The sequence below is a fragment of the Chionomys nivalis genome, chromosome 8, assembly GCF_950005125.1.
Source record: "Chionomys nivalis chromosome 8, mChiNiv1.1, whole genome shotgun sequence".
Classification (NCBI taxonomy): domain Eukaryota; kingdom Metazoa; phylum Chordata; class Mammalia; order Rodentia; family Cricetidae; genus Chionomys; species Chionomys nivalis.
The window spans coordinates 23,290,549-23,434,727 of record NC_080093.1 but is presented as its reverse complement, the minus strand read 5'-3'; the positions used below and the strand labels follow the sequence as shown (position 1 = coordinate 23,434,727).

The 144,179-nt window shown below is 41.1% G+C and overlaps 1 protein-coding gene and 2 pseudogenes across 1 annotated transcript; 1 reads left to right on the top strand and 2 right to left on the bottom strand.

Annotated features, from left to right (window-relative positions):
- Window positions 1-51,865: 51,865 nt before the first annotated feature.
- On the top strand, window positions 51,866-115,137 carry Hectd2 (HECT domain E3 ubiquitin protein ligase 2). Its single transcript, XM_057777981.1, has 21 exons — window positions 51,866-52,122; window positions 66,992-67,121; window positions 80,668-80,806; window positions 81,759-81,861; window positions 82,190-82,279; window positions 84,435-84,499; window positions 89,620-89,665; window positions 91,405-91,514; window positions 92,969-93,117; window positions 93,754-93,877; window positions 96,161-96,257; window positions 99,114-99,221; window positions 100,037-100,169; window positions 101,637-101,725; window positions 104,496-104,654; window positions 106,435-106,509; window positions 107,177-107,264; window positions 107,349-107,455; window positions 109,113-109,228; window positions 109,688-109,831; window positions 112,808-115,137. The coding sequence occupies exons 1-21, from the start codon at window positions 51,991-51,993 to the stop codon at window positions 112,926-112,928; spliced, it is 2,325 nt and encodes a 774-aa protein (XP_057633964.1). The 5' UTR covers window positions 51,866-51,990; the 3' UTR covers window positions 112,929-115,137.
- Window positions 104,728-106,376, bottom strand: LOC130879439 (U1 small nuclear ribonucleoprotein C-like; annotated as a pseudogene).
- A 24,912-nt stretch (window positions 115,138-140,049) lies between the features above and the next one.
- On the bottom strand, window positions 140,050-141,545 carry LOC130879274 (ubiquitin-60S ribosomal protein L40-like; annotated as a pseudogene).
- Window positions 141,546-144,179: the final 2,634 nt, after the last annotated feature.

Here is a 144,179-nt window from a genome sequence, read left to right as displayed (position 1 = left end):
AGCCGCAAGTCTGCGGTAACTGCTTACAGACCTCTCTGGCTAAGGCTGAGTAGCTTTTGTCTTTGGGGATCATATTTACAGGTTTAGAAGGCACTTTGGTTTGATGCTGTGGAAACCATGTAAACCTGGTTACTTTTGAAAATCAAGGTTTTCCCGATGAAGCACAGGCATTCTCCCTGAGCGTCACTAAGCACATGAGCTCTCTAAACCAGGTTTCTGAAAGTCTGGAGCCTGTGTTCACACACGATAGCTCTGAAACAAAAGTCACAACCTAAATTTAATATGGACTCCATGATATCCACGTCCCCTTTTCTCTCATGATTTAGGTGAGAAGACTCCTAGAAGCTGGGGAGAATTTTGGTCTTTAAGGATTTTGAGAAGAAGCAGAGAAAATTCTTTTCAACTGTTCAAAACTGTGTTAACAATTCGGAATTGTACTGAGTTGCACACTGGTGACAGCTATGGTTTTCTGGATGTATGTTGTGCTTCCATTAAGAAAAAGAAAAAGAAAGAAAACAAGAAGCATAGCCTTGTGAAATAAGTTAGTAGCGTGGACAGTGTTTAAGGTGGCGCTTTGCAGATAAAGTCCTCCTCTGCTTCCCCACCACCCCCTCTGTTTCTCTTCATAGGCAGACATCACACATCTGTGCAGATGTGGCTATTGCGGGAAGGGACCAGCTGTTTTCCAGTGAGGAACTGAAGCGGCGCTTCCCCTGGTCTCCCAATCAATCCGCGTTCATGACATCTTTCATGAGCTCAGGGAGACCTGGCAAGAGTGAGTTTGAGAAACACAGGCAAAGAAGATATGAACACCTGGAATTTTGAAGAAGGTAGCTTTTCTATCAAAAAGGTCTCCCAGGAGAGAGACTTAGCCTGGAGTCTTGCTTGGGATGTGAGTGGATGATGGGAACACAAAGTCTAAAGAATCTGTATGGACAGAGTTGCAGATTTTAGGGGAAAAAAAGGAACAGAATACCTTTGTAAATTTAAATAAATATACAGATGAATAATAAATTTTTAGTGTAAGCATGCCTCATTAATATATGGGGCAAACAAAGAAACATATTTGTTCCTCCAGCTGAGATTTAAATAGGTATCCTGTATGTACCTGAGAGTGATGGCCAATTAAGAGCCCTGGCTACTCTTCCGGAGGACACAAGTCCATTCCCAGAACACACACGGCTGTTACAACATCTGTACTCCAGTTCCAGGAGATCCAGCACCCTCTTCTTATCTCCACCATCACCAGGCAGGCACACAGTATACACAAAATACCTATACACATAAAATAAAAATAAATACTTTTAAAAGGACAAGATCAGCAGGAATGGAGAAATAAGAACTTCCCCAAATGTGTTTCTCTGTGTAACAACTCTGGTTGTCCTGAAACTCGATTTGTAGACCAGGCTGGCCTTAGACTCACAGAGATCTGCCTGCCTCTGCATCCCGAGTGCTGGGATTCAGTTGTGTGCCACTTCTGCCCCTCGCTAAAATGTGCCCTTCTTAAACCATCACCACTACCTGGATTCTCTACTATCAGAAAGAGAAGACTAAGTTTAAAGCTGCCTGCCTGAATGTGACAGATACTCTCCAAAACACACAGACGGCATCAGTAATGGAGAAACTTTGTGTGTCAATATATTTAAGAAAATTTCTGCTAAATCATTATCCAAACAGTAAAAGGCTTCCATAGTTAAAGATGACAAGGAATAAAGGTGTCATAGGAGTTAGCTGAGGAAAGGCACTGCAGGGAAAGAAATGGCAATAACAAACCCAAAGGAAGAGAGAGGTGTGACTGCAGATACTGCAACATATTTCTAAGAGCCTGGTTCTCGATAAAAATCAAAGGCATGCAAAAGAGACAAGGAAGTTTGGCCTTTGGGGAACAGGGACAGGAGAGGGTGTTCAATATGGACTCTCGGTTAGCAGGCTGATGTTGGAACTCACAGGCAAAGCATTTAGAGCAGCAATTACGTAAAGAACTAAAAGGAAGGGTGAGAAAGACATCTTGCTAAATAGAAAATATCAGGGGAAAGAATTATTACAAATAAATATAGAAATTACAGAGTTTAAAGGCATAAAATGAAATGAAAAGGCCAGGAGAGGGGATTAAAGACAGATTTGAGCTTGCCGAGGATAAATTGGTCAAGTTTAAATTAATGCAATGGTGATGATCCAATCTGAGGAATAACAGTGGAAAAAGATAGCCTCAGAGACTGGTGGAAAGCCATCGGCCTAGTGACAGATGTCTCAGAAGGATAGGTACAAAGAATATTTTTAAATGACCCACATTCCTAAATTTAATAAAATTATTCATATAAAGAATCAGAACAAGCTACAAGTAGGATAAATTTAAAGTGGTCCCTACTTAGTATATCATAACCAAGCTGTTCAAAGAAACAGGGAACAATGTAAACAAGATGGAGAGATGGGGAGAAGGGGAGAGGGGAAGGAAGGGGAGAAGGAGAGAGGGAAAGGAAGGGAAGTGAAGAAAGGGGAGAAAATTGGAGGAGAGTGTAGAGGAAAAAGGCAGGGAGAGGAGTTCCTAGTCCACGTATGATGACTGGAAAAATAATCAGACTTTGGCTATAACTTCTGGAGCCCTAAATTAGCCACCTTTGGCAGTTCCACTGCATTAATTTATGGGCACCCTGTGGGACATGCTGCTGTTTATTCAGCCACCCTTGCGAGATGACAGGAAGGAGTCATGGGAACCTGAAAAGGCTGGAAGCCCCCCCCTCCCCCCCCCCCCCCGTTACCAGAAGTCAACAAGCACTAGAAGACGGATGTAACCTTCGACTTGGGAAGCACATAAACTGGGAGATAAGGAACAGCCTGCACCAGGAGGAATTTACCATCGGAGCAGCCATGGATGAGACCGTTTGAGGTCTCCAGATGGTCTGGAGACTAGGCAGCGGTCAACTCTCATCTGTGGCGAATACTGAGAAAACACAGAAAAGGCCACCAGCATAACATACAGCTCCTCTTCAGGTTTTGTCCTAAAAATACACATTCCACCCAGCAACTACGTTTCAATTAAGACCTGCTCTTTTTACAGGGAAATTTCTTATGCAGTTACTTTCCTTAAGCAGGAATTCTAGGTTCTCATATGCCTCATTTCAAATAATATAGCCAAGTGTTCTTCACAATGTCATCCTCATATTAACTTCCTTTTTTGTTTTTTGTTTTTTCAAGACGGGGTTTCTCTACAGCTTTGGTGCCTGTCCTGGAACTAGTTCCTGTAGACCAGGCTGGCCTTGAACTCACAGAGATTCACTTGCCTCTGCCCCCCCCCCCCTGCCCCAGTGCTGGGATTAAAGGCGTGTGCCACCACCGCCCAACTAACTTGCCTTATCTATTGCCACATAAAACTTTGAACATCTCATCACCAATAATCTCTTAGTCGCTGAGAAATATCACTATTTATTTTCCCCTTCTTTTAAATGGCTTTGGCAACCTTAGAGACAAACATACACCCCATGAATAGCAAATGCAGAGGATTTCTTTTTTTTTTTTTTCTTTTTTGGTTTTTCGAGACAGGGTTTCTCTGTGGGTTTGGAGCCTGTCCTGGAACTAGCTCTTGTAGACCAGGCTGGTCTCGAACTCACAGAGATCGCCTGCCTCTGCCTCCCAAGTGCTGGGATTAAAGGCGTGCGCCACCACCGCCCGGCTCAAGGATTTCTTAGAGTAGAATATGCTGTGCCCCGACCTTTCTTCCTACCCTTTCTTAAGCAAAGGGTGTGGGTCTGTGCATGTCTGCATGTGGGTCCCGTGGTCACAACAGTAACAGCAAAGGGAAGGGAAAGATGCTGGCACTCTGATGACGAGGTTTTGAAGACCTGCTCCATATAAGGCATCCTCCCCACTGCTTGGTCTTAGAAGGCTGGACTGCTTTGGTCACTGTTAACTGGTTCAGCAAGTCAGCATTTCTGAACATTCAGTAGCAGTGGAGGAGGTTTACGATGGAAACCATTGTCGGGAAGGAGACACACGCTGTACGGTCCACTCCACTGTGCCTTGTACAATCACTAAAGATGTGGAAATTACACAGATCAGTGAGGATGAATGGTGAACCAAGTAAGACTCCTGGGAAGATAATAGTTCTTCTTTGTTTCTCTGGAGGAATAAAAGTAATATGAAATAAGACAAATGTAAATATTAAAAACTCATGGACTTTTAGAACCCTTGAAAGCAAACTGGGACCATATCTCTGAGGTGTAGCACTAATTCTAACTGTTCTTAGCAATGAAAACCCAGAGACAGATATTAGAAGGTAAAAGCTGAAGGATCAGAGAAACAGAGCAGCCAACCACTAGAGGTTCTTACCTCTACCAATGTTCAAGCCAAAAGGGCGAGATCCTGTCTCTGTGAAACCTCAGACTGCATACTCAGACTGAATCCTCAGAGCATTTCTGAGCTCCTGTCTCTCCCACCTTATATTCCTCTCTCTGCCCAGCCATATCACTCCTGTCTCCACCTCCTTAGTGCTGGGATTAAAGGCGTGGGATCTCAAGATCACCATTGTGTGAGCTCTGTTTCTTTTTTAGACAGATTCAATCTCGTCTAGCCCAGGGTGGCCTTGAACTCACAAAGATCCATCTGCCTCTGTCTCCTGAGTGCTAAGATTAAAGGTGTGTGCCACCACTGCCTGGCCTCTATTGCTAACCAGTGGCTCAGTTCTGCACTCTGATCTTCAGGCAAGCTTTTTTTGTTAGATTACAAACAAAATATCACTATACTAAGGGGATGGAAAACCTGAGAATTTTAAAAAGCTGTCCAGTCCATGACAACGTGGCTAAGAAAAAATCCATCTGCCGCCCCAACAAGTGCTGATAGATCCTGAAGGTAGCCAAGGATATGGGAGAAAAAAAAGTAAATGTATATAATTAAAAATAAATCAAAGTCTACACCACATGAGAAAATAGGGCTCAATTCTTCACTACCTTCAAGGGTGCAAAAAAGACCAAAATGAGATGTTTATATTAAAATTAGTTTAAGATTTGTGAAATTCCCAGGGCAAAGTCAATATAGTTCTTGAGGAATATTTCTCTAATCCAGATGGCATAGGATTCATGATCTCCGCCACCACACTCCCCAGTCTCAACCACTAATTTTATTGTGTTGGTTTGTTTTCCTGTTGTGATAAAACATGCAGACAAAAACGACTTAAGGGGACGAAAAGATTTATTTGACTCAGAATTTCATCTGTCATTGCAAAGAAATCTATGTGGCAGAAGCTTGAAGCCCCTGGTCACATCCTGCGTTCACAGTTGCGTATATGCCCGTGTCCAGCTTCCTTTCTCTACTCTTATATATTCCAGGATATCCTGCCAGACAGTGGTGCCACCTCCAGTGGGCATGTCCCACCCATCAATACAGTCCTCTGTAGACATGCCCACAAGCCAACCTCCTCTAAACAGTTCTTCAGTGAGCCTCCCTCCTAAGTGACTCCAGTCAGTGTCAAGCTGAAAATGAAAACAACTGCATTTCTAAAAGCATTCCACATCGCCTGAGGAAGCACCGACCTTGAAGGAGATGACAGGCGTAAGATGCAAGAGAAACAGTATTTCCATGATGTGGAGAAAATATAACAATCTATGCAACCAAAATAGAAGTATGCTTAACATAATTAAAGACTGTAGCCGCGTGTAAGAAAATAGGCGGAAAACAAATAGGGCTTTTGGAGTAAAATTCTGCTTAAATTCCATGAATTAGTGAACTGGAGGATAGATTGAGACAAAGAGATGGGTGAAATAGAGGTAGGGCTGCCAGAACCGCAGAGGTAAGCACTGCCTCTGGGTCTAAATGAGAGGGAAATGACATGAAGCAAGTAGAAATGGGGGGAAATTACTTATAGTTTTGACCAAGACGCAGTTTGCTGGTCAGGAACACTTTGTTTGCTTTTTATTTTTCCTCTTCTCACATTTCAGCTATTTCTGGTTCTACATTAAAATTGCACTCTTTATTCGTTTCCTTCTGACGTTGAAAACTTACACAAAACCAAAATTAGTTACTAAAGTAAGATTTGGAACATTTGTGACATCCTTTTCTCCATCATAGACAATTCTTTTTCATTTATTTAATTTATGTATTTTACATTCTATCCGCAGTTTTCCCTCCCTTCTTCTCCTCCCATTACCACCCCCCATCTTCTCTCTGTGTCCCCCATCCACTCCTTCTCTGTTTCTGTTCAGAAAAGGACAGGTATCCCATGGGTATCAACAAAGCATGGCACATCAAGCTGGAGTAAGACTAAGTACCTCACCTCCCCACCCCCGTATTAAGGCTGGGCAAGGCAATCCAGCATGAGCAATAGACTCCCAAAAGCCAGCCAAAGAATTAGGACAGCCCCTGCTCTCATGGTTAGGAGACCCACAAGAGGACCAAGCTACACAGCTGTCACATATAAGCAGAGGGCCTGGGTCAGTCCCATGCCTGCTCCCTAGCTGTCTGGTCAGTCTCTGTGAGCCCCTATGAGCCCAGGTTAGCTGATTCTGTGGGTTTTCTTGTGATGTCCTTGGCCCCTCTGGCTCGTACAATGCTTCCCCCTTCTCTTCAGTTGGATTCCCCAGGCTGGGCCTAATGTTTGGCCGTGTGTCTCTGTACACAGGTAATTCTGTATCTTTGTTTATTCCCTGGCACTCAGCTTACTGCCATCTTGGGTCTCTCTGCCCTTCCTCAGATCTGAGTCCTCTACCATCTCTCTTCTATATAGCCCATTGAGAATGTTACAATTTCCCTAACTTGGTTTGCAAAGGGAATGTTTTTTAGTTTTTTGGTTTCGTTTTGGTTTTCACTTTTCTGCAAGGTCAAGATGACTTCCACAGAGCTCTTTCAGAAACAAGACATCTCACCTGCTACAAATTCTGTCGCTACTCCCAAGGATGAAACCTGAAATTTCTGCTACAATGATTTTCCCCCTTAACGATCAAGTTCTTTGTGTAATAGGGATCACCAGCTTTTCGTCATCTTGACTCTCAATGTCCTGGGGCTGGGTACTGTGTTTGGATTAGTCCCCCCACCATCAAGCACTAAACTTAGACCCCAGTTCAATGGTGGTAGGGAGTGGAATCTAAAGATAGGTGGTTAGACCCTGGATGTGAATGAAATAATCGTCATTGAATAACAGTGAATGAATGAAATTGTCACTACGGTAGATTCATCATCCTTAAAGAGGATTCTCTATGAAAAGAGGAGTTTGACGGCTCTTTGTCCTCCCCTTTTCCTACTATCTCTCCACCTTTCTCTCCCTCCCCTTCCTACCGAGAAAGACCTTCCCAACTGGAAAACCCTTGATACTGGCCGAGACTCTAGTTCTGTGAGAAATGAATGTATGTACCTTTTAAATCATCCAGTCTTGAGTAATCTCTGACCGCAGCTCAGAATGAGCTGGAACGCTGAGCCAGCCTTGGCATGGCACATGGGGAATGGGTTAAGGGTGCTTATGCACACGGCAGTGGAAAACTTCAAAAGAAAAAACCTGCAAGTTTAGAGGATGCGCCATGTTTTAGAACATATGAAAATGGGCAAATCACTGCAGCTGCGACAAAGTGACCCCATCACAACATACAATGATATTTATACTCCTATATTGTAGATGAGGAAACTGATGCCTCAGACATTCAATTACGTCTCTGAGTTCCCTTCACCAGGCAGTAGTTAAGCTGCTCTTCAACCCACCTTTCTGACTCAAACAACCATTTTCTTCCGGTTCCAGCACAAAAGCTATAGAGTTTCCTTTTCAGTTTGGTGTGTTTCATTTTAGCTTAAGTGGGAAAAAAAATTAAAGGTTGTTGTAACTGCAAATACTTGGTATTTGTCCCTGTGTGTTCCTACGTGATTGGAACTCAATTCCTCCTTACAATAGATGTTCTCAGAGGGCCGACAGGGAACGAATGTATGTATTTCTTTGAGTGCAGCTTTATTGTCTTTGTTATAGATCAGCATGTGAAATACCCAGTGACCTGACTTCTGCAATTACAGCAATGAGCTTGGCCTCCTCCATGGTAAATGAGGCCGGCTTCTCATAGCCCAGATTACTTCCTGGGTATGGTTTTCAGCTACGTTGGCAGCCAACAGCACCCGCCTTATTAGGACTGAACAACACAGGTGAGCAGAAGTGGTATGAAGCCATTCGTGGGGGACATTCTTTAAATGTATTCATTCAACACACACTCCAGTATCTGTCTGTTAGATGGTCACCTTGTGCTAGGCTTTGGGGATAGAGACACAGTCCTGACCCTCGTGTGGCAGGGAAGTCAATGTAAAGCAAATACTCTGAATTACACAAGGGGCCTCTGGCTTACTTTGCTGCAGCACAACACAGCTTTCTTCTTTCCAGTAAATGCAGTGTCAGCTCTGTGCCAAACACACCGGAGGCTAGCACAGATGCAGACCAGGACTTTGTGCAGGAAAGTGTCCCTCGTAGAATCTCCTGTATAAATCTTACAGTGAAGCCCTGTACAAAACCCCAGAGGAAGATCACACCTCAGCAAAATTCTCCAAAGTCTTTTATGAAATGTCTGATCTCCAAGTTAGATTTTTTTTCCATGTCCCCATGCCCTGTCCTGACCTTGCTGACTTGTGTCTCCTTCCTATTCCCGCCCCCACACATCCAGGCCTTTCCTTTTTCTGCCTCTGCCCTCACACCCCTCACCGTGACAAGTGCAGCTTTACTCTGAGTCTCTCTCTAACTTCAGCAACCCGAGCCCACCAGGGATACTTGGGGGTGGGAGGAGCAAAAGCTGATTTGCTACAATTAAATAGGTCATTGTATATCATTGTGGTTGTTGGCTGAGGGAAAGATACGGGTATTGGGAAGCTGAGCAAGGGTCAGGCCCCTTTGCTACAGCTGGATACGCATCCTGACTCACAGCCCGGGCCTCATTCGGAGAAGTCCTGACCTCTGCCTGAATAACACTCGGGAGGAGAGTCTTCCTGAATGACTGCATTCACGCGGGATGAGGCACCGTCTCTCTCTGCTGGGAAGTGGAATAAAATAACTGACTCATATTTCACACTTCCGCTGTTGCCAGGCCTGGATAAAAATGTCGGTTACTCAGATGTGGGCTACAGCTGACTCTGCTTTGTGGAGCCGAGAGATCCGGCATGCAAGTGGAAATCCAGATACCCAGGAACCCTTGGACCCAGACTGTGTCCTACATACCGTGGCAAGTCCTAGCCAGGCGCCAGTCCTCCACGTGGTGGTCTATGCTCACCCTTAGCCAGGCCCTGAGGAGGTCCTGTTGATTCTGAAGATTCTCCCACCAGACCTCGACCTCTTTTGATGTCTCCTGGATCAATACAAATGCTAGATATCACAGGTCAGAGGTGGCGGAAGGTACCCTGGGCAGAATCAGAGTGTGAGAAATTACCCCAGAGACTAAGATCAAGGATGAAGCTGGGAGTCAACCTGATCCCCAGGACTGAAAGCAAGAGTGGTCCCCAGAGCTGGCTCATTAGAACAAGCTGGTGCCTGTGGACCGCAGTGTGAGTGTGTGCTGGGGGTGGGGGTGACAGGGACTGTGTGACTTCCATTGCTCATTGTGGTTAATGAAGGCGATCAGTAACATCCCACTTTCTTCTTCTGATGTTATTCCATACACATGTCTTCGTGTCATTTGATAACTTTACCAGATCCTTCCCCCAAAAAGTCCTGTAATTTATATATGTGCAGCTCTGTCATTATAGGCATTGTCACTGTGTTCTGGGATCTCACAAAATACATAACCTCTCAATAAGCCCACGGTGCCATTAGGTGACAGATTGCCTTCGGTCTCACCATTATCACCAGCAGGGAGTCCACACAGTTCTCCTCTATCAGTGGTTGGGTTCACAAGTGGTCCTATTTTTTGTTGTTGTTGTTGTTGTTGTTGTTTTTTAAAATACTTTGTCATGAAAAAGATCCAGATCACTTTTGAGCCTTCCTCTCAATGCTCACAATACTAAGAACTGAACGGTTAAACTCTGTATTGGGTAGATATTGTATCACTTGACATTTATCAGGCACATAGGTTAAGAAACCATAGCTGGTCGTAATCATGTACACCTGCACTTGTGGAGCTGAAGGAAGATGCTTGCTGTGAGCTTGGGGGAAGCCTGAACCAAAACAGGAAGACCCTGTCTCAAAATAAACAAAAACAAATCATGAGGGGGGAGAATCTTCACAATATCTATGTGTCATAAAAACCTTTATTGTTTTATGGAGATGGGGCTAAATGCCAAAGGGCTTAAGTACTTGGTCAGAGTCATTCAAGAAATATTTGACAGTGCCAAGGCTCAAACCCAAGTCGGTTAGGACCCATGTCTATAACCACTGTAATGTCTAATCTTTATGGTTAAATTCGTTGAGAGGCATCTGGAAGATCGGCGAAACATGCTTCTGGGTCTGTGAGTGAGGTTTAAGACACAGCTAGCTTATGAGATCTTGGATCTAATGATTGATCCATTGTTGGGTCCATTGATCCATTGGTGGATTCAAATTTGAACAGACTATTGGGAGGTGAGGATGCTATGAAAAAATAGTGTTGGAAGAGATGAGTCACTAGAGGTGTGCATTGCAGGCATGTCTCAGTCCTGGCCCTTCCTGGATGCCATGGAGTGATCAGCTCTGCTCTGCCATGTCCTCTGCCGTGATGTTTCTGCTTCACCGTTGCCAAGAAACAATACAGCCATTTGACCATGGACTGAACCTTCTAAAACGCATTAGCTAGAATAAACCTCTATTGCCTGGGGTGATTAGTTGTGTTAACTTGACTCAAACTGGAATTACCTGGGAAGGGAATCTCAATGAGGAATTATCTTTGGTAGGGACTGAGTCGATTACCTTACTTGAGGTAAGAGGAGGTGCCACTATGGGTGACACCATTCCCTGAGCAGGGAATCCTGGATTATGTAAGAGCGGAGAAAGTGAACTGAACACTAGCTTGCAGCATTAATTTATTGTTCTCTGCTCTTTTTTAAGATTTATTTATTTATTATGTATACAGTGTTCTTCCTGTACGCCAGAAGGTATCAGATCTCATTATAGATGGTTGTGAGACACCATATGGTTGCTGGGAATTGAACTCAGGACCTCTGAAAGAACAGGCAGTGTTCCTAACCTCAGAGTCATCTCTTCAGCTCCTGCTTTCTGCTCTTGACCATGGTTATCATGGGACCAGCTGCTTCAAGTTCCTGCTGCCTTGACCTCCCATAAATAAAGTACTATTACCTGGAATTGTGGGCCCAATAAACCTCCCTTTAGGTGCTTTCATCAGAGTATCCTGTCAGCAACAGGAAAAGAAGCTGCAATTCTGCCTTTTCAGTTGTTCTCACACGGGTGTGTCATGTGATGAAAAGTCTAAGCCAGCCATTTTGCTCTTTCCTGAGAATGTGCACCAGGTAGTGACCTATGGGAGTTCTCTTTCGTCCCTTGGTTTTTGGTGCCCTGACACTGCTCTGTGGCTGTCCCTCTTCAGTGAACTCTAAGCAAAGCACCTTTCCTATCATTGAGAGTCTGCAACACAATAATTTTATCGTGACCCCTCTGCTCCTTGCCCTTCTGTCCCTGACCAAGCCATCCTAGAGTCCCAGACCAAGTTACAGATTCTTGTTTTAAATGTATCCTCTCCAGAAGATGGAAACCTAGCTGTCACTTAGATGGTCCTTCAGAAAAATGAGTTCTGAGGCCAGAGAGGTGGCCCAGGCTTTAAAGACTCAGGCTCACAACCAGAGAAAATCAGTTCTGGTGCTGGGGGTTTGGTTCAGTAGAGAAATACTTGCCATGCAAACACAAGCTAGGCACAGCAGTGTGCCCCTGTAGTCTCAGTATTGGGGAGACAAAGGCAGGGGAATCCCTGGAGCTCGGTGGCCAGCCAGTCCTTCTGTGTCTGTAAGTTCTGTACTGAGTGCAAGAGTCTATCTCAAAAGATGTTATGGAGAGAAAATGAGGAAGACTTTGTCCTCTAGTCTCCACAAACACATCTACAAATGTACCCCCATCCACCATCCCACAATAAAGGTAAAGAAAATCAATCCTTAGGAGAGAGAGAGAGAGAGAGATAAAACCAAAGATCAGTTCTGTCGAAACCTGATTAAACTTGAAGCACAAGAAGTTAGGTCAAAGTGCAAGCCAGAGAGATCAAAGAGCAAGTCAGAGACAGAAACCACTTCACTGCACTGGCCTCAATAAAACACATTTTAACTGTCTAGAGAAATGGCTCAGTGATTAAGAGCACTTGCTGATCTTCCAGAGGACCGGGGTTTGGTTCCCAACACCCACAGGGTGGCTCACAACCATCTGTTCCAAGGGAATTGACACCTTCTGATGCACACACAAACACGCAGGCAAAACTGCCATATATAGATAAAATCACATTTATTTTAAGTAAACTGAACTGTAGTAAGATGTTGAGTGAAGCTCTTCCTGTTGTTGCAGAACTGGCTAGTGACCAAGGTGATGAGTAGCCTGTGTCGTAGAGGGAGCCTACTCAAAAGCAACTGGAGCCAGGCACCTCCTTGGGGAAATAAGAACAGCTGGTTCATTCAGTTACTCAGCGTGGCATATAATTTTCTCCTAACTCAGAGGATTATGCCTGCCACAATGGGAACAGTTCTGAGCCTGGGGATGTCAGACTCTTAGTTAGAATGGCACAGCTCCCCTTCTGTCCCTGTGAGAGGAACATCCCCAGGAGAGGTAAGCAAGGGAGGCAGGCACAACAAAGACAAGAAGAGGTCACCTTGTATTTTGTCTGCTCAGACCCAGGCTCATTTAGTGGAGCTGTCCTGCCCACTGTCAGAGGAGAAAGCTGGATACAGACTGCAACCTGGGAGAGTCTGTCCAGGCACTCTCGGATGTGACAAACGTATGTGGCCTTCCTGAAGAGAAATTGGTCCTCAGAGTGTATCTGGCACAAGATACTTTGCTAGGGACCCTACCTAGAAGGTTTGGCCATCAGGAGAGAGACCTTACAAGCGGGAAGCTGTAAGTGGGAGCCTCAGTGAGTTAGAAAAGGTTAATTCCTGTATGCTTGTTGTTGTTGCTGCTGCTGCTGCTGCTGCTGTCTTTACCAAACTGAAAAGCTTTGACCTGGGAAGGCCATCCCGTGGGGCTCTGGAGAAGTCACACTCATTGCTATGGACACGGCACATCTGAATTCCATGAGTGCCATCAGGACTCCAAGAACTTATCCTATCCATTTGCCAAAGCTTCTGTAACAGAATACCAAAGACTGACTATCTTCGAGAAGCAGAAATTAATTTGCTGACAGCTCTTGAGGCTGCAATTTCTAAATTAAGGGCTAGTTTTCTCTGAAGCCTGCCTTCTTGGCTTTCCAGGTCCCTCTCTGTATGGGCACACCCCTATCTTCATTTGCTCAGATTTCTCTTGTTATAAAGATACCAAGTAGATTGGGTTAAGACCCACTCTCTCTCTCTTTCTCTCTCTCTCTCTCAGATAGATAGATAGATAGATAGATAGATAGATAGATAGATAGATAGATAGATAGATAGATAGATAGATAGATGATGGATAGATGATAGATAGATAGATAGATAGATAGATAGATAGATAGATGATAGATAGATAGATAGAGTGTGTGTACACGTGTGATCACAGTGCCTGTGAGCCCAGAAGGAATCTCCTCCAGCCAGAGTTGTAGGCAGTTATGAGCCACTGACATGGCAGCTGGGCCCTCAGCTAGAGCAGTGTATACTCTGGACTGCTGAGTCCCTAAAAGGTCAGTCTACTGGCTCACTTTTTAACCTATGTAACCAGATAAAAGCTACTTAGACTATCCCTAACATAGCAGTTTGTTTCCCCAAAACTAAGAGGCAAATGAGCCAGAAGTCATAAATAGCCAGAAACCATTGTTGTCCCTTAGGAGACATTTGGCTGCGTTTAGAGTCACTTCTTTATTGTTCCAGCTGGACGCGAGGCATTCCTGACATCAAATTTGTAGAGATCAGGCAAGGTCTAAACACTGTACACCACACAGGACCACTCCTTGCAGCTGCTTTTGGACAAAATATCGAAAGTCCTGAGATTGACTGGAGTAGGGTTGAATGTTGGCAGTGTCCTTCACATGCGCTATCCCACTGCTGCAAGAGCTGTTAGCTCTACGTCTTGTTCCTGAGGAAGCTGAGACCTACAGGAGCCCAGTGGCTTCCTCCAAGCCACATAGGAGAGAGGGCAGACTTGAACACAGGTCAATCCAAAGCCCTTCTAGGCTCTTCCAGCAGAAAGCAGGAGCAGAGGGAGTTGAAAGAGAGCAAGGTCTAACAGAAGGAAGAGGGATTGGGGGTACCCTCCCGGCCAGGAGTGTCCCAAATGCCATCCTGGCCACATCATTTGCAATCTGCCAAGAGGAGAAATGGAGAGCTTGAGCAAGCTCTGCTCTCTTGGCAAAGACAGCTTGGCAAGGCCCCGTTCTGCATCGAGATGATGGGGCTGTGAATCTCTGTGCTCCCAGGAAGCCACGGTGCCTACACTGCTGAGTCCTCTCCCATATGCCTGAGGCCCAGCTGTGTTCCCAGTGAATCACGGCTGACTGCTCAGAGGAGCCATGCCAAGCTCCTCTCCATTCTGCCTTCAGCAAGGCAGGCCTGACATCCTTCATGCCCTGGGACTCACTACCAATAAGATCCCCTTGAGAAGTCGTTGATAAGGGTAATTTATATTCCTAATAAGATCTACCTTGCCATGCCCTCCCCTTTTTACAACCATTTCGTATGTTCTTGCCGTCTATCCTTTCAATCAAATTTTGAACATTTTCCAAATGATCCTATCATTCTGAAGTAGATTCTCCATCTTAATTATGTTTTTTAAAGTACCATTCCTACTGGAAACTGACTTCATCACTCGTCTTAATATGATCTTGGGGTTGAAACCCAGGGCCTCACGTATGTAGATCCCACACACACACTGAATTACACCCCCAGCTCTGGGCTAACTTCTTGACTTAAAGGGATGGGAACATGTAAATTCATTCCAAAGTAGCACTCAAACAAAGAAGCTGTGAATGCCACATGTTTCAGAGGATTTATATCAAAAACGTTCAGAATCGTGTGCACTTTGAAAGTTCTTATTTGGCAGGAAGGGAATTTTCTCCACCCTGGGGCCACAAGAATAAGCATACCTTTCATTAGCTGAGCGTGTGTAGGTGCCTACCTGCTGGCATTTCAAAGCGCACATATTCTTTGGCCAAATATGGCTTTGACATAGAGCCAGGCTCTCGGGATTCTGGGTGCCTCACCTTCAACTTGACTAATGCCTTCTCATCACCTTCTTCCCATGGGTTAGTGAGAGGTGGTTCTTCACTAGGGAGCATGGCTCAAAATCTCACAGCCTCACTCAGTCCTGCGGCCGGCTGGTATCATATTAGCTGCACGTAAAAATAGACAGATTCCAGTCTAAAAATGGCAATTATCAAGTAGCAACAACAACAAATGTGTGGGGACTTAAGACTCAATAGACAAAAACAAAATAAAACATAAAAACCACCGTAAGTAAAGCTACAAAAAAAGAACAGCCCCTCAAGTGCCACCGAGGGACGCATCCTTTCTGGGGTTGCTTCTGACGTCTGAGCACTTGGCTCAGTTTCATTCTCTGACTTAAGTGACCAGTTATTGCCAGTTTGACTAGATATTTTCATCTGGTTATTTTGTTTCTTTCCTGAATCCTTTTGTCCTTTTGATTATTGCATACTGAAATTATTCACCTAAGGTTTTCAATCTCTCCTGGGGCATTGACCATAATAAAAACTTGATCTTATGTTGTGACACAAAACAACGCTAATTTAAAGCATTCTGAGGAAATCCAAAGTGAATGCAAATAGCAGTCTGTGGAATTGTTGTGCTTTGGATTTGTAATATTGGTGGTGCTCAGATGTCGTGGTACACACCTTTAATCCCAGCAATCGGGTAGCAGAGGCAGGTGGGTCTCTGTGAGTTTGAGGCCAGCCTGATCTACAGAATGAATTCCAGGACAGTCAGGACTGTCCCACAAAGAAATTCTGTCTTGAAGAAAAAAATCTTTGTTGGACTGAACCCCCAGTTTCACCCCTTACTCTTTATTCTAAGTGCCAGCTATAAATCCTGGTTATGGGTTTTCTTGTACATCATCAAATAGACAAGGTCTTTAGAAAGTCTTATAGAACTGTGATACCCAGGAGGCTAAGACCATGGTGCTGTGTGGCTATGGTTCTTGAACACATAGACAGGAGACTCTACTGGAGACAGCAGGTTAAGAAAGTGGAGCACCCCACCACATACACACCCCGACCACCCGGAGTCAGCCCTAGAGAAAGAGAAGAAGCCAAGAAGACAGACGCTGTAAAATCGTGGACAGAAACAAAGGAAGCAGCATAAGGGATTCCCCAAGCAGAGTGAGGCTCTGTGGGGCCTCCTTTCCTGTTCTGTGGACTTTCTTAGCATACTTCAGACTGGTCCCCAGAGGACTATCACCAACCTTGCCAGTCACCCATAGTAATGAATTCCATACGCTGTCATCCTGTAAAAATCAAATCAAAGTTTCCCAAGTCATGTACCTCTCCTTACCCATGTAATACAGCAGCGAATGCCAGACATCGAATCAGCTTTTCTATGAATATCATTATTGTCTACAATATATACAATTATATTCATATGAGCAACTTTTGAAAAAAGGTAAAGTTTTGTCATCTCGAAAATATTTCTATTGATCCAATAATCCATTAGTACTCATTTTTTTTCTCTACTTTCCTATAAATATCTCATGGCTTTTATGCTTGATTTCTAGTCAGGGCACAAATGATAAAGGCCATTTTTTTATTTTATTGAGCTATACATTTTTCTCTGCTCCCCTCCCTTTCTCTACCCTCTCCCATGGTCCCCATGCCCAATTTACTCAGGAGATCTTGTCTTTTTCTACTTCCCATGTAGATTAGATCCTCATATGTCTCTCTTAGGGTCCTCATTGTTGTCTAGGTTCTCTGGGATTATGATTTGTTGGCTGGTTTTCTTTACTTTCTGTTTAAAAGCCACTTATTAGTGAATACATTTACTTCCCAAAGTACTTGTTTCTAATGGCTGGTTACCACCGTAGAAGGAGCGCTCTCTAAAAACACCTTTGCTCTCTCATTGTGCCTGTAAAATCCCTCATGGCTGGCTCAGCATCATTTAGTTTCTTCCTCCATCCAATCCTCCCTTCTTTCCATTCCTCCCACAGATTTTCCCCAAGTAGTTCCTTAAAAATTTCTCGCTTGCCTACTTTCATCTCAGAGTCTGCCTCCTGGGAACCCCATCTGCAATAACCAGGCTGGCAAGGTCCCATTTTCCAGATCAACTAACCCTAATCTACACCTTTAAATAAGTGAGAGGTCTTTGGGGTCCCGGACTGCTGTATGTGGATGTGGATACCCTACTACTCTGCACACATTTTCTCAGTGACAGGGCACATATAAATCGGCTTAAGGGGGCCCCTTCCCTGAGAGAGTTCACAGATGCTCTAGTAAGTTATTGGCGGCGAGATTCTGAGCTAAAAGAGCCTAGAATACTGAGTAAAATAAGGGCTAAAATAGCAAATCTAGAGCATTTCTAGCCTGGAGCCTGGATTGAATCCAGCGTTTTGTCTTAGTCCTACAGTGAGATCAGAACTCCTTCACCGACCCCAAGTCCACTCTACTTTCTGGTTGTAGCCTGTCGGATTCCAACATCTTGAGTCTGACAGCTTTAGCCTTCCTCAAGTTGAATTTGTCCCCTTAGAGATGTTGGCCAGCCTAGAACTAGAGCAAGCCCAAAAGACTCTTGTGAAGTTATCACCACCGAGATAAGTTATCTTAGAAAAGAAGGGGATCAGTAAGACTTGGTGTAGACAGGAATGCCACTATAAAAAGTCATCGTCACCTTCAAGAGGTGCCAAATGAACAAGTCCAGAGTTGCTTTTGGAGCATGCTTTGAATAAAGTCTTAGGATTCTTCTAGTTAGACCATGAGGAAGAATGTGAGCGTAATACAATATGAACGTTACATGGGAAATGAAAGTCCCTGTTCTATCCACAGGGGAGCTGGGAGAGGAGGCCTCTTACAGGTATGATTATAAAATCTTGATTCTTGCTGGCTCTGAATCACAGCTCTAAACATAGATCTGCATGTGAGCACATGCCCACAATTGTAGCAACTTTCCTGTCGGCTCAAAGAATTTGATTTCAACTTTGCATTTCTAAGAAATTGCTGTTCTTTCCTATTCCTGCACGCCTAAGTCACCCCGCCCCGCCCCCTCTGCTCCCTAAAAGATAACAGAGCCAGATTTACAGAACTAAAGCACAGGGTATTTTCAGAACAAGCTGCCACTGGAAACTAGCCCTGTGGATGGAAAGCAAACAACCAGATCCCATTTCAGAACAAAAGCAGTCTGCAGTTCCTGCACCTTGATATGTGGATGTTGAAACTTAACAAGAGGTTTTTTGTTGAAGCTTTCTATATAAATAATAAATCTATTGAGGTCGTTGATAGAGAAACACAGAAAGAGACAGGCAAGCAGGCATGCAGAGAAAGGGGAGAGATTTGGTTTCTGTGCTTAGATATTTTTATTCAATTATTTAAGTTTAGTTTTTACCTGTGTTTAAAAGAGAGTGAATGTTATGTATTTTCACTTGTTCAGTATTATTCTATAGGCTACCCCAAAAAATAGCCCATCACCCAGCCATGTGTCTACATGATAGAAATTAAGCAATCGAATTACTTGATACTTGTTATACAGCAATGTATGAAGTATGCTATGACTTGATCGTTGTTGTCCAAGATCCACAGGTTAAGTCTTAATTCTAAATGCAACTAGGTTGGGATTGGAACGTTTGGGGTGGTGTTTAGATGCTTAGACACCACCGTGTTGACTTGTACAATGCGTGTCTGTCCTTCTCCTGCACTTCTGCCTTCTACCACATGGTAATGCAACAAGAAATACTTTGATCATGGACTTTCCAGCCGCTAAAACCATGAGAAGTAAGTTACATCATTAGAAAATGCCCTGTCTCTAATAACAGCCTTACAACAAAAGAAAAGCAGGCTAAAACATGGTAGTATTGTCTCAGGAAAATTGGGCTGGTCAGGGGAAGCAGTCAAAATATTGGGTTAAAACATGTCTTCAGATAGAAACTTTTAAGAACGAGAACACTAAAGATAGCCTACTGGTCTGTGAGATTGGTAACCTCACGGCTAAGCCTTAGTCACAAACACTAGACCAAGTATTGCCTCTGTTATAGATGGGACACTAAGACCCCACTGCTCTAGGCAAACCCAGGCCCCACTCAAGGCCATCCTAGTGATTAATGGGAAGGCTGGGCTCACAGTTATGTGGGTGAATAACAGATAGAAAGTAGAGCTTAGGTCCAGAACTCTCCGTTAAAACGTGCTTGTCGCCAAGTCCTCTCCTTTTGTCCTTCCCCCAAATGCCAAAGACCCACAAGTCCAAACGCAGTTTACAGAGTTAATACAAGTACAATTGGATTGCCTGATTCTTCAACATTTAATGCCATTTAGAAGTTTTCAATGATGACTTCTGATATTTTTCCAATGCTTTATGTACTAAATGATGAGATTTACCTGTCCCTTTCCTCCTTCCTTGCTTCCTATACTGGCATTGACATGGTTTCCAAGAGCTGACTCCATGTATGTAAAGGCTTCACAGAAAACGCCTCTCTCAGCCTGGTACTTTGGTTGTCACGCGTAGCGCAGTTTGTTCTTTTGGTGCCTTCTAAAAAGAGCTGAGGAGACGCTGTGTTTTCCAGCGTCTGGGCTGCGACTGATTGCCAGGCTACCAGAGACCACGAGAAAGCACTCTCCCCTTTTGATTTTGCTTCTGGGAGGGAAGAGAGATGGGGTGCAGTTGATACATTGAGGTCACTCTCACGCTTGGTGGGGTGATGATGCCTGCTTGCATGCTGCTTGGCTATTTCTTTGCTTTTATTTTAAGGAGGAAGAGTTATTTCTGAAATCCAAGAATTAACCTGCTTCAGTCTTTCAAAGGTATTTTGCTTTTTTAGGTAATAATATCTTCTATGCATAATTGCAAGAACCTTCTTTGTCACGTAATCAACAACAACAACCAAAAAAAAATCCCCAAAGCATCTGACTTTGGTTATGTCGATGTGTTTTGTTTTTCAGCTATGTATACAAGTGTGCACAGGCCAAAAGGGAAAACTGGCTCTTTGGAGCTTCTTTAAATTCTTTGAAAATTCCATACTTGACTAAAATGTGGTATCTTGGTCATAACCGCTCTCACCCGCCCCCAACTCCCCTGCTTCTCCTCCCCCCCTCTCTCTGCCACTGAGTCTAATCAGTGTTTCTCATATGCACTGGGGCATGAGCAACCTACCAGCAGCCACACCCCTAAGGAAACATACTCCTGCAACATCCATCAACCCGCACTAACTCCTCAGCAAGAGGTAGGGCCTCAGTAGCCCTACCCCTTCATGCTAGAATTCTTTACTGTCTCCTGCAGGTAGCGCTGCTGTGCTGATCTCAAGAGTTCAAAAGCAGTGACTTGAGTTGAGGACAGCATTTCATGTGTCTCCTCCCCAGCTTCCGGTTCTACCATCCTTTCTACCCTCTCTTCTGAGATTGTCCACGGAGTCTGGGAAAGGAGGTCGGCATAGATGTCCCGTGTTCACCTGGGCGCACACGAGCGGATCGGCTCTTTAGAATACAAAGAATGCAGACAACTAGAGGGTTGTTCTCCAGGGGGCCTTGCAGTTCTCAAGAATGACTAGACAGTGCTAGTAAGAGACGAAGGGCCTAAAACCCTGTTCCTCTCAGGCGTTCTAGCCACCCGAGTCAGGGAGGGACTGCCTGGCTTTCCTGTCCACTAAGAGCACCTTTCAAAGCTTTACCCACTAGGCACACAGCAAGAGGTATGCACTTAATCCAGGCTGAGCTATCTTTCTGGAAGTTACCAAGTAACACCTCACTTCCTCACAAGAGGTGGAGTGAGGGGCACACACCTCTGAGACCCCCACTTGTCCCACGCTACTATCTTGTGCCTTAGGCCTTGGTCACAGGAGATCTTTGGCTTATTTCTTTCCTCTCATCCTATCTGTTGGTGGATGGACCCGAGCTCACTTGTACTGTTTTTGCAGCTGTGTATGCATGTGTTAGTTTTTATCACAGTTACCCGGCAGAAACAGTGTAGTGGGGGACGGGTTTGTTGACCCTCATGGTTCTGGACATTTCAGTTCCTCATAGTGCAGAAGTCATGGCAGCTTAATAAACCCGCTTTCTCTAACTTGGAGTTTGCCTGTTCTGTCTCAAGGACTCAGGTGGGTAATAGAAAAACCAGCAGACCATGCTCCACAGATTCTAGACAAGGCTCTGCTGCACAGCTGTGAGCAAGCAAATTCCTCACAAGCCTCAACGCCTGAGCTCTTACAATGACAGCACTAGGAATTTTCTTCTCGGAGTCCTTCAAATTGCAAATCGTCACTGAACGTCATCTGGTGCTTAAAAGCTCATGAGTATCTCTTCATTGAGGAAATTGCATTTGATCAAAATAAAGCACATTCGCGTTTTGCCTGGGAGTGCATTTTCTCTTGAACGCTAGGCTGACTAGGCAGTGCATTGTTTCTTCCTTTTCTAGAGCGTTTTGATTGAGGTGTGTTGACTCATTGTGGTATAAACATGGAACTGCCTTAATACACAAATAACTGCTGTCTGCTGAGTCGAATAGTCTTCACAGTGTCTCTCTGAGATCTCGCGTCTCTCCATCCCTACTAGGTAGTGGAGAAAAAACAATCTCTCTCCCCCGCTCCTCCCAGTCCAGGCTGGAGCTTCACTGACGGGGGCTGGTAATAAAAAGCTGGGAGTGTGGGCCCTCAGTGCTCATTACTCTCTCTCTTGCCCTTGGCCTTGTCCTGGTGACTGTCTCTCAGCTGGGAGGTGGATAAAGATCCTCTTACAAGACTGTCCATGGGAAGTGGTGGCCTCTGATTTGCATAAACATGATTCTTTGATGAGTCTCCACTGGTCCATGGTGACGAGGTAGCAGACCACTGTCACCCCGGCTGAGCTAGCTCATTATCTATGGGCTTGTGGGGTGTGAGCAGACACCCGCTGCCAAGGATTTCAACCCTAAGAACCATACCTAGTCACAGATGAGCCTTCGTAAGGGGCAAATGCTTCCACCCGGCCACCCGACGGCACCAGCTCCATGGCATTCCTCTGCTGCACACTCCTCTCTTGCCCACGCGTGGCACACTGTTTGGACAGTTTTCAACCCCGACTCTGCGCAAGCCTGAAGAGACCAAAATGGGAATGTTATTTGAATTCTGGGGATTGAAGGCGGAAGCCTCCAGGAGGAGGTTCTTCTCTCCTCCGTTCGCCCCCTTTGTCCTACGGTAAACCAAAAACCACTGCAGGGTTTCTTTCTGGAGAGCAAGATATGAGTCTCCTTTCGTGTGGAAAAAAAAATCTGGCAAGCTTCCTAAGAAGAGTGGTCTCCCTTTACTGTGAAGGATGCCTTCCATAACCCCCGGTGTACGCCTGAAACCGTGGAGAGAACGGAACTCCTTTATATCATTTTCATAGTTATATATCCATGTGTTAGGTCTTGTTTCCTCACGCTTACCTGACAGAAACAATGTAAGGAGACAGTTGGTTTTGTCTCATGATTTTGGACTTTCCAGTCCCTCGTAGTTGGAAAGTCACGACAGCTTAATTCGTTGCAATGGAAGCGTGGTGTGGAGTCTTCTCACAAATCATGTGACAGGAAGCAGAGAATGCTTGTGCAAACCAGGTGTGAGCCCCGCTGGCGCATCCCTTATAATCTACATCTGTCAGTCGGGGCCTGCCTTCTAAAAGGTTCCTTGACACTTCAAAGAGTGTCACAAGTTGGTCACTATGTACACATAAAACATGAGTCTACGGAGACCAGAGACGCAAACCAGAACATTTCCATCAGCCTTGCCACATGTTCCCCTTCCCCTTTGAACTCATTTCCTACAGAGTCTCATTATTCTCCTGCAGGGGGTCGGGAAGCATCCATGGAGACTTTGGGGAAGAAGCAGGCTGAGGTCATGAAGCAGAAGACCAGAATGGCTCTTCTTGTGGTATCAGATCAGTTCAGCTGTACTCATGGAGAAATTGGGAGGTTCCATGTTTCGTCTGCTGATTCCACGCAGATTTCAAACGTTTATCTGAGGAGAAACACCAATATCATAGACAAATCAACAGTGCTTTCTATAAGGGTTTTCAGAATTTTATCTTTCCTATTCAAATATCATGTGTATTTAGTTCTTTAAGATGGAATAAATACCCTTATTTATGAAAACAAAGAATAACATTAGCTTGTTTTAAGCATATTCACAACTGGAGAAGCCATGGGATCGGTTGGTGTTATGGTCTATGCTGTGTATAGTGACAGGGAACCTTGAGGATGTCACAACTAAGAGCAACCTCATTGCTGGAAATACATGTTGTCTTCACAGACTAGCAAGTAACACAATCGCGTGACAACTACAATCCAATTAACTGAATTATTTTAGACAAATAACAAATTCTTCTCACTGCACCTCAGTTTCCAAATCCATAAAACATGTACTTGCTCATTTCTAAGCTCTGGGAAACCACGGCTGGTTCCAAGCTTTAAAGACATTATTACCTAGCTAGGATGTGCTCTTCATGCGAATCTAGCCTCCAGGGCCACACAGTGTGTAGATGGGTGATCAGGTTCTTGAATTGTGTCAACTGTAACAGCTCAGGCTCATCTCAGGTTCCTCAATGCTTCACGAGTAACTAAGAGCCAAGTCAAACACTAAAATATCCGTCTCTGTTCAAAACATTCTAATTAGTCTTTACCAGCCAAAATGACCATCTCCAAGATTTTAATTATTTTTCCTTGCCAAAAAAATCGTGATATGACTGTATTTTTCTGCTTAAAAATAATATGCATTCACAATTACACTAAGAAACTGATATCAACCAAATGAACATAAAACCAGAAATACGTAAAGAAAGAGCTGAAGGAGAAATTCTTGCCAATTTTCCCTGTGACTCCTAGCCACTGTGATCCCTATGAATCCTCAACTCTGTTACTCAGGTTGCAGATGCGGGCCAGCTCCTCTTTGGGACTTCCTCCATATCCAGCAGTCCAGAAACCTTGAACAAGAAGCTTGGTTAACTAGGGCCCACTCTCTTCATTTCTATTAAAGGCTTGCTTCCCTCAAAAATGAGCTATGATTGGGACATATGAGCCAAATATATTGCTTTTGGTCATGGTTTCTGTATGACAACAATAACTAGGGCAGAATATTAAGTCAAATTTCTGGATTTTTGCAGCTCTGATAGGTGAGGAATCATATCACTGCAGTGCTAATTTGAATTTATCACTGTTAGACTATTTCTACATATGGTTAAAAGTCATTCTCTGCGAAGCGGTCTGTACCCCAGACCATTTTGCAAAAATGTTTTTAAGCAAACTGTAGTTTCTTTGGAATACTGTCTTAAGCCATATGCCCACTTTGCAAAGTTAATTAAGACACAAAGTAATTTTACGTCCATTTATCCAATATAAATTTATCCAATTTGTTACATGCTAAAAGCAAAGGAAGGCTAAAGACACTAGCCATGGCCTCTGTGAGTTTCGGAGCTCCCACTCACCCTAACTCTCAGGACACTTCACACTCTGTATGTGACAGATATATTGGCTAAGTGGGAAAGCCAAGGTCAACCTATAAACTGTAGTTTTGAAACCTATATTAGTTACTTTTGTCATTACTGGACAAAATACTCCACAGATGCAACCTAAGGAAAGGGAGGTTTGTTTGGGCTCACGATCTCCAGAGACACAGGGTGTGCTGGCTGATATCGTGTCGACTTGACTCAAGCTGGTCATCTGAGAGGAGGGAACCTCAACTGAGGAAATGCCCCCCGAAGATCCACCTGTAAGGCACTACCTTAATTACTGATTGATGTGGGAAGGCCCATCCCTTATGGGTGGTGCCATCCTTGGGCTGGTGGCCCTTAGTTCTATAAGAAAGCAGACTGAGGAAGCCATGAGGTGCAAGTCAGTAAGAAGCACGCCCCCATGGCCTCTGCATCTGTCTGAGTTCCTGTCCTGATTTCCTTTAGTAATGGACTACAGTGTGGAAGTATAAGCCAGATAAACCCTTTCCTCCCCGAGTTGCTTTGGTTATTCTTGTGAAATAATCTTTTTGTACATTGTGAATATGTGTCACTCTGATTTGTCTAATAAAAAGCTGATGGGCCAATAGAAAGGTAGGGTTTTCGGGGCAGAGAGGATGCTGGGAAGAAGAAGAGAGTCCCCAGCTGGATGCAGAGGAAGTAAGACATACAGGATGAGAGGTTAAAATCATGTGTAGATGAACAGAAATAGGTTAATTTAAGTTTTAAGAGTTGGTTAGAAACAAGCCTGATGTATCAGCCAAGCTTTCATAATTAATAATAAATCTCTGTGTCATTTCCTGTGAGCTGGAAACCCAAAGAAAAATCTGTCTACAGGTCATGGTGTTTTGTCATAGCAGTAGTAACCCTAACTAAGACAGTCCAGACACAGTCACGGTGGCAAAGGAAGCATGGTGGTAGCAGCAGCTTTAGCACAGCCTGAGGTCTCTCTCTCTCTCCTCAGCCACAAACCAGCAGTTTCCTAGGAATCTCACCAGAGAACCCATCTACAGGGTAGAGACATGTACTGAATCCCCTGTGCAATACTACCGGCCCCTGGATTTTCCTGATCAGGCTATAATTTCATCCAAGGCATCTTCAGAATCATCTCACTTATCAAGAGAGAGAGAAAAGAAAAGGGAGGCAGGGAGATTTCTTAGCAAGCTTTGGAAACGCAGCTCAAGAGCAGTCAAAGTGGTATCTATGGCGAAGGTTAAGACAATTCATTGCTTACCCTCCCTCGAGGAGCCCACAACCACCCGCCACTGGGATATACCTCTTCTCCCTTGGGAAGCACCCCCCACCACTTGGGTGAGTCTTATCTTCTTCTGACTGCCTCTTTCTCTCAACCCTCATGCTTAAGCTTGTATTATAATAGTTTTAATAAAAGTCCCAACTCTGCTTCAGTATACCAGGAAGTCCTGAAATTATCTTCATCATGGAAGCCACAAATCCTAGTCAAGCCTACATTGAGGTCCGTAAAGGCTTAGGGGAACTTCTTTTTTTTTTTTTTTTTTTTTTGTTTTTTTGAGACAGGGTTTCTCTGTGGTTTTGGAGCCTGTCCTGGAACTAGCTCTTGTAGACCAGGCTGGTCTCGAACTCACAGAGATCCGCCTGCCTCTGCCTCCCAAGTGCTGGGATTAAAGGTGTGCGCCACCACCGCCCGGCTTTAGGGGAACTTCTTGGACTAGTGAGGGAAGTGTCATAGAGCTTTCCATCCTGCTGACCTAGCTAAGCACAGGCCCTCAGTGCCACCGTCTAGAGACCAACTGTCCGAACACAATAGCCCGGTGAGGATATTTCTAATCCCTAACTATAAAAAATTGGTTCATTTATTTCCACGTTTTTACATTAAAAAGACACTACAAGCTGGGTGGTGGTGGTGCAGGCCTTTAATCCCAGCACTCTGAGGCAGAGGCAGGCGGATCTCTGGGAGTTCGAGGCCAGCCTGCTCTACAAGAGCTAGTTCTGGGACTGGCTCCAAAGCTACAGAGAAACCCTATCTTGAAAAACCAAACCAAAACAAAACAAAGCAAAACACACTACAAACATATCAATAGTTGTCTTTGTTAATGAGTGTGCTTAAAAACCTTTGAAAAACCAAACCAAAACAAAACACACCACAAACATATCAATAGTTGTCTTTGTTAATGAGTGTGCTTAAAAACCTTTGCAAACACCAAGGAGCTTACCTTGCATGCACCCGGTGGGAAATACACAGAAACCTCTTTATAACCACTGTCTCAGTTCTGAGTGTGGCGTAGTGAAGGATACATGAGAATGTGCCCCTGCCCACACTCCAGCCTCCTCTCAGGTCCCTTGTCTCTTGGCTCCACTGTTCTTCATGCCCTTCTCTTTCATCTCGTGTGCCACAGACTGCCACATGCCCTGTACAATTATCTGCACCTATGCCTCCCGAAAAGGACTTCTCTGTGAGACCACCCTGATTTTCTCAGACTGACACCAACCATGTCTTCTTCTAAAGCAGTGGTTCTCAACCTTCCCAACGCCATGACGCTTTAACACAGTTCCTCAGGCTGTGGTGACCCCCGATCATAAAATTATTTACTGTTACTTCAAAGCTGTAATTTGCCTGCTGTTATGAATTGCAATATAATGTCTGATCTGCGGGATATATATGCGACCCTCAAAGGGGTCAAAATTTCCTGGAGAAGTCAGATGTAAGCCTGTTTAGGGTAGAAACAGAGCTTCAGTGTGATCCCAGAGGGGCACTCAGCAAATTCCATCCTCTTGGAAACAAAAGGAAAAAGAGAGCAACCCAGGAGGCCGCCCTATCTGCCTATCACGTGGTGACTTGAAAGAGAAGTGTCCTGTATAGGCTTCCGTATTTAAACCATTGGTCTCCAGTTGGTGGCGCTGTTCCGGGAAGTGATGCAACCTTGATGAAGGATGTACACGGCTAAAGGTGAGATTTGAGAATTTAAAGTCTCAGCTCCCTTGCAGTCCACTCCTTCTGCTTCTGGAATGTGGATAGTGATGTTAAGACCTCACAGCTTCCAGATCCTGTTGCCAGGCCTGCTTCTTGCTACCACGCCTCCCCCTGCCACCATGGACTCTTAGCCCTCTGGTATCAGAAACCAAAATAAACTATTTTTTCTTTGAGTTGGTTCGGTCCTGTTGTTTTAACAGAAAACTACCTGACCGTGTTCAAGAACTGCCCAAGTTCTTATCTCTCATTGCCTCTAGACCTGCTCATTAGCACCTGACCCTACCTCCTCCCCCACCCCACTCCCACCCCAGAAGCCTCCATAACCATATGCAGGGCCTCTCCCCGCCCCCATCTTCAAGCCTGCAGAAGCTCTAGGTCAGAGTTCTAACAGAGAGCTTGCCGGTCCTATCATCAGTCAGGCTGACCAGAGAACGTTAAATAAAGCTAACACCCAACACGTAGACTCCCGTTTCCCCTCTTAAATTAACAGTTTTCTAGTCACAAGTTCCCAGAGGAGGAAATGGACAAATGATGGGCATTGTAGACCTCAGATCATAAATGCAGTTGAGCAAACACAATCAAATAAATGTGCTGCACTCAAAGACCGAAAAGAAACAGAATGGTTAGCATGCAACTATATTTAGGCTCCATAAATTCTCCTCAGGGTTCATTAAAATTCCCGATTCCGGGACATCTCTTGAGACGTTGATTCGGAAAAGCCTGGAAAACACCCAGCTTATCTGGACACCAGATCTCCAGTGACTCGGGGTGCAGGTACTTTCAGTGGCCTAGGAGGAAGTTGGGAGCTGTAAAAGCTGCTGGAGTCGGTTAAACACTGTCCATGGGGGAGGTGTCTTTGTGTAGGCTGCCTCTGCGATGTGGATTATGTAGCTAGCTGCCTCTGTTCCGGCCGTGGGCTCAGTTGCACCCTTGGGCCATCGTTAGACTTCCCTCCTGGCTGACCTGCAAGGAGGTAACCCAGGACGTGAACATCGTCATAGGTTTCATTATGAGACCCACGCCTCGGCCTTGCTCTCCTCGCCTCGTTTGTGTGGCTTTGGCTACCGCGCGCCTCTCCTGAAAGGCAGAGCTTCTCTCTGGATGCAGACAAAGTCGAGCTGATCAATCTCTGCAACGACACGTCCAGAAGAATGTTCAGAACAGTAACTTCCTGCTCAAACCATCTGCCGGCAGCCCAGCAGCAGCTCTCCTTCCCAGGGCTCCACCCCCGCCCGCCCTTTGTTCTCAGCTCCCCAGGCCACCCACGCTGTCACCTCTTTCCCAGGGTCCTGGGAGCCCCTCCCCTGTATGGAAGGCTTTTTGTTCCTTTCCACCTCTTAGTGTTTTAAATCGCTCTGCTCCTAGATCTCTGATCTCAGCCCTTCTCCTCCTTAGTTTCCGGTCCACGTTGCCAATCACTCCATTCCATCTGCTTTCCTTTCTTTCTTTCCTTGCCTGGAACAGAAGAATTTCCAAGAGTTTCTAGTCCCTGCTGGTGGACAAAGGTCTGGCTTGACAAAAGACCCCTTTCTCTTATCCTTGCTTACTGCATGCCTGATCCCAAAGGGAACTTGGGTGTGTGCCATGCCCCAGGAAAAGGGAAGGGGGAAAACATCATCCTGCCAACAGGACTGACGCCAAATCCTTCTTGGTTCGAGTCACGGCAGAGAATGTCACCCTGTGCCTGTCTTGGCAGCCGGCTGGTTTTCCAGGGCGATAGCCCGGTGAAATGCCCGAAGTTTATTCACAGCATTCAAGGGAAAGAACGGAAAAAAGGCTGAAGTAGATTAGAGCAATCATCCTCCCGGAGCAATCTTGAGCTCTTAACAGCAGTCCTGACTGGCAGGTGCCCTTTGAGCTCTTTACATCATTAGACCAGGGGCAGCCCCACACAGCCCTTTTCCTTAGTAACCCACCACTTAAACTTCACCCTTATTCCCACCGTCTTTATGTCCTGCCACCACCATCTTTGTTCTTGCTCATTCTCTCTCACACCCCAGCTACTGGAAGGATCTGATTTCTGTTCTGGGCTCTCCCTCACCCTCACAAGAGCAATCAATCTCTGGGAAACACTTCCATGATCTCACTTGCCGGCTTAGAATCTCACTACCAAAGTCAGAGATTCCTATACGCCGTGTGTGTGTGTGTGTGTGTGTGTGTGTGCGTGCGTGCGTGTGTGTGTGCGTGCGTGCGTGCGTGTGTGTGTGTGTGTGATTTATGTATGCCACAGTTCTCAGATTTCTGTAGCTTAACAAATTTCGTCTCAGACTCCATCTGTGCTCAGGTCCTTTTTGGTCCAGTCTCCCAAGCCTGTCTGCAGATCTCCATCCTACCACCTCCCGCATTCTCTTTCTCACCTGCCCTGTATGTCAGGCTTCAGGAAGAGTGACAAGAAGGGAAACAAGAAGTCTGAAAATAAGCATTGCTAACACAGTGTTTTCGTAATTTGAGGCCCAAGGTTGGTTGAATCCACAGGGGCAGATGCTCCGTATACAGAAGCTGACTGTGTTTAAGGGAATTTGATGCTGGGACTCTCTCGTCTTGTGTATTCGTTACCTATAACCTGCAAACTGGTCCACTGTATACTAACCTATTCGGTCTCTCTTTCCCATGTATATAATTCGGGTTTTTAATTAAGATGACAACTCTGTGAGCAAAAGTGGGCCTGCCACATCCGCTGAAGTAAGCAATTGTTTACCTTGTTCTCTCCCTCACCTCCTATTTGATCCTTTCTCTTGATTGTATTCACTTTAGAGTTTGTTATACTTTCGTGTGCTGTTTCCCTGTCGTCTTATAAACACATTTTACCCGTCCGGGAAGGCTATCAGTTCTCTGGGCAGAGATGGCAAAGCATTTGCTCTTTGCCATCCCATGTTCGGCCCACTCCGAGAGCACAGGTGCACAGGCAGGGATAGCGATGCTCAGGCTGTGGCAGAGAAAGGTGGGGGGCCTATGATGATGTTTGTCTGGTCAGTCGCTGTGGAAAGCAGGAGAGCTTATGTGTTCTGCTTTCATTTTACAGACTCCATTCCCTCCTGTCCATGTGTGATTTTGACTGTCTCTAGCTCTCCAGTCTGACGAGTTGAGTATCCAAGGCACCTGGATCTTTACTTCCTTGCCCCCACTTCCTCCAGCCCTGCCCATCTTTTCTCCATCCTTGGCCTTGTATCTCCTACTAGATCCCAGGGAAGCAGAGAGACAGAAAGGCCAAAGTCAGACTTTTGATTAAGAAAGAAAGTGATTGGGATGGTTGGGATATAGGAAGGGTGGATACGGGAGCAGCGAAGTATATGTCCTAACTAAGGGAGCCATCTTAGGGTTGGCAAGAGACTTGACTCTAGAGGGGTTCGCAGGTGTCCAGGGAGATGTCCCCAGCTGGTACCTTGGGCAACTGAGGAGAGGGAACCTGAAATGACCCTATCCTATACTGATGAATATCTTACATATCACCTTAGAACCTTCATCTGGCGATGGATCGAGGTAGAGACAGAGACTCAATTTGGAGCAACGGTCTGAGCTCTTAAGGTCCAAATGAGGAGCAGAAGGAGGGAGAACATGAGCAAGGAAATCAGGACCACGAGGGATGCACCCACCCACTGTGGCAGTGGAACTGATTTATTGGGAGCCCACCAAGGCCAGCTCATCTGGGACTGAATAAGCATGGGTTGAAACTGGACTCTCTGAGCATAGCGGACAATGAAGGCTGATGAGAAGCCAAGGACAATGGCACTAGGTTTCGATCCTAATACATGAACTGGCTTTGTGGGAGCTTAGCCTGTTTAGACGCTCACCTTCCTCGACGTAGATAGAAGACCTTCGTCTTCCCGCAGGGCAGAGAATTTGTACTGCTCTTCAGTATCGAGTGGGAGGGGGAATGGTGTGGGGGGTGGAGAAGAGGAGTGGGGATAGGGGGAGGGGAGTGGGGGAGGGGGCAATATTTGGGAGGAGGGGAGGGAAATGGGAAACGGGGAGCAGGTGGAAATATTAATTAAAAAAGAATATAAAAAAAAAAGAAAGAAAGTGAACATATGTTTTTTTAACAACCAGTCCAGACTCTAACTCACTTGCTTACTGTTTCAAAAAGAGAAGCAGGTTGTCTGGTCTGGCCAAGGCTCCGGCTTTGAGTCAGGTGTACTCAGTTATGATGAGAGGGCAAGATCCTGCCTATTGTGCCCTTAGCACCGTGATGAGGATCTCTTCCTCAGAGACATAAAGAAACAGAGCATCGAGGCAGAGTGAGAAGAGGCTTAAGGAGTTCAACTCAAGTTACCTGAGACACTGGCCGACCACTGAGAGGAGCCTAATAACCTGCAGAAGTAGGAAAACTAGACGAGCCACAATGGGCAATGCTGGAAGGGATGCGTCAGGAGGAAAACGATCCCCACTGGCTCTGACAACCATCGCTGTCCCCGGGAAGCTGCCCAACAAGGAAAAGCGGACCTCCTGATGAGGCCCTGGTGAAGGACCCAAATGACCAATGCTAGGGAATTATTAGTGTGTCTCACAGAAAGGACTTTGACAGGCTTGTAAATCAAGAGCGTGTGTGAAGGATTAACCTAATGGCCGGATCTTAACCTCAGACTGTAAAATACACAGAGCTGGAGCTATCACTTCAAGCCTATTTACCTGCTATCAGGCCAATGGCAGTCCGCCCAGAAGGAGGTTATTTGCTGAAAAATGTGTCTTCCATTTCTTTTCCAAACCTAGAAGACAGGAGAGAGAATATGAGGTATGAGGAGTTATGTATGTAAGTGTGTAGTTGCTTACTCCTTTAGGGTGCGTGTTGTTTGTTTTATCCTTGCAAACACACAGTCTCAACCCACACAGGATGACTGGTATGTATTCAGTACTACCTCCAGTGATTGTGTTGTTAGAGGAAGGACTCAGGCAAAGGAAAGAAATGAGTGGCAAGTAGAAACAGCAGTTTCATTGTCAACAGCAATGGGCTTCCCTGTGTTATTTTTGAATCCTAAACTCTGCCCTCTTTTCTGTGGGTTACAACTGTCTGGCTTTAATGCCAATGTAAACGTATTCCTTGGCTTTGGAAAGAAGTAACCCCCCAAAACTCTCAATGTGTTAAATCTATTTTAATTTCTGGGAAGCAAAAGAATGGGATGGAAGGACTAGGAGAGTGGAGGGAGGAGAGAAAAAAAGTGATTCAGTGTGTGTGTGTGTGTGTGTGTGTGTGTGTATGTGTGTGTGTGTGCGCACATTCTTTTCCAAATCTCTTGGATTGTACTGACACCATTGTTATTTCTCGAGAATAGACCTTTCCTAAGTCACCCACTCATATTTTGAAACTTGCCAGGATGTGAAATAATTTGATGAGTTTTCAGGGCTAAAATTATCCTTAAAGGAAAAGTCCTACACACCAAATATTCCTACGTACCCCGGAGAAGACTCTAAAAATGCAGTTGTTTCTTTGTCTGTGCCAGTGATCAAGGCTGGATATTCAACCCTGTCCAATTAGGGAGGAGGAATCTAAGCAGCCCTCAGCACATCCGCACTGCTGCCCTGCCTGAAAGCCACCATGTTGCTTGCTGGGTGTGTCTTCCCCTCGCAATTGCATACTGATACTTGGAGCTTCATTTTGTGCTAAGAACAAAGGAGACCTCCACATCTGCTGCAGAGCTGGCTTGCACTGGATAGATGGAGAATTGATAAAGCATCGTGGTGCACCTAAAGTTGTAGAGCAACAAATAAAATGCTGTTTCCCACTTTAAAAAGCTGGTTTTGGGCTGGTTGTGGGTTCACACATTTAAACCCAGTGAGGCAGAGGCAGGCAGATCTCTGACTTTGAGGCCAACCTGATTTACAGAGCAAGTTCCAGGCCAGTCTGGGCTACACAGTATGATTGCTTCAAAGTAAGTAAACAAATGGCAGGTTGGGAGCCAATGAGATGGCCCAGCAGACAAAGGCATTTGTTATGCAAACCCAGCAACCCAAGATGGATCCCCAGAACCCGTGTAAAGGTGGAAGGAGAGAACAAGTCCTATAAAGTTGTCTTCTTACTTGCTGCTGTGGCAATGTGAATACACAAACAGGAATGATGATGATGATGTAATAATAATAACAGAAAAGGTTTGTGATCTAGGAAATGCACTCATTTCTTTGCGCTTCCTATGACAGGAAACACTCGTCCATATGAAGCATGTGGCTGCAGTATCTCCACCAATTATTCCTTCTCTAACTCACACTGCTGATTCAACTAATGTTCGTGCTTCGTCCTCATCTGGAACATAGCGAAATTACTTTAGAGAGAGGCAATGTCTTAAAGACACTCCGTTGCCAGGGCTACGGAACACATTTACCTCAGACTAAGTAGGAAGGAACGAACCCGGGAGAGATGCGATGACCTTGAAGACCCATTTGATCACAGATGTATACTTAGTCTTCTCACGTCGGGAATATTGGTAATCCCATTCCTCTTCTAGGAAAGATGCATTCCCTCGTCCTCCCCACCTCTCAGGCTCATGTACCGCTCCTCTCGTCTGGACCAGGGCACTGTTTGAGGGGTAGCCGGCAGCATCGCTTGCATCTTCCCACCTAAGCAGAGGGCATGCAGCCCAGGGCTCTGCTTGACACTGAGCAGAGCCTCAGTAAATGGTGGGAGGAGATGTTAAGATGCCCTGGCATCTGGGTTGCCTGAGAAGTCAAGGAAAGTCACACAAAAGACCCCTGAATAAGCTGTGAAGTCTCAGATGCTAGAGCCCTTTCTAGATGTAGGGTTGGGCAAAATGGAATGTGCATAGCGGTTGTTTTGTTGTTCTTCCCTTTTTTTATTTATTTTTTTATTAATTAATTTATTTAATTATTAAAGATTTCTGCCTCTTCCCCGCCACCACCTCCCATTCCCTCCCCCTCCCCCAATCAAGTCTTCCTTCCTCCTCAGCCCAAAGAGCAAGCAGGTTTCTCTGCCCTGTGGGAGGTCCAAGGACCACCCACCTCCATCCAGGTCTATTAAGGTGAGCATCCAAACTACCTGGGCTCCCACAAAGCCATTACGTGCAATAGGATCAAGAACCCATTGCCATTGTTCTTCAGTTCTCAGTAGTCCTCATTGTCCATTATGTTCAGCGAGACCGGTTTTGTCCCATGCTTTTTCAGACCCCGGCCAGCTGGCCTTGGTGAGTTCCCGATAGAACATCCCCATTGCCTCAGTGTGTGGGTGCACCCCTCGCAGTCCTTTGAGTGGCAGTGTGGTGCAGCTATGCTTGTTTCAAATAGTGAGCAGAGTGGGGAGGGGATTAATCTTTTAGGATGACTTTATCTGTCTCAAACTTTTTTTTCATACATTCTATTAATCCCTCCAGAAATTCTGGAGATGAGCTTTAATATCTCTTTTCACATATGAGAAAACTGGAGGTCAGAGAGACCAGGACACTTGCCAGTATCACACAGCAAGTGACTGAAGAAGATGCTGTTTCATCTGCCTGTCCCGGCCTTTCTAACATATAATGTGCACGTAGTCAGTATTTTGTGGGTGTACTGGGGAGTCAGGATGACAGCACTGGGCTTAGGCATACTGTGAAAGTCACACGAAAGACCCCTGACTGTAAGGCGCGCCATGCATGTTGCTGACTGGTATCCCTGACTCAGGCTGCTTTCTCCTTCATCCTAGAACAACACACACATATGTGTGTGCGCACACTTAGAAAACACCCATGTGTTTTTACAAAGTGATTTTCAAATATAACATGTTCGAAGGGCAGAGAGATGTCTCAGTAGACAGCACACTTCCTGTTTTTGAGGAGGACCTGAGTTCAGTTCCCTGTACCCAGGCTGGGTGGCCAACAATTGCCTGTAACTCCAGATCCAAAAGATCTGGCATCCTTTTCTGGTTTCTGTGGACACACACATACACATGCACACATGCAAGCATGCACACACAATGAGCAGCAAAATAAGTCTTTTAAAATAATTTTTTAAAATGTAACATGTTTTTAAAGTCCTCCATCAAAGTACTCCTCTGTCTTTGTACCTACTGCTTTGGTTTCTTTCTCACACTGTGCTATGACAAGAAGATTTTATTAGACCAAGAAATGGACAAGAGTCTTCGTCATCTGAGCTTCTTCAGCGATGACTCGGTGCGAAACATTCCATAAATGCTCAAACGTTACATAGAAAGGGAAACAGGTTTTATACCTAATAACCTCAAGCTGCCACTAGAGGGCAATGTAATCCAAAGTGCTATACAGTACTAATGGGTTCTAGGAGAATCACAAACGCAGCTTTTTTAAAACCTTTATATCCTGTCCTTCGTGTATTTCACTGTACATTTTCATCAGTTCTATATTTAAAAAGACTTTTCAGGGTGTAAAAAGAACATTTCAAACAGAGGCTTGTCGGAGCATCAAAAGGCCTAGGGATTAATTCCCTGCTCCGGAGAGAAGCTACCTGTCAACTGGGAGCTCCTCTGTATTCCTCTCACACAGGAAGCAGCTAACTGATAACGTCCGTCGTATATCTTTAACACTTTCAAAATATTCGGTCCTCCACGTGATTCTTCGCTGTGTTTATGAAAAACTGACACACACGGCCCCAAGCACCTGTGACTCCTGAGAAAGCATTAACGAAGCACGACTTTGAGCATAGAAAGGTTCTATGTATTTCTCTCTGAGGCAGGACTTGAGACATAGCTCAGGGGAGGAATGCTTGTCGTATGCTCAGCACACATAGGATGTGAGTTCAGTCCCTAAGACCACACACACACAGAGAGAGAGGGGGAGAGAGAGAGAGAGAGAGAGAGAGAGAGAGAGAGAGAGAGAGAGAGGGAGGGAGGGAGTTTTCTGGTGGGGGTCATCTCTACTCCCATTGCCATGATGCTCGATGAGACTTCTATACTTGGCCCAGAGACCTCTGCTCAACCTTCCAAGAAAACAAAAAGCAAGACAAAAACCCGTACAAACTTTGATCTCTGTCAGTTTCGCTCCCATGGTTCCTTGCTTTGACCTTTCTGACAAGACCTTTCGCTCTCGTCTTTGTATTGGACTTACATGACTCAGTGCCCCTCCAAGGCTGAAACCCCTGCATGGCCAGGCATGTTTGTTCATATTTATAACCCAAAGAGTAAACTCCTGGTAAAACTATAGTCTCTTTCTTCACTAAATAGGTTGGAAGTGAATTTATTACTATAGTCTCTTTCTTCACTAAATAGGTTGGAAGTGAATTTATTTTATAGCTACTATGAATTTGAGGCCTGTTTGGTTTCTGTTTGTTCTAGTTTGTTTCTACATCATTTGATTTAGGAGCTGTACTCACCACTTCTAAACGTGGATGGGTTCTTACATGATTGAAAAACTTGATAAACATTTCGAACTAACATCATAATTAAATTCACAGTTACATACCTATTATTCAACCTTACTAACCTCCAATTCCCTCATCTTTAGTTTTAGAGAGGATAAACAAAAACATATATTTAAAATTGATAATGTCCCTTTTATTATTTTATATAAAGCCTTTTAGTTTTGTTTTGTTTTTGATTGTTTTTATTTTCAAAACATGGTCTCCCTAGGTAGCCCTGACTGTCCTGGAACTCACTATGTCAGACCAGGATGGCCTGGAACTCACAGAGGTCTGCCTGCCTCTGCCTCCCCAGTGCTAGGACTAAAGACTTGCATCACCACACCCAGGATCTATATTCTGAATGTTTTCACCAATTTAACTCTATTTGCACATTCAAAGAAGCTTATTATAATCTTTCTAAAGTATTCAAGCACAAATAATTGCCAGCAGCTGAGTGTTGTTTTAATGCTGGCTGATATAATTCTAACCCTAATAATTTATTTGTTTATTCTATAAAGGTTCATTAAGTGCCTACTGGGAATCAAGCTCTGCTCTTGGCACTGACATAGGGTGAACAAAGAAGCAATGGTTGCTGCCCGAGTGGTGCTGGCGTTCCAGAAGAGATGAAAACAAACATACACACAATGTGTCAGGATGCAGTGAGCCTGTGCAATAGCACTGATGTGCTGATGTGGGATTCCCTTCTCTACGCTGTGAATATGTGTTGCTTTCATTGGTTGATGAATAAAAGCAGCTTTAGCCTATGGCAGGGCAGAATATAGCTAGGTGGGAAAGCCAAACTGAATATAGGGAGAAGGGCAGGGGTGAGGGAGAAGCCAGTGAGTCACTGGAGCAGCAAGATGTACTAGAGAACAGGTAACACCATGAAGTCACATGACGATACACACTTAGAAACAGGTTGATTCAAATGTAAGAGCTAGCCAGCAGTAGCCTGAATCATTGGCCAAACGATTATAATTAATATTAAGTTTCTGAATGATTATTTTATAAGCAGCTACAGGGACTGGTAGGTGGGAGAGAAACTGGTCCAACAGGACTGGGCAAGTCAGAGAAAACTTCCGGCTCCACCTGGCAGTACTTGTGTGTGGAGGCCCAAAAATGTGAGCCTATTTCCACCTTGTGTGATGGTCAGAGAGTTTTAGCTTGTTCAAAGTTGTTGACAACAGTGTGGCTACACACCCTGACCTAGGGTGTGGTTACTTGGTCTTTGTGACATTAAGATGGCACATACAGGTAGATCCACTCCACCCTGACCAATGGTCAGTATATTCAAGCATACTTCTGTTCCTTCTTTTGAAATAGGAGGCTTGACCTTGGGAGTGGCTGCCTTCAGGATGCTTGTTGCAGGGTGGTTTCACTGCCTACACAAAAGAATGCTTTTCTCATGGATTAATGGCTTGATGGTTCAAAGTATTGAAGCAAATAACTGTTCAAGTTGTCCTTTGTTTCATGTTAAAGCGTTTTTTGTCTTCTTCCCCCTGTTGTATTGGGGTATAAAAGTATATGGAAAATTAAATGCAGGGATTTCAGTATTCACTGGAACTCCCTCCTGGTACTATCCTATATTTCCGTTTTATTATTTTTCACTCATGTCTTCATTCTCTTTGCTTACTTTTCTAATTCCCATGCCCCTACCCTGGTAAGTGGCATTTTTGTTGAAGCTGGTCTCCGACACTTGTGCAACTTAGTGGAGGACTTTGAAAGTTCTGAAATAAGGTCTGGAGAGATGGCTCAGTGGTTAAGATCACTGCCCACTCTTCCAAAGGACCCAAGTTTGATTCCTAGCACCCACATGGCAGCTCACAACCATCTCTAACCCCAGTTCCAGAAGATCTGATATCCTCTTTTGGCTTCCATGGGTACCAGGCATGAAAAGTGGTGCACAGACACACATATAGGCAAAACCACACACACACACACACACACACACACATTTAGAAATAGCTGTGTTTAACACAATCTCCAGTATCTACTCCCCAACACTTTGTTTAAAAAATCCTGTAAATGGAGGTTCTCAAGTCCCTCCACTTTGAATATTCTGTTCACAATTTTCTTGGCTACATTAGTTTTCTATTGGGGTGTCAAAATTAGCACAATACTGAGGCGAAAGCTCCATGGGTAAGAGAACTTGCTGTACAACATAAAGTCAAATCTCCAAAGCTCACATACAAATTCAGGCATGGCCACATATGCCTGTAACTCCAGTGTTGTGGGTAGTGGAAGCTCAAGGATTACTGAGGCTTCCTGCCATCTAGGCCAGCTTCAGCTTCGATGACAGATTCTGTGTAAAGAAACCAAGATGAAGAGTGTTGGGGTAGGACAGCTGACATCGTCTTCTGATTCTGCATGTGCAGGAGTGTATGTACACTGCCCCCTATGTGTGCATAATTCTCTCTCTCTCTCTCTCTCTCTCTCTCTCTCTCTCTCTCTCTCTCTCTCTCTCCCACACACACACACTCCTCACAGATACACAGACACATATAAAAATGGGACAAATTCAACCACTTAAGACAGCAGTCATGTATGAGTTCACAATTCTATTGGCCAGATGTCGAGACAGACCTGACTGAATTCTCTGAGAGTCTACAAGGCTCAAGTCAAGGAGGCTACTAACTGAGCTCTGTTGACAGAATCCAAGGCTGAGATCCTTGTTTTCTGACAAGTCCAGATACCTTCCTCAGCTCTTTAAAAGCCGCTTCCATAGTCCTGGCACCAATGGTACAAGGACCCCTTCTCATACTCTGAGTCTCTCTGATTTCTGCCAGCCAGTTTCTAGTGCCCCCTGTGTTTAGATAGAATTGCCTGGGCACTCTCTCTACCCTGAGTCCAAACTGTTACACAGTCACAGGGCGGGGAGCTTGTAGCATTACAGTAAGAAGGTATGACATGTTTGGGGGCCAGTTAGAAACTCAGCCTGCCTTGATGATCAATGACGCGTATGCTGTGAAGAATAAGTCATTTAGAGACCTTTGTGCCCACACAGGAAGATTCTAGACCCCTGCCATGGATAAAGGTTTTAGAATCATATTTGTTTAATTTATTTAATGGAATTAAGGTCCTTTTAAACATTCGGAGGTTATTTTTATCCCTCTCTTTCATGTCTTAGCCTTATAAAATATCATCCTTTAAAAGGATTTATTTATTTTTATTCTATGTGCATAGTGTTTTGCCTGCATGTATGTCTGAACACTATATGCAGACCGGGTGCCTGTGGAGGCCAGAAGAGGGTGTAGGATCTCCTGTGAGCTGCTCTGTTTGCTGGAAATTCAACCTAGGTTCTATGAAAGAGCAGTCAGTGCTTTTAACCATTGTGTCATCTCTCCAACCCCAAATACTGTCTTCTTAAGTAAACAAAATGTTAATAACACTGGGCATCTTTGTGATGTTAATCTTGGTTGTCAACCTGATGGGATCTAGGATAAACTAAGAGATATCCCTCTGGGTAGGTCTGTAAGGGTGTTTCCTGAAAGGATTAACTGAAGGTGGGAAGCTCGCATGCTGCCCCAACCCCTACCCCATCAAGAAGTACCTTCCAGCAGTAGCCCAGATATAAAGAGGTCCATTAGTCCCGAGGAGAAGTTGTTGCTGGGGCTGTAAAGGTGGGTCAGCAGTCAGTAGCATACACTGGCTAACCATGAGGCCAGCTGGGGTTTGAACTCCAGGATCCACGCAACATGCTAGGCATCTGATGCATGCCTGTAGCCTGAGCTCTGCTGTCCCCACAAACAGGAGGATCAGCCTAGCCAAGAAAACATGAGCACCAAGTTCAGGGAGAGACCCTGCCTCAAAAGGCTAGTCAGAGAGTGATGGAGAACACTGATGTCCTTTTCTGGCTTCGACATGCATTCAGAGGTACACACACCCACAAAAACAAGTGTGGATATGCCATATATGCACACACAGACATACAGACAAGCAAGAGTGGGTTCTTTTCTTCCACCCTGCACATGCTGGAGTTTGAACTCAACTCTTCAGGCTGGACAGCAGGCATCTTTACCCACGAGACCATCTCACAGGCCCTTCTGTTTGTGTTTAGCTGGCATTTCACAAACTCATCAGCAGAATATAGATAGATAGGATTGATTGATATCTGAAAATCGCAACAATGCCTCTCAATTTTCTGCAGCCCTTTTTACTCATGTGCAGAGGAAGAATATAGGAGCTGCTGGTTTTGTTTAAGTTCTCTATTCTGACTGTTGACTATTTGGGGTGACAACTCCACTTTTACTGGGTAATGACTACTTAAGACCCATTTTCTCTACTTTGCTATATAAAAGGCATAAAATTGGTGTCATTGTTGCTGCAATGAAATCGTTTATGACGGCAAGGCAGAAAATGTATGATTTTTAAGTTTCAAGAGCATTTATCTTTAGCAGATGTATTATAGACAAATGACTTAGGCTGTCAAAATACAATTCATTAAATGTGATTCAGTTAAACTCTTGTTAACCTACATACTTTACTTAAAAGTTTGGAGAACTAAGTTAATGACGCAAGTACCTTTGCTCTCTGAAAATGCAATCTCTTTGAAAATGTGGCTGTAAGCCCACTGCCACCCAATCCAGAGTCACCTATAACACTTATTAAAACAAATAAGTTTACTGCCCCCCAAAGTTATTATACCAACTAAGACTTATTTCACTATACATAATAATAACAGAAGCATACATCACTTCTTACGAGAAAGATGTCATTAATCAAGTTCCGCGGGTCATCAAGAGCACGAGAAAACCCAGTTTATTTTCTCCCTGAACCTCTACCATATGAGAGCAGGAGGGAATAGGGGAGAAACAGAGGCAGAGAGACAGTGGGAGTGGGAGAGAAAGGGAGAGAGACAGAGACAGAGACAGAGAGAGATTGTTCCTGCAAGTTCTCCATGCAAAGCGACATTCTCTGAAAAGACTTCTTACCTCTTGCTAACCTGCAGTGGGTCAAGGCCCCATTCCAGAACTAATCATTGTGGATAAAAGATGAACTGTCGCTGATTGACCATGAGTAGCATGCTCACATTTAACATGAGGCATCTTTCTCTAAAATGCAGGGAGAACCTGGCAGGAGGCCGTGTGAGATGGGAAGAAACCAATTTGAGGAAGACTCCACAGTGCCCACTCTTCTTCCCACACTCCACAGTGCCCACTCTTCTTCCCACACTCGTTGGCCACGCAGGTGTAACTCACACTCAGAGAGCACGAGGTCAAGCATCAGTGTTTATTCTGGCACCATTTGCCATATCAAGGGTCGGAGTCAGCAGACTCCATCAAAAGATGAATAAATAAAACATTATGGTATGCATACAGGGTGGGCTTTTATTTAACTATGAAGAAGAATGAAAGTTTGTCACAGGAAAAATGGGTGGAACTGAAAATTATCATGTTAAGTTAAATAATTCATGAGCATAAAAGGTTTCTCCAGTTTATTTCTTTAATATTTTGATATTTTCATTTTAGAGGTCTTTTACTTCTTTGGTTAGGTTAATTCCAAGATTGATTATCATCTATCTATCTATCTATTATCTATCTATCTATCTATCTATCTATCTATCTATCTATCTATCTATCTGATTATCATCTATCTATCTGATTATCAACTATCTATCTATCTATCTGATTATCATCTATCTATCTGATTATAATCTATCTATCATCTATCATCTATCTACCTATCATCAATCTATCATCTATCTACCTATCATCAATCTATCATCTATCTATCTATCATCTATCTATCTATCTATCTATCTATCTATCTATCATCTATACATCTATCTATCATCCATCTATTTATCTATCTATCATCTATCTATCTATCTATCATCCATTTCTATCTATCTATCTATCTATCTATCTATCTATCTATCTATCATCTATCTATCATCTCACAGTCCTATATAAGTCCCTGCTTGATACCATTAAATGAGTTCCTGCTTTGAGAGGCTCCTGACTCAATGTGTGTGTTTCTCCCTGGTGCTCAGTAGGGAGGGCTGAGTCACAACGCTCACTATCCCGTTCAGCCCCAGGGAGAGTCCAACGGGGTCCAGCTATGTCCCATGGTTTTCTGTTACATTTCTTTTCATCTCTAATATAATTAATTTGTGTTTCCCCCTCTCTCCTTTTGATTATTTTGGGTAAGAGTTTGCCTATCTTTTTATCTGTTTAGTAAACCAATTCTTTGTTTCATTGATTCTTTGTATTATAAATTTTCATTTCATTGAAATTGTCCATGATTTTAATTCCTTCTTTCTGTTTACTGGTTTGGGGTTATGATTTGTTTTTGTTCTTCCAAGGTCTTTAAAGACTTTATTATTTATTTAAGATCTGATTTTTTTAAAAAAAAATGTTAGCTTCCCTCTTAAGACTGCTATAATTGAATCCATAGATTTGGGGTGTTATGATTTCATTATCATTTAGTTCCAGGAAAAATTTTAAATTTCCTTCATGCTTTATTTGATGACCCATTCATTATTCAGTAGTGTGTTCTTTAATCTCCATGAGTATCTGTGTGTTCTGTAGTTTCTCTTGCTGTTGCTTTCTAGTTTTATTCTGTTCTGATCAGAAAGAATATAAGACAGTATTCCAGTTTTGTATATTTGTTAATACATGCTTTATGTCTTATTATATGATGTAGTTTAAGATCAGTTCTTTGCATTATCAAAAAGAATATATATTCTGTAGTGTTTGGGTAGACTGTTCTGTAGATGTTTATTGGGTCAGTATGAGCAACAACATCATTGAATTCCCATTTCTCTGTTAATATTTGTTAGAATGACCTGGCTATTGGTAAGAGTGGGTTAATGAAGTCACCCACGATTTTTTCTGTTGGGTTAAATCTGTGATGTCTGTATTTGGTGTGTATATGTTTAAAATTGTAAAGACCCTGTGGTGGTTTGGGGAAAAGGAATGGCCCACGTAGACTCATGTGTTTGGATGCTTGGCCCCTGGAGACTGGCATTATTAGGAGGTGTGGCCTTTTGGGAGAAGGTGTGGCCTTGTTGGAGGAAGTATATCACTGTGGAGGCAGGCTTTGAGGTCTCATATGCTCAAATTCTGACCAATGTGGCAGTCTCTTCCTGCTACCTGCAGATCCAGATGTAGAGCTCTTAGCTCCTTCTCCAGCACCATGTCTGCCTGCATGTCGCCATGCTTCTCAGCATGATGATAATGGCCCAAACCTCTGAAACTGTAAACCAGCCCCAATTAAATGTTTTCCTATGTAAGAGTTGCCATGGTGCTGGTGTCTCTTGACAGCAAGTGTGTGTGTGTGTGTGTGTGTGTGTGTGTGTGTGTGTGAGTGAGTGAAAACATCACATTATATACCTGAAATCTTCATGATTGTTTGTCGACCTTACCTCAATACATTATCCTTCAGTAGACCAGGAGAGGAAAAAGATGACTCTGAGCAAACAGTATATCAGATACGATTCCTTAGTTCTCTCATCCATAAAATGGAAGACGTCCTGTTCTACAATACCCGTTAAAGTGGATTTCTGAGAAGAAAACAGATGCCAATCCACAAAAGTGCTGAGCACAGTCTCTGGTACCCAGCAGTGAGCATCGCGTTACAGTTACTAAAATTCATTATAGCTCACAAAGCCCTTTTGCATGCTTCCTTGTTTTTTATTTTCTGCAACACCCATTCAAGTGTAAGGAAATTAACTCAAAGATAAATCTAGTTAAAAAATTAGAAGAGACAGAGCTAAAGGCAATTTTCACAGCTTATTGTTTCCAATGCAGGGAGTTAAATCCATGGGCATCTTTTCTTACTCTGAAGAAGAAAGTTTGCTGATTTATCAAGGTTGTTAGATTTCCTGAGCTCTAACAGTGAGATTAAGATATCTTCTTCAATTAGAGACATCACATGATGCAAGTTCTATCAGTTAAAATTTAACTAACTGAATGTTTGGGTGAATTAAGACAAAATTTAGAAACCTATGTGTTGGTGGAGTGTGTATATAAGTGTGTATGTGGAGAGTGTATGTATGTGTGTGCATGTATACGTGTGTGCGTGTGTTTTGCTTGATGTCTGTTGTAGGTGCCACAGTAGAGAGAGAAGCTCACCAAGATGCTAAGCCTCCTTTTTCTAAAGAAGCAGAAGGGTTCAGCCTTCTTGGGAAAGACTGACACCCAGCTACCTCACTCCAGTTACTTTATCCAAACGTAGACAAGATTAATTGGAGCTAGGAAAGGTTCCAGCTACCAAAGTTACCTTGCTCTTATTGCCTGCGAGAGCAAACAACCCACACACATCTCAGTCCCTTTTGATTATGGCTAGCTAGATTTCTCTGAAATGTCTTAGGACCAAGATCAGGGCAGCTGCAAGCTTTCACGTAGCACCAAGTGCAGATTCTCCAGAGAGACAACAAATCTTCAAGGTTCAAACGGTCTCAAAACAATTTCTCAGCCTCTCCTGATTAAAGCAAACACAGAAAAAGACTTTGCTGAAACACTTCACTCAAAGCCAGACACAAAGACTTTCCTATACACTTCACTCAAAGCCAGACATAAAGCCTTTACTTTACATATCACTACACATGTGCGTATGTGTGGTATATATGTGTTTGTGGAACGTGTGTCTATGGGTGTATATGTGTTTGTGAAGTGTGTGTATGTCTTCATACACACGCATGCACATGTTGAAAATAACAGAAATATATATATTTTTTCTAAAGATTTATTTATTATGTATACAACATTCTGCCTCGATGTATTCCCGCACGCCAGAGGAGGGCACCAGATTTCAGTACAGATCGTTGTGGGGCTGGAGAGATGGCTCAGAGGTTAAGAGCACTGGCTGCTCTTCCAGAGGTCCTGAGTTCAATTCCCAGCAACCATATGGTGGCTCACAACCATCTGTCACAGAAATATATTTGACGCAAATGATGAAGGGGGCATTCAACATGGATTTAAACAAGGTAAGGAATTAATTGAATAGCAAAACAAGAAATCCAAATACAAGCAGTCATAGCTGCTATAGCAGTTACAGTTTCAGGAATGCTCCAGACTTCTGCTTAATACAGTGCCGTGTCCAAACACTACATTCTCATTTCAGACAGAAAACAGTGGCAAATACGTCCCCTAAAATACATTTCATTCAGCAGAATCATATCACATGGTCACCACTAGCTAAAAGAAAGACTAGAGAAGAAACCACTTTTAATTGGGCATCTCTAACAAGACAAGAGGATGACTGAATAAAATGACTGCCATCTTGATTTGTTTTGATGTCTTTTGCTACCTTAGAATAGTTATTGTTTTAACTCAGAAAAACTGTAAATAGGATATCCTGCACAGGATAATTCTGATGTGTCATTTATTATTTTATTATTGTTTTTATCTCTTGCAAGTAAAAAGGCAAGTGTAAAATTAGGTCTGAAATTTAGGAGTTATCAATATAGACGAGTAAGACAATTAGGAGAATTATACATGTGATATTCAAGGAGAATCCTTTAATAGTAATGTGTAATATATGTGTGTAGGTATACAAACATTCCTTTAGAAGTGTCTAAAGAAGCCATTTAAAGTCAACTTGAGAACATATATAGCCATCTTGACGCTTTTTTGCTGTTAATCTTTTCAGTTTAGATCATTTCTCCATAGCCTTAGGCAAATATAAGATGCAGTCAAATGTAATTTGCATTGCCCATCAATTCAAACTCCTGTGAAAACAGTATACTTCTTAAAAGACATCCCAAAAGTTAGGGAGTATAATTTAGCTTCTTAGGCTTGACCTCAGAGCCTGTAGATCTGCATTCATTACTTTGGTGAAGATTGGCTTGCATGTACTCTGAAAAATAAGATTTAGAGTGGAGGAGGTTATTTAGACAAGGTCCACTAATTTAGAGGGGCTCTTTTGTAGCTGAGATAACACCCAAGAGCTATTCTGGTGATGCCAATCAGTCACACGTGACCATTCAGATATGAAACATAATTAGTGGCTGCTCCATGGAACAGTAAAATATGCACCATTCCCAGCATCATGGAAAGTTCTTTTGATGGCCTTGTTCTTAAAATGGAGGTATTTAATACCAGGGTGGCACATATCTGTTGCCCCAGGGTTTGAGAGACAGATATGGGGAAACTGACTTTGGATTGAGACCAGGTTGGTCTCCCTAGGGAGTTCTGGACCAACTTGGGCTGTACAGCAAGACCCTGTTTCCAAAATGAATAAGTAAAATTTAAAATGAAAAAGTAACAATACCAGGACCAAATCCTCTATGTGAGCATAATCTATCTTGCAGGGTACTTTTCTAATTCCTCTTTGGGAACAATATCAGTACCCCTTTACATTAAAGAAACATCTTGTTTTATTAATTTGAGTGTATTGAGTTACTCAACAGCACACTCCAGATAGTACACTCCCTGCAGGGCTCGGGGAGTAGTTAGTCATGGTGCTTTCCTCTTCTCCTTGAATTTATTGTGGAACAAGTAACAAAGACGCAATGCAGTCTGTGAATGCAAAGTAAATATGTACAATGTGTTCTGGGAGCAGAAAGAAAAATGACTCTAATTAGGGCATTCTGGAAATCCTTGTTTGCAAAGAATTCAGGTGAATGCCAGAGCAGGGGGTTTGGGTTGCCATTGTAAGGGCTTTGAGAAGCTAGTAATGTGTTTTTAAGCAAAGAATTCTATATACTTTAAGAGGTCATTCTGCTGGCAATTTGAGTAGGGAAGAAACTGAAGGCAAGACCCGAGGTAGGCGAAGAGTTAGAGTTTTTTAAAAATTTATTTATTATGCATACAATATTCTGTCTGTGTGTATGCCTGCAGGTCAGAAGAGGGCACCAGACCTCATTACAGATGGTTGTGAGCCACCATGTGGTTGCTGGGAACTGAACTCAGGACCTTTGGAAGAGCAGGCAATGCTCTTAACCACTGAGACATCTCTCCAGCTCCCGAAGAGTAAGATTTAAGATGCTGAGGGCCCTGAAAAGTCAGTGGTAAGGGGCATCCAGTCCCAAAGTGCCAAGTGTGGTATCAGCACTCCATTCCTCGGTCTTGGGTCTATTCAGCACTATACACATGTTAAAAAGTCCAACCTCTTTGCTCTGAATTGCTGTACTGTGTTCTAAACAGTTCCATACATGTGAAACATATTCCTATATCATGCAACTCACCCATTCCAAGTTTTTTTCACAGGCGAACAAAGCCATTGCCAGGGCCAAGCCATTTTCTACTCCTAGAAAAGCAGCTTTGCCACTCCCCAGTTTTGTCCTCTCCGGCTCCCACCTCTGACTTCCATCCATGAGTCATTGCTAGCCCACTCCCTATTGCCATCGGTGGCTGTTTCATACATTTTTAATATAATTTTTTCATACAACATATTTTGACCATATTCTTCTCCATCCTCCAACTTCCCCCAGATCCTCCCCATCTCCTTACCCACCCAACTCCATATTCTTTTCTTCTCTCGTTATTATCCTGCCATTTAAAGCTGTCAGGAGAACAAGTTGCATAGATTTAGTACAGTGTCTGGGTACAGTTTTGAATTTTTGTTTCCTTTTTAAAAAATCAAGTAAGAAGCATCGTATCTTTATGTGTGGAAGCAGAAATAGTTATGGGAGATATCCTAAAGATACTGACCAGAGTCTTAGTGAATATCTATACTGTAACAGGACCTTTTCTCCTTATTTGTTTCATGTTCATAGCCAGTATGTTCTATTTTTTTTCTGTAATAGAATAGATTAGGGTTTTTTTTTTCCCCTCCAAAAAGTCACAATCATTATAGCTAAGGAAGTATGTCAGCATGGTTGAAAGAAGTATATTTACCAACTTTATGACTTCAGGACAATACTCAACAGGAATATGAAAAAGATGCTGTCTTTAAAACTATGTTACAAGATCTGGGTAACAACTGTGTAACTTGGTCTTTCATGGGGCCCTAGGAGTGGGACCAGGACTGTTCCTGGTTCCTGAGCTGGCTCTTGGAACCTATTCCCTATAGTGGGATGCCGTGTTTTAGCCCTGATGCAGGGGGCGAGGAGCTTGGTCCTGACTCAGCTTGATGTGCCGTGCTCTGTTGATTCCCATGGGAGGCCTTACGTTCTAAGGGGAGATGAGGAGGAGTAGGTGGGGGAGTAAGAGGTAGGTGGAGGGAGGGGAAACTGTGGTTGGTATGTAAAATAAAAAGTGATGGGAAAAATATGTTGCAAGGCTGATGGGATGGCTTGCTGGATTAAGACACCTGCTGCTCAGCCTGGCAACCTGAGCTGGATCCTCAGGAACCCACACTATAGAACTGACTCCCACAAATTATCTCTGACCTCCACATACGCAGTGTGGCACACAGAACAAATCAATGTGACAAAACTTAAAAATAAGACTGAAGGAAAATTTAAAATAGACCAGATGACTTCATAATGGCTGATTATGAACCATTCTTAAATGTTCTTCCAGAGCCAATTTTGTTATTGTTTAGCACGTTATTATTATTGTGTGTGGTTAAAGTAGAAGTTTTCTGTAAGTTAGACTCTCCGTTACCTTCTAACTCCATCTTTGACATTCTTCTTTGGAAATTATATCTCAAAATCCCATTTCACCCTCCCCTCTCCCATTCCCTTTGAGGTAGGTCACCTTTCTAAATTCCGATGGAAAACCCAATTAATGCAGTTCAATTGCATCTGGACTTAGGAGGGTCCTCACTTCTTCTGAGGCCAGTGAGTTTGCTCTTGACCATCACACTTGGTGTGGCTCAAAACATCTTCCGCATGCATTTATACAGAACAGCCAGAACTCTGTGTGACTCCCAACCCCAAACTGGGCACACAGCGTCTGTCGTGGCAGTTGTCTTTCAAGCCTCTAGCTTACCAAGAACACACACATGTCTACCTCCCATTTCCTACTCAGGCCTTGTAAGAAAGAGACATTAGGTCAGGTAAACTGAGAGGTATCTATTTAGTAGGGAGCGGAAACAAATTGAACATATTGCTTATCTTTTCTATATAAAGGGTGAATAACCAACCCCATGGACTTCTCTTCTCTGATGCAGCAGAAATGAACATTTCTGACTTGCCAGGTTTGGCCAACATCTAAATATTTTTGTTCTGTTGGGTGTGACTAGATGTACAGACACACTTTTATTTTGTCTCACACATGAAAAGTGGCAGCATAAGGCATGGCATCCAACTCGTTTCTCAGCCAAGTACTTTAATAGTAAACTGCTAAATTTAGTTATAGACAATAGGAAAGATAAGCCAGCACCGGCTTCAGTATTTAGTCTGTCGGTCTAGACACGGTAGCGCGGCACATCTTGTACGGTACAGTACTTGACAGTCTTCAACATTCTGACCCGCTAAGAGAAAAGAATGGTCGTTTCTCTCCCTAGGTCATTTCTGATACTTAAGAGAAGAGGTCTGGAAACAAAAGACTCAAGAAAAAGGAAGCCACGAAGTAATACCTACGTCATCACTTGGCTCTAAAGACAATCAGTACTGAAATACTTTTTGTTGACTGCTTTCTCATTCTTACTCCACACCTCTTGTTAATTAATAAGGAAATGTTGGGTGACAGCAACTAAAACTATAAAGCCTCCCGTGAATGAATGAATGCAAAACTTATTTCAAAAGAAATATACTAGGCACTATTGTAGTCGCATTATTGATTGCTGCAAATTCTGGGCTTCAACAGCAGCCCCATGCCATGAAGAACTTAGTATTTAGTTCTGTCGACTCGGAATTATATAAAATGACATCCTCCAAATCCCCCTTTGAGTTTGCTTCAGAGATATTCTTGCTCCTTGTATTTGGAGCTGAGTATTCTTGGATTAGAAAATTAACTTTACCATGAATAAAATAACGAAGTCTCAACTAAAAATCGCAAGACCTCAATGTCGAGAAATTCTCTATTTTTAGTAAGTGGTACAGTGAATACTTCCTCCCTGCCTGCCCCTCCATCAGCAGGTGTCTCTGCCATTCCAGCAGACTGATAAAAGGAAAAGGAGGGGGCGAGGAGAAAGGAAATTGTCTACGTCTTTCAGTGATGGAGGTGGGGATATTTTAACAGCACGATTTAAAACAATTCATGATTTAAATTCAATTTCAACGTTCTTACCCATAATTTATTACGCGGTTTATTAAGGATTACTCAGCAATTTGGGTATGTCCATCTGTAACTTATAAACGGAAGGGGACAAGGGATAAGAGGGAACGAAGGATGGGGAAGAGAGCGAAATGTAGGCGCGTGGGCACGGGAAGAGAGAGGCGGATTGGCAGTCATGAGGGACCGCGGCTCAGAAATGGAAAGTGTGGCCTGGCCGTCCTGCCCTGATGTGTGTGTGGGAGGGGAGCACGGTGCCGCATTGTCCTCTCCCGACCCTAGGCTCTTCTCCTGTAGGATGAGGTCACAGCAGGACGAACTGGGAAAGGATGAGTCGTAAAGGCGCCCAAACAAGCAGTCTCCCGGGGTCTGGAGGACCCGCAGAGCAGGGACGGTCAAGAGATAGCCGCGACCCTGAGCCGGCTTCGAGCGCGCTCCACGGGGGCGTTTAAAGGCCAAAGGCCACCAGCCAAGTCCCAGGTTCCCGGCTCGCCCACCGCTCTCGGCGGAAGGAAAGCCGGGGTCGAAGTCCGTGTCCGATCCTCAGCCGGCCCGTCGCCCACCCGAGTCCAGACCCTCCCACGAGACCCCACCGCGCGGTCCCGGGCTCCCCGTCTCAAGCGACAGCTCGCCAACAACATGGCGGCCCGGCGTCCTCCCTCCCCTTTCCCCCCCCCCCGAAAAAGCCTCCTCTGCGGGTCCCCGCTCTTGACGCCAGGCCCCGGCCCGAGCCCTAGACGACCCGCGGCGCGGCGCGCGGCCGAGCGTGCGAGCGGGGCGCGCGCGGGGGCGGCGGAGCCCGGCGGTCGGTCCAGGACGCGCGCGCGGAGCCGCGGAGTTGCGGGCGCGCGCGCCGACATCCGGACGCCCCCGGAGGCGCGCGTGGGGGCCGGGACCGCGCGCGCGGGGCCGCGGGCGGGCGGGCGGGCGGGCGGGGGCGGAGTGGCGGCGGCGGTTGGCAGCTGCGGCCCAGAGCCCTCTCGCGGCCGCGGCAGCAGCAGCGTCCGCCCCGGCTGCAGTCCGGCCGTCGCCGCCGCCGCCGCCGCCGCCTCGCGCCCCAGCCGCCCGGGCCGACATGAGTGAGGCGGCTCGGGATCCCTCGCCCGGAGCGCCGCCGGCCGGGGCTGCGGCCGCCTCTGAGGAGAAAAAGGGGAAAGAGCCGGAGCGCGAGAAGCTGCCGCCCATCGTGTCGGCCGGCGCAGCCTCGGTAGGTACGGCGGGGGTCGGGGGGCGCCCGGGCGGCGGGTGAGGACGGCCTGGCGAGGGGACACCGGGGAAGGCGCGCCTTGAGGGCAAGCGCGAACACTTGGGAGCTCTGCCTGCCCCACTCGGGGAGTGCGGTCCGCTGCCCGACGCTGGGCGTTTGCTTGTTCTCTGGGGTCTGGCTCCCTACTTTGTCGGAAGGGTCGGCATCATCTGATGGATGAGCAGAGATGTCAGGAGGGTGGCCGTGGGGCTTTCCACCGGGATGGAAAACCTGCCCTGGGGGCGCCGAGGCAGCGCTTCTCTCTTCTTCGCTTTTTCTGTCCTTTCTCCCTTCGGATTGAACAGACTCCGGGGCGAGTTTCCACCTAATTCTGACCTTTCCGTTGCTGTCAGGGTAGTGGGAGGTTAGATGCATCCCTGATGTTTTTATTTTTCCATGTGGTACAGACATGTGACTTAAAGGAGAGGGGCTTTTTCCTCTTTTAAAACTCGGTGATCGAAGCTTAATAGGGGTAATTTGTCAGCTGGATTTTCAATGGTTATTTGGAAGGCGCTCTCTGCCTTCAAACTACATACTGCCAAATGATGTCATGGGACATCATCCCTTCTTCCCTTTCCCCTGTTTGTACTGGTGGTTGTGAGTCTGGTTGCTTATAATTAACCTCTGATTTTAACATTTTTATTTGACATACTGTTTAAATACTTTGGGTAAGTTTGCTTTCGTGTATTTAAAGGTTATGACTTGTCACGCATCTGTACATGACAAAATAGTAAAAGTTTAGGGGATATTATACATTTTTAAATTTCTACTTGCAATTAGTTTCTCGAAGCCGCCCTCTAAAATGACTAAGAACTCACTAAAATAGCTCACTCCTCTTTATGAAGTATTAGTATTGGAATTATGATTTGGTAGGTTTCTGAAAAATGTATAAAGCCTGTAATAACTGAGTACTGGCAAAGACAATTCTTTTACCCTAAGTCAATGCAGCAAACCGTGAACAGCAGTGACATATCTAAAAGCGTAGCTCCAGCTGATTGGTTAATTGCGGCTGTGGTTTAGGGATTACCTTGGGAAACGCTTCGAAGCAAGTTGCCATTCATATTGCAGTCCCGGTTCCGGCTGCTTGTGCCTTGGGTTTTTAGAGCTTATTATGTAGGATTTCTTAACACTATTGTGTTTTGTTTCTCTCTCTCTCTCTCTCTCTCTCTAAATCTGCATGCCTTTGTCTGGTGTATGGAAATGTCTGAGTGTGGGTGTGCAGCACAGAGGTCAGGGGAACCTCTGGTGTCGGTCCTCATCTTGGAACATATTTAAGACAAGATGTCTTGTTTCCGAATCTTTATAAGCCAGGTTGGCAGGCTACTGATGTGTACAAGCATTGGAATCGCAGACGCACATCACTGAGCCCATCTTTACACGGGTTCTGAGGATGTGAACTCAGATCCCCACAGCTAGAGGCAAGTGATTTTACCTGCTGAGCCACCTCCCCAGCCTCTCAGCGGGTTTTTTCCTAAGGTGGTTATTAAGGACTTGGGGAACCTATCTGCTTTTAGAAGCAGTTATATGAATGACTTTAGTTTCTAAAGTCACGTACCCTTCCCCAAATCTGTATTTATACCAGTATAACTGAAAGGAAGGTTTGTAATAGAAAAATCACAGAAGTTGATTCAGTGTGGATGTAAGCCTAACATGTAATATCTGAAGCCCATAGGTCTTTGTGATTTCAAGTTTTTCAGATTTTAAGAAGGTTATTAAGTACATATAGTACACGGAATGCCTACAGTGAAGTCCCAGCCAGTTTCCCAAAATCAATCATATGTAAAACTGTAGAAAATTTGTTGTCTGATTATACTAAATAGAATAAGGTTAAAAAACTTACTTGCCTCATGCCATTTCAAGTCAGAGTCATGTTTTTCCCACCAAATGAATTGCAAAGACATGTATTTTAGGATTGTGGACTAGTCAAAAAGTCTATGGTTTAAGGATATTTTAAACCTTAAGTAAACAGTGGGGTAGAGAACAGTTTGGTCTAGGAAGGCAGTTTCTGCTGGTGCTCTAAAGGGTTTTCATCTTTCAACACTGGCACTGCTGTCGGAGTTTTAAATGGTACTTTAAGGGAACAATCTGTGTATTGTGTATTTGCCAAGGGTGTTTTCAGAGCTAAAAATTTTGAGGCATCACAATAAAGGGCCTAAGAAAAAATATGCTGACCTCTGTAGATCAGGAAAGTCAGCAACTGGGTGACTGAATTCACCAGTGGAGTGGGGAAGGCTTGATGGAATATGGTGGACAGGGAAAGACAGTTTATTGCCTCTTAGGTTGTTTTCAGACTCCTCATAGATTAAGCAGAACTCAAGGTTTTTTTTAGTAACCTAATTTTGACATCAGTTACTTTAGGTGACATTTTAGTGCTTCTTCCTTCTACCCCAAATTAATAGCTCTGTCTTTCCAAATTGAGTGTGTGTTTGAATTCAGGTGACCCTGCAGTCGTGGCTTTTTCAGAAGATTGGTGTGCCGTGGTTATGACGGTGTGGAAACAAGCAAGGGTGACAGCTGTCCAGAATAAAGAAGAGGCTAGGTCATGCTGGTCCTTAAGAAGGCTGAAAAGTTTAAGCTATATTCTGAAGGTTTAGAGATTCTCCCTCTAGGGTGGGAGAGAGAATGCTAGAAACTGATAAATCCTGGCATTACCTCATTGCCAAGTGCAGTTCCATTCAGAAGATCCCTGGCACAGGACTCAAACTAGACCAACCATCGAGTTATTTTGGTAGCGTGTTGAGGTCCTGACTCCCATCCCACACGGGTTTCCAGCCTTTGATGAAACCACAGTAAAGTCACCTGGGAAACATTAGAAGCTCTGTAAATCAGAATTTCAGAGAATGGAGTGGAGACGTTATATTTTTCTTTTAACTCCTTTGTATAACTAAGAGTGGAAACTGATTCTGCATACACTGAATTAAAAGATCTATGAGAATCTGTTTTCAAACTACACCCTCATCCCAAGTCTACTTAGGAACAGCTGTTAATGTGGCTGTATGACAGATGCTGGGGTGGGGATGCTGAAACGAATGACTGTTACAGTAGCTCGTGAGAGATGCCCAGGAAGCCCCAGATCGAGCCCTCAGAGCACTGTCAGCCATTGAGAGTTGGCCTCGGGCTGTAGACGGTACAAGGCCAAAGCTGAGCTAGTCAAGAATTTGAAGTAGTGTGTGTATGTGAAGAGCTGCTGATGGAAACACTGACAGACCCAAGTGGGGACGCATATCATAAATTCATTACTGATTAATACAAATATTAGAAAAACATGGTTAAAACAGGAGAAAATACTCAGAGAGGCAGAATTAACTCAGGCAAGTTGGGACAAGTTTGATTGCTTTAATAATTAATGAACTGGACAGGGAAGAGAGAGTCTTGTCTCCATGGAATGGGATATACCAAGGAATAAAATGGATTCTTTCAAGAAAGCTACTAAATTTTATACCCCCCCCCCATGTGTGTGTAAATGTGTGTGTGTGTTTTGCTGAGGATCAAACACTCGGGACTTTGTGCACATACATTCTACCACTGAGTTACAACTCCATCTCTAGTTTAGATTTTCAGTTTGCCCATAGACTAGGGACTGTGTCAGATAGGTAGGAGAAGAGTTTGAGGGAAAACACAAGGTGTTTATAGAGAACAATGAGGAAAGGTTTGTTTTCTCTATCTCTGGACCAAGTTAGAACTACCAATCACTGAACATTTTATGCTTAGCTTTACTAAATGCTGTACAAGACACAGTCGAAGCTAGCCTACAAGGTGCTGCCTCAGGTGATTCGAGGCTAATGGATAAAGAGCAAGTCAGTATGTAAACCTTACAATAAGCTACAGAAACAGTTTGTAATGTAGGAGATCATTGTGCGCAGAACTGTGAAGAAAGGCCTTGATGTAGAGGTAATTGTTTAAGCTGGCTGACAACTCAAGGAATGATAGGATCTGGATGAGCAAAAGAAAATACGCAAAGTAAACATGGAGAAAATAGCATGAGCAAGCCTTAAAGAGGAAAATTAGGGAGCAATAAAACAAGCCCAGTGGAAGCATGCTGCGGATTTGTGGGAATGCTTGGGGGCTGGAGAAGTTTGGATGTTTCCCCTGTGGTTAATGGGGAAGCCTATGGAATTCTTTGAATAGAGGGACAACATAATGAAATTCCTGGTAGTTAGACTGGAGGAGGTAGGAGGAAGGAAGTGAAGGAAGGAGGCTTGTGGTTCATGCTGGAGATGATGAGCACATCCACTGGAGTGGTGACCATAGAATAAAGTGGACAGGGTGGAGGAGTCCGCATAATGTGGAACCTAGGTGCCAGGAATGAAAAAAGAAAGATTAATACAGGGGCAACAAAAACAAACAACAATAACCACAGTTTTCTAGAGAAAGTTTCTCAGAAGGAAAAAGGTGGGGGAGAGCATATTATATATATAAGCATTCCTGCCAGTAACATTCCAAGAGAGAGAGAGAGAGAGAGAGAGAGAGAGAGATTTGTATGTATATGGAAACTCGTGTACCTTTCATCTGTTATATTATAAATGATGGTTAATGTTTCTCACATAATTTAATGAACTATAGATTTTAAAAAATATGTGTGACCTTGTGTGGTACATGCTTTTACCCTCACACTTTGGGGAGGTGGAAGTAGACCAGTCTCTTGAGTTCTAGGAGAGTTGGGACTACATAGCGAAATCTGCCTCTCTCTATCTCAAATGTGTGTGTGTGTGTGTGTAAAACTTTTGAGTGCTTACTCTGTGTATAAGTTATTATCCCATTTTCAAGGCAGACATTTAGGTCAGATTTCTTACACCTTCTAAAGGGTAAAATGATACTAAGGTGCAGAGGCTGTCTTTCCCCTGTTCTAAACTCTTGGTGTCCCTCTCTGCTGACAACATGTGGCACATTTTAAATGTTTTTTTTTTTTTTTTTGAAAAAAGGATGTGGTCCAGCAACATCTTATTTAAACTTTTTCTCAAAGATAGTAATATTATAGGAAAGAAAATATATTCTAGAATATCTGATCACTTTGTTTTAATGTTATGGTATGAATATATAATTAAATTCTATATAAAACAAAGCAATCTTATAAAGTAAAAATAACTCTCCGAGAGATTAAAATACTTTTTACAGAGTTTTCAGTTAAGAAAAGAGGGATGGTAGCTGTATAAATACATATCCTGGGCATCTAATTTTGAGTGGATTGTAAAGTCTCTCAACATTTTTTCTTTTTTGGCTGCAAAACCAGAATGCACATCTGCTTATTCTCGCATTCCTGCTCAATCCAGGATTTAGAACAAAAATAATTTGACTATATTTAACAATTGGAGAAAAATGTGTTTATAAATTGTGAACCAGAAATTGCCCCCAAAATGTCATGTGAGACCACTTTGCCATTTGTGATTCTTCATCTATAAAGTGAAGAAAATAATGATATCTGCCTCACATAATAGATATGAAATCTAAAATAATGCACATAAGAAGCTACATCTGTACTGAGAACTTGTAAGTCAGCCAGCCCTTGCTATTCCTATCATTTTGGTACTTTTCTTCTTAGCCCTTGGTATCAAGTGTAAGCTCTATGTCTATTGTCTTTACCAATTCATCCCTTCCCAGGCCTCACAGAATTAAGGGGTTCCCTGAGTAGCTGCAATAGGGGTATTAGCTTAGTATTACCAGAACTAGTAATTGCTTTTGGCGTTGTGTTTTAAAATTAACTCCCTTGGTTTTAGAGAAAAATATCAGCGGTGGATGAATGAGGAAGTGGGCAGAGCTGAGAAGGCTTTGAGAAGATCAGATTTCTGACTTTTCATTTACCTTTTTCTAGCATTACAGTTAAATGTATTGAAAAAAAAGTTCTGCGGTGAGCCTTATACAAATAACTGTTTGTTCTTAACTTGACATTCCTACCTTAAGAGAGATCTGTATGGCAATTTAGATTGTAGTTAAAATATTGTTTAGAATGAATGTAGTTGGGCTGGAGTGTGACCCAGTGGTAGAGCACTTTCCCAGCATGCATGAAGTCATGTTCCAGCCCCAGGGGTGGGAACCAAAGACTGCAATGCATATAGTTGAATGCATGCTTTAAATAAAAAATTTATTGAAATTTTACTAACTAGGCTGAATTGAAAAGTTATTCTGAAGTTTAGTTACCAGAGGTACAATAAAATTAACTTGGTGTTAATTCAGATGTTTTTATTAAAGAACAGCAAGATTCTTATTAATTAATTGTAGAATTGTGATCTTACTCCAAAAATAGTATTTTGCTCTGGAGAGATGGCTCACAGTTAAGAGCACTTATTACTCTTCCAGATGACTAAAATTCAGTTCCCAGCAGCCATGTTGGATAGCTCACAACTACCAGGGGATCTGATACCCTCTTCTTGCTCTGTATACCTGCACACATATGTACAACACACTCAGGCATACACACAAGTAAAAATAAAGCCTGAAAGTAAGTATTGTACTGTGTAAGGTTAATATTCTCTCTCTCTCTCTCTCTCTCTCTCTCTCTCTCTCTCTCTCTCTCTCTGTGTGTGTGTGTGTGTGTGTGTGTTGTGAAGCAATTGAATAAATCTCAGAGGCCACCTTGCCTCCTGATGATAAGAACACTGAAGTTCAGTGCTTAAGTGCTAATGCCTATAAGGGTCAATTGTCAGTTGTCTCTTAATTGCATTGTGACTTTTATAGTGGAAAACAATATTAGTTCAAGCTTAGAGTCATAAGAAAAACGTAAACTGTATCTTCAGTGAACCTTTTGCCAATTAAGCAATAATAAAATTATTTCAAAGCTGCATCTTTATTTCTTAATATCCTTTAAAGGGTATAGTTCATATTAAAACTCTACTTGGGAGCTGGTACTATTTTAGTTAAGGAAAAAAGTTCACAACTTAATGAGTAGGTGAAGTTCACAATTTAAGAATGTAAAGTTAGTGCTTGGGATTTTATCATCCAGCCTCTCAACTGTAGGAAAAGAGTATAAAAAAGAGCACATCTTTACCTGGTGTCAAGACCTGAAACAGTTCTTCTATGGAGTCTAATACTCTTTTTTTTTTATTCTTTTTTAATTAAAATTTTCGCCTCCTCCCCATTTCCCATTTCCCTCCCCCTCCTCCCACATATTGCCCCCTCCCTCCACTCCCCTCCCCCATCCCCACTCCTTCTCCTCCCCCCACTCCATTCCCCCTCCCCCTCGATACTGAAGAGCAGCCCGAATTCCCTGCCCTGCGGGGAAGACCAAGGTCCTCCCACTTCTATCTAGGTCCAGGAAGGTGAGCCTCCAAACAGGCTAAGCTCCCACAAAGCCAGTTCATGTATTAGGATCGAAACCTAGTGCCATTGTCCTTGGCTTCTCATCAGCCTTCATTGTCCGCTATGCTCAGAGAATGGGCACTGAACTGAACAGAGAATTCTCAACAGAAGAAATTCAAATGGCCAAAAGACACTTAAGGTCATGCTCAACCTCCTTAGCGATAAGGGAAATGCAAATTAAAACAACTTTGAGATACCATCTTACACCTGTCAGAATAACTAAAATCAAAAACACCAATGATAGCCTTTGCTGGAGAGGTTGTGGAGTAAGGGGCACACTCATCCATTGCTGGTGGGAATGCAAACTTGTGCAACCACTTTGGAAATCAGTGTGGCGATTTCTCAGGAAATTCGGAGTCTAATACTCTTGAGGCCTTATGTCTGCTATGCTCCTGATTGGCAGCTAGGAGAGTTTGTTTTAGAAATTGACAAAGCAGGAGGTCTTAAGGATTGCTTATTTTAACTTGAAGCATAGAGATATATTTGTCTGCTCGTCATTTGACATAATAACCTTTACTGAGTACCTCAGGAAACCATTTACTCTTTTGTAAAAGTGGTTTTTATATCCATCATAGATAGCCTACCCTGCCTGGATTCTCTTGAGACTGGAGGTTAGATTTTGTAGACATAGCAATTCAATTTAAAATATTTTGTTTCAGAGACTGTGAGATGGGGGAGATTTTACCTCTTTATAGCATTGTGTGATGGAACAGAGGCAGTTGTACCTTTACCAAGTATTGTGTTAAAATAAAACAAAAATGGTTCTCTTCTAAGGCAGTTTTGGGGGATGGAGGATGATGAAAGTAAACTGTACTACAATCTAATACACAACAGAAACTGGTCAGTGAAACCGAATACCTCCCATTTGGACATCTAATAAAAATAAAGTTTAAGAAATTACAAATTTGACTCAGATACTCTTCTCAGTAAATTTTGAAAGTAGGACTTAAATATTCAGTGAAATACATCATTATGTATGACCTGAGCAGGTATTCTAAGTAGTTGTCTATTTAACTCTTTGATATTAATTAATATTGCAATATGACATATAACCTGCATGTTTATAAAGTCAAAAAACTATGGAGGCCCATGTTAGGTACTAACAAAATAAAATTTATTATAAATACTACTTAAAACTTTTCTGTTGCTTGAAATATGAACTTGTTTAATAAATTTATGGCCCATCTCTTCCCAGAGAATGAATTCAATTATTTATGTACTAGGTTGAAGTGTTTTGAGTATATTTTTCTCTCAATGAATTTTAAAGTTCAACTCCCTGCCTCCTTCCACCCCCAGTTCTTTGTGCTTCCCTCTGTAACAGCTGGTTGAGTATCCTCCTGCCGTCTATTCTTCAACACATACAGCCCACTGTTTGCAGGCTGGCCATAGTCCAAGACTTCATCTCTCGTATTCTTCTGTAGAACTCCAGACAAGACTGAAAACCCTGAAAGTCAGTTATAGTATGTGTGGCAGGTCTAAGTTTAAGAAGGGGTGTAATATTCTTTAACATTTCAGTCTTGCTACAACTTCATCAAAGTTTTCTTGGCAGTCCTTGTCATTGCCTTCATTCCCTAGCTTCCCATTTGTGTGTCAGTTCGTTCACATGATTTCTGCCATTCCATCCCACTGAATATGCCTGTGCTGTTTATTAATGTATTAATGCATCAAACATAGTAGCAGAGGTATACTATACTTCCAACGAGTGACTTGTTCTCGTATGTTGTTATCCCGGCAATAATCATTTCTTGAGTATTCAATATTGTATAGTCATAATGTGACCCTTGATATATATGCCTGTGATTCTGAGATTTGTAATTCCTTTCCCATAACTATGAAAAGACTATACTTACAGTTAGGTTATATGTTCAGCTTTTCTGTGTATGTGTGAGTCAGGGCTGTCATCTTCCTCAGTTGTTCTCCATGTTATTTTCTAAGACAAGGTCTTCCCTCACCACTTAGCTAGCCTAGGCAATTGCCTGGGTGTTTGGATGCAAACTCAGGTCCTCATGCTTGTGAAGGATGCTCCCTTTAGCAACTGGGACATCTTCCCAGCCCAGATACGTCAAACTTTCATAGTATTGTCTACTAATTCTAATACAAAGATGTTAACTTGGGGCTGCGTAATCAAATAGCAGTAGCAAAGTCGGTAAGCACTCAAAGAGGTCACACATTAGAACAATGCATCCATGCACTTGGGGCGAGTCCTTCAGATTCTCCATGTCTCTTCACATTTTGGGGGAAGCATATGTATATGTGTGCATATTTTTATGTGTTCAGTTACACATATGTGTGCAAGTTCAAGTGTATACAGGTGTGTACATGTGTACATGTGCAGTGGAAATCAGTGGACAACTTTTGAGCCTTCAGCAGGCACTTTCCACCTTTGTATTTTTAAGGCAAGGTCTTTCTCAACTAATCTGGAACCTAGCCAGCAAAATTCAGGATCTCTCTGTGTCCACTTCCTCAACGCTAGACTTACAAACATATGCTACCATGCCTGATGTTTTTATTTTATTTTTCTCTCATACATTATATCCTGACTGCAGTTTCCCCTCCCTCTAATCTTCCCAGTCTCTCCTCCAACTCCCTTCTCTCACATGTCCATTCCTCCTCTACTTCCCTTCCCCAAAAAAGGAACAGGCCTCCAGGAATATCCACCAAACATGTCCTAACAAGTTACAAAAGGGCTAGACACAGACCCTCATATCAAGGCTGGACAAGGCAACCCAGTAGGAAGAAAGGGGTCCCAAAAGCAGACAGAAGAGTCAGAGATACCTCCCACTCCCACTGTTGGGAGTCCTACAAGAATACCAAACTACACAACCAAAAAGTATATACAGAGGACCTAGCTCAGACCCATATAGGATCCGTGTCTGTCACTTCCATCTCTGTGAGCCCCTACGAGCTCTGCTTAGTTAATTCTGTGGGCCACATTCTTGTAGTGTGTTTGACCCCTCTGGCTCCTACAATCCTTTCTGCCCTGTAGTTGGTTGTTTTTCTTCTTACTCTTTTGACTTTACTTACTCTTTAGTCTTTGGGGGGCCCACCATCCAGCTCCCAAATAAATCACACAGAGACTTATTCTTATTTAAGAGAGCCCAGCCTTAGCTTAACTTCTTTCTAACAGCTTTTCTTAAATTATCCAGACTACCTCTTGCCTCTGTGCTTATGTATCTTTCTCTAGTCTTTATACCTTCATTTACTTCTTACTCCATGACTTGCCCCTGGAGTCCTCCTCTCCTTCTTTTCTCCCTCCTACTTCCTTTCCCAGATTTCTCCTCCTGTTTATTTTCTTCGCCTGCAGCCCATCTATCCTTTCTCCTGCTGTGCTATTGGCCATTCAGCTTTTTATTAGACCAGGCAGGTGTTTTAGACAGGCAAAGTAACAGAGCTTCACAGAGTTAAACAAATGCAATATGAAAGAATGCAGCATATCTTTGCATCATTACACATGTGTTCCATAACATAACTAATGTAACACATCTTAAAATAATGTTCCACAACACTATTCCTCTGCTGTGGGGTTCCCCTGGCTCCACCTAGTGTTTAGTTGTGAGTATCTGCATCTTGTTCCCATCCGTTGATGGATGATGCCCCTTTGATGTCAATTAGACTAGACTCCAGTCTGAGTATAGCAGGATATCATTAGGAATCATTTCATTGACTTTTTTTTTACCAGTCATGTTTGGTTCTATTCTGGTCTCTGGGATGTCCAGCTTCTGGTTCCTGATCATCAGATAGCATCAGGCATGGACTCCCTTGTTCCCTTTCATAGCATGGACATTAAGTTGAACCAGTCATTGGTTGCCCACTCCCACCATTACCCATTACCCACAGCATCTTGTAGGCAGGACAGATTGTAGGTCAGAGGTTTTGTGGCTGGGTTGATGTCCCAGTCCAACTGCTAGGAGCCTTGCCTGGTTACAAAAGATGGCTGGTTCAGGCTCCATATCCTCCAATATTACTAAGAGTCTTGGGTAGCATCCCCCTGTAGATTCCAGGGAATTTCCATTGCACTAGGTTTCTACATCACCCTGAAATGTTCCCTAATTCCAGACATCTCTCCCAGTACTCTCTCCCTCTACCCCGCACCTGATCCCCACCCATACATAGTTCACCTTTGAAATCTATTTTATATCCCAGGGAAATCTATGTGCCCTCCCCCGAACCCTCCTTGTTACTTAGCCTCTCTGGATCTGTGAACTATAGCATGGTTTCCTTTATTTAACAGCAAATATATCTTTATGAGTGGGTACATACCATGTTTGTCTTTCTGAATCTGGGTTACCTCACTCAGGATGATCTTTTCTGGTTCCATCCATTTGCCTGCAAATTCCATGATGTTCTTAACAGCTGGGTGATATCCCATTGTGTAAGTGTCCCACATTTTCTTTATCCATTCTTCAGTTGAGGGACATCTAGGCTGTTTCCAGTTTCTGGCTATTATGAATAAAGCAGCCGTGGCCATAGTTGAGCAAGTGTCCTTGTAGTGAGGTGTCCAAGAATGGTATAGTTGGGTCTTGAGGTAAGTTTATTCCCAGTTTTCTGAGGAACCTCCATATTGATTTCCATAGTGGCTGGACTAGTTTTCACTCCCACCAGCAGTGGAGGAATGCTCTCCTTGCTCCACATCCTCACTAGTATGAGCTGTCACTTTTGGCTAAGATTCTTAGCCATTCTGACAGGTATAAAAAGGAATCTCAAAAATAGTTTTAATTTGCATTTCCTGATGGCTGAGGATATTTGACATTTCTTTAAGTATTTCTTAGCCCTTTGAGATTCTTATTGAGAATTTTTTGTTTAGATCTGCACCCCATTTTTTAGTTGAATTATTTGGTTTGGTTGATGTCCAGTTTTTGAGTTTTTTATATATTTTGGATATTAGCTTTCTGTTGGTTGTGGAGTTGGTGAAAATTTTTTCCCATTCTGTAGGCTGTCATTTTGTCCTGTTGACAGTGTCCCTTGTCTTAAGAAGCTTTTCAGTTTTATGAGGTCCCATTTACTAATTGTTCTGTTCAGGAAGTTGTCTCCTGTGCCAATGTGTTCAAGGCTATTCCCCTCTTTCTCTTCTGTCAGGTTCAGTGCATCAGGTTTTATGCTGAGGTCTTTGATCCACTTGGACTTGAGTTTTGTGCAGAATGATAGGTATGGATCTATTTGCATTCTTCTACATGCAGTAATACAAGTAATACAAGCACCATTTGTTGAAAATTATTTCTTTTTACCATTGTGTATTTCTGGTTTCTCTGTCAAAAATCAGGTGTCCATATGTGTGTGGATTTGTGTCTGTGTCTTTGATTCAATTCCTCTGATCCACATGTTTATATGCCGGTACCATGTAGTTTTTACTATTGTAACTCACTCGGTACAGTTTGGAAACAGGGATGGTGTTCTTTCATTGTACAGGATTGTTTTAGCTATCCTAGATTGGTTTGTTTTTCCATGTGAAGTTGAGTATTGTCCTTTCAAGATCTGTAAAGAATTATGGTGAATTTTTAATTGGGATTGCACTGAATGTGTAAGACCGTTTTAGTGCTAATTTTTTTTATGTTAATCCTACTGGTCCATGAGCATGGGCAATCTTTCCATCTTCTGATATCATCTCCAATTTCTTTCTTCAAAAACTTGAGGTTCTTGTCATACAGGTCTTTCACTTGCTTGGTTAGAGTTACCCCAAGATGTTTTAAATTATAGTATTTGTGACTATTGTGAAGGGTGTTATTTTCTGATTTCTTTCTCAACCTGTTTGTAATTTGTATTTAGGAGGGTTACTGATTTTTTTTAGTTAATTTTCTATTTAACCATGTTACTAAAGGTGTTTTCAGTTGTAGGAGTCTCTTTTAGAATTTTTTGGGTTGCTTATGTGTACTATCACATCCTCTGCAAATAAAGATACTTCAGCTTCTTATTTGTATCCTCTTGGTCTTCTTTAGTTCTCTTATTGCTCTAGCTAGAACTTCAAGTGCTATATTAAATAGATATTGTGAGAGTTGACAGCCTTTCACCCAAGTTCTTGTTACCTGGCCTCTGAGGATCAAACTTAAGTCTATTCTACTGGCTAGGTCATCTCTTGAGCCTAGCTATCACATTTCTGTTACCTGTTAGCCCACTGACTTTTGGTGACTTTCAGATAATTCCAGTGTCCATATCCATAAATAAGGTTTCCAAAGGTGCTTAAACCCAGAAACTTAAACACTGTGTGTAGTACCTGAAATTTCTTTTCTTTGAGCTCTTTTAATTTTAATAATCTTTTAAAAAAAGAAACTCTTCCATTTAAAAACTCTTCATTTTACTGCTGTGAAAATAAAACTACCTTTAGATAAAAAAGAAGATGTTGGGCTGACAAGATGGCTCAGTGGATAAAGGTGCTTGCCACTTAACTGCTGACCTAAGTTCAATCACAGGATTGGATCCACATGGTGGAAGGAAAGAGCAGATTCCCTGAGGCTGCCCTCTGACCTCCACTTGGGTAGCATAGCACACATATACATAGGCACAAGCACATTCATGCACGTGCGTGCACACACACAAACACACACACCTCAACACACACACACACAATGTGAACAAAATATATTAAGACGTTAACTACTATTCTCAAGATTCTGGGAACTGAAAAGTGGGGTGTGGTGATGTACATCTATCATCTCAGCATTGGGGAGGCTGAGACAGGAGTCCAAGGCCAGTCTAAGCTATATACCAAGTTTCAGGCCAGCAGGAATACATAGTGAGGCCTTGTCTCAAAACAAAATAGAACCTAAGATCTAGAATATAAGTTCATAAAGATCTAAGAACTAAGAAAGGCCTAAAGTCAGCAGAACTGCTTAATTGTGCGCCCCCCGTGAATATATATATATATATATATATATATATATATATATATATATATATATTTTACAGAGTACAGGTTAATTAAATATTCTAAGAATTTTTGAAGTTGTTGGTGTGGAAAGCGTGTTAATGGATGATCTCTTCTTTAGGTGCTCTATGGTTTATACCTAAGGATCTCTACATTGTTAGAAAATATTTTTTTAATCCTAGCAAACCCACAATTTATTTATAATGTTTTGAAAAAATCAGTGCTAAAGGATTTATTACTTTATATGAATTTTAAAAGTTAGATCAAATGATTATTAAAAAATTTAGTAGATCAACCTATAATATAATCCATAAATTATTAAAACTTAGAGATTTGGAGCTCATAAAATAGTATTATCTAAATAAATAATTAAAATAGCATTTATGGAATATATATTGTGTACAAGAAGTAGTGTTAGTGGAATTGGTTAGCTGTCATAACTATGAAATAGGTACACTACCGCCATCCCCCTCTCTAACCCTTACAGCTTGTAAGTAGTTAGATCATTGACTTAACTCACTTATACTAAGAGAATCTGGTCATTTGCATGTATAATAGTTTCATCATCTTTCTGTCATAAAATCTAATTATTTATGAGAACACTTTGATTTCTACAATAAAATTGCTTAACTATGGTTAGGAGAAATTATGTTACAATTTTAAATGTTTTGTTTTTAGGGCTTGGACAGAGGATCCAAGGGCCAGATTTCCACTTTCAGCAGCTTTGTTTCGACAGTTACCCAGAAGAAAGAAGCCGCTGAGAACAGAAGCTCCCCTCCCCATCTGGCTCTCCCTAACATCAGGAATGGTAATGGTCCATGTCTCTTGGCTGGAAGTTTGTTATAGTATTAAACTATTTAATATGTATTTTTAATTATTTAGCACTTTTGGGGTAAGTTTACTCATTACCCAAAAGAGAAATAAGCTATATAAATATTTATAAAAAGATACAGAATCATTACTTTTAACCTAAAAGTAATAGGTGTTAGCTAGAGTAAGAATAAAATAAAAAGTAGTGAATAGTAAATTTTGTTTTTTTTTTTAGTAAATTTTGATTAGAGACCGAGAGCTAAAATATATGTAGAATATGATACACATGTAAAATATATTTTATCTATCTTTGTGTAATGCATTTGAGTTAACCTTTCTACCATTGTAACAAAATACCTGAGAAAAACAGCCTAACTGAATAAGGATTTATGTTTTAGCTCGTGGTTTTAGAGGTTTACTTTCGGGTTACTTGGCCCTATGTTTCAGTGCCTGTGGTGGGATAGAGCATGCAGTGGGGAGGGCATGTAGTTGATTACTTTACGGCAGACTGGGCATAAGATAGACCTTTAAAAGTCATTCACCAAAAAAAAAAAAAAAAGTCATTCACCAGGGACCTACTTTCTGCCCTACCTTCTAATAGTCCCTTTAGTATAAACTCATGGTTAAATTTAATAGGTTGATGAAATTCATACATGCACAATCCATTCACATCTCACTATTGCCACCACTATGCAACACATGGGCCTTTTGTGTGGGCACTTCATATTCTGAGCTTCATGACAGCATGTAAATATGTTACAAGTATTTAATATACTGCCAATATTTAAGCAACAAATTATTAGAAAACATGATGGAAAGTATATGAAATATTAGAAATAAACCCAAAAAGGAAATAGGCAAAACTTGCATAAAATATGAAACTATCAAAAGACAAGAGGTTTTAGTGAAGAAACTGTAGAAGCATCATTCAGTTTATTCTACTTATTTAATAATTTCAACAGTTCTTTGGGAAAACTTGGAAAAATATTTCCATACTTGATTTACAAAAATAAATATTCAAGAGGATGTAGGAGGACCCATGCCGTTAGATTTCCATAAATGGTACTAAATTACTCAAAAAGCATAATTAGAACAACTGGCAGACCTCTCAAAATAATAGTTAGAATTTTTAATTGTAAAAGTACTGAAAAAATATGCAAAAGATTTTTTTTAGTATGCGGAAATACTTGCCAACCTAGTAATTCTACCTGTAGGAGTTCAGTCTAAGAAATAACATTGTCTATGTGCAAAGATAGAAGAGAAAGGATATACATTGTTTATAGTAAGATTTGGAACAGATTGGCTAACTAAATTATGTCAATTTGTATTGTGAATGCTGTGCTTCTATTAAAAAGAATGTGATAAGGATATAAAATAACTTGGAGAAATGCCCATAGTACTTTATAAAGTTAGAAGAAGCAAATATAAAATTAAAGATAGGTTGTGACTCTAGATTTTGTTTTTTTGTTTTTTTTATTTTTTGAGACAGGGTTTCTCTGTGTAACAGCTCTAACTGTCCCGGAACTAGCTCTTGTAGACCAGGCTAGCCTCAAACTCACAGAGATCTGCCTACTTCTGCCTCCCGAGTTCTGGGGTTAAAGGCGTGCGCCACTACTGCCAGCGACTCCACTAGTTTTGGGTGGATGAAACCTTTGATGCTTTGAGCATGCATTTTGGTTTTTCTGAAGGCTTTTCATTCATCTTTTAATGGTTCCCATCAGGAGGATTAGGTATGCGTTGTTAGTGTTTCTTTATATAACATTTTTTTTTGAGATGGGGTTGTTTGTATAGCCCTGGCTGTCTTGGAACTAGCTCTGTAGACCAGGCTAGCCTTAAACTCATGAAGATCAATGGACTAAAGGCATGTGCCTCTGCCACCACTCAGCCTTATGTAACTTATTTTATCATAGAAAATATAAATTACTTACATTTTCTTCAGTGTTCCTTCCCCCGTGACAACAAATCTTGAAGTCTGAGTGCCTGCCCATCACACTCTAGCCAAACAAAACAACTGTATCTGTGATAAATTACTCTTACAAAATTTTCTTTTTGTCAGTGCCTGCTGATGTTAGACCTACCGTACAGTCCTAGAGGTTAGATCCATAACACTTCATTTCTTAATGTCTTCCTTTGATAGCATCTTCCTTCCTCTGATTCGTGTACACCCACACTCTAACACATATGTTCTGTCACACATGGGCCGGAGAGGTATGTGTTTTACAGTTCCACAGTACAGTAGGACAAAGCTATAATTGTGGTAGCATTGTAGAAATAGAGAAATACAGAAAATTGGACAAATTAGATGAGTTATTGAATATGATTTCTATTTAGACATATCAATTGGATAATAACCTTTATATAATTTAGAAAGAATTTTTATTGGACCTTATAATAGTCAAGTAAAATATCATATTTATTTTCTCTTGCTACATAATGAATTGTCATGGTCTAATGGTTTTAAAACAGCACCCAGTTATAGCTCACAGCTCTGTGGGTCACAAGTCTGGATGGTTGTCACTCAGTTTATACTTAGAGTCCTTACAGGACTGAAATCAAGACATTGGTTGGGCTGGACGCTACATAGATATTATTTTCCAAGTTCCTTCAGTTTCTGGGAAATTATTTATTTGTGTTTGTAAGACTTCAGTGCCATCACCTTTCCTGACTCAGCCTATGGACAGACAGTTCCTGCCATGTGTCTTCCCGGTGACACCAAAGCTTGTTCCTTCAAGGTCGGCAGCAGGGTTCTTTTCTTGAATCTTTTTGTGATTCCAGTCTGTTCAGCTTTGCCTTTTGCAACCTATGGAGATGCACTTTAAGGCCACTTCTGGAGGTTTTAAATTTCATTTAAGAGGATGCAGGGATACAGTTCAGCACAGCAGAGACCTGGTGAACCTTAAGAAAACTGAAATGTGTGCTATGGAGGAGATAAGAAGTCAAAATATGGTAGATAGCAGTAACCTTCGTTTGGCCCTTTTGTTTAAATTGCTTAGCCTTTGATTCTTCATTCTCTGATTCTACTTAATCATTTCTTTTTTATTTTATGGGTATTTATTTTATGTATAGGTGTGTCTGTGTTCCGTGTACATGCCTGTTTCTCGCTTTCTTATCTGTACAGACACCTTGATTTGTGAAGTAAGCTTGTCACTTCATGTACCTACAGGTTTTTGAGTGGGTTTGTTGACTCTAAATATGTTCTACCTAGCCAAACTCCCACCTCTTGCCTGTTTTTCTCTAACAGGAGCTAGTCTTGTGGAATCTGGACTTAGCCCAGGCTTACTTACCTTGGAATTTTTGCTTGTGTCCCTCTCAATGAATAGGTCTTTTAGCAGTCTTCTTAATGGAACATTCTTAGTAGAATGTCTCTCTAGACATCTGGCCACTCTGTCTGAATATCTCCTTAGTTCTGGTCATGTCACAGGTGCTGGAGAAAGAATTCTTTTATTGAATGAGAATTAAACTAAGTCTTCTTTATGGAGGTGTTCTTATAAGGCTTTGGTTTTTGAGAAGCTTCTGTCACTTGTCCATAGATTATTTCTTCCAAAATTTTATTCTTAGCAGTTATCCTTTTCTTCCTTTCCTGTTAGCAGGACCTCTAGCCAGGTTTTCTCTTAACAGCTTGTCTGCCATCTAGTCTCCAAGGGGTGTTAGAGAAGCTGAGGAAGCCCAGCGTGGGCTCCCTAACAGCTGAGGGATCCTTTCCTCCTCTAGGTCACCTGACTGGTAAGCCTGACAAGCTGGCTGTCCTTTGAAAAAGCTGAGCAGTGTAGGCATTTTACCTACTGTAACAGCTGCTAGAGATGATGCATCTTCAACAACAACAAAAACAGACCTGGAAGATACGTGAAGTAGGAGTGGAGTTGTGTGGGAATGGTACATTCTTTTTTTTCTTTTTTAACCTTTTTTGGTATTTTTCTTTCCCCCTTTTAGACTTACTTAAAACATGTTAAAAAAAAAAAAAAAGCACAAAACACCTTTAAAAGAAGTGAAGTGGTTCTTCCTCAGGCCTTTTGAAATATCTCTTCTTTCTTGGTATTTCAGGAAAGAGTGTCTATGAACTTCTATTTACCTGGTGGCCAGTATTTTATTCCAAGCTCAACTGATTTCATGAGTTAATTCTTGGCAGAGCCTTGGTGTGACCTGAGCTCTTCAGGCTTACTTGAGAAATGCATCTTTGTCACTCTGAAATAGCTAAAAGAAAAGGTGGTCTTTACTCAGTGGTTAGGTCTGTGTGAGCGTCCTGTGGTGTGTTTCAGGTACAGTACAGGGCTTCCATTTAGGAGCAGACCGAAATAAGCAGTTAGAGGACACCCAGCACAGGGCTTTCTGTCTAGGGAGAGCAAAGGACAAGCCACTTTAGAACTTCTATCTCGGAAGTGTCTGCAATGCCTCAAATGGTGCTGAACTCCAGGTTTCCTTTGAACATAACCGATCTTGAACTAAATCTCTACTATCTTGCCCTAAACCATAATAAGTGTCTTAGTTATTTTCTTTTCTTAATTGTTCTTGAAGAAACATGTATCTAAAAATAATTTTGCTACATAAGCTTACGTATCTTTGTTCCTACTCTCTGCTCATTAAGTGGATATTTGGCGAGAGAAGGGGCTTTTGTTTTAGATCAGAATTAACCTTTTAAATGTCACATTTATGTGGTTCAAAAGTAGGCTTATCTTAATCCATCCTAAAGAGAAGGTAGGAAAAACATCCCTTTAACAAGATAGTGTACTTCTTTCTCGTACTCCTACCCCCACAGCAGGCAGTCTCTTATAGAGCCACAGACATGCAGCTTCGAAGTCTGCCTGCCTTTCTGAATAGTTTTCCCTTTTCCTGTTCTCTTTTCTAACCACCCTCCTAGCACATTGGGCTTCCCCAGCGCTTTTCATCAGTCCTCCTCTAGCCGTCCCTCCCAGCCATGTGGCTGCCTACCACTGTCCAGCCGACCTCAGATAGCTCAGCCTTTTTCCTTTTCTTCTCCATTCTCCTCCTCTGAGCAGCTGCTGAGATTTATAGTTTGACCTGGAGCTTTTCTTCTAAGTGTTAATAGAATTGTTCAAGAGTTTTAAAAAGCTGTAAAAATAAGTGGTGTCGTATGTGTCAGAATCACATTGTTCTTCTGTCTCCTTTATTCTTTTATGTAAATATAAACTACATATACATTGTCCATCGCTTTGGGTTGTTATTTTCAGTTGCTTTACTTGAGGTATCTTTCTTGTTTTTTACAACTATATTCCATTATATTAGATGTGCACCGTCATTCAGACCCCATTAAAAAATTAGTTATGTCCACCTTTTTTTTTTGCAACAGAAACAGTTCCACAAGAACTGATTTTATATAGATGCCATTTTGTTCATCTGCAAAATATTTGTAAGATATTTCTGGAAGTGGGACTCTCAGATTTGAGCATATATGTATTTCTATTTTTTTTTTTTGAGTTTTTAATCCAGCTTTCTCTAAGGCCCAGCATCCATGACCCATAGAGTCTGTACTTAGTGGATAATTTACTGAGTGAAGAAAGGAATAGGAAGCACTTTTTCTAGGCTGGCCTCTTTGCCCCTCGTGGAGTATCAAATCCTTCTCTAGTCTTTTCTGTAAGACAATCTACTATGAAGTATCTATGTCATTAAAGATGAGCCTCTACAGAAATGACTCGGATGTCTATGATGAGAGTCTTAAAGGAGCATTTCATTCATGCTTACAGTTTTACTACACTTCACTGAACTTGGTAAAAAGTCAGTCTCCAAAAACTAGTGAATGCATTGCTTTATTTGCTCTGATGGCTCAGCTTCTGTGACTTATAGGCTTCCCACACACACACCTTCTTTCTTCCTCCCACCTTTAGCTTTATTTTTGCTAAATGATCAGAAAAGTACTCTTATAGATAGTGATATAAACACCACCTGTTATGACTAATCTCCTCTGGTCTTTCCCTGTTTCTGCTTCGTGCCAAAACTGAAGTAGTCAAAAGTAGCACAAGAGCTGAGCTGAAAGATGGAACCTTCGAATTGTTCCGTGATGCTTTGCCTGGTGCTTACGCTGTCAGCTGACTACCTGCAACTGTCCGTCCACTCTTAACCACCTAACCCTCGTAGGCCTTTGTTTAGTGGTCATGAATGGGCAGTTGTGGGTGGTGAGCTGTATGCTGTCTTCTGCATCTAAGTTTTATAATATAGATATTTAAGACGGAATCTGCCAGTATATTGGTTTTGATTGATCTTTGAAGAGTATTTTTGGTTTTGTTGGGGTGATACTATTGATACATTTACAATTTATTAGTGCCTATTTCCACGTAGGTCTCCCTTCTATTACTTGGCTTTATTCTTGATAGAAGATTGACCACTGTTCAATAATGAGAATAACGCAGGTTTTATATATCTTCAGGCTAGGTTTGAAATCAGGCATTGTAATATACAAAGTGCCATTATAGGAAAGTTACTTTATCTCATCCTATTATTTTTCCATCTGTAAAATGAGGTAATAAAAAGCTATCCTGTGAAGTTACAAGTATACATGAAAAGAAAGCCTTTAAAACATATTCAGCTCCATGTCTTATAATGTTCAGCAAATATAAGTGATGAGTAAATTTTTATGTTCATATTGTTCGATGTCTGTTTTAGGTGCTGCAGTAGAAAGAGAAGCTCACCAAGATGCTAAGCCTTTATTTTCTGAAGGAGCAGAGGGGTTCAGCCTTCTTGGAAAAGACTGACATCCAAGTAGCTCATTCCAGTTACTTTATTCAAATGTAGACAAGGTTAATTGGGGCTACCAACTACCAAAGTTACCTTGTTCTTTCTGCCTGCGAGAGCAGGCAACCCACAAACATCTCAGTCCCTTTTGATTATGATTAGCCGTAATCAAAAGTAAGAACTCCAGGTCTGCCAGGAGTATCTTAGGACAAAGGTTGTTGCAGCCGAGAGCTCTCATGTAGCACCAAATGCAGATTCTCCAGAGAAACATTTCTTCAAGGTTTAATAGTCTTAAAGCAATTTCTCAGCCTCTACTGATTAAACCAAACATAGCAAAGGCTTTGCTGAAACATTTTCTTCAAGGCTGGACACAAAGGCTTTATTATAGATTTCACTTAAAGCAGACATATAAGCTTCATTCCATGTCACTACATGATTACATCTGTACGTACCTGTATGGTACAGAATTGTAGAAGGAATTTTGATAGAGCAGAGTTTATTTTACCCACAGAGGACAGAAGAGGGCATCAGGTCCCCTTGAACCATCTCAGGAAGTTGGGATTGCTACATGTGAGTGTTGGGAACCAAACCCAGGTCTTCTGCAAGAGCCCTAAGTTCTCTTTAACTGCCGAGTCATCCCTTCAGCCCCCTTTATTTGTTTAAAAGATGAGACATGAAATTCTGAAAAATAACTTGATCTGTACAAGGTCACATTTTTCATTATCTGTTTGCATTATAACAGCCACATCAAAACTTAGCAATCGAAACAATAGCAATATTTATTTAATTCATAAGTGTATAATTTGGAAGGGGATCTCTTTTTCTCCTGAGCATCATCTGAGTTGTCTTGAAAAATTAGGGACCTAGAGTCACCTAAAGGCTTGCTGAATATATTAATGTGCCTGGAGTCGTAGACTATAGATTGGACTGGGTTTATATGTGGCTTCCTAGCTTCTGTACAGCATAGTATCTGAATTACAAGATTGAATATCCCAGAATGAGAAAGCCAAACAAAACTTGCATGTCTTTTATAATGAACTCATGACTTGTACCACATTTTATTTACAGGGATTCATTAAGACTGACCCATATTCAAATGGATGGCAACTAGACTCCATCTTTTTTATTTGTAATTTTTAAATATTATTTATTTTTACATCCGACTGCAGTTTCCCCTCTCTTTTCCAAGTCCCTTCTTCCCTCTCACCTTCCCCGCTCAATCCTCTCCTCCTCCATTTCTACTCAGAAAAGGGAGGGCCTCCCGTGGATATCAACAAAATATGGCATATCAAGTTGTAGTAAGACTAAGCATCTCCCCTTGTATTAAGACTGAGCAAGGCGACCCAATAGGGTCTCAAAAGCCAGAGAAAGAGTCAAAGACAGGTCCTGCTCCAACTATTAGGAGTCCCACAAGAAGACTAAGCTATACAACTGTCACATATGTGCCTAGGTCACCCCTATGCAGGCTCCCTGGTTATCGGTTCAGTCTCTGTGAGCTCCTGTGAGCCCAGGTTAGTTGATTCTGTGAGTTTTCTTGTGATGTCCTTGACCCCTCTGGGTCTTAAAATCCTTCCTCCCTCTCTTCAGCAGGATTACCTAAACTCCACCTAATGTTTGGCTGTGGGTCTCTGTATCTGTTTCCATTAGCTGCTGGATGAAGCTTCTCTGATAACATTTGATCTAGGCACCAATCTTTGAGTATAGTAGAATATTGTTAAGAATCATTACATTGACCTTTTTTTTCCTCCAATAGTGTTGGTTCTATCCTAGGTCTCTGGGTCATCCAGCCTTAGGGTCTTGGCTTCAGGCAATGTTGGGTGGGCTCACTCTTGTGGCATGGGTTTGAGGCTAGAACAGTCATTGCTTGGCCACAGTCTCTGCACCACCCTTATCCCAGCACATCCCATAGGCAGGACAAACTATAGGTCAAAGGTTATGGCTCGCTTGGTGTTCCAGCCCCTCCACTGGGTAGAGTTTGTCTTGTGATCGAAGGACTATCGAAGAACCTATGGGCATATTTTTAAATGACCACATCTGTGGATATACTGTGTAGACCTAGGAAAAGAAGATAAGGCTTTTGATTCTTCAAAAACTGTCCTTAAAACATGCTCTAGAGCAGGACACCGTACCTGAAATGAAGCTTTTAGGTGGCATGTACATTTTACTTTCCTTTGCTACTTCAGCTTCTATATTACAGATCATGATACTAATCACAGTGATAAGAAACTTTTTTAAATATTTGATTATTTTGTAGGTCCTGTTTCTCTGTAGCTTTGGAACCTGTCCTAGAACGAGCTCTTGTAGACCAGTCTGGCTTCGAACTCACAGATATCCACCTGCCTCCGCCTCCTAAGTGCTGGGACTAAAGGCGTGTGCCACCACCACCGGCTTTGTTTTTGAACAGTTGTCAGAACACAGTCCAAGAATGAAGTCATGTGAAAATTCTGGATTCTTGTAAGAAAACTCCAAGAAAACAAGATGAGTTTTGTGATCTCAGTTTCTTCAAAACACAGAATTGTTCTTGGGATGTGTTTTAGTGCTTCTCCCAGGTGTATCAGATAGAAGTGAATTTACATCAGCTGTTGTAATCCATATGCCTCTTGGAAAAACTTTTTTTTTTTTTTGCCACATGTGACTTGTCCTTGTGATTGTAAACTTTACTCAGATGACTCTACTTAACCTTCAGAGTATAAATTGTCCAATGCTCTGAATAAAGCTGGCTATTGCATGAGACTTAGTTCACCTCATTTTTAGGCTCTGCTCTCCCAGGTTCATGCTGCCAACTGGAACAGTAAACAAATGGTTACAACGTAAAGAATCCTGAAGTGCCGATATCTTAAGAAAGGGAGCGCTACTCCCAGGCAAGCAGTCCATTCAGTTACACACCCAAGTTGGCCTTTCAAGTTCTCTGCCTTAGGAATGACTGACTGATCATTTCATTCATTTTATCTCGAGGTGAGGTTCCAAGAGCTTCAGCGACTATCTAAGGTTAACAGAGTAACTCAGGAAGCAGTAGATCCAAAGCCCCTTATTTTGAAGTCTTGTGCTTTTCCATTACTTATGAAACTTGGAGCATATTATTTTGCTGTTGTGTATTAAAAGCAGAAACTCTTGTATGCCATTACTTTGTGTCGGCAGCACATAGACCCAGGTTCCATCTCTTGAACACACAGTCTGCATAGGCACTGTTGTTTGTCTCCTTTACCACCTGTACTGGCTGTGCAGGAACAGTCTTCATATGGCCAACCAAAATGTCAGTTGTAGAAAGCTACATATACCATTCCAACCAGTCAACCAATAGAGATAGTGAGATGGCAAAAATTTGCTGATAACCTCACACCCTTATACATAACTGTACTACAGTCCACACACATTTAATATACTACCAGTCCTCACCACAGTCATGTTCTTCTTGCAGTGGTTTCAAGTGTTTTACTTAATGTTTCTAAGCAACCAACTAAAATTGGCAGCAGTTTATTAAAAGGAAGGAAAATGATTACTGCTTATCAATTAAGCACGAAGTGTTCCCAAGTATTGGCTGAATGAAACCTAAATGACAGGTTTTCACAAATGTAATTTAGCTTTTTTTACTGTATTACAATATCCTCCTATATTGCAGAGTTGCATATGTCAGGACAAAGATTTTCCTGTTCTATTTATGTTATCGATATGAGGTTTAATTAATCACCATAGTTATTGGTTTTTTCTTTTGAATTAGATTTTAATAAACCATCTGTGGGAAAAGGCAGAAAGCCTATCTCTAGAAACAATGCCTTGATATTTGGGGACATAGGAACAGCTGTGAGCTGTTATTTTTCTTCCCTTAATAGCTGAATGGCACATCCTGTAATTTGGCTTTCATTCACTGATATGAGCAAGGGATTCAGCTCCTTTCAGACTTGGATTTCATTAACATGTGTGCTAGCATTCTGCAGGGTTTTTTCAGTCAGGTTACCTTTGTAATTTAAATAGAGCCTCTGATTGGCCTCTGATTGCCTCGCTGGACTGCCCTCCTGGCCTTAGCATTACTAGTTCTCTTACATAAGACTCCCCTGACTTTCGGGCTCTGCCAAAATCAAATTCTCTTACTAATTTGACTTCACTGCTCTTCTACCTCAGTGTGGTATTAATAAAAGTGAGTAGGTATAAAAATGTCCATGATTATCGGCTTACTTTGTGAATAAGTTCATCTTGAATGAATCTGTTTAATAGTGGGTGTTTATAGCCAGGTTGGAAAAGTGTGTGGGAAGGGATAAGGAAGGGTAAGCCCAGTGAAGAATGTGAAAAACTAAAAGTGCCAGAAAAAAATGATTGTAACAAGACTGCGGTTTATTTCTTTTCTGCTAAAATGCCCCTTCCTCTTATAAAAATTTCTAAAAAGTCATTTATGGAAATATTTCATTTTACTTGCAAACAAATCAAGCCTTTATCAAATTTTTTACATTACAAATTACTAGCTCTTTAATATTTACATATTTGGTAAGAGGTATAAAATAATTATGGAAGCAAAGAAATGTAATAGTCTATTGTGTATTGTCAGCATCATATCACTAACCACAGTGTACTTCCTAGACCAGCAGCATCAGCACCTCCTGAGAGCATGTTAGAAATCAGGCTCTTATGTCCTGTCCCAGCCTGCTTCATTGCAGACCCTAAGGAGGGCTCAGCCATCAGTGTTTCAAGTTTGCTTAGTAAAACTTGAAAGCCATACTCTCTGGAATATGAAAATTGAAAACTGTACTATCTCCTAATATGAAAGTTTATTTTTAAATAGATTACCTTAGTTAGCTTTTTATAACTAGGATGAAATAACCTGAGAAAATCAATTTAAAGGGAGGAAAGGTTTGAGTCATTGCTTCAGTCCATTGTCACTTAACCCATTACACGTGGGAGAAGTAGAGTTGCTTACCTTGAGGCAGCTGGAAGGTGACAGAGTGTGTTTGAGGATAAGATAACCCCCTTTGAAGCACACACTTACAATAAGTAACTGGTGGTTTGAATGAGAATGGCCCCCATAGGCTTACAGATTTGAATGCTTGGTCACCAGGGAGGAGGTTGGAGGAAGTGTGTCAGTGGAGGTGAGCTTTGAGGTTTCAAAAGCCAGGCCCAGTGGCTATCTTCCTGATGCCTGCAAATCCAAATGTAAAACTCTTAGCCACTTCTCCAGCACCAGGTCTACCTGCATGCCACCATGCTCTCCGCCATTATAATGTGCTAAATCTCTGAAACTTTTTGCAAGCCCTAACTAAATGCTTTCCTTTATAAGAGTTGCCCTGTTCAGGTGTCTGCACACAACAACAAAACACTGACTGAAAGAGTGACCTTGCTGTGGTCAAGCCCCACCTCCTAATAGTCCGTTCACTCTTATCATCAGTAGACGAACCCATTGATGACGTCATTTACTACTCACTGGATTGTTCTTAGTGTTTACATACACTTCAGTGAAGAAAAACACACTAGAAGAGATTTAGATTGCAATTTTGTTAATCATAAATATATAAACTACTAAAAGGAAAAGTAGATAAAATCAACTAGTGCAGTTATGAGAGAATTTTCTGTTTTCTAAAATAAAAATTAAAGGCCAAGTGCCCGATCTGTGATTACAGCAGCAGAAACAGTACAGCCTTTCATTCCCCCTGCAGCACTACAGAACATAGGTTCACTGTGTATCGCAGCTTAACATCATGAACATAATTTTCAATAAAATTAACTGATAAAATGGCCAGTTAAACCCCTAAAGATAAGCAAAACAAATAGCCCAAAAATATAAGTTCTCCCTGGTGTTAGCTGCTGGACAGAAGGTATCAGGAGAACAATGAAAGCTCTTTAGTGGACCTTGGAATAAGAGAGTTTCAAAACAATAGGAATTCACTGATGAGCTTAGAAGGCAGATTCTGAAGCTAAAAAGATTTTTGTCAAGAGCAGGTGAATACAGAGAGGTCTCTTGATTAGGTCTAAAGGAAATAATCCTTGCGGATTCTCTGAGATAACCCAGGGCTTGCTGAGATAACCCAGGGCTTGCAGACTGAGCTTATAACACAGTTGAGGAGCATAGTAACCGAAGAAAAATCTACCTGAGTACAAGTAGGAGGGAGGATGTGGGCAATAGAGATCTCAGAAACAGCAACTGGCCCAAGTGCATGTGGTTCTGAAAGCTCAGAAATAACTTTTTCAAGTAAAAATTAGCAACAAAAGGGTCATGGTCAAGTTTTGTAATTTTCAATTACAAATTTTTATTATAACAAGGACCTAAGAAATGACCATGAAGACAATGAAAACACAAGAGAAATACATGCCCACAATAACTGAGATCTTAACATACGTAACTACTTGATGAAAATGACAGAACACTCGAAAGAACAAATAGGTCAGAACAAAACTCAGAAATAAGATATTACTTATTATGAACACTGATAAGAAAATGCTAAGACTTACAAGTTATAGAGGACTTATATAAGTAATTTACATGTTTCTGAAAAGTTAATAAGCAATAACAATATTAAGTTTCACTGAAATACTCCTTGAAAGACACCTTTGAAAAGGAAGGCAAGAGAAAGAACTATACATTTCATTGATAAATGGCTTTGGGGGGAAATGGAGAGAGGTAGTAAACTCTATATAAGATATAGCCAAATAGCTATTAAAGGCTCTGAATGCATGGAAGACATGGCCTAATTAATAATTGTTGAAAGTGAAGTGTTTGCGGCGTGCCAGTCACTGTGATGGGGTTTTTGTTAATGTGACCTCAAAGTATTCAAAGTATGCATTATAAAATGCTCTGTTTTCTGTTCACATTGAATTACCCTAATACTGGCTAATTTGGAAGAGTTTAGATTCATTACATTCTCTTAACTTCACAGTGAGAGACCTACCACCACTTTGTCTTGATGTTAGACAGAAACAGCGGATGTCTGGGGATGCATTACCATCTGAAGTGAAGGTCCCAGCCCTTCCAGAACCTACCCTTCCTAGCCAGCCCAAAAGTGTGAAAGACTTTGAGTAAGTTCCAGCTCACTCTTCTGTGTAGAATGATAGTGATCTGCATGTCAGTGCTTTACATAGCTTAACATCTTTGCCTGAACTTGTAGATTGTTAAGATATCAGACAAAAGACCCAAAAGATACCTTGACAACATATCTTAAGTTGAAGATATAAATAAATGTGTGAATAATGGATAGTGGATATATGATAGGAAAAAAAAAAAGAAACACTAAGAGATTCTTGAGTCAAATTGAACCAAAAGGATGTCAGTAAATAATGAATTCTACCATTAACACACACACACACGAATTCGTCTACTGTGTAACCATACTGTACAAGCTGTAGCATCACTCTGAATTGGAAACACTGAAGTGAGAATGGGAAAGTCAGCTCCACAAGCTGGACTGTGAAGAAAAAGGGAAACATGAGGGTACACATCAATAGTTCTAGCACTCAGAAGCCTGAGGCAGGAGCACCTCAAACTTGAATCCAGCATGGACTATAGAACAAGACTCTCTTGGAGGAAAAAAAAAACTTAAAAAAAAAAGAACTTTTAAAAAAATAGGTAAATGAAAAACATTAAAGCTGAATTGATATTTATATGCTATAGCTATATATTTATATGCTAACTTTTTTTCGAGACAGGGTTTTTCTGTGTAGCTTTGGAGCCTGTCCTGGAACTTGCTCAGTAGCCCTGGCTGTCCTGGAACTTGCTTTGTAGACCAGGATGGCTTTGAACTCACAGAGATCCGCCTGCCTCTACCTCCCAAGTACTGGGATTAAAGGCATGCACCACCACCACCTGATTTATATGCTATTTTTATATCAACTATAGCAATTATGTTGCTTTTATTATTTAGAATTATGTAATGACTTTCATTTTTTAAAAAGAAATGCTGTTTTATCTGGATGATATTTCTCTCCATTTATGGTTAATATATGGTTTTGTTTGTTTTACTTTGTTTTTTAGGGAAGATTTAGAAAAAGCTGAGTCAACAGGAAATTGGAAATCAGTACATGCTTTTTATATAACAGCATTTGATTCCTTCACAGAATTAAATGCTGTGTTTAAGGTAATGTATAAAAGATACTTTCCATTCACTAATAATTTCAAATAAAAAATAAGACTCCATTTTATAGTCAGTATTGACTTAAACAGTGTATGTTTTTCAATTATATGTATCAAAATATTATGTGATTTAGTAAATATTTATTTCACTATTAATGCTGATTTCTTTCAATTTTTAAAAAAGTTATCAAAAGCTTTCTTATGAGCTCATTTACTTTTTTGGATCATCAGACAAGATTTGTTGAGATTATAAAAAAAAAGTATAGTTCAGATAGTATTAAGAACAATCTATGAAATAGCCAACATATTTAATTCCTTAATTGAATTTGCAGAAAGATGCCACTGCCTCATTTAATACAATTGAGGACTCTGGGGTTAATGCTAATTTGGTGAACGCTGTATTTGATGCCTTACTTAACACTGTAAGTATTGTTTATGGACATATCCCTGTGGTGTAACTTTAGCTGTTATTTATTGCACAACTCTTTTATTTTTTAAAAAGTATTTATTTTGATTTTTAATTTATGTGTATGTCTGTGTGAATGTATGCTGTATGTGTAAGGTGCCTACAGAGGCCACCAGAGCATACCTGATCCCCTGGAGCTGGAATTACAGTGGTTGTCAGCTTCCTGTGTGGGTACTGGGAACTGAACTACTCTGGTCCTCTGGAAGAGGAACAAATGCTCTTGACCGCTGAGCCATCTCTTCAGCTACTCTATTTTGTTTTTGCAGCCACTTTGTAAGATAATTTCAGTAGAATATCTGATACAATTTTATGATCCAATAAAATTGAAATTTTCAAAAAATTGAGTTATTCTTTTTCTAATTAACTGAGAATGAAACAGAAAATACTTCTTTATCCAGTCTGTGTTTAGGAAGACTTTCTAAACTCATGTTTCACTTACTCAGGGAAAGGACGTTGCTTGTGTAATTCTCAAAGTTTAGTTCTGAATCCGTCACAGGAAGTGCTTAACACCGTCTCAGATTTCTTGAATAGAAATTAAGAATTTTCTTTAGTTTGCTAATGTAATTAATTATATACTTTTATTTTCAAAAGTCAAACCCGCCTTTAAAAGTTGGAATAAATTCTACATGGCCAAGGTGTCTAATTCTTTTTGTATGTTTTGGGCTCAATTTACTAATATTTTATTGACTGTTTTACATCTGTGCTTAAGTGAGATATTGGTCTATACCAGTGGTTCTCAACCTTCCTGCGATCCTTAAGTACTGTTCCTCATGTTGTGGTGAACCCAGCCATAAAATTATTTTCATTTCTACTTCATAACTATAATTTTGCTACTGTTATGAATCATAATGTAAATATTTTTGGAGATAGAGGTTTACCAAAGGGGCCATGACCCACAGGTCTGTACTTACGATTTTGTTTAAGGAATGAGGATAAAATATTTTTTCTTTTATTTGGCTATTCAATTCTGAAGATCATTCTTGAAAACATATGTACACATAACATTCATTATACAGACTAAGCAGGTTATACTTGGGGGGGGGGGGTGATATACATATACACATGTAACAATGAAAAAGAAACCATGAATTTGAAAGTGAGTGAAGAGGGCTATATAGGAGAGTTTGGAGTAAGGAAAGGGAAGGGGAAATTGAAGTGATATTTCATTTGTATTTTAATAAATAAAGCTTGCCTGAAATCAGAGTGCAAAACAGCCATACAGACCAGGTAGTGGAGGAACTCACCTTTAATCCCAGCAGCCACACTTGTTAGCCATAGAGGCTGGGTGGGGTGGTGCATGCCTTTAATCCCGGCACTGTAAAGAGGAATATAAAACAGGATGAAACAGAAACTCTCTCTCTTTCAGCCTGAAGGTTTCATAACAGTAAGAGCTCTCTAGTGGCTTGGCTGCTTTTCTTTTCTAATCTTCAGGTTGAACCCCAATATTTGTCTCTGGGTTTTTATTATTTGTGCTACATAGAATGATGTAATTATATTATAATATTAAAATAAAAGAAAAATGTAATTTTTATAGAACATAACTTGATTGCACTTACTAAATTACCAAGCATGACTTGTTAGGATTAAATGCATCACAAATAGCCAGGTATAATTGTACATACTTATAACCCCAGCACTTAAGAAGCTAAGGAAGATCAAAAGTTCAAGGCCATCCTGGATTACATACTGAAACCTTTGGCACACAAAAAGGTATAACTTGAATCTGTGTATACATATCCAAAGTATATGCCAACCATTTCAAGTTAGTAAACATGATACTGTTGAACTTGTGTTCATGATTTTCTCCTCTCAAGGAAAGGAAAATGGAATTGTTTTTTAGTTATATAAGACTGTTGCTGGTCATCAAAGGATCACGTATATATTTCTGCAGATTGTACTCTGCAAATCCCAGAGAGCAACCTCATAATAATCTACATCATTAGTATTCCCTGGAGTTCTCAGATGTGAAATGGATACTGCTGTTCCTAGTACCATTCTACAGTCACCAAGTCTGCTTGTAATCATCCAAATAGATCTGTGAATAAAATGAATGTAAAACTCACAAAATATCCTAGCCATTATTTTATCTAATTATTTTCTTTTGCCTCCAGCCTCAAGATATTCAGAAGTCTGTATTGAAGGGAATCATTAACAGCCTGTTACGAGAATGGAAAGGGTAATTGTAACTTGCATCTAATCTGTATAGATAACTTAGATACATATCTCACGTATCCTTAATATATGTGAGTATGTTTTACTCTTAGGAAGTATCTTAGATGTGCTTTAATAATGACATGGATCGGAAAAGAGCATAGAATACTTGAAACAAAACTGTTTAGTTTACTGAGATTTGTGATTTCTTGGGATCTGTAAATAAGCATAAGGAAATCAATGAATCTTTCAAAGCTGAATGTAAATATTTTTGTGTATAGGCATATGTGCTATGCAAACATAGGATGAGTACTAATCAATAACCTTGCACTTCTTATAGCCAATAAAATTTTCTCAGAGAATATGTTACTAGCTTTAAAGAAAACTCCTAATACTCAGGAGAAAACTCAGGTAAGCACCTCAGGCCAAACTGAGTCTTGACTACTTCTTGAGCATAACAAAAGCATTATCAAAAGCAGAAGACAGGCTCATAGATATTTTCTGTTGGCTGTGCCTAATAATTCATGTAAACATAAATGACACTGCTACTTTGTTGAAGTACAAATGGAATGGAAAAGACTTGAGGCAAAAGTAGTGGATAAAAAGCCAAGTCCTGAGCATATAGCATTCACTCATCAGACTTTAGTACCCAGACTTTAGTATTCAGAAGTGCTAAGACCTGACTTCTGCCTTTAGTCTAGGGTTCAGTCAAGATACTGGATTACATAAGATTTTATGTCCATGAATAATTTTTAAATTAGAAGGTTCCTTTTAAGCATATGAGACAATACACTATAGACCTTGAACATGTGAGAAACACTGGTTAGATTTGAAACTAAAAGTCTCCTACAAAACTGATGTTAAAATCAAGATTAACACTGAAAAAAATACTATTTTTCATGATGCCCAAAGTAAAATTCTTGTAGTTAGCAGCTAGATGGGAATGGTTTATAGGCATTTATTTTCCATATAAATATATTATATGGAAAAAATATATATATATCTGAATACAATTTCCCCTCCCTCTACTCCTCCCAGTTTCTCTCTACTTCTCTCCCTTCCAAATCCACTCCCTTTCTGACCCTCATTAGAAAAATAACAGACTTCTAGGAAAAAACAACAAAACATAACAAAATAAGTTATGTTATGATAAAACAATAACCATCATATTGAAGTTGGACCAGCCACACCAATAAAAAAGAGCCAAAAGAGAAGGCACAAGAATCAGAGACCCATTCCTCTACACATTCAGGACTCATCATAAAAGCACTGAACTGAAGGATACAGTTTGTGTGCAGAGGACTTGGTGCAAAAATATGTGGGCTCTGGGATTGCACCTTCAGTCTCTGAATTCTTATGAGCTTGGCTCAGTTGTTTTAGAGGACCTGGTTCCCCTGGTGTCCTCTGTACCCTTTGTCTCCTGCACTCCTTTTGCCTTCCCTTCCATGGTGTTCTCTGAATTCTGAGGGGAGGGATTTGATGGAAGCATCTTGTTTAGAGCTGTGTTTCAAAGTCTCTCTCACTTTGTGTAGTAGCTGACTGTGGGTCTGTGTATTATTCCTGTCCGCTGCAAGAGAAGGTTCTCTGATGATGGCTGAATAAGGCACCAACCTATGAGAATATCATCAGGAGTTTTTTTATTGAGAAAAAAAAAGACAAGTAGTATTTGGTTTTATTATAGGTCTCTGAACTATCTGGTGTCTGGTTCTTGGTTAAGACCCATCCAATGTCAGGTATGATAGATTGGGCCTTAAGTCAAATCAGTTGGTTAGTCCCACAAGGTTTGTAACAAAGGCTTTATGGTTGAGTTGGTGTTTAGGTTTCTTTTTTGGTAGCCTGCAGAGTACCAGTTAGTTCTCTTATTTCTCTGTTCATTTTTTTTTTGTCTGACTGACCTGTCCAGTGGTGAAAGTGGAGTGTTGAAGTCTCTCATTGTTAGTGTGTGGGGTTTAATGTGTGATTTAAGCTTTAGAAGTAATTCTTTTATATATGAGGGTGCCCTTGTATTTAGGGCATAGATGTTCAGTATTGAAACTTCCTCTTGATGAATTTTTCCTGTGACTAATATGAAATGACCTTCTTTGTCTCTTTTGATTGATTTTAGCTTGAAGTCTATTTTGTTAGATATTAGGATAGCCACACCTGCTTGTTTCTTAGGTCCATTTGATTGGTATAGTTTTTTCCAACCCTTTACTCTGAGACGATGTCTGTCTTTGAGGTTGAGATGTGTTTCTTGTATGCAGAAGAAGGATGGATTCTGTTTTCGTATCCAATTTGTTAGCCTGTGCCTTTTTATAGGTGAGTTGAGTCCATTTACATTAAGGGATATTAATAACCAGTGATTGCTATCTCCTGTTAATTTAGTTTTCATTGTTGGTGATGTTAATTTGTGCATTTTTCCCTCTTTGGGATTTTCTACTATGAGACCATCAATTGTCTGTGTTTTTGTTGGTGTAACCAACTCCCTTGGGTTGGGGTTTTTCTTCTAGTATTTTGTGTAAGGATGGGTTTATGGCTAGGTATTGGTGAAATCTAGTTTTGTCATGGAATATCTTGTTTTGTCGTTCTATGGTGATTGAAAGTTTTGCTGGGTACAGGAGTCTGAGTTGGCATCCGTGGTCTCTTAATGTCGGCATGATGCTTGACCAGGACCTTCTGGCTTTCATTGTCTCCACTGAGAAGTCAGGTGTAATTCTGATAGGTCTACCTTTATATGTTACTTGGTCTTTTTCCTTTGCAGCTCTTAATATTCTTTCTTTACTCTGTATGTTTAGTGTTTTGATTATTATTTGGTGAGAGAACTTTTTATTTGCACCCAGTCTATTTGGTGTTCTGTAAGCTTCTTGTATCTTCATAGATATATCTTTCTTTAGGTTGGGAAAGTTTTCTTCTATGGTTTTGTTAAATATATTTTCTGTGCTTTTGATTTGAACTTCTTTTTCTTCTTCTATACCTATTATTCTTAGATTTGGCCTTTTCATGGTGTCCCATATTTCCTAAATATTTTGTGTTAAGCTTTTGTTAGATTTAATGTTTTCTTTAACTGATGAGTCTATTTCCTCTATTGTATCTTCAGCGCTTGAGATTCTTTCTTCCATCTCTTGTATTCTGCTGTTCATGCTTGAGTTTGTGGTTCCTGATCATTTTTTCATGAATTCTGTTTCTATAATTCCCTTGACTTGTGTTTTCTTTATTGTCTCTATTTCAGTTTTCAAGTCTTGAATAGTTTCTTTCATATGTTCGATTCCTTTTTCTTGGTTTTCTTTAAGGGATTTGCTGATGTCTTTCAATTTTTTGTCTTTTCCTCCATTTCTTTAATGGAATTTCTCATTTCCTCTTTAAGAATATCAAACATTCTCTTGAAGCTATTTTTTAGGTCATTTTCTTCTGCTTCATCTATATTTGGTTGTTTAGGTCTTGCTATTGTAGGGTTTTTAGGTTTTACTGGTGTTGTATTGCTCTTTGTGGTGTTGCATGTGTTCTTACCTTTTCTGCTCATCTTTTCTTCTAGTAAGTGTGGTTGGGGCTGTCTGAGATTCTGGTGAGTAATCTTCTAGGTGCCAGTGAATCCAAAGCTCAGATGGTTGTTCCTTGTGGTAGAGTCAGTGCCACAGTTCTAGTTATCCCGTTGGTTAATCCGTGTTCCTGGAGATAGCTCAGCACTCCTGTGCTTTGCCCTGCTCCCTTGGAGTTTGCTGTCTTAGGCCGACTTTGGCCTAGGTTACCAGCTTTGACCTGTTTCTGTAAATCCTGGTCTGGATCCCCTCCTGCAGAAGTCCCAGGCTCGAGTTGGTCCTGCAAAGGTTTCTGGCTCAGGTCTACTACCTTGGAGTTCCCAGACTCAGGTAGGCCCAGAACCACAGAGGACCTGGCTCAGGCTTACTCACTCAGAGGTCCTAGACTCACGCCCAGACCCACAAAGGTCCTAGCTTAGGTCTATTCCCTTAAGGTCCCAGATTCACATCCGAACCCTCAGCAGTCTCTGGCTCTGGCTCACTCACTCAGCGCTTACTCCCCTGTACCTGTTCTGGTGAAGATTGCTGTCTCTGGACCAGTTTATTCCTGTTATTCTTATGCTTTGTCTTTTCATAGTGTCCCAGCCTTCCGGGATGTTTTTGTCAGGAGTTTTTTTTTTTTTTTTTTTTTCAACTCTTTAACTGATGTTTTCATTTTTTCTATTGTATCTTCAACATCTGAAATTCTTTCTTCTATCTCTTATATTCTTTTGACAAAGCTTGACTCTAGTTCCTATTCAAATTCTTAAAATTTTTACTTGCAGAATTCCCTCAATTTGGGTATTCTTTATTGATTCTACTTCCATTTTCAGATATTTAGTAATTTTATTCATTTCCTGCCACAGTTTTTTTTATAGATTTTTAAAAATGTTTTCTTCTTTTTTTTCTTTTTTTTTAAAGATTTATTTATTATGTATTCCTTCCATGCATGCCTGCACGTCAGAAGGGGATACCAGATCTTATCACAGATGGCTGTGAGCCACCATGTGGTTGCTGGGAATTGAACTCAGGACCTCTGGAAGAGCAGCCAGTGCTCTTAACCGCTGAGCCATCTCTCCAGCCCTTCTTAGATTTCTTTAAGAGTTTATTCATTTCCTCACACTGTTTGTATTTTCCTGGATTTCTTTTAGGGAATTAGTAATTTCCTCTTTAAAGAATCCTATCATCTTCATACTGACAGTTGTAGGATCTTTTTCTTATGCTTTAGCTATGTTTGAAAATTCAGGGACTGCTTATTGCAGTTTCTTGACATTTCTGTCACTTCAGGAATGGCCTGTAAGCAGAAGCACATTTTCTTCCTTTAATGTATAAATAAATATTAAGTAAAAATAATCTATGTTAAGCAAAATATATTTTAAATTGCTGATTATTTATTAGACTTTTAACCATTTCCATAGTTACTCTTTTACCTTAAAATGCTCTCTGAGGAATTTGGGTTTTAGGGGTACTCAGAACTAGCCTATTTCTCAGGATACTAGAGATGTGTTACTCTCTCAATAAGAATAATGCCTGTGAATTTAAATTCATTCTGGCTTCTCAGTTCTTGGAAAAACATATAATGGTCTTGTCTTTGTTAGATACTATGAAATTCAATGGTCATTTGTAATCAGTCATGCATGTTCTTTTTCAGCCCTCGAACAAAAGATGATCTTAGAGCATATTTTATATTGTTACAGGTAAGTGAGAATTGTTGAATTCATGTCAGTCTGCATGTACAAATTAAATGATAGCAGATAACTATTACTTGTCAATCGTATTAATACTCTTCAGAATAATAGTTACTTACAACTCAAAGACTAACATTGTAACAAACACCGAGAAGCTAAATTAGGTGAGGACTTAAGTTATTAGTGAGGTCTTGTCTACTTTCCATGGTGTCTAGGAGCAAACAGAATGGATGTTCTTTCCTCTTCATTCAGACTCTTTCCTTTGTACTAACTGGAACAGGCTACAGAACTGCCCCATGTGCCCGGTTTCTAAGTTGTCCATATTGTTCACTAATGTTCATTAGAATTCTGATAGAAACATCGAAGTTGTTACTATTTGTTCTAAGGCAAAATGATACTTGCTTCCTCATGAGAGAGATGCAGATTCAAAAATATAAAAAGCAAATTTTTATTTTTAAATTATTTTTGGAAAATCTATATTATTTAACACATTTGCATCATTCTTTATAAATTTATCAAGTTACCCAGGTATATTAATTCATTTAAAAGTAAAAAATATCAAGCATTTAATTCAGTATTATGATATTACCAGTATCATATTCAATAAAAGAAACATGGAAAACAAAAGAAAACCCAAAAAACAAACAAAAAAAAATGGGAAGGGAGAATGACCAAGAAAGATAAAGGAAATGAATGAGAAAAGCATCAAAACTAGAAGAAAAGAAAACATGCAGAGAGAAAAGCTACAAAACAACACTGTGAAGCTCAGCTGTCTTAGAGGAGTGTGTTAGTCAGGGGTCAGCTCTGCTCACACATCAATCACCCTTTCCCAGAGCTGTGGCTGGAGTACGATCAGCACCAATTTCACTCCTATTCATCAGTTTTGAAAAACAATGTTCTTTTATCATTATCACAATTGGATCAATTTTTAAGAATTTATTTTTACATTTTATTTGTGCGTGTGTACATGCTTCGTGTGTTGAATGCCCATGAAGGCTAGTTACATGCCCTGGAACTTGCATTGTACACAGTTCTGGGTTCTGAAACCAAACTCAGATCCTCTGGAAGGGCAACAAGCACTCTAAACCACCAGGCCATCTCCCCAGCCAGCACCTGATTTTAATAATAGTTACTTTTACAGACCATTTCTGAAATGTACACTGTAATAAAGCATCAGCTTTTTGAAAGAGAAACGTGGGCCTTGCTTTGTTGTGAGAACTCTTGCAGTCCTTTAACACGAAAAAGTTGTCAGAGGACACGCTTGTTCTTTGTGACATGTGCAGCCGATCGTTTCCCAGTGCAGAAACTTCACAGCTAGCATTACATGGTGTTCCTTTTTAAATCCAGAAAACCCATATTATTTTGTTGTTGTTTAATTGGATAATAGTGATTACCAGTATTTATGAAAGATAAACCTAAGCGCTTATGTTTTTTTTTAAAGCTCAAAACAACTCTTGAGGTAGATAATATTCCCATCCTTCAACTGAGGAAATTAAGAATTAAAGTTTTAAAACCATGCCTAATGACACACAGCTAATGTGGTAGGATCGACCCTCAGACCCCAGTTTGTCTGTGCCTTGTACTGCAGCAGAACCAGTCTTGCTGAAATAAATGACAAATCACTTGTTTTTAAAGAACTGCAGAAACTCAAATGTAGCTTCCTGAATTTGCCACTTAAAACTCATTAAGCTTTATGACTTTCCTTGTTAACACAATTTTAGCACAGTTATCTTTGCTATCTTTTTCAGAATCCTCAATTTAACATCACATCTACATACGTCATCTATGCTCATCTGCTACGGCAGATAGCTGCCCTGGTGGAAGCCGACCACCATTTCCTCGTTCACTGGCTGAAAAAGTAAACCTTCTGCAATACTGAGACGTTTCAGTCTCTCAGTTTTCAATGTGATATTACTAATTTTGTGATAAGCTACTGTAAACCTTTACCATATTTGAATGTCTTGAAGATTTTTAGGAATGATGTTTATACTTTGAAATGTTTCAAAAGCCAGTTATGAAATATATGATTTAGTAATACATAAAAGATACATAAAAATCTATTTTTAATCTAAGTAATAATGTTTTTGTGAAAATTGTTGTAAATATCTATCATTTGCAATTTTTCTATGGAACATTTCTGTTTTTTTAGACAACTCAACTGGATTTGTTCACCCATTGTTTCATTGTGTATCTTTTTATTTCTTCTCTGTTTTTAAACACATCTTATTATTTATGTGATGCTTTCTATTTGCCTTATGAAAAATACAAGATTGCAAAAGCACATTACTTCTTCCCCTCAGAAGTGTATTTACATTAACAGACTTTTCTCTATGGTGGATAGAAACCAAAAGAGCAAAATACTTCCAAAATGAGAGCTCAGTGCAGTCAGTTGTCATTCATCACACTAGCAGTGTTTGCAAGGTCACCATCAGATGAACCTGCAGACACCACCACCGAGCCTGCTCAGGGGCCTCTGTACAGTCAGTCCTGTCTGCTCACCAAGCATCCACTTTATGAGTGCTAATACTTGACTTCATTCCATGTAAGCTGATTGGTTAAATTGAGGTCATGACAGTTGCACTATTAACCATGCCAGTATGGCTGTAATACATACATTTCTTTATACAACACACCACATCCTTCTTGTTCATTGGAACTAGCCAGCACTTAATTATTACATTGTGGGATTTGGGTTTTTGCTTTTGGTTTTTGAGACAAACTCTTACTCTGTACCTCAGGCTGGCCTAGAGCTTACCATGTATCCCAATGTGGACTGCTAATTCGCAATCCCCCTGTCTCAGCCTCCCAAATATATGGGTTACAGGTATATACTGCCATGCAAAAAAAATCACAAAAAGATGAAAAACATGTTATTATACTGTAGAAAGGACACTGGGTTCCAGTATGAGATGCTAGCCCTCATTCGTGCATGCCAGATGACTCCACATTCTCACCATTGATTTATGTCCACAAATAACCATGCAAGCACAAGTGCTGACCTGTGGTGTAAGGGATAAATGTTAGCATACAGGTTAGTCTTCAAGTGCAGGATCTGTGAATCATGAAACTGACTACTGAAAGCTTAAAATTACATTAATGACACTACAGTAATTTGGGTGTTTATTTCTTACTTGAAAAGCAGTATCCATGATAGGGTTTCATATCTTTTGAAATGTTGTCAACTTAATAAATTTGAGAGAATGAATAGTCTATAATCTGTGTGCATAGGATGTAGTTTGATCTCTAGAAAAAATATTTTGACAAAATAAGAAATGAAAATTTTGATTGGAATTATTTCAAAATCTTTGCCAGATTATCCCAGAAGAAATTCAAACAGCTGGTAGAGAGGTTACTACAGTTTGTTTCCCTGCGTCTGTTTCCCGCGAAGCCAGAAGAGTTCCCACCTCTGACAAAGTGTTCCTGGTGGATCCCATCAGCCTCCAAAGTGCTGGCTTTGCTCAGTAGGTGTCAGCTGGTCTCTCGCCCTCACTAGTCTCAGGAGAAATAGCAGGGTATACCTTGAGTATCTCTGAGTGCTAGGGAGGCAGCTTTAACTTGTAAACCATTATTTTGAAGAAAAAATTATTTCCTGTTTTGTTTATGAATTTTACATTATATAATTTTTTAATTTAAATTTTTAAAATTAAAAAATTTATAAAGCTGGGAAAAGGTTGTTTCTCCAGTATTTTATATTATGGTCTTAAGTACAGATGATCCACTAAGTACTAATTCCCGAGAAAACATGAACTCCCACTAATTACGGAGGAACCCTACAAGAGACAACACTGGTGGAGAAATGGTGAATTAGTGGCCATCTGCACTCTATAAACATTTCATGTTCCTCATCACACTTTTTTTTAAAGTAAGAAATAGCTGCATTTTGAGCACAGTGTTAAAAATGGCTTTTTTGTTGTTGTTGTTGTTGTTGTTGTTGTTGTTGTTGTTGTTGTTGAAACTGCAAAACAGGAGTTTAAGTTAAAGCTGCAAAATGGGCATTTAAGTTAAGGCTAGCCAATAGATGCTAAATAATGTGTTTATTATAAGAATGGATCGCTACATGTTGGAAAAGAGCACTACATGAGAATTTATCTTCACAGATACTGCCAACAATTTGGTTCATCCTCCCCTTATTCCTTACACGGATTTCTATAATTCTACCTTGGATCACATTGATCTCATGGAAGAGTATCATACTTGGCAGAGCTTTGGAAATTCTCACAGGTATGGTCTACAGCTCATCTCTCTAACAAAATGTTATTTAAAAAAAAATTGGATTTAAGTTTATATTATAAATAATACAATTCCTGTACATATAAACATATACATATCTTTAAAATATCATTGTGTCTATCAGAAGGTCTTACTTTTGGTACATTTTGAGTTTATACACATGTTAATATAGTTTTATTTTAGTTAATAACATCTTTTTAAGAACAGAAGGGGTCTTCCCTAGGTACACGGTCTCCTGGAGCTTAGTATTCTATGCACAAGGGCAACTTACATATTTTTTCTCTAAAGTATCAGAAGATAAATATTTTCGGTTCTGCGAACAATACATGTTTCTATTTTAGCATGAAACAGTCCTAGACAATATGTAAATGAATGGCTATGAATGTTCTAGATGACTTTACAAAAACTGGTGATAAGCCATCTGGTCTTGGAGGCCATAGTGTACCAGTGCTTAGTCTAATTCATTATCACACACATATGGTCACCTGATACACATTCGCTCCTTCTCCCTCAGTCTGTGATTATGAATTACTTATAGAAGTAATAGAAAGGAAGAGAAAGGAGCTTCACAGTTTAATGCAACAGGTTTTCGAAATGCTTGGCAAAATTCTTGAATACTCTATACTTTTTATCCACATTTGGATTAAATTATCGATCCTATCTCAAATGTAATTTATTTCCCAAACGTGAAATATACAGGAGACTTTTCTTAAGAAGATGAAGAGATATAATTATAGATATAAATAACCCAGATATACACCTGAATTGATTCAGCTTTCCAGGAATTCTACCAGAATTGACCTAAAATTTATAATGGCCCTCTGATCAAATCTCAGTGCACATATGAGCTATCAAAACTGGAAATGATTTTTTTTCTAAAGACTATAATCAAACTGTGGAATATTTTCTTGGTAGAGTTTCTCTTCCCAAGATACTTTTCTTCCTATTTTAACATAATTGTGGCCATAAAACAACTAAGAGTTGCACTGTTTCCTTGACAACTTTTAATATAGAGCTCCTTCCAGTCTCAGGGCAGCATTCCAGCAGTGTGCTCCACAGGTGTTCCAGGTGATCCTGGCTGTCATTGGCAGTCAACTGGGATCTAGAATGGGCTCTGGACCTCAGCAAGTCACTACTGACCGTGGGCTGTTTATCTGGGTACTACATGTACATAGTATTTTCTTTTCATGTACCAAAATGATAAAGGTTGAGAAGCACTGTTTTAAAGTATATAATGAAACCAACATATATCCTTTTTAAGTTCATTGCATTTTCTTTTATTTCCAAACTTTCAGTTAGCATTAGTCATTCAGTTACTACTATTATTACTAGTACTGAATAAGTTGGGTTTGTTATCAGTTTGGAGTCAGAGTCAAAGCTGTCTGATGTTCAGTACATCGGGCTGTGCCTTCTTTCTCATATACACCACCTACTGTGTTTAGATGGAAACAGCTAACATCGAGGGTTTACTTGCACTTCTACCTCTGAGCTCTACCCCAGCACACACTGCAGCCACTTCTGATGGGAGTCTACCTCCCAAACTATCACTGCAGCCCCTTCTGATGGGAGTCTACCTCCCAGACTATCACTGCCGCCATATTCATTCTTTCCACATGCATTTATGTCTGTGTGGTCTGTGGCTTGCATATATAGTATAAGACTTAACTCTGACCTAGGAGCCAAGTTATTTCCATACTCTTTGATAACAATTTATATCTTTATAAGTTCATGCATTTCATGTTTTTATACCATTAAATATAGTAGTTACTAACATTTTTCTAACTTTATTCTATTACTCTTAAATTTATGACTCCTTTTTGTATGCTATTATTGCTATATTTTCTCATTTCTGATTTTCACACATAAGAAATAGTCCTTGAATATTAAATTTTATATTCATTTGAACATGTAAATATTCTGTCCTATTTCTCCACCATCAACACTTTTGCCTCTTTATCCTGCTGTTGGCCATGTTTTTCACAGATGACAATATAGGTGGCTGTACAAATGGAAACGATTTGTGAATGATGTAAGTGACTAGCACATATTTAGAAAGTTAGCTGTGGCTTCCTATAGGGAATTAAGGCACTGCACTTTCAGGAATGATACATTTTTCATAGGTTTATGGATATAAAATCATGCACATAAATTTTTTTGTAAATGGTAAAACACCACACAAAAATGTTTTATATTGCAAGGTACCTTAGGTTCCCTTAGTGTAATTTTGCTAAAAAATGCACCATTTTGCTTTTTCTGTTTTCGCTTGTTGAGCAGGTTTTCCTTCTGTCAGTACCCATTCGTTATTTCTATAACTGCAAAAAAAATCATTATTCAGAGAGACTCAGAACAACAGATGATAAGCATCGCAAGGGTAAGCCAGTTATGAAACCTATTTGTGCTGACTGTAATCAATACCGTAAATAATAAGTTAAATGTCTTGTGATTGTTTTAGTGTAATCAGGAATTGTTAAAAATATAATTTGTGTAATTACCCCACAAGGTAACCCTGTCACAATATGGGAGATGGAACACCCTTATCTAACCAGCTTCCAGTTACATTATAAATACAGCAGAAGTGTTTCTGATAGACCCAGATTTGAAGAGCTTTTTTTGAATTCATTTTGTATAGAGTTCCTATTCCAGGTAGTTAGAGAAATATCACTGGAAACCATGGTGAGACCAGGAGGGCCTTAACACAAATCACTCACACTATAACATTCTCTGGAGTTCATGAAAACCAGAAACAACCAAGACATCAGATGTTAAAACTTTAAGTATATGTCTAAAGGACTAAGAAATATGCACAAAGAAAGGGAAAGTGTTTTTTAATTGTTTCTCAGTACATGGGAAACACACAGAAAGTAGGACAGACTTTTGGAAAATTGTAGAACAAAATGAAGTTCACCCCTGGGCCTCATTACTGCCTACCACCGTATTCAGTGTAGCGCAGGCAGAGCCATACTGCTCATCCTCACACCTGTGCATCTTGAGCTCCTGCCGTGTCACAAGAGTGTGCGCACTTTTCAGAATGAAAGAGAAGCGTGGTGTCTTCTTAAAGTAGGAAGAAACAACAGGAAGAAATGATTTCCATGTTCTGTTCAAAAGTATAAAAACAAAGTATAAATTATTATTTGTTAAAATATAAAAATAAGAATAATTTATTCAGAAACTTAGTTCCCTGATTATTTTTTCTGTCACAGACAAGGACAAAGGTTTTGGTGCCTGATAAGCTTCAAAAATCAGCTTGCATTGAGTACGGGAATATTAGAAGAAATTGTATTGCCTATGGCTCCAAAGAGAATTCCAAAGCCACACTGCCCCTGGAGAATGAGTTTAATTTGGTGTATTCAGCACCAGATACTGGCTCAAGGGTTAATATATAGCTAATCATCTAGATATTTTGGCTTAGTTGCATTTCTGTTTCATGTGTCTTTTTCTTAAGTTTTTTTTTTCAACTTTGGCTTTATGGTTTATTATAGTTTAAGTAAATTAGAGATGGCTGGTTCATCTAAATTTCTCTTAACAATTCCCTGCCACTCATGTTTAAGGAATCAGGATCTTTCTGTGCTGCATTTCTTCTACTGGAAAGGAGAGCAGCAGATACATTTTCACAGAGCGTGGGAGGGAGTAGAGACTAAAGACTCAAGAGGTATTGTTAGTTCTCACAGGTTCTTCCTGTTGTGCCACTCAAGTAAATGCCTGGGGACTCTTCTAACACAGCTGATACTATTGTCTGAAACTGCAAAAATAAGTTCTGTAAGACTGTCAAAAGTCCTACCTCCTCGGTCTCTTTCATTTGGAGCATTGTCATGGCAGATAGGCATTTCCAGTGGAAAGAACTGCCGAGCTTGTCCCCATGAGCATTGGGGGTAAGTGTAGTTAATGCCAACATGTGGCAGCTGCTTAGGGGCAAGAACAGAAAGAGAAGACAACAAAAGAAGGGTAAGACAAAATATCTGTTACATAGACACTGTCCAGGAACACAGACTCCCTTGGTAAGACAGGGTCCAGAAAAGCAAAAGGCTACTAAGTCTTAACATTGGATATTGGAGGCCTGGAGGAAGTCTCAAACTCTATAGATTTGGGGAATGGAAATTACTATACTTTAGATATCTGAAACATTCATCCTTATCTGTAAAGAATTCATCTTTATCATCACCAAAGACAATTAAACAGTCCAGTAATCATTGTCTAGATAAGTAAATATACAAGCATGTTGATTTTGTATAATAAATGATATTTATATATTTCTTATATATTTTAATATGTTGGTTTTTATATACTCAGTGCTTATATTTTGAAGAAACATGAAAAATGAATTTTTCAAATCTGTCATATCTGTATCACCCATTATTCTGTTGTTAACATTTTAGTAAATTTTCTTTGGGGAGTCTTTAAAAACAACAGAGATAAAGCAGTGTTCTATGCATAATTTTGATCCCTGTTCAAACTGTTTACATAGTTTTCCTACTCATTTTTAGTAGCTGCATTATGTTCCACTAACTAGATCTGCTCAGGGTAGTTCTTAAGCTTTGTTTTTATGGATAATATTTTTATAACTATCTTCTGGAATGAAATGTTTTTCTAATCTTCAAAGTTCCCAGAAGTAGAACTATTATAGTAAAAAGTTTGATCATTGCTAAGTCCCTGATACCATAGGTATGTTAATTTTTTACCTTCTAGAAGGAGACTATTCCTTTAGAGTAAATTCACTATCTAAAATAGATTAAGCCTGAGTTTACTGTTAAAAATATCTGAATTGGTTAAACACTCCCCCAACTTTTGGGGGGGTGGGGTTTGAGACAGGGTTTCTCTGTGTAGACCTGGCTGTCATGAAACTCACTTTGTAGACCAGGCTGGCCTCAAGACTCACAGAGATCTGCCTGATCTGCCTCCCTGAGTGATGGGATTAAATGTGTATGCTGCCACCATCCGGCTAAATGTCCCCCTTTTATTACACAGCAGACTTTGCTTTTAAAGTTCTGAGGCCTGTTGAAATTGCAGTGCAGCCTTCTCACTATAAAAGTTGAGTAAGATTTTGATACCCACTGGCTATCATTTTTCCAAAATAAAGTAATAATGTTTTACAAGTTAAAATGTATGTAATTGATTTATGAGATTATTTACATGAGAGATAGCATAAACAAGAATTAAGCTATTTTGACTGTGTTTTAGATGAAATTATAATTTAAGTAAAGTGAAAATGTTTGCTTTCTTATTTAATTAGCAAAGTCTGGTGGATAAAGTATCTCGAAGACAAAGACCTGACATGAATATGTTATTCCTAAATATGAAAGTAAGGCGGACACATCTGGTTAGCGACTCACTTGATGAGGTATAATTCATTCCAAAATGATGTTGATTAAAATAAATTCAATCATTTGACTTATTACTAAAATTTTATTTATTATTTTTATGTGCCAGTGTACGTGCTTCCAAAAATTCTGATAGTTAAGATAAATTTTCTATAAATAAGCTTTATTTCATCTTAATGTTTATTAATGGTTGATTAATTCCTTAGAGGAGTTGATGTAGAATACTTAAATGCATAATTCATGTTTCTTAGTATGCTACCTGGATTCTAGACCCACTAGTCTCTCTTTCTGATTATGTATGTAACAAGTCATTTTAAATTCTCCAAACCTCAGATTTGCTCATCTATAAACTACAGGTCTGACCTATAGGGATGGATATTTAGATTCACACAAACATTGGCCCATTTGTGTATATTGCAGAGTATCCTGCATGTGCATGCTGCAGTCAGACATCATGTAGTTAAGAGGAGAAAATGCCTGTTATACCCATGTCGTGTTATTAATTTAGTGTTGAAAGAGAAAGGGGACATGAAAAATTATTTTGTATTATCATCTACTAATTTAAAAATTTGGATACACTGTGATTCTTGGAGACTGTAACCTTTATTAAGGCATCTGATTGCTATTTTTTCTAATCTATAAAACAAATATAATAATACCTAGCTTATTGTGTCTGGCAACGTGGATGGATGGGTAGATAGATGGATAGATAGATGGATGTTTATGGAAGTAAAAATAAGCTAAAGTCTGCCTAATATTGTTCTCAAAATTAAAAACAAATGAATACCTTTTTATTGCTCTTTGTTCTCCCTTACTATATAACCTCTTCAAATAGTTAACCCGGAAAAGAGCAGACTTGAAGAAGAAGTTGAAAGTTACATTTGTAGGTGAAGCTGGATTGGATATGGGTGGCTTGACTAAAGAATGGTTTCTTCTTCTAATTCGCCAGATTTTCCATCCAGATTATGGTGAGTATGTAATATTTGTGACCAGTGTCTCTCAATGTTGACAGAAGTTTCTGTCCCACCCAATCTTGTAGCCGTTCAATCACAAGGAAACATGCAGTGGCCTACATTAATTATAAACTGATTGGCCTATTAGCTCAGGATTCTTCCTAATTAACTCTTATATCTTATATTAACCCATAATTTTTGTTTGTGTTAGCCACATGGCTTGGTACCTTTTATCAGTGAGGCATTCTCATCTTGCTTCCTCTGGTTCTGGGTGACTACTGCAGACTGAGCCTTTCCTCTTCCCAGAATTCTCCTATTCTGGTTGCCCCACCTATACTTCCTGCCTGGCTACTGGCCAATCAGTTTTTTATTAAAACAATACAAGTGACAGATCTTTACAGGGTCCCACAGTATCTCCAGGCTTGTTAGAGTTCAGTAGCAACCCTGATATTTTCATCAACTATAAATGAAGAATTTGTATGGAGATAACTATGCATCTCTTGAATAAACCAAATGCATGAAAGTATGGCATTGAAATAAAGGGCATTCAGAATTTGAAAGCAAGCCTACAGTTTTTTCTATACTAGTTTAGGAAGCTTTGTTCATTAAATAGTGAATCATTTTAAGATATAGTGTGTTCTGGGGAGATGGTTTAGTCAGTGAAGCGCTGGCTGTGCCGGCGTGAGGGTCTCAGCTACCATTCCCAGCATCCATGTGAAAGCAAGTACAGCAGGACATCACTTCTGTAATCCCAGCACCGGGAGACAGAGGGGAGGACCCTAGAGCTTTCTAGACAACTAGTCTGTTTTAACTGGTCAGCACCAGATTCAGTGGGAGACTCTGTTTCACAATAAGACGGAATGTGATTGAGGAAAACATCTGACATTAACCTATGGTACCCACACACATACAAATATGTATACACACATGTATATAGCACAAATAGACAAAAAGATAGTAATTCATGAGTTGTTTTTAGGACATAAATCTTCAAATTTTATTTTATTTAGAGGAACTGCCTACATAATTATTAGCATCTTCTAAATGCTTCCTTAAAAGGAGAATTTTTATATTTTATAGGGCACACACACACATACACACACATATATATAGAGATATAGATATATATATAGATAACATAGGTGCATGTGTAAAATCTGGTGATATAAGACAGGATTGGCAAAGACAGATTGAAGTATGCAGATAATGCTCAAAATTTATTTCGCTCATGAGCTATAAAGCTATTGTTTTTATGAAGTTATCTGATTATTTTATACCATTTATCTTCAACTCAAGATATCAAAGAAAAATAAAATGCCTTCCACATATATTTTACTAAGATGTGCAAATGTAGTCTGTTAAATTTTTAACATGAACGATGGTTTGTAACAACTGTTACTACAATGTTTTGCTTTCAGTAGTTATCATGTGTATTTTACCATCACTTTTTGTCTGTGGACAAATTGTGTTTCCTCTTTGCAGGCATGTTTACATACCACAAGGATTCACACTGCCATTGGTTTAGCAGCTTTAAATGTGATAACTATTCTGAATTCCGATTGGTTGGAATTGTATCCTTTAAACTGTCCACTAGGAGGTGCTACTGAACTAGGGATTTGTTTTAAGTTTTTTTAAAATCTGTATTTTAGAAAAATGTTGTTTTAGAAAATTAAACATTATCAAATCTATTAGTTAGATTTTCTAATCTGTATAATATGTAATATCACATCTCCATAATCATAGTTTCAATACATTAAAGAAATGGCTGAGGTTCAAATTTTTCTCCCTTATCTCAAAATGATTACTTAAGTATCAAAATTATTAAAAATTTAAAACATTTTTAAAATAAAATGGAGTATTTTCCATTTGTAATAAAGTATCTTCTGTTCTTGTTTTGTGCTCAGTTTACTCAGCTTACTAAATTGCAATTGCAAGAATTAAATATAGGTCTTTTAATGTACCCTGAAATCCTGACACATGAAGAAGGTAACCCTAAGAAGTTAAAAAATAAATGCAATGAGAAATATTTAAAGCATGCATAATTGTTTTAATTAATTAAATTTTTAATGTTAAAAATCCATTTACCATTCTCTCACCTCTATCTCGGATGTATTGTGTAATTTATTCCTACATTGGGAGGGTTAAAGATATGTTAGATATTAGACAAGATGTCTTGTACATTAGCTTTTTAAATTACATGAAATATAATTGTCTAGAAAATGAAGAAGAGGAAATAGATGAACAAGTGCAGAAGATGTGTTGGCTAAAAGAGAAAACTTTCCAACTTTGAGAAGCTTAGCATTTCAGTGCAAGGTCGCTCGTTTAGTCTCCTTTAGAGGAGCATGCAGCATGGCATTAATAAGTGCTAAGGGGTTTGTGACCTCATTAAAACCAAGATTAGTATAAAAATAAGGGTGGTGGGGTCTTAAGGTAGAAAACATGATATTATAGTCTTCCCAAAAGGTAGGAACTGAAGCGGGAGAACGATGGGAGGAGTGAAGGCTGAGATGTGGTGGACCTGCTACAAAGCCGCGGCCACACTGGACCGAGGGGACATACTGAGCACCCACCCACAAACAGCCTCTCTGAGTTGATTATGATTACACCCTGAGGACACAGTTGAAAGAGTAAATGAAACAAAAAGCAGCAGGAAACAAAACTACACATTGAGATAGGCAAGTTAATTTGAAATGTTTTATAGATTGTCATATCTAAGGTCCAAAGCAGCAGATTCCACAATATTCAAGAATGCTGGACTAGTGTTTTCTGTTGTTTACAGTTCTCACGTGAGTGTGTCCCACTAACCTGGTCCTGTTGACTAACAACCTATTTGAACTTCTTGATGTATGTGGTGAGCATGCTTTGCAGGTCTCATGTCATAGCTCAGAGTTGTATGAAGTCAGCCATCACTATTGAAATAGTGCTATTCATAAAATCGTGAATTGCAGTCGTCTCCTATCATAATATTGGTAGTTTTTACTCAGTTGCTACCCAAAAGATCACAGTAAGCATATCTTTATGTGTGCTTCTCATGCCGAACAAGGTGCCTACAATTATACTCACACAATTATTTAGTATTTGATTACAGTATTCTAAAATATGGTAAGGTCTTAGTGTTTACAAGAAATAGAGCAATAAAACACAATAATAATGGTAAAATATTGTAGAGCTTATATCAAGAGCATTAAAAGTAGAATTGCCTCTACCGACAAGGATATTGAACACAGTAGAGAAGTATGCACATGCGGTTTCAGAGTGTGCACAGAGCAGAACACTCAGTGACACCAGCAGTGAAGTCGCCCCACCCATTTCCCCCAGAATAGGCTGATTTAGTGTGAAGTATTTCTGTATGTGAGAGGGCTCTGTAGCAAAGCCTGTTAATCTGCTTCCTCACTGTGCATTAGGTTTTAGGAATCTAGCATTTAAATTTTTTAAATAAAAAATGATCAGAAGTTATCACCACAGTAGAAACTTAGAAAATTATAAATTCTGATACTGTGGTAGTATTATTATTATCATCATTGCTACTATCCTGATGATGTAAGTACATCTGAACATATTTTCATTATCTTCTTCTTCCACACACTAGTCGGCCTACATGGTTATTTGAAAAACAGTATAGCTATTTCTTATGTCACCAGCCCTATTTTACCTTTGCAAATTGAATTCCAGAGTGTTTACAGAAATTTGCTAGGCCTATGTGTTTAGTTTTCCTTTTGAATCTATAAAATGAATTACTTTTTAAGTAACTTTAATATGATAACTGACCATTTAAATACTATGAAATTTGATTTAAACCCCCCTTTTCAGCAAATGGATGTTACCTTCTGCTGCATAAGTATACGAATTTTACAATAAATAGGATATCTCAACTAGCTCTTCAAGTTTTATATATGAGTCTACTTACACTATTTCATTAACAGTATTTGTACATCCATATGCTTGTTCATTCCAGCTCCTTTAACACGGTCTTATTTAAGCTTTGAATAGCTAAATATGGCAGCTTCTAAAATCAGTGCTGTATTCTGCAGTGAATAAAACTCTGGGTGCTGCTTATAAAACCACCAACATGCTTGCTTAAATTTAGCAATTTTTATATATTATATAATTTATAGGAATGCCTGAAATCATTAAATACTATTTAAATTAACATGTTTTCCCATGACTTTTGCTAATCAAGAATTATGGTATTAAATAAAGGGAAATTAAAGAAAGAAGAAAGGTGTGTTGGACTAAGAAAGTCAGTGTTAGATCTGAAGGAAGTGTGAAAAGTGCTGCATAATTCAAAACTCATTTGTTGTCATGGATTTTATGTTAATACTTAACATTTAGTATGCATAGCTCATGGGACTAGCTGTTTATAACAGCATCACCTTGGATATTCGTTTTCCTCCCTGCTGTTACAAGAAATTACTGAGCCCTCCCGTCGTACCTAGTGATCAAAATACACCAGTAGGCATCTGCAGTGTTACCATTGATGACTTGTGTCAGATTATGCCTGTAAGTATGTTATTAAGGTCTTGTAGTCATGTAATGATAAATGCCTCTTTATACAGTTTTTAATGTTATTCTTACTTTAAAATAGCCTTCCCTTTTAGACCTCTTCTCCGTCTTGCTTTCAGCCCACACACATATCCTTACAGAGATAGCCACCTATTTTGCAATGTACTTAAGCTCTTACAGAACAGATTTTAAAGTCTGATGAACATAGATTTGAATCCAGACCATGCCACCTACTAGCTTTGTGAACTTGGGTGAGTTATTTAACCTCTCTGAGCATTAATGTCCTTAGGGGAATAATAGGGTGGTTTTTATTAATAATTAAAAACAAATCCCAGGTTCATTCCTGGTGCCCATATCAACTACCTGTAATACCAGCTCTGGGGGATCCAACACCTCTGGCCTCTGCAGACACCAGCACACATGTATACATACTCATATACAAACTTACACAAATACACATAATTTAAAATAAATATTTTTAATGGTGATAGACATATCAAATCTCTACTGACCTAGATTTGTATAAAAATATGTGCTTTCAAAAACGAAAATTTTACAATTTTATTACACATTTCACAGTACAAGTGAAAAATACAATTTTTATCCCACTTCTCCCATCCAAGACTGTTCTCTTTGCCAGTAATGGGAGAAGTCTCCCTTGTCATGCCACTAAAAAACATTCAGACACAGCACCATGATCTTCTGGCAAAACAGAACAAGTAACACAAAACTGATAAAGAGCCCCTCTGTTGTTATCTGTCCAGTCAAGTCATGCCAGGATGAGTGGGCACCATCATGGGGCAAGCAGACAGTCTAATCATTGGAGATTCAGGTATCATGGTCATGTGGCCTTCCATGAGTGGCCTCATCCCAAGAACAGGTCCCATAGACATCATCCCAGGAGAAGGGCCTATCATTGGCATCATGGAAGGGCCTCCCATGGGGGGTGTGTGGGCATCATACCAAATGAGGAGGACCCAGGAGATTGGGTAGAATTAGGATCATTTCCCCTGCAGGAGGAGGAGCAGAGAGTAGAGCGAGAGGCATCATTCCTAACTGAAATGCACCCATTATTTTGTCAGTCAGGTTTTGGGCCTGCTCTTCCATCCATTTCTGATGGTAGACTTTCACGGTCTTTGTGTTTCCTAGCACTGCAGTGTGTGGTCATGGGTAGTCATGATAAAATCACCGCCACCCTGCCAAATATCAGGCCCTCACTCCTGCGCTTTTAATGGAATAGAAATTTATTACATAAAGTATGTAAGATTATTGCAACCCATGACATTATTTTTCCAAAGAATTTCATATAAATTAAAAGTAATTTTTCATGCATCTTGAAAAAATGAAACATTAAGCCCTTAACATATGTGACCTGTATATCTAATGTTTAAACAATGCATTCTAAAATAGCAGCACATTTTTAAGAATATATATGTATAAGTTGAAAGTGAGAACTACTACAAATCCACAAACAGTTGTGTGGCAGAGAGCCAGGAATTACACTGGAAATCATGGTAGAGCTCAACTCCCGCTTGCTTAAAAGTGGGCCGCTGGGTTAGCTCTCCGTGTGAACTAGATGACTCCCTCCTGCATGGCTTCAGTTTTCCCCAGCTGCAGATGGTGGAAGTCACTAACAAGTATCATACTGCAAATGCTTCTTTAAAGTATGAGTTTACTATAGTCTTAGACTCAAAGTAAGGGGTCACAGTGTGTCTCCTTACAATCTGAAGGAATGCCGGTTGACTGTAAAAGACAGGTCACAGATTTGTTTTTACAGGAATTGGCCCATGGATTAAAGGAACTCTTATCCTATGAAGGCAATGTTGAAGAAGATTTCTATTCAACATTCCAGGTACTGATGAGAGCATACGCCGTTTGTCAGCTGTGCTTCCAATATGAAAATGCTGTTACTAAACACTTGCTGATGGATGAACAAGGACGACTCAACACATAGAATCTTAAGACAAAAGATCTTAAGTCTCATGTAGCAGTGCAGCAGGGGTCCTGGCACTCAGGAAACTGAGGCAGAACTGGGATTTTGAGGACAGCCTGGGCTACACAGAAAGACCCTATCTCAGTTTATTTTAAAAGGATCAAAGCTAGTAATGTAATAGAGATAGTCCAGCAGACAATGTGCAGATAAGCACGCGGAAATGCATCCAGCAAGGCAGTTGCATATTCCTTTTTACTAAAGTTAGCCTACTGCATCACCCCAACACAGGAAGTTTAGGAGAAGCTAATGAGTCAGACCAAAACACTCATTTCCACCTCTCTCACTTGCCATACAAGTTTTGTGGGCTTCCTTAAAGGAGTTAACTGTATTTAACAGGAAGGATTAAGAACCTGCTTTTTTCACCTCAGAATGACACCTCTGAGTCATACACACACACACACACCAAGTTTAGGCTTTTGGCAGTTGCGTTCTAAAGGGAGGGACAGGACTGTTGTACAGATCTACTCACTGAAGTCCAGTGTTCCGCCATCAGTACCAATAAACATATCATGGTATCGCCCATCAGGTTTTTCAAGAAGAATTTGGAATAATTAAGTCCTATAACTTAAAGCCAGGGGGTGATAAGATTCCAGTTACCAATCAGAATAGAAGAGGTAAGTTAGATGCCATTTTTAATTGCAGAGAATTAGTACTTTTCATTTACTATGACTATGTAACAATGTGAAATTGCTTTCCAGAATATGTACAGCTTTATACAGACTTCCTTTTGAATAAATCTATCTATAAGCAATTTGCTGCATTTTATTGTGGATTCCATAGTGTGTGTGCTTCAAATGCCCTAATGGTGAGTTTAAAGTCTTAAACTTTCAATTAGGTTTTGTAATGGTATAACAGTTAATTCCTTAAGTATCTTGGTAGATGAGCTTTTAAAATTAGAAAATGTTTTCTACTTTAAAAAATAGAGTTAGAAGTAACAGTAGTGCTCCTGTTTCAGCCTTTCTCCGCTAGGGAGAGAAAAACGTGACCAGATTTTTCTTCCTTCTGCTATGTCTTAAATTAGGACTTTAAAAGCTGTAAGTAGATGTTAAGACTTAGGAGCAAAACACAAAAGGAGAGCAAATGCCTAGCTCCAGAGAAAAGGACACTTCTCACTAAGTAAGGAGGACGCTTCCTGCCTACTCCAGGGTCTATCAGCAGCCTTGGGTGTATAGTTCATCTCCAGAAGCATGGTAGACTGTTGATGGTAACTGGACTTAGACTGCCATATTGTAAATATCAGTGATTCCTTCACCTCATATACCCAGCATGTGCCATCATGCCTCTCATATGTCCCTTCTGCTTTATTAGGAGAGATTGGTGTAGCCTTTCATGTCGGTTGTTTTGAAGAAGAAAGGAATGGACTATCAAGGTTAATTTGGGGGCAGGGGCAAGTACCTTAGCTCTTTACAGTTTGTTTTAGAGCAGTTCTCAGCTTGTGGATTGCAAGCCCTTTAGGGGCCCAAGGACCCTTTCACAGGGGGTCAAATGTCAGATATCTACAATTCATAACAGTAGCAAAATTGCAGTTACGAAATAGTAACAAAATAGTATTATGGCTGAGGGTCACCGCAATATGAAGACCTGTATTAAAGGGTCACAGCATTAGAAAGGTTGAGACCACTGTTTTAGAGTAACCTCTGAAGTGTTAATCTAATTAATCTTTAACAACCAAAAATTGGGAGTCAAATATCAGGGTAAGAACCTGAAATATCAGAAAAGCAGGAAGCAGCTACCAGTTGCTTCCTGCCTCTACTGTTCCTCCATCCAAAAAGGCCAAGATCCTCTCTCAATCCTGCCTGCCGACCTTCCTGTCTCCTGTCTGTCTACAGTCCTCCAAACCTCTATGGTCAGCTAGTGGCTAGCTCCACTCTCTGACTCCAAGCAAGCTTTATTATTCAGAACGCAAACAAAATATCACACAACAAATCTTTGCAACACATTTGCTGAAAGTACCTTTGAAACAGAAGCACCATTGGGTTAAAACTAAGTTTTATGACTCTCTGGTAGTGGGAGGACAGAAGAAGGGAAAATAAAAATTAAATGGCATAGGTTCTCTATTTCTCAGATCTACTCTCCAGGTTAGAACAAACTCACCTGGATGGTGGAAAGCTGTCAGCAATGCAGAGCAGAGTAAGTGCAGCTCTGCAGTCAGTGCACAGAGCTGGCAGGGCAGGCAGGGCAGTACACAGCGGTACTCCGCCGAGGGCAGAGAAGGCTGAGTGTGCTTCATGCCAAGCTGTCTTGATTTTCTGAAATTACTAATTACTGTTTATTAAGATACAAACCTTTTGAAACATAATACCTTGCTGTAGTTGGAAAATATAAATGAAAAGCATCTTCAACAAAAATCATTTGATTTACTAAAAAAAGTCATGATTTCTGATTTGATTCTTTGATTAAAACAGTTCAAATTTCATTTAAGACCATCATTTTTAAATTATGGCTTTTATGGTTATTGACAGCTGCTTCGTCCAGAAGAGGTTGAGATTCTGGTGTGCGGAAGTCCTGAGCTGGATATGCATGCTCTACAGAGGAGCACTCAGTACGACGGCTATGCGAAGACGGACCTGACCATACGGTGAGCTCGCCGTCCCCAGATGCTTGGATGGAGGACAGGATAGGGTGTGCTTGCTTGTTTGTTAAATTTAGAATTCCTCAATCATTTGTTAAATATTCTTCAGTCCACCCTGTCTTAGTTCATTTACAAAAATAAGAGAGTACTAAAATGTGAGTACATTTAGCGATCCCCTTAGGAGGAAATTATATAACTTCCTATCAAAGTGTACAGGTTTTTTCAAATATGCTAAATTCTAAATAGCATTTTACTGGCACTGTGTTGAAAAATAAGACTTTCTGATTATATAGAGAAAAAATGAGCTCTGTGCTAACCATTTTTAGACTAGTTAAATAATGTTATAAAATGTTACTTTGTACGATTATCAAAGTGTGTGTGTGTGTGTTAAAGTTTCCCAGAGCTTACTTTATTAGAATCTCTAATTAATTAAGATTATATCATTGTGTAAATTTTCTCCTGTAGATACTTTTGGGATGTTGTACTTGGATTTCCTCTTGATCTTCAGAAGAAGTTGCTCCATTTTACTACAGGAAGTGACAGAGTGCCTGTGGGAGGGATGGCTGATTTGAACTTTAAAATTTCAAAGAATGAAACTTCTACCAACTGGTAAACTCTGGATTATAACTTTATTTTTAATATATAACTTATTACTAATTTTGGTATCAAACGAGTCTTTTAGTCATTTTCATGTAAAATACTGCAGTGTCAATGTGACCTTGGAGTGGAAGAGGCTGTGGCTGAAAGTTCCCTGCAGTGTTGACACAGCCCAGTACTGATGGCAATTCCCTTCCATCTGCTTCTTGCATGCCTGGGCCAAGTACTGCTTTGTGGTCTTTAGAACTTAGCCTGTCTTATAGTAGTCTTATAGTCTAGTCCTCATTGTTGTATAAGTGATCTTTATAATTAGGAAATACATGAAGTTGAGGCTCTTAGAAGAGGTAGTACTTTAACTTCTGGTGCTCACCATCTTCCAAGTCATATGAAGTGATAAAGACCATGACTATAAACAGTTTCCTAACAGTGTTCATGGCTGACTAATGCTGATCTTCCTTACTCCTAGTGCAGTGTTCTGTGGTTTCAGAAACTACTTCGACTAGACTCGACTTAGGTTATAATCACCCTTGCCCTGCAGCTCACACACTGAATGTTTCTCAAATCCTGACTCAGTCCTTTCAGTTTAGAACCTGAGTTGGTCCTGTGTTTGCCGGTAGCCACCACCCTGGGTCTGTCACTTTTCACCTTGTTCCTAGCTGAGTTAAGGCCTCTTTCCTGCCCAGGTTCCCACACAACTCCTTTTCTGCTCTGGCCCTGACACCCTGGGCATTAGTAACTTTATTGTAGCTTTCTCTCCTCGGTTCCATCATTTCTGTTTATACCCACAGTGTTTCGCATCATCCTTAAAACACACTTTGCCTGCCTTCCTCCACTCCTTTGGTTTGTTCCCTTTGCATGTGATACATGCTTGCTAGCACTCATGGAGATCCTTTCTAATGTTATCTTCTCCTGGGACACTAAAATGTCATCATTAGATACATTCCTTTTTCATGGTTCACCTTAGACTGCAGCCATTTAGCTCTTAAAGACACACGTGTAGTAAAAATGGTTATTGAATAAATATTTAAAACTATGTCTAATGAAAAATTATACCTGAGGGCTCAGAATATTGCTCTGTGGTTAAACACAAACATCTGAGTTCAGATTCCTAGCAACCAAATAACAAACCGTGTGGGATACATTAGCTTATACCCCTGAGCTGGAGGAAGACTTGGAGACACATGAGGATCACTGGGGTTTGCATAAAGCCAGCCTAATTAAGAAAAGACAAGTTATAGGTTCAGTCAGACCCCCTGTTTCGATACAATAAAGGCAAAGAGTGAGAGAAGAGACACCCAGTATCCTCCTCTGGCCTCCATGTGTGCATATGAGTGTGTGCACCACCACACATGTACATGAGCATAATCCCCACACACAAAAATAAATAGAAAAAGGATTATATTTTAAAACATAAATGAAGAATATTTACAATTAAGAAATTTCTATATGAGTCATAATTAAAAAATCTAAAATGAGAAACCTTCAAATTTTGCATTTGAAAATTTATTTGTTCAACAGAAAATCTTGGGGATATTTATAGCAACAAAAATATGATCAATTTAAAAGATAATATGAATAGCTTATTTTAATACAGAGGCAAAATATAAATGCCTCCCCCTTTTTTTGGTTTTTTGAGACAGGGTTTCTCTGTAGCTTTGGAGCCTGTCCTGGAACTAGCTCTTGTAGACCAGGCTGACCTCGAACTCACCTCTGCCTCCCAAGTGCTGGAATTAAAGGCATGCGCCACCACCACCCAGCTATCTTCAATTATTTTTACTTCAGAGATGATTTTAGGAGCTAACATGGCTTAGTTCTGAGTCTGGATTCTCAGAAGGAACCTTACATTGATAAAACATAATTGACTGTAAAAGATACGTGACATTTCCATCCAGTACAGTGACATTGTTCCTCAAAGGCAAGGGCAGTTTTCCATCAGAACTAAGAACTTTCATCCCCTCTGTAAGTCACTGTTGAAGACTAATGGGTTGATGTTTATGTGAATGAAAAAGCTTTACATCCTAGCAAACAACACTGGTTTTGGAGTCAGACTAGACTGGGTTTGAAACTCAAGCTTACACCTCTCCAGCTCTGCAGCTTTGAACCTTTGATCTGTTTATTCCCAGGTCTGTTTCCTCATCCATACACTGGGGATAGCAACCATTTTAGGTTGCTTTAGTAGGATCTTACATGAAGCGATGCATATCAGACATGTGCTCCAGTGGTTATCGTAATTGAGAGGCTCCATAAACCACGACTGACCTAGTGGTTGTCTGTTTGTATGGTCACAAAAATATCACAGAAATTCTTTTTCAGTGTTCTTTGATTTATTCCCATTTTCACATACTGACTTTGCCGAAAGCTCTTGTGATGCTGCAGGATCCATAGAAACCAAAGAGAAGGATCTGAGAGTTCTTTAGAAGCTTAGACAAGATAGCAGTGTCGTCAGGTAGACTGCTGCAGGAGCTGATCAGGAGAGTTCAGGGGCCGACTGCTCCATGTGCAGAGGACAACAGCTGTGAAGGAGAGCCCAAAGTGGCTTCTCATGACTTCCTGACAGTCAAGACTGAATCATAACCATCGACTGTCTACTGCTTCGCCAGGTGTTTTGCATAGATCACAGTCTTAGTCTTAATGTACGTTTACCGTATTGATGAGGAAACAGATTTGAAGACCTTAAGCAATTTGATCCAAGTCCCACAGCTGGTAAGTGAGGAAAACAGTATTTAAATTCAGATCTGTCTGACTCCAAACAAAATGCTTTTCAGATTAGAGTTTAATAAAGGCAACTGATTGTCCTGTCTGTAGACATGTTCCTGATGTCCAGAGGGCACTTGGTACTTAGGTATTCAATAATATTGTCCAGTAAAGAAGAGATGAGGCATCGCAGAACAGTAAAAAAGATCTGAATAGATGCAGGTTTTTAATGTTTCTTAGTCATTTTGTGTGTGTTTTTAAGATAGTATCCTTTATAAACTTATTTTTCCCTAGGTTACCTGTGGCACACACTTGCTTCAATCAACTCTGCCTTCCCCCGTACAAGAGCAAAAAAGATCTGAAACAGAAACTCATCATTGGAATCTCAAACTCAGAAGGTTTTGGACTTGAGTAACCTAGAAGACTTGAAATCCAGTATTTTATATGTAGCACTCACTTCCCTCTTATCGTGCCTTTAACATTTTCATGTTTCTGTCCAAACACTTTCACAAAGCTCACCACTTTTAAAATATAAGGGTTTTTTTTTTTTTACTCGATTACAAAATATGTGTAGTGAAGGCATGATTTAAAAAAAAACAGAAATTTATTAATAGAGTAAGGAAAAGAGCATATGGCAGAAACAGGCCTGGGTTCAGTGCTCATTTTTATAGCATTTTGTTGTTTTCCATACATAGTTAGTCACAGGTGTCCACTGGGAAAGCCACGTGCAGTAAAGAGGGCATTATGACATGACGGAGCCCAGTGGCAGGTGTGTGCTGGAGCACACTGTAGCAACGCAGATAGCTACATTGTCTTTACCATAAAGCATGTAGCCATATTTTCATACAAAGGTAAACAACAGTATAATTGCAAATGCAGTTTACAGGGTCTTTTGATATATTGGTTTGGGGTCCTATAACATCTTTTCAACTGTTCCTGAAAAGCATGTAAATAATTACATAACAGCCTAAGAATCATGGGATTTTGATAGTGCCATTTATTGCTAAAGATTTATTTTTACAAAGTAAATTTAGGGTTTTAGATGTGTATACAGCTTTTACAAATCAATAAAGATGATTGTACAAGAATTATTTTCAGACCAATTGGATTCAAGGTTATATTCTTTTAAGTATTGTTAGTCCGCATGCTCACTGGCAGTAAATCAGTTACTTGAGTATTCTGTAATGTTTGTATAATGGTCATTTCTTCTTAAAAATCAAAATAGAGCAAATTAGACCGAACTAATCATTGACTACTAAATTAATTACAAGCACAAAAAACTGCCATTTTATACATTTTGATGTACAACTTACCTACATTTTTGATCACCAGTTATATGGAAATTCTAATTTTTGGAAAATGTAGGATAAGGTACTTGACAAAAGTGAAATATAATAAAACATTTGTGTCAAAATGATCTAGCGTGGTGTAAAAGAGAAGCTTGACATTTTGGCTAAAATGTTTGTTTTTCACTGGATTCTAAGTATAGTAAATTCCAAAGTACCCTTGTTTTCTATTTCTAATACAAGTAGCATGTAAAAATTGCATTTTTAAGTCCCAGATCTTTTTTTCAATTTATAGCAAATGAAGCAGTTTTATTAGCATGTTACAAACATGTCCATCTCAAGACTTCTCTCGTTCTTTGATAGCTTTTCTTCAGAAAACTCTGAAGGTAACATTTGCAATAAGAATGAAACCAGCATTTAGTACCAGCGTATGCTCCACATGCAACAGCACGTGGCCCAAACCTTCTCTGAATTAGGCACTTCCTTGTTGCTATGCTTTCTGCACCCAACCAGCAGAATTCAAGGGTGCAGGAACTCATCAGCCTGCCCACAGTTCTGAAACCCACCCATTCCCGCTAGAACCTAGCCTTCTTCCCTGGACTGCTTGAGCCTGCAAATGACTCCCTTCCATTGGAGTATACTAAACAGATATTTCTTCTTCAAAATCTCAGAAAGCCTGAGACAGCTAAAGGCACATTTGGTTTGGTTCATACATGTTTTCAATTCATATGCAAATAAAACTGCTTCTCTTTTGCACTGCTTGAACTAGAAAGTATGATGTTTAACGTAGGTCACTACTAACAAGCACAAAGAGTCATGTATACAAAACCAGATTTAAGTGTTTTAGGTAAAATGTAAACAAAGTTTTTATTTTTTAGAGATGACTCATGGAATAGTGTTGGCTTGGTCTGCATGTCTAACGATGTGTGTAAATCAATAGCTCTGTCACTTTTAGGAAGTGCACAAACAAGCCAAATTTAAGGGGCAAAGTCCATAAATATTGGGGATTTCTGTTGTCTTTTATTAAGTTGATATTTATAACCATGAATTACTTAGTCATATATTTATGCTCTGTTTTGGTTTACAATGTAATAATACCTCATTTTAAAAGTAAAAACCACTACTGTTACATTTTAATTTAATCAGCTAGAAAATTCATGTAGCTTTTAAAATATACAACCTGTTAATGGTTTCTTGAGTTTTGTATCTGCCATAGTAAATTAAAGCATTGCAAAGTATTTATTAGTATTTATAAAATGTCTTGTCCTTTTTAAAAAAAACCTATTTATTTTTCTCTGTATGTTAAGTTTTTAGCAGTCCTTTTTTGTACAATCTGTATTGTATTGAGTTAATTTGTGTACATTTTCAAATATTAAAAATATACAGTCAGTCAGGCTTCAGTTCATTTTTTAAATACTGGATAATTAATTAAAACAATAGATTTAAAATATAAATTATACTGTTCTTTACAAGATGTAATTAAGAAAATTGCTAAAACATACATTTTCAAAGGCTATTTAGTTAACAAGCAGTATAATCAACTGCATTAGCATATTCTTAGTATGAAACTGCATACTCACTATCTGAATGGTCACATAGATGATAGATAGATAGATAGATAGATAGATAGATAGATAGATAGATAGATAGATAGATAGATAGATGTCTTACCAAATGAATATGTAGTAGCAGTGAAGTACACCCAGATGGGAACATCCGAGGACATCTTACTGGCTTTGTTTACACAGCAAGCGCTTCACCCATTGAGCCTTCTCCCCCATCCTAGTGTGGATTCTCTTAATTTACTATGTTGCTACAGTTTGAGCCTAGATCTGACAATGACCATGTGACCTTTGAAAAAAGACAAAGCTGAGTTTTCTGGGAGGACATGGGTCAGTCAACCCAGATAGTCGTCCATCCTCAGGACAGATGAGTGGAGGTAGACAGTTTAACCTCATGTTTTTACTGTGATGTCTCAATTTCAAAATAGAAATAACTTGTAAAATGAAAATATCTAATTTCTGTGCAGTTTTTAGGGAATATTAAGTGGGTTCATATGTGGACTCACAGTGGCTGGCATACAATACATGACTGGAAAGGGTGTGACATGATGCCAAGGTGGTCACATCCTAGCCGACAGCCTCTCAGCCATCTCACTGTCATTCCAGGGGCTTTGTTTCATACAATGGTATATTATTTGTGTTTTAATAAATAAAACTTGCCTGAAGATCAGAGGGCAAAGCAGCCATACAAACCAGAGAGTGGTGGCACACACCTTTAATCCCAGTACTTGTGAGACAGAGGCAGATGGATCTCTGTGAGTTCAAGGCCACCCTGGACTACATTGAATCTGTCTAAAAGAGAAACAGAGCTCACACAAAGATGATCCCAGCACTTGGGATCCCACGCCTTTAATCCCAACACTAGGGAGGCAGAGATAGGAGCAATATGGCTGGGCAGAGAGAGGAACATAAAGGGGAAACGATGGGAACTCAATGGAGTTTGGAGCTTAAGGATTTGTGGCGACAGGGACATCAGGCTACCTGACAGTCACCCAAAGTTTTTCTGCAATGTTAGGGCATCCCACTTTGGCCCACAGGTCTAGCATATCTGACAGACCTTACTGTGAAGCAGGGGATTCTGAAGGACTGTCCCTCCTTATCTTGGCAAAGTTTGCCAGTCACCTTTCTTGTGTCCTGCTGGTTCAGTTTGGATAGTATATTGTTAGCAATTGAGTCAAGGGCAATGTCTTTGCCCACATGGCTAGCTTTTGCCATAAAGAAAACAAACTCTATATTATTTCTTTTCCTTTTTTGGTTTTTTTGAGACACAGTTTCTTCATGTAACAGCCCTTGTTGTTCTAGAATTTACTCTGTAAAACAGGCTGGGTTTGAACTCCGAGATCTGCCTGCTTCTGCCTCCCAAGTGCTGGGATTAAAGGCATGCACCGTCACTGCCTGGCAAATTCCATATTCTTTGCCCAATTTTATTCATTGGTTTTTAGGAGTTACTTCTTTATTCTTAATATTATTAATCCTTTATTGACCGGAATTACAGCCTCAGTTTACTCATCCATAAATTAAAATACTTAGCCCATATAATTGCTAAATAGTTTATAAATAAATATGTAAGCATGTTTATGCATATACCATACAATATCAACATGTATAAAGTATAAGTTTAACAAACTACATATTAATGTATCAGATACAGATACATAATTTATGTATATCCTTATGGCTGATGTATTAGGGTTCTCTAAAGTAACAAACTGATAGAATGAATGTGTATTACAAAGGAGATTCATCGGATTGGCTTATGCAATGTAGGCTGGGTAGTCCAATGATGACTGTACTCTGGAGAGACTGATAACCCATCCATAAGGCCCGATGACTCAACAGTCCCATTCTAGTGCTGAAGACCTAGAGGATTCCTCAAGAGCTGCTGGGTTTTGGCCCATATTGGAATGTCCAGGAGACGGTAAGGATGGCAGCAGTGGCAGCAGCAGGGTGGATACTCTCAGCAAGGAGCAAAGGTGGATAGGTAGAAGCCCACTACTTTTCTGTGGAGCCCTTCCATACCTGGTTGCCCACTCCTGGAGGAGGGTCTTCCCTCTTCTGTTAACTGCCCAGTAAATACCCTCATAGGCCCACCCAGAGGCTTGTCTTTGAATTGACTTCAGCCAAGATCAGCCATCAGAATGGCTTACCTTTATTTCTAACTGGTAAGTTTCCCTGGTATTGCTAATATTGGGATTGCTGTTGTTGCTTCTGTATGAAAGACAATCTTGTGCCGAGTCTTCCATATAATATAGGGAACTCAAAAGATTGTCAATCTGCTTTCTTTACTTGATTACTTCAGTCTCAAGCCATCTTGTCCAGATTCTGGTGGCCTATAAAATTGGTCTTATTTTGTCTTTTCCTTTTCTTTGACCTTTGTGTCAGCAAGCTTCATCTCTATGTTATCTCTCAGCCTTAAATCGTCATATAACAGCATCTCCCTTGGTTTAGATGGACATTGAACCATTCCTAGCCAGCTGACTTACCTGTAGGCTTACTCTTCTCTTTATCCTAAAACCTCTACAGTTAACCATGGCAAAATTCTGTTTTCATTGTTTGCCTCCCCGTGAAGAATCTAAGGTCTCTCTGGCTTGTTTGATTCCAGTTGCCTGCTCAGCCTCCTGCCTCCTCGTTGTTGTTCCTTTCTAACCAGTCAGTTTCTGTTAACTCCAGCCCAACTCCAGACGGTAATTTTTCCAAACTAGAACCCCCCCCCCGCCGCCAACTGCTACCTGACTCACCAACACCCCACAAACAAGTGTCTAGCCAGAAGGCAAATGTTCTCTTCCCTAACTATCTGCAATCCTCATTTCTCAGGCTACATTAGTGTTTTCGAATGTATATGGGTAGGCTTGTGCACATCACGCTCAAGAGCCGTATTTCCTGTGCCCCACTAAACACCTCACGTAGTGCTGGGTCAGGAAAATCACAGAAAATCTGATGTGGCTTCTTACCTTCATGGGTGCAATTTGGTAAATCAATTGTATTAACTAGAGACATGCATGGCTGAGTAGCTTCTCTGGAAATATTAGCCTGCTGCACTGACCCAAGTCTGCACCTGCCCCAATTTTGGAACTTCAGTGTGGAGCTTGAAGAAAATTAGCCTTCTGGGGACTGGAGAGATGGCTCAGCAGTTAAGGACACTTAGCTTTTGGAAAGGACTCAAGTTCATTTCTCAGCATCCACCTGTAACAGCTCACAACCACCTGTAACTCTAGCTCCAAGGGATACGCCTCCCCCTTCTGGCCTCCGTAGGCACTGTGCTCTGCACAAACCCACACTCTGATATACACATGGATACATGACTGCCATCGGTGCGGGTCTACCTACCTTCCCACTCTAGACTACACAGAGCCTTAACCTGCCCACCTTCAATTACTTTGTGGCTCATTTAGCAAATCAAGCAATGAGTGGATTTGAGTGTCTACATGTGTATGAGTGTATAAATGTGTATGGATGTACATGTGCGTGTTCCAAAAGACTGCCTCTTGTCATTAGCAGTAACCACTGGGGTCATGCAGCCATTCACTCCTTAGACTCTGTTGTATGAGGAACGGTGGGGCTGCGTTCCGGCCGCCCCGGCTCCCGCATTGGCTAGCTTATGCCCCAAAATAATTACACAGAAACTGTATTCTTTTAAACACTGCCTAACCCATTAGTTCCAGCCTCTTATTGGCTAGCTCTTACATATTGATCTAACCCATTTCTAATATTCTGTGTAGCACCACGAGCTGGCTTACCAGGAAAGATCTTAACCTGCGTCTGTCTGGAGTGGGAGAATCATGGCGACTGCCTGACTCGGCTTCTTTCTCCCAGCATTCTGTTCTGTTTACTCCGCCTACCTAATTTTCTGTCCTATTAAAGGGCCAGGGCAGTTTCTTTATTTAACCAATGAAACCAACACAAAACAGAAGACTCCCACAGATTTGAGTGTCTACATGTGTATGAGTGTATAAACGTATGTGGATGTGCATGTGCGTGTTCCAAAAGACTGCCTCTCGTCATTAGCAGTAACCACTGGGGTCATGCAGCCGTTCACTCCTTAGAATGTTCACTCAATAAATGTCAAATGTAAAGTATGCGTGACCTTCTAGGCATTTGCCATGTTCAGCCTTAGAATTTTGTGGAGTGAAACAATAAAAAGCATAGTCAGGAAATGACATGGCATATTCTCAGTGGGTAAGTACCACAGCACCATACATGCGTAGAATATTTCTATCTGTTATGTTGAGGCAGCAGCTGTAGCAGCTTCTGGTGTGGAAGGCTTTTCCATCAGATTTTCTATTGAGTCTTCAGGTGGGATGGTACATGATAACAAAGCTTTGGGGACAGGGTGTGTCGGGCCACTCCCCCGTGTGAATTCTCCTGCCAAATGGGAATCTCCCGCTCTGCTGGTCACAATTCCATCGCTAACTAGAAGAAACTCTTAGCGGCTCCTACTCCTACCTACTTTGCCCCCTACATGCTACTTCTCTGAACTCCCCTCCAGGCCTCAACAGCCAGAGGGCAGCTTCACTGACTTTCCTACCAACTCCACCACTCTCACCGTCATTACCTCCCCCTCCTCCTCTCCCACCCCCTAAACTTCCATCTCCATTTGGGTATGTCAGTAGAAGTCTCCCACTAGGTTATCTTAATCAGGAATTCTACTTAGTAGTTCCTTCTCCTTTGGCCTGTCCCTTTGGTAAACTTACCAAAGCTCAGAAATTCTGCATCGGAGGTGTATCTGTTTACACTGTCAGTGCCCCAGTCCAGGCCTTGACCACTTAACCCCTGACTGATGTGGGTGCTGGGAATGGAGCTTGGGTCCTCTGCAGGGCCAGCAGACTTTCTTTACCCCTGAGTCTTCTCTCCAGTTCATCTCTGTTAGTATGACTTTTTAAGTTTTGGTATTGTTTGGGAGGATTGTGGCATATCTTAAGGAGGTTTATAGGAGCCAAGGTTGGACAAGTTGGACTGAACAATGGAATGCCTTCAATCACTGGCTGACATATTTGGCTGATCTCTGTGACAATCATCTCATCTGTTCATGGAACCTACCACTGCATTGCTCAGAACCCTTCAATGGTTCTATGTTGCCAGTAACCCAGCACCCACATCAGGCAGCTCAGAACCTCCTGTAAACTCCAGCTCCAAGAAACCAGATGCCTTCTGGTCTCCATAGGCACCCGAAATGTGGGATAAATAAAAAAAAAAAAAATCAAAGAATTCCAAAAGGAAGATTTATTTACAACTGTACCCTGACCCAACTTTCAACAAAAGCATAAAAGAACGATGTGTGAGCATGTCAGAACTCAGGAAATGAAGCCACTAAATGTCCTCTCCCTCTACCCCCACTAGAGGACAAAATTTGGGTTGATCAATTCTAAGCATAATAAAGTTAAAGAAAAACAAAACTGTTGCAAGTCAAAGGAAACTGTCTGGGAAAAATGGAATATTCTTTGCCCGATAGCTGTCCTCTATTGGGCCAGATGTGGAGATGGATTTTGAGTCCCATATATAACTACGTCTGAATACCCACCCGCAACCCCGGGTACTAGTTACGTAACCATGAGAACAGACCCCAATGCCTTGTAGTCTCCATGTCTTCTGTATCTATACCCTAGATATCCATCTAGACAGCAATGTATTCTCTATCTACACGTCTACCGTCCCTCGCCTACCTCTAATCTCCACCTGCCTTTTAGCTACCTGCAATGTATACAACTGTATACCATGTATCTCCCATCTATCATTGTGGACTATGGAAAGATTCCATAGTCAAGAGAATTGACTATGTTCCATCCCAAACCTGACCTACTAAGAAGGGGAGGGACATTTTTAGTCTCCTCTTTGTTAGAACGAGAGCTTACTTTTCCTGTTCTATGATTGTTGCCCGCCCTCAGAGGGGATCCTGCTTTTTTTTTTTTATTGATAACAACCTAGTCATTTTGGACTACATTATAACTGAGTTTAAATCTCAACACAATAAGATGCCCAGGACTTGTCCTTCTGTGTAATCATCTGAAAAGAGGCTCTCTGACTTAAGCCTAAGTCGTGTCCACTCAACCTGGCAATGACCACTCATGTACAGAGACATGTCTTTCTCTAGCTCCTCCATTTGTACCTAAAGAGGTAGATGAGATGAGGGGACAAGTCAGGGTAGATTAGCTGACCTAGCAAAGACATGCTGTGTACAATGCAAGCTCATGTGTAACCCACAGAAGAGTTCTGCAAGGATGCTCAGGTTAGCAAGGCATTGCTTCTTCCTGATCCCCAGCTACTTCCATCCTATGGGCTACCCTGCTGTAGGGTAGCATTTCTCAATCTGTGGTTGTGACCCTTTGCGGTCAAATAATCCTTTCACAGGAATAGCCTAAGACCATTCTACATATTGGGTATTTACATTAAATTCATAAAACTGGCAAAATTATAGTAATGAAGTGGCAATGAAAATAATTTTACGGTAGGGGGTTATCACAACGTGAGGAACTGTATTAAAGTATTTTTTATGCCACACAGTCATCCCACTGAAGATACAATGGGCGTGGTAATAAGGAGTTTTCTTGGTACCATATTGAATCTTTCTGTTTATCCGCAGCTTTCCTACAGTAGTCCAGTCATTATTCCTGTGGGAGCTTTGGATGAAATGGGATCTGAAGTGCTTGAAAACTAATTTCAGATGTTCTGCTGTTCCCAGATAGAGAAGAAATAATACTAAGACGAGAAGACAATCTCTATACACTTAGGCTGTCTGTGGTTTGTGCTAAAGACTGGGAGCCACATCTGAACTCTGACTTTTGCTGAGGGGTCAGGATTCTCCCCAGTTGCTGCTTCCCAGGCAGAGGTGACACCCGCCACTGAGGTCACGAGATGTAGTTCAGGTAATCAGTAACCAGCGCTTGTTTACTCTGGGAAAGCTTCAGGACATTTAAAAAAAAAAATAGGACAGTTCCTATTCTCAAGGCTGAATCTAGACCTTTCAAAAGAGAAAGGCAAATGGGCCCCTCCCCCACTCTCATTTCCTCCATCCCAGAACTGGGTCACCAAACTGCAAACGAGGTTGCCATTGAAGCCAGAGAGGGACTCCCAAAATTGTGCCTTCTACTCAACTGCCCATGGCCAAGGATAAAGTATGGTTGTCATCCCTGAGATCCTGACTTGGGCTTCTGAGAGAGCACCAGGTGTCAGATGGACAGCAATAGCCACACCCATGCCCCTCTTCTTCTTGGCCTGGGACATTGGTGACCATCGGACTCTCCCACTACAAAGCCATACAATCTGTGCTACCAGTCTCCTGGGAAATGTGTTAGCTAGCCTTCAGTGCGGCCTTATACAACCAGACTGGTCTTTCAACAAAAGGTGACCCCCAGAGAGAACATCAGTGCGGACAAGTGTGAGCATCTCCCCAAATCATCAGGAGTGCCCGCTCCCCCACCACGCAGAGAGATACACAAGCCGAGAAACCTGAGGCCCACCCAGCTCAGGGCAGCAAGATTCAGGCATTTCTCCAGTGCTCACCAGAGAGCAGAAGTCTGCCAGGAAGGCAGCTCAGCCTGCCCTGAGACTGCGGGCACTAACTGGCCTTCTCTACCTGGACCCCACTGGCCAGCCAATGAGTTCTAGGAACCCTGCTGTCTCTGTTCCCCTGCCCTCCCCACAACAAAGTTCCAGGTGTGCACTGCCACACTCCACTTTTGCGTGAGTGCTGGGGATTCAAACCCAGGTCGTCCTGTTTGTACAGCCGACACTTCACTGACTAAATCCCAACCGTCTAAACTTTATTTTTAATTGTCTTACACAGTAGTAGGTTTCTTTGTGGATTTTTTATACAAACTTAGTTTGGGGCTGCCCCCACCCTTTCTCTTCTTTACCACCCTGCCCCCGCGCCCCTGCTTAGAGCCTTCTAGACACTCAGCACCCCGTATTCTCTCTTCCACTTTCAGGTCACATGGGCTCTGCTAGCCCCACACTGCGAGACTTCTCAGCCTTTATGCTAATACCGCACACTAATCCTCACAGAAATTATTTCACGTCCTTATTTCCCCTGAGGCATATGTATTAATGTCTTGATTTTAAAAACAGACAAAAAATGTTGCTTTCATCTTGCCTACACGTTTATACCAAAACCATAATTTTCTAAGTAAAAATCTATCATGATTAAAAGATAACAAAGCCGAGGACTTATCAGATGGCATCAGCTGCCAAGCCTGAGGACCTGAACTTGTTTCATTCCAAGTTCCCGTAAGGTGGGAGGGTAACCAGTTCCTGTAAAGTTGTCCTCTGGCTTCCTTCTACACGCGTGTGCACACGCACACACACGTTAAATAAATGTAATTTTTAAAAAATGGGTGAATGGGTAGGTAGGTAGGTGGCTAGATAGACAGACAGACAGATAGATAATTGAAACAGTAAAACCCGGAAAGGGCCCATGATGATGGCAGGATCACCTTGAAAAGACATCCTTCAGCACCCAGTAATGAAGTCTACTGCCCCTTTATCAGCAGGTGAAGATGGAGAGAGGGCACCAGATTGTGTCTCCAAAGATGACTGCAGAAGTCTCTCCCAGCCCATACTCTCCTCTTACTGCAATCTTTTCATGGTCCCGTCAGAACAGGAAGGTGATTTCTCCCCCAAACCTCAGAATTCTTGTCATTTCTTTTACTAATGAAGGACAACAGAAAGTGACTCTGGCTTTTGTAGCTGAGTCCTGAGTCCCGAAGCTGCCACCTTGCCCCTAGAATGGATCTTAGTGTCCTGCCACATTATGTGACACATTAATCTCTCGATCACGTAGGACATCTGATTTCCCGGATGCTGCCATGTTGTGCAAAAGCTCAAACCGTGGAGCGGCCACACCCAGGTCAAGTCAAAGCAGTCCAACCAGATACATTTGGTTGAAGGGCCACAGTGTTATCACACCCTCCTGCCAAAGCCTCCCTGACCTTGGAACCCACACAACTGAAGCCCCAGGTGTCACATGAGTAGATGAGCCATATCCTATGTTCCCTGTTTAAAATTCTGTCATTGAGCATAATAGGATAGGTTGTTTATATCCTGGGATGGTTGTTACACAGCGATAGTAATCAAATAGGGAGGGAGGGGGTTTAAGCGTTGATCTGATTATTCTTTATCAATAAAAACTCGAAGTCAGATATGGGGTAAGAACCTGAATGATCAGAGAAGTGGTGGAGAAGCAGAGACCTCCTCTCCTCTCCAATCCTCAATCTAAAAGGACCAAGAATCTTTCTAAGCCCCACCCTTCTACTTTCTGTGTCTCTCTATATATCCTTGGTACTCCCAAACCTCTGTGGCTAATTTTAGTCAGCTGGTGGCTAGCTCTGCCCTCTGATTCCAAGCAGACTTAATGGCTGTCTTGGGAGTGTCCAAGTACGACCAGCTATCCCACAACAGGGGTGGGATGCGTGAGCAGGGTGAGCACATTTAAGCGGAGGGTTCAAGCTGCTGTCAGTGTGCTCCTTTGTATTGATTGATGGTTGATGAGTGACTCATGTATTCAACGCTATGTAGGAAAAAATTGAAGGACAGGAGTGGCACTCACCTCCATGGAACAGTCTTTGTGCACAGAAATTGACCTTGAGCCCTTTATATCACTGCTTGGGTTATGAGTATGAGTTACCAACCACACCTGGAGACCAAACTTAGAGACTTCGTGCATGCTAGATGAACATTTCTCTTCCTGAGCAACATCCTTCAACCCATGGAGCCTACATCCTATATGGATGCTTAGCCTAGAATGCTGTATTGAACAGGAAGGAGCAGATGGGAGGGAAAAATGTCCCCGACAACTAGGAGTTAACATTCGGGGTACTTGAAGCCACGAAGACAGTAACTCACACGGGCTGAAGCCAGAAATGGTTTTCCAACCAGCTGTGAATTTGAAAATCCCATATGTGGTACAACATTAAACTGCTATTTCGGAAATCCTTTCAGCTCTTTGGGAAGCATCTCAGGGGGCCTTCCTTCCTTTCTCTCGGAAAGCAGCCAGTTTTCCAAAGAAATCACTTCATCAGCAGGAGCTGAGGGATTTCATATGCAACCGAATAATTCTGGAAACAAAGCTAGGCACCTCTGAATAGAACACCCCCCCCCACTTTAGAGGGTGAATCCAACACTTGCATATGAATTTGATACAGCATGATTGATTTCCTTAAAAGAGTCAGTATTCCGTTTTTTAGTTGCTGGGGTTTTACTCAGTACCCATCCCCATGCCACCAGCAAGCAGTCGTAGTGTTCTTGTGGCTGCTCAGTTCAGCTTATAATTATTTATTGAGGATTTGTGCCAGACACTGCTGGAGAAAGAACAATGAACAATACAATCACGTTCCTCCTTCACTTAGCATACACTCCAGCTAGAAGTCACACAAAAGTGTTCAAGAGTGGTGGGCATAATAAAGGAGGAGGATAGAGGCCCTAATGTTCCCCCTAAGCAGCCATGGGAGGAGGAGGAGAGAATGATGGGGAAGGAAGTAACAACACCTGATCACGAGGGAGAACTGGGTGTCTGAGGACCTGAAGGAAAACCAAAGTGACTGCCAAGAACGAGAAAGGACAGCATGAGCTGAGGAGGAACCGCCAGGCTGGACCTGTGCAATCATCAAAACATAGGAGGATCTGGGGTGTTCTCTGAAGGGCTGCGGGTACCAACTCGACTCCCACCCAGGCCCACATCCGGGCCTGGGGTTGGCCCACCCTAGCATCTACCCCATGTAGGACCTGCTGGAGCCCATGCCTGGTCCTATGAAATGGTAACCACATGATCTCTATGACTTGGGGAGGTGGTGGGATATCTGAGAGGAGTTTGGTGAGGATCCAATGATGATGGTGTAGCAGAAGCCAGAGGCCTTGAACCAGACCAACGGCTCATTGCAAGTAAAGCTGATTGGACAAAAGGAACCACCATGACCCCCAATGTCCTGGAGTTAAGAGGTGTTAGAGAGGCGGGAAAGACGGAGGGGTGAAGAGGTTTGCTTGTTTGTCTGTTTTTGTTGTTTTGTTTGGAGTTTTTTTCTTTTTCCTTTTTGTTTTTGTTTGTTTTATTGCATACTTGCTTGCTTCAGTCTGGCTTTAGTGTTTTTAATTTTCATTGGGGTCACTGTAAGGGGAGGCAAGGATATGGAGAGACCAGGAGGGGAGCAGAATTGGAGTGCATGGTGTGCAATTCCCAAAGATTCAATAAAGAAATTATGTCAATTTAAAAAAGTAGGACAAATAATAATGGCCAAAATTATCCAGGGGAAGAAAGTGGGTAGCTTATAAAATGAAAAAAGGCATTGGCTTTACTGCCCCATGTAAAGAAATTAAAAGATACTCTAGAAACAGATGGAGATCTGTTAGAGATCTCTTCTCAAAGAATTTAGACAAGCGATGTGAACAGTTTAAGCAGAAATTTATTGAACCAAGCTAAGCAAGGCAAACACTCCAAAGAGAAATCAGAGTGGGCTGCCCCAAGAAAGGTGCCCTACTAGATTCTGAATTGTGGATTTTGAAGTTTTTAGGAGTATTTGTGGCGTGGATGGCATACATGGGATAAGGTAACCTTTTCCTCTCTCAAATTCCCAAATCATGGTGGGTTAGATCTCCCTTTAAAAATATCTGTTCCAATGATCCCCACAAAAGGGGAGGTGACAACAAGCCACATGCAAGTGTTATTATAATGATGCCAGGTCCTCTGTGAGGTGCAGACGCTTCCTCGGTGCACACATGTGGGAGAATGTCCTGGCGCTAAGAGTTTCTGCTATAGCAGGAACAGACCAATGGATGCTGAGCCTCGGAAGGGCAGCCTGACAAACCGGAGACGCAGCTGCAGTCTTCTTCAGTGACTCATGTCTTACCCACTTGGCATCAGATTGAGCACACTAAACTAAGTTACAGCAATAAAGGTAAGTAGTATGTAAAATGTACACAATTATAAACACAGGGAAACACACAAAGTTACCACATGACTAATACTGACTGATTTAGGAACAATCTTCTGGGGCTGAATGTTTTTGAGAAGCTTTAGAGATGGTGCGATCAAGTTGGTAATGTCCAAACCCACTGATCCGTCACCAAGAACAAAACCAGCAGATGCTCTGTGGCTCCTGATGTGACTCAGCGCTTCTCTGAAATATTTTAAAAAGCATCAGGATTCTGGATAAGAAAAGTCAACCCCATGGAGGGCAATCATGAAAATCGAGGAGGCAGGAAAATGTCTGGGATAAATGAGTCATGGAACAGATCCAAGATTAAGGAAGTAAACAAAGATTAAGAGCCAAGTATGTAAAATACAAGACAAACACTTTGTGAACTTTGGATTCTGACTTAAAAACCAGCTGTGAGGAGCAATCAAGTTTCCTGGGGGTGAAGGTTGCCTGGCAGGAGTATATGTGTCAAAGGAGCCTTCCCTTCTCTGCAGAAGACAGGGCCACAACAAAGCCCGGGTTCCCACCTCAGCGGTGGGAATGTCAGGATGCTGTGGAGTCACTAATGGCTTCCAGCCTTTCTTCACAAATCACAGCTCCATGGTGGTACCACTCTCCTGCGCCAGCCTGCAGGAGGAAAAGCGAGGCTGCCGGAAGGATGCTTCTTGCCAAAGTATCCTAAATCACAATCGAAATAATCAAAAGTGGGGAATTTGAATATGAACAGGGTATAGTGACATTTAGGAATTATTAATTATGTGCACATAATAATAGCATTGCCTAGAGGTACGTTTTTAATTCTCATTTTAATATTTAAGTTCCTTTCTACTAGAGGTATAAACTGAAGAATTTATGGGTGCAAAAACATGCTGTCTGAAATTTTTACTTTAAAATGTTCAAACACACACAAACATACACAAGTACACACACAAACATGAACACACACAGCACACACCCAACAGCTTCCCAGAAGTGTTCTACCGATCCTTACATTTAATAGAACAAATATTACGATTAAGCAACCCAGAGTGCTCACAGCAAGCTCCCAAGGTGAGCACTTTGCATTTGATTCCTGAGTCACAGAGACGCGAAGACTCTTTTCCAAGGTCACACAATTGAAAGTAGAATTTAAGAGATGCTGCTCCGAGGGCACCATGTTCATTCAATTAGCTTCTTGGGTGCTGTACACACAGTGTGGCCGCGGGAATGTTCACGGGGGTCTACCTAAACCATCGTGCAAGCCTTTCTTAACTAATCAGTCATCAATGAATGGCGAGTTTTTACTAACTTCACCCTCCACGTCCTAAATCCCATCTCATTTCCAGCAGACTGGACGCGGAGCTGTGCTTGCCAAGACCTCACTGATGTCCCAATAATCTCCGCTGACCCTGCCTTACTGCTTGGGAACAGCTCAGTTATCAAATCTGCCTGAGAGGCAATGAAGTGACACCGGCCTGGATCCTTCTGACCACTCTGGCTTTATCCAGTCTAGAGGAACAGCAGTCGGCGGGAAGCCTAGCCTGAGGCCAAGGGGACAAGACACCCACAACACAGGAATGCCTAGGTCAGAGGATTGCCTCCCCAGAGTCCCAGGGAGAAGTCAGTGGAGTACAGGGTTAGAAAGGCTGTGGGTCAGGATGGTAGCATCTGCCTGGCACCTACATTCACCAGAACAAGACGCCTGTGGGCATGTGTCGGGCTTTGGTTTCTTGCACCCATAGGCTTCTGACTCATTTCAAGGGTGATACATTTTTACCACAATTAAAACAGAAATCTAAGTCCGAAGGGACCTTACTGAGAGTACTACTTCTCCTCCCTGATACTAGGAAGAGAAACTACAACAGAAAGGAGTCTGGGAAATTAATACCAGGGGCAGGATGAGTACTGTGTAGTAAAGATGACGCCAAACTCCTGACCCTGCCTCCCAAGACTTTGAAGATTATGCACCACCACATCTAACTATGATAAAGAATTTAGAAAATGTACCAGGTGTAGTGGTGCACACCTTTAATCCTAGCACTTGGAAGGCAGAGACAGGTGGATCTCTGAGCTCGATGCCCATCTGGTCTACAGAGTGAGTTCCAGGACACGCAGGACTACATAGAGAAATCCTGTCTCATAAAACAAAACAAAACGAAAAAACAAAAAATGAGAAGAAATGAGTAAAGAAAATAAATACATTACAATGTACTAATAAAAGTTCGAGAAAGTAAATCTAAGTTAAAAGTAAATACTGGATAGAAAACTAATAAAAATGTTAGCAGTTATGTATGAAGTAAAGGTACGTTCTGAGAAATCTAACTGTCCTCAGCCCCCCACTCTCATCTACTCTTTCCCAGGCCTGTCTCACCCTGTAGGCAGAACAACACTGTATCAAATGATAAAACCCAGAGGGAAGAGAGACCCAGGACCCAGAGCTACATAAAATTCCTGTTACACGCCGAGTCTCAAAAATTCCTGTTACACGCCGAGTCTCAGCAGCAAGGACGGTACAGCAAGCTGGACGGTGCAGCAAGCTTAACCTTCGATTCTTCCACCCAGCCTTCCTGGGGCTTAAAAATACAAACATATAAGGTTTCTACTTTGTTTTTCTAAAAAGAACACTTTGTGTTTCCTCTTTGTATTTTCATGATCACTGCAATTGTTTTCATGAACAAAGCTCAATCTTCCCCTAAAATTCTTAAAAATAACTAAGTGAAAAATCTGTGGCCATTTCATTTATATTTTTTTAAAATATAAAGCCTTAGTGTGCACTATCCTCGGCACATCTTTAACCTCTTAAGTCATGGGTGCAGGCATGAGTGTGGAAGTGTAAAAAAAAATTAGGGTCATTTTAATTGCTATGTCCTCTTTTGAAAAACAGGTTTTTCTGATGTGGGGTTGGTGAAGATCTTCTCCCATTCGGTAGGCTGTCGTTTTGTCTTGTTGACCATGTACCTTCCTTCACAGAAGCTTCTCAGGTTCAGGAGGTCCCATTTATTAATTGTTTCTCTCAGTGTCTGTCCTACCGGGGTTATATTTAGGAAGTGGTCTCCTGTGCCAATGCGTTCAAGTGTACTTTCCACTTTCTCTTCTATGAGGTTCAGCATGGTTGGTTTTATATTAAGATCTTTGGTCCATTTGGACTTGAGTTTTGTGTATGGATCTATTTTCATTCTTCTACATATTGATATCCAGTTATGCCAGCACCATTTGTTAAACATGCTCTCTTTTTTTCCATTTTATATTTTTTGCTTCTTTGTCAAAAATGAGGTATTTGTAGATGTGTGGATTGATATTCGGGTCTTTGATTTGATTCCATTTGTCCTCCTGTCTGTTCTTATGCCAGTACCAGGCTGTTTTTAGTACTGTAGCTCTGTAGTAATTTGAAGTCAGGGATTGTGATGCCTCCAGAAGTTCCTTCTCCAAAATATACAAAGAACTCAAGAAACTTGACATCAAAAGAACAATTAATCCAATTTAAAAAATGGGGTACAAACCTAAACAGAGAACTCTCAACAGAACAGACGAATCTCAAATGGCTGAAGACAGCTAAAGAAATGCTCAACATCCTTAGTCATCAGAGAAATGCAAATCGAAACAACTCCGAGATTCATCTTACACCTGTCAGAATGGCCAAGATCAAAAACACTGATGAAGACTTATGCTGGAGAGGATGTGGGGTAAAGAGAACACTCCTCCATTGCTGGTGGGAGTGCAAACTTGTGCAGCCACTTTGGAAATCAGTATTGTGGTTTCTCAGAAAATTAGAAAACAGTGTACCACCACACCCAGCAATACCACTCTTGGGCATATACCCAAAGGATGCTCAATCATACTACAAGGACATTTGTTCAACTATGTATATAGCAGCATTATTTGTCATATCCAGAACCTAGAAACAACATAGATGCCCCTAAACCAAAGAATAGATAAAGAAAACATGATACATGTATACAACGGAGTACTACTCAGCAGTAAAAAATAATGACATCTTGAAATTTGCAGACAAATAAATGGATCTAGAAAAAAAATTGAGTGAGGTGACCCAGACCCAGAAAGACAAATATCACATGTACTCACTCATAAGTGACTTTTAGACATAAAGCAAAGAAAAACCAGGCTACAATTCACAACCCCAGAGAACCTAGACAACATGAGGACCCTGAGACACACATGGATCTAAATAGAAACGAGAAAAAGACAAGCTCTCCTGCGTAAATTGTGAGTGTGGGGGTCACAGAAGAGGGGGGGAAAGGAGAGGAGAGGAGAAAAACGCATAGCTCAATAAAAACAATAAGAAAAAAAAAACAGATTTTTTTCAAAGTTACTATCTTAGTTATGTCCAAAATAAAATTCTAAAAATTTTAAATTAATGTAGATGGTCATTTTAAAACTTTTTAACCAGCTTAAAAGCAGCAAAGTCATTTCAGATGATTCTAATGTGCTATCCTATAATATACATATAATTTCTGTTTTGCAGTATGTTGGGGACTGAAGCATTTATCTAAATGTTTGGACTCTCCAGCTGGAGGGGTGTGTTCCAGACCCCACCCTCAGCACACCAAGCAGGAGCTCTCATTCCAGACTCAGCCCCTGACAATGCCCACCATTGGCAGCTCCACCCCCAGAGATGACCGGGACCACGACCACCAGTTATTTAAGACCCACCCATCAGGTGGCCTTCCTGAGAGCCACCTGGGCTGCTCTGCTTTGCATTGCCCTGTTTATTAAATCTGTATTTATTAATTCGGTTTGATTTGGCTTATTGCATCAGTGGCAGAGGAACCCAGCAACCGGGGATCTAATTTATCACTACACTATTCTATGATCAATAAACACTTCAGAGTCAGATACTGGGTTAGAAACATGATAGGTCAAGAAAGCAGTGGAGGAAGGACTAGCTGACCCTCTCTCTGCACTTCCCAGCTTGAAAAAGACCCTCGGATCTTTCTAAGCCTCTCCCTACTCCTTCCTGTGCCTTTCTGTCCTATCCTGGGTCCTCCAAAATCTCTATGGTTAATTCCAGTCAGTCGCTGACTCTGCTTCCTGATTCAGAGTTAACTTTGTTAACAGTCTCAGTGCCATCAAATACCCCGCAATAGAGGGCAGTAACTTATCTCAGTCCTCTGGTCTACAGAAAGTTAAGATCATTGTAGTAGAATACTTAAGTGATTGAAGGAAGACCTTACTACAAAGATAAACGGACAACTCAAAAGTAAAGAAAATGGAAATAACAGACTTTAATCCTGTTTTTAGTACCCTTGAAAACCCAACTGAAAATTATTTTTGTCCAGGCGGTGGTGGTGCACACCTTTAATCCCAGAGCTCAGGAGACAAAGGAAGATGGAACTCAAGTTCGACGCCAGCCTGGAGTTCCAGTCCAGCCTGGTCTACAGAGTGAGTTCCAGGACAGCCAGGGCTACACAGAGAAACCCTGTCTCGAAAAACAAAAAAAAAAAAAAAACAACTTTATAACAATCCTTAAAGAAAAAAAAACCCCCAAAACAAAAAACAGGCAAGAAAAGAAGTTAAAAAGGTTTAGGTATAAAAATGTATTTTTGATAAAGAAGGCTAAAGAGAAAAGGAAATAGTTTTTTGATGAGAAAGTATTTTATACAAAGATTTTATACTAAAGTAACAGCTTATTCAAAAAATGGAAATAGACCAAGGAGGTCAAAACTTGAAGTTAAGTATGTTGTAAAAAGGTTGTGAAAAGGGTGTGTTTACTTAAAATGATTGAAATTAAGGGTTGTTAAAATTCCTAAGGCCAAAATCCAATGCCCTTTGATACAACACATGCTAGACTCTTTGCTTAAAACAAATAAGGTTTTCTTAAATATTGACCTGTCCTTGGTAATGTTTACAAAAGACTGGCTTAGAGAACAAAGATTTTGTTTTATTCTTTTACTAATGAGCAGTTTAAAATCTGTGATTAGGTTGTATCCAAATTCTGCATCTGTGTTTTTTCCCATTGGACGAAACATTCACTTGCTGACTGTTTCATTGGCAGCAGAAAGAAAAAAAAAAAAAACTAAACTAAAAACCTATTGCAAGGAATTATTCCTACTTGCCACCTTCCTACTAATTTACAAAACAATTGTACAAACAGTTTCAATGGACAAATACTTAAAGCTACTTGTAAAATTTGGCTTTGATACTAATCGTTAGTTGTATCTTTTGTTGTAGGGAGACCACTTGTTTTCTGGCCCCCCAGCAGCTCAGACCCAAAATAATCACACAGAAACTATATTATTTAAATCACTGCTTGGCCAATCACTTAAGTGCATTGCTGGCTAGCTCTTACATCTAGTATTAACCCATTTCCAGTATTTTATATTTTACCATGAGGTTTGTGGCCTACCGGCAAGGTTCCAGCATGTCTGTCTCTGGTGGCGGCTCCATGGCTTCTCTCTGGACTCCTCCTTCTTTCTCCCAGCATTCAGTTTAGTTTTCCCCACCTATCTCTACTCCCTGCGCAGGCCCAAGACAGTTTCTTTATGACCGATGTTCTTCACAGCATACAAAGAGGAATTTCACATCAGTCTATGATCTTCAGTCTCTGGACTGGTGGTTAAACAAGTGACACTAATTTTTCTCCAAACTGACTAAAGCTCTCAACTTCCTTAACGAATAAATAGCGGAGACCTGGATAAGTAAATAAAACATGTAGCGGACAGCCTATAAAAATACGTACAAACCTAGATGAGCCACCTTAATTAAGAGGAGACATATACTATTATAAGAGACTTAATTTTCATTTACAACCAAAAATTCAGAATCCTTGCAGTTTTTCCACAGCAAGATCCTGGAAAGAAACCAAAACCATGTTTCTGGGATGAGCTCTCCTTATCCAAATTATACAAAAGATGTCACTCTCCGGCTAAAACAACATGTGTGGTGTTTCATAATTTAAGATCTCGTGTTTCCTGATTAAATAAGTATTTAAGGTATCCGATGGTACAGTTAGCCAGGATTTAATTTTTTAATATTTATATTTTACCAATAAAAAGTAAACTGACAATATTGCAAAATAAGTTCTCTTTCTGATTATAAAATAAAACATGGTAAGATTTGGTTATGGCTAAGAGTGGTGGCTCAATCCTTTAATCCCAGCACTCAGAAGGCAGAGGCAGGCAGATCTCTGTGAGTTCAAGGCCACGCACATGGTGGAAGGAGAGCACCGGCTCCCCCATCTTGTCTTCTGACCTCCACATGTGTGCTATCACACACATATACACATATGCACACGAATAAATGAATAAATGTAATAAAAATAAAATGAAATTAACCTGAAGAAATAGGATGAGAACCCAGTGGCTCAGATTAGCTAGAACCAATGACAGCAGGCTTGACCCATAGCTTTTGTATATTCACCATTCATAAAAACATAGCCTGTTTGAAAAAGACAACAAAACTCTGAATGACATTTTGTCATGCCGTGTCTGCCAGACACTTGCTAATATAGCCGATAGCATTGCATATACCATTAGATCACCTTCTGTTATAAGCATAGATACTGAGCACAGAGACTCTACACCCAAGCTTGACTTTTGTGGACAACTCTGGGTTTGCCTAAATAACTTCAGGATGTTTGTGCTTCTATGCTAAATTAGATCTTGAAATTTATGATCTCGTAACATTACTTATAACAAGGCATTATCTATTAACAATGCACTAATGTTGAAATCTTGCAACTTTATTTTGCATGAATAGGAAGCTTAACATTGACAAAAACACATGTGTATTTTGTACAGGCAAAGCCCAGAAACCACGTAGAAGTGTCTGTGTATGTAGGTCAACTCTTTGTTTTTTAAATTAAAAATTTAAAATGTGTGTGTGTGTGTGTGTGTGTGTGTGTGTGTGTGTGTACGTGAACCATGGCACACATACTAAGGTCATAGAGCAACTTGTGGGAGTTGGTCCTGCCCTTCGACCATCTGGGTCCTTCAGATCAAACTCAGGTTGGTGGTTCTCCCTTCACATTTTTTTAATGTTTTTAATCTTTTAAAATTACATTTTAATTTTTCCCAACAAAAATCGGTGTAGACAATTTATGACAATTTAATAAAACCATATCTTAACAACTTAATCACCTTTTAAATGTAAGAAGTTAGTTATATGTCCTCTAAAACCCAGAGTAGAGAATTTGACTTGGTTTTGCTTTTTTGTCTTAGTTTCCAGAATTAACATCTGAAAATGCCAAATATAAACCATTGTTATATGTGAGAAAGATCCACAGCAGGCATGCTCACTCATTCGATAAGATTATTAAATGTAAGCAAGAAGTAGATGAACAATGCAAACAGCTGATAGAGGAGCAGACCGACAGCAAGAACATCAAATCAAGCACGTACAACATCCGGCAAAAGCACCTGGCGTGACTCAAGCAGTGACTCAACTGGGAGAGCAAGTGGAGTGTCCTTATTACAACACCCAGCTGGGGAAGCCCTGCTGAAAACAGTCACGCTGGGCTCCTGGCTGAAGATGTCCTCTTCACGGGTGAGCTTCTCCCCTCCCACTCGCCCTGCAGGCACGTTTACTCCATGGGATGCTCAACAACCTCCTCTGGAAAGGCCTCGCTCAGGGATGTGATGTGGATACAACCCTTCGCTCTTTGTTCTCCTTTCTCCCTGTCAGAGAGGCAAGGGGAAGCCTGCCTCGGGAAGCACAAGACTGTGAGACAATCGTGCTTGAGTCTGGGACAAAAAAGCTCATCTGTTCTCCACAGAGTCAGCTCTCATTAAGGACACACGGCACAGGACGATTTGCCAATACAACTAATTAACAGCTGAAGACACAACTCAGTAGTTAAGAGAGGTCTTTTTCTTCTTTTTAAATTATCTTACATGCAAAGGTGTTTGGTGCATGTATATATGTGTGCTGTACATATGCCTGGTGCCCATGGAGACCAGCGAGCATCAGATTCCCTGGAACTGGAGTCACAGACAGGTGTGAGCCAACATGTGTGTGGGTGCTGGGAAACAAAGCCAGGACCTGTGTGAGAACAGCAAGCCCCCCCCCCCCCTTTTTTTTAAGACAGGGTTTCTCTGTAGCTTTGGAGCCTGTCCTGGAACTAGCTCTTGTAGACCAGGCTGGCAGCGAACTCACAGAGATCTGCCTATCTCTGCCTCTGTGCTCGGACTAAAGGCATGTATCACCACACCCAGCTCGCAGCAAGCATTCCTACTGAATCTTCCCTTCTTGCTGTTCTTTCAGAGGACTCACATTAGGTTCCCAGCACCCACATTGGGCAGTTCACAACTGCCTGTAACTTCAATTCCAGGTTATTGAATGACCACACACACACACACACACACACACACACACACAGTTTTGTTTGTGCTTTAACAAATAAAGCTTACCTGAAGATCAGAGTGCAAAGCTAGTCACACTAGTTAGCCATAGAGACCAGGCAGTGGTGGCACACACCTTTAGTCGCAGCACTCAGGAGACAGAGGTAGATGGAGCTCTGTGAGTTCAAGGCCAGCCTGGACTACACAAGCTTGAATCAGTCTAAAAGAGAAACAGAGCCAAGCAGTAGTGGCTCATACCCTTAATCCCAGCACTGGGGAGGTGGAGACAGGAAGTGATATGGCTGGGCGGAAAGAGGAATATAAAGTGGGAGGAGACAGGAGGTCAAGATTCAGTCTGAGGGTTTCATAGAGATGGCATTCGGTGTGAGGATTAAGAGACAGAATTGCCCATTCGGTCTGAAGATTTCATAGAAGTAAGAACTAATGGCTGGCTGCCATGTTTCTCTGATCTTTCAGCGTTTACTCCTATATCTTAGTCTGGGTTTTTATTACTAAGACCAAGTAAAATTTGTGCAACACACACAAACACACACATACACACAAACAATCAAATCTTTACAAAATAAGCAAACCAATATTTTAATTTTAATATCTGTATTTTTGTCAGGTCTGAGATCAATTCCTTGCATAATGAGTTTCTAAAGTCTCAAATCTTACAATTAAGTCTCAAATGTGTTACTTTAACTGGGCTTGGCTAAGAATGCAGAACACCTGGCCTTTCAAAAGAGGCAAAGGCAGGGAAGGGGAAGAGAGCAGGGAGGGCTTAGGCAGCAGACAACAACCCCGTGATGATTTATCTTCACTGTGGACTTGACACAGAAGCACAGAGCTTGGTGCGTCTTTGAGAAATGTTAAACTAAGGAGAGATAGCACACCCTGGATATGGGTGGCACCATCATTGGCTGGGGTTGTGGACTGAATAAGGAGAAAATAAAGTTGAGAACCAGCTTTCATCCTAACAAAATCCCCTCCAACCCAGGAGGAAGGCATCTTCTGAGACTTTCTCATAATGTTGTGTGTGGTGTTCTCCCGGAGGCCGCCACCCTACAGGGCAGAGGAATAGGTTTTCAGTAAACAAAAAGAAACAAGTTTACAATAATCAGAAGTCACAGGAAAACAGAGAATTTAAACATTTAAAAAGGGACGGGAGAAAAAGGAAAGGTAGCTAATACGTGAACATTCTAAAATGAGCAAAAACAACCAATGACTGACGACAAAAACAGCAGTCTGTGGACCATCAGCCAAGTCAAACACGGCATGAGCCCTGCAGAGAACTCTCCATCACCAAGGTGGGAAGAGACAGCAGGCCACAAGGGACCATGAGCGTATCTGACACTGATTCTAGTGGCTGCTCTAAGAGGGTCCTTGGGGCCCCACATTTAGGTGCCAAAACTGTCAGCACAAAAATGCAGTTGTCTTAAGGAAATAAGAAAACAGGGTCAACTGGGTGGTGGTGGTGCACGCCTTTAATCCCAGTATTCAGGAGGCAGAGGCAGGCAGATCTTTGTGAGTTCGAGGCCAGCCTGGTTAGTTAGTTCCAGGACAGCTAGGGTTGTTACGCAGAGAAACCCTGTCTTGAAAGAAAACAAGAAGAAGAAAATAAGGTCAAATATGAGTGACTGTGGTCTGGGAACACAGGCTCAGGCTGCTCTGACAGACATGTTCTGTGGAAGTGGATACATGAGATTCTGTCAATTATGGGACAAAGAGAGTCATAAATTGACACATCTGTCAAATATACAGCAGGGACCACAGCAGAGGAAGAAGCCCTACCATGACTTCAGGGCCTCTTGATAGTGTTCTCAGCTTTGGGATCTGTGCAAACTAGCAGTTTGCTCAGAATACACTTCAAAGGTTCTGATAGTCATAAGGCTACATCAGACACAAAAGTGGACAATGAATGGCATTCAAAAGTACTAAAAATAGAGAAAATTTGGCTGGGTTGTAAACATTCTAACGCCCCACAACTACTAGGTCCTACTCAGTCATTCAGACTTGTAGATTCTTCAAGAGACGTGAAGTTTACTTCTGGGAGCTTCCATCCACATGAATCACAGATACTCCCTATTAGCAACCCCTTATCCAAGCCCCTGTAAATAAACCCAGAAGACTCATTGGTCTGCCAAGCTGAATTTTAATGGACTCATTCCTTTGATCTGTAGGTGTCCTGTCAGAAGTAAAGAGAAGATTCTCAACATCGCCCTAGGAAAAGTCACATAATACATGTAACCTTCCCCTATGTACACTAACATAGATACATGTATGTAAACACACACACACACACATACTTCACCCCATCCCACACATCATTTTATTCCCAAGGCTGTTCATTCTGGCACTGGCCCATCCATGGACCCAACCTGCCAAACGTGAGTTTAGGTCTGTGTAGTTTCCCCTCACAACCAGCTCCAGACCTCCCTGGCTTGCTTCCCATAGCAACCAAACATGTTCTGTTTGGTTCAGGCTGGGCTGCTGTGTGGGTTACTGATGGAAACACCTCAGGCTCCATTTGAATTTCCAGGGGTAGAAACTATAGTCTAGCAACGTGGACCAAGTCCAGGTCCTGCCTAGCAAGTGATCTGTTAGCTGCTCTGGTGGCAAAGGAGAAGAACGGACATCCTGGAGCAACGGCATACTCCAGAACCTCGGGGCAGAGACCTGGCCTTCAGCCCTACTCTGACATGAGCTGTTTGTGTAGTCTCAGGCAAACTTAACCTTCCTGGGCCTCATTCCCTCTTCCGGAAAGGGAAGGTGTGAATGCGGATGTTTCTAGAGCGATTTCAGCACAAGCACAGGGTTCCAGCAATATCTTCTCCTTTGGACCACATCCTCCTCTGAGACTCTGCTCCCTGAGGGCCGGGGCTGGGTCAAAATAGGTGAGATAGAAGGGAGGCTGTTCTAGAGGGCAGACCCAGACGAGAGTTTCTCCTGTCTAGATCTGGCTTCCTCCTTCAAAGACAAGGTGCTGTTAACTGTGCTTTGGAACCAACATGCTCAGTAATTACAGTGCCCCAAGTGCTTTTTCTTTTTAATTAAAAAAGAAAAGCAATATTCCAGCAAACATCGAGACTTTCTGCCCCACTGAATGAGAACTTGTCTGCTCAGTTCTGCTGTTGTGATCAGCACTCACCTTTTCTCATTACTCTATGCTAGGATCCTAATAATACCTGTTTACTCAGTAGCCAGCTGGTTTTCATAGCTTTCTAATTCACTGGTGGGTTTTGTTGTTTGTTTTTAATTCTAGATCTGGGGGCTAGAGAGATTGCCCAGTGATTAAAAACACTTGTTCTTCCAAAAGACCCACATGGTGGCGTACAACGATCTGTAACTCCAGTTCCATAGGATCTGACCTCCATAAACATAAACTGCGTATTTATGGTAGAGGTACATATATGTAGGCAAACACTCATACAATGCCTTAGTCACTGTTCTATTGCTGTGAAGAGACAGCTTGACCAAGGCAGTTCTTTTTTTTTTTTTTTTTTTACTGCTCCAGTCGATGGAAGGGGACTTTATTTGGTCCCAAGGACATGGGCCAGTTATGGCCCCAGCTTTATTTGACCTTCTTCTTGGGGCGCAGGTTGTTGGTGTGGCCGCACTTCTTCTTGCGGCAGTTGACTACACAGGGGTGCAGGCATGCATAGCACTTGCGGCAGATCATCTTGTCACAGTTGTACTTCTGGGCAAGCTGACGAAGGGACGGCTCGATGATGCCACCACGCAGACGAAGCACCAGGTGCAAAGTGGACTCTTTCTGGATGTTGTAGTCCGACAGGGTCCGGACATCCTCCAGCTACTTGCCAGCAAATATCAGCCTCTGCTGGTCAGGTGGGATGCCTTCCTTGTCTTGGATCTTGGCCTTGACATTCTCGATGGTGTCACTGGGCTCGACCTCAAGAGTGATGGTCTTGCCCGTCAGGATCTTCTCAAAGATCTGTATGTTGGCGTCTGCAACCCACTCGGTCACCGCGTTGAAAAGAAAGAGCAACCAAGGCAGTTCTTATAAAGGAATGCATTTAATTGGTGGCTTACTTACAGTTTCAGAAGCTTAGTCCGTTACTATTATGGTGGGCAGCAGCCAGGCTGAGAGGTTTTGGAGCACTAGCTGAGAGCTACATCCTGATCTGTAAGCAAAAGACAGAGACTGGGCTTGACACAGGCTTTTGAAACCTCAAAGCCAACCCCCAATGACACATTTCCTGCAACAAGACCACACCCCCTAATCCTTCTAATCCTATCAAAGAGTTCCAGTCCCTGGTGACTAAGCATTCAAATATATGAGCCTATGAGGGCCATACTCACTTAAACCACCACATGCACATAAAGTAAAAATTAATAAATTCCAGAAGCTGGGCATGGTAACACATTCCTGTAATTCCAACCCCCCAGAAGTTGAAGCAGACAAATAGATCTTAAGTTCCAGGCCACATACAAACTCTGTCCAAAAAAGAATTCTAATAGCAAATAAGTGACTAAATTTGGTAAGAAAATCATTTTTCAAAACCCTCTTCCACCTTCCTCTGCATAAGTTGTCACCATGAACAATTTGGCAACATTCTCTTATACCATCATTTATATGATTATTTCTTAGTCCTTCACTACAGACATTTTGATCAAGATATTTCAATGTTGTAGGATGATTAGTTGTATATCTGGTCTCTATTCACTAGATACCAATAACATTCCCTGAGATATGACAGCCAAAACATAGCTAAGCATCTCCAGGGGACAAGTCATACATGCACACACGCACACACACCCTTTAACACCCACATCACCACTCTTGTTTAGGATCACTATAATACACATGTGCACAGAGAGAAAAAAGTAATAAAAACAGGAAAGGAGAAAGTAGTAGAGACAGGGATCAACAACTCATGCAATTGATTGACTGCAAATTAAAATTCATATTCTTTTGTTCTGAGTCTTACATGAGCTTTGCCCATTCGTTCATTTTTCTCTAATTCAAGTGTTTCTTGAGTAGCCATAGACCAATAACTGTGCCATCAATGAGAAAACCAACGAAACTCCTCCAACTCCCACCTCAAAGGGAGTAGGAATGATTGATGGAGTCAAATGTGGGTGATCGCGGTCCTGGAACACGGGTTCAGGCTGCTGTGGAAAACTCGTTCCCTGCAGAAGAGCTTACCCGAGAGTCTTTAGTCACAAAACAAGTCATTTCCTACGTATACTGGTGGAGCCACAGGTTGATGGGGTGACCGCAAAGATGAGGAAACGCTGCTATCGGTCTCCGGTGCTCCCCGATGACGCCTTAGCGTTTAGACTGGTGGACGCTAGTGATCTGCTAAAAATACTTGAAAGCTTTGAGAGTTACAAGGGTGTTGGTCAGACATGGGGTGAGTGATGAATTGCTTTCAAAGGGACTAAAATAGCCCAAGGTAAACTGGCTCTGGTCTACAGTGCTTAACTCTCCACAATCATGAAATTCAGTCACTTGGCCTTGTAGAATTTTTTAAATTTATTTTTATTTTATTGGTATTTTGCCTGTATGTATGTCTGTGTGAGGGTGTTGGATCCTGGAGTTACAGTCAGTTATGAGGCACCATGTGGGTGCTGGGAATTGAACCCAGTTCCCCTGGAAGATCAGTCAGTGCTTTTAACGGCTGAGCCGTCTCTCCAGTCTCCTTGTAGAATTTGGGAACTTCTATTTACAGCTATGCTGGACAGTTTTATGCCAACTTGGCTCTATCTAGAGTCACCTGGGAAAAGGGAACCTCAACTGAGAAAATGGCCCCACCAGATGGGCTTGTGGTCAAGCCTATGGGGCATTTTCTTAGTTGATGATTGATGTGGGTGAGCCCAGCTCACTGAAGGTGGTCCCACCTCTGGGAAAGTGGTCCTGGATGATATAACAAATCAGACTGAGTGTACCATGCGGAGCAAGCTGGCAGGCAGCATTCTTTCAAGGCTTCTGATTAAGTTCTTGCCTCCAGATCCTCACCCATATTTCCCAGATGATGAACGACTGCTATAGGCTGCAATAAACCCTCCCCTCACCAAGGCATTTTTGTCATGGGGTTTCATCATAGCAAATGGAAACCCTAACTACAACAGCGCTCATTTAACAGGTACATACATTTAAGTGTACTTCCCAGGTACATTCGCACACACTGCCAAAAAGGAAAGGGGTTAGTGGGAACAAGCCACCCCTAAATTTTGTCTGGTTATTGTGTCTCCTATAAACACACCACTCTCATTTCTAGCCAGGTCCCTTATACCTCCAACTGCCATCTTGCTCCGCGGAGAGGAAGAGGTGCAGAAAAAGAGCGAAGGAAAGAGGCAGCTGTCAGTTAGTGTCCTTGGTCTCCTTTGGAGATAACCACTGGGCAGGCATGCCATCCCTAGGCCCTGGGTCCGCTCAAACCGTGCATGCCAGCAGCACAAACACCAGCCCCAGAAAGGAACATGTAAGTACTTTGGGACTGTCCATGTCCCAGACATATTTAGTCCCAGGCCTGCCTAGCTGCTCTCAGCCCTGTCTTCCCACACCGGGCTTCAAACATACTATGGGACCAGCCTCCAACCAGGTTACTGGCACAGGCCCTGGGTATTGACATACTTAAAGGTGATAGTCAAGCAAACAAAAGAACGTTAATTTTTAATTTCCCTTCAATTGATCAGACTTCCTCGCTGTCCTATAACAAGGCACACGTGCAGTCTTTGCCCAACATTGAAAAGTTGACTGCTCCGGATGTCCTGACCCTGGATGGGCGTTTCAACATAGCACCCATTTTGGCTCAGCTGCTGCCATCTCAGAGAATTAAGGAGCTTCTGAGTTAAGTGACGACGTTGAGCAGCATGGTAATTTTAAGGATAAAAAAGCAACACCCAGTGCAAAGAGACAGGAGGCTTGGCTGTGGAGCAGAGATGGGGGAGGGGTGCCTTCTAACAAAGAGCAAGCATTTCCTCCCACCACCCCAAGTTTAGAGTAAGCCACTGCCAACCACAGACACCCTCACACTGTGGAGCCAAGGCTCTAGAGGTGGGGGGTGGTTACCACCCTGCAACATGAGGGCAAAAGTCTCCTCAGGTGTATCCATTTCCTCACGTAAGATCTCCACTGTCAGCTAAGCCCCAACCGGCACACTATCCTGGGAGGTAACTGTCAGCTTCCTCACGTAAGTGGAAACCTGTCACTTTTTTTTTTCTTTTGAGGCTGAGGTGGTTTTGGTGTGAAAGCCACGATAAATTTAGCATAAGTCAAGACAAGCAACAGGAGCTTTTCTTTTTTTCCCCCAGTCTGGAGTGGGTAAATGCTTCTGTTTTGTGCCGTGTTCATCTGCCCTGTTTCTGACTGCAGAGGAAGAAAAAAGGTTCTAAAACAACCCTCTGCAGCCTCAAGTCATCTCTCTGCTGGAAGTGTTGCTTGTTTGCTTTTAACTCAAATAAAAAGTATAGTCAGAGACTAAGTGAGACTTAAATGCTGGAGATCCAGTGAGCAGAGATTCATTCAGCCAGTTATTTTAAATAATTCACTCCAGAAAAGACAGTGTGTGTGCAAAGGTGTGTGTGTGTGTGGTGTGTGTGTGTGTGTGGTGTGTGTGTGTGTGTAGATGTTAGCAAGTGACTGAAGAAAAGGAAAAGCAGGAAAAATGTGTTCA

Coding starts and splice junctions, on each gene's coding strand:
- Hectd2 (XM_057777981.1), top strand. CDS start 51,991: ATGAGTGAGGCGGCTCGGGATCCCTCGCCCGGAGCGCCGCCGGCCGGG. Junction 101,726..104,495: donor AATTCCGATTGGTTGGAATT/GTATCCTTTAAA, acceptor TAGTATGCATAG/CTCATGGGACTAGCTGTTTA. Junction 104,655..106,434: donor ACTTGTGTCAGATTATGCCT/GTAAGTATGTTA, acceptor TTGTTTTTACAG/GAATTGGCCCATGGATTAAA.